Raw genomic sequence first — 144,179 nt, 5'->3', positions numbered from 1 at the left:
CAGTTGCCAATCTCTGACTACGGCTGCTCGAATCCCGTATTCCTCGGAGTTCTCTATCAGTACAAGTCAAGGCATCACCGGCTCAAAACAGTCTCTACATTGGTGCGATACTTGAAGCAATTTTACTCTTTGTGCAGAATGCAAACGTCACCATGCTAAATTGCGTTCAATAAAAAATAATCACAAGTTAACGCTCAGCGGGTAAAAAAAAAACAACCAAATACTGTGTTTATTATCTAAGCCTGACTGGTTAGCATGTTATTAATTTGCACTAAATTCAACATGTAAATGGGGCTGATGGGAATGTGCTTATTTTTGCAGGACATTATGCGGTTTGAAGAAAATCTCACACCAAATATGTAGAAGCTGGCAAAAACAGACAACATGTTTAGTAAATCAATTTTTGGGGGTAGGCCTGTTATTGTGTTGTGAGACTTCATAGACATCCAATAGTTGTTAGTCTAATTGTCATTACTATCCCTTTGGCTTTGGAGCTTAGAAAAATAGAATAATTGTTTCCAGCAGATTCTGAGTGAATTATCTGACTAAGCTACAAAAAATATATTAAGTAGGTCACTTATGTTCGGCCTGTCGAACATTTACGGAGATATTTTGGGACGATATTGCCTTTCCCTTTGTAAGCAACGACGTAAGGACACAAGATCCCGTGAAGCACTTGTATCAGTCGTGACGAAGCCTGTTGCAGATACTGCATCAGAAAATGCAGTTGAAATTGAGCTAATCAACACTTTTCAACTGTACGCGGAGAGAAGCTCTTACTTTGATAGTACCAAGATAGCAATCAGGATTAATGGAACATGCCCCTCGAGAAATGCAAGCACACACTCCTCCCTGTGCCTCTCAGCTCTGTGATAAATCCCAGCCTTGGACTTGTGTACAGAGAAAGATCATAGAGCTGCACTGAGCCTCACACATGTGGCCCGTATTAATACTGTAGATGCTGCTAAATATTTGAGCAGAATCAAGCATGTGAAGTCCTTTTGGTGCAAATATTCAAGTTAATAAAAAGAAGATGTACAAAGTTGGAACATTTATTTTACATATTTTCTGACACTCTGTACAAGATTTAGGGTCGAGGAAAATCAAAAGCATTTCAAGGAATATTAAGAACTGTTATTGCAAGAGATAGATAGTCTTTATTTTACTGGGGATAAATATGTTTTTCACACTTGCATGTCCCGAACATGCAGAATGTTTAAGATGGCGACGAATTCACAGATGCCCAGGTCGTTATATATCCTTACATAAACACGCATACCAAAATGTACATCTATGCATGAAGGGATTGAGAAGCTACTTCATTTAGAGCCGGGGCAGATAGGACTGTGTGGAGCCGCCTCAATTCGATGTATAAAATAATATAAAACTGAAATCTAAAACCAATACAGATATTATCTGGTTTGAATAACTTTGAACGGGGATGGCAGTTACACAACATGCTATTTATAGCCATAATTTGATGACTTCGGACTTGATACATGGAGAAACCTGACTCTTGCCTGACTCATGTCCCAGCTCTGATTGTAATGTGCTGTAATGTTATTATGGATGCACTATAAAATCACACTTACTCATTCTCTCCCCACTCGTGATTTGATATGCGTTTCCTTGTGCTGATATGTTTTCCTGACCTGATTTGTGCTTCCATGGATACAGCTGCAGTGGAGAAAGAGTCGAGGAATGGAAAACATGATTCCTTTCTGTGCTTGTGGACCACAAACTCTATGTGTGTGTCGCAGTGATGACAATGACACCTCACCACATACACTGTAACCTGATGCGAAAGGTCAGACTTTGTTCTACACTTGAAAGGACGGTAAGCCACTCGGATCAGAGGGGAGGTGTGATTTCAGCTTTTAGCTCCATGTACTATAACTACTACTCTCCCCTCCCTGTTATGTCTGAGCCAATTATTCTGTCAAAGAGACTCGGATTGACGAGACGCAATTTAAAGGGTTCGTGGGCATCTTATTTTAGAAAATATGAAAGCTGTGCAGCATTCTTTGATTGTAAAAATAAATGTAGGAACAGTAGCCTGAATAAACATATAGATTAATAGACTGAAAAAATAGACATGTTTCAGTCTCAATGATGAGATTATGATGTTTCATTTTTTTTCTTTTCACCAGACTGTTGTGGTTTAACCTTTTCCTCCATAACGAGGGCCCTCTGTGTGGCATCTGCGGTTGATCTGAGACCCGAAATGAACGTCTTGGGACCAGTTTGACCCCGATCTCAGAAAGATTCATCTAAATAGCAACTTTGTTTATTTTTTTAATGTATTTCCTGTTTTTTTAATGTATTTATTTTAATCGCACTTGCTGCATGTCTCTAAAGATGGAAATATCATTCTCAAATGGATTGCTGTGAAATGTACAGACATTCGTGGATTCCACAGACTGAATCTCACCAACTCATGCATACATTTAAATTAAATTTGTCAATTACTTTCTTTTGCAAGCAGATATTTGCAGTGACATTCCTAACAACCTCAGATTTACTTTGTGCTAACGAAAAGTTAGCACGTGAACGTGTTCATTATTACACCTGCAAAACATCAACATCAATGTGGCCCAGGATGCATTTGCATTTACACTACTAAAAGAGTCCCAGGCCATAATCCGAATGGGGTCTGAGCGGATTGGATCTCAATGTGTCCTCAGTATTCACGCCTGTAATCACCCAGAATGCATATTAAAGGGAGGTGTATACAGGGCCACATTGACCATGTTAGCACGCTGACATTAGCATTTATGCCTGTAACGCCTGACAATAGCACAGCATGTAGAGTCTTATTCTTGTTAGGCTGTATATTAAATATAATGCAACTACAAAATGTTTTATGGGTTCAATTATTTTGCACATTGTGGGTTTTATCTTTTGAGGACATGTTGAAATTAGTTTTTTGACACTCACTCCACCTCAGTGTTCATTTACTGTAGATATTTCAGCAAGTGAAAATAATTTCCCAGAATTCAGCGCGCTACTAAAATCCGAGGGGCTGACATCAAAATCGGAAAAAACTGTCATGAGTCAAATTGTGCCTGCAAAATATCTAATACAAATACAAAACCAAAAAAAATGACCTCACAAATGATAGGAACTCCACAAGTCGCTGTCATTTTCAGATGCTTAAAATTTAAAGGGGAATTTGTCACTTGAGGTTTCACAGGCAACATAAAATAGATCTCGACACTCACCCCGTCTGAAAGACTAAACAGAGCTCTCTGTTCACAACTTGTTTGAGCAGCGGGCAGAGGAGGTGCTGAGCCGCTCCTGCTCGCCGGGCCTCTTCATTGTCACCATCTGGTTCTCCTTGACACCCGAGAGGTTTTCGAGGTGTTCTCTCAGCCTCAGGTCAGACCACTGAAGCCCTTCTCAGCACAGCAATGAGTGAGTGACAACAGCCTCACAGAGATAAGAGTGGAGCGAGAGACAGACCTTTGGAGAGCAGTGCCTGTGTGTGTGTGTGTGTGTGTGTGTGTGTGTGTGTGTGTGTGTGTGTGTGTGTGTGTGTGTGTGTGTGTGTGTGTGTGTGTGTGTGTGTGTGTGTGTGTGTGTGTGTGTGTGTTCCCTGTATCTGTCTGTGGAGGTGATGAGTGATAATCAGGCCCAAGGGGGATCACGTCACCACAGAGATAGCCACCATCGCCTAGCAACGTCAGTCCTCAGGCCCAAGGAAGGAAGTGCGAAGTGAAAGCTGATCTTCTTTAAAAAAAATGCCAATAATTGATCTCTGCAAGCAGACAAAAACCTGAGATGTAATAAAGATTTTGTCTTTGTTTGTTGTCTTTGAAAGACAAGGGTGTAAATATTTTATATTTTTCTTGTCCATTATAAAAACAAAATAAACAGTGAGTTTATCCTACCAACATCAACAGCGAGTCCCACCGGTGGTGCTTTGGGCAATGACTTCTTTGATAATGATAAAATACACTATCTGTGCCAGTTTGTGTACCTTTTGCTAAACACTAAAAGGCTCACCTGATAAGCTAAATTATTGAGCCTTTAGAATAAAAAAATTTAAAAAACATGTGTTTGCAATGATTTTAAAAGAGTTGCGTCTTCAGAAGGAACAACTGGGCTGATTCACAGGGAGGCTGGGGAACATGGAAAGTATGAAGAGACTAATGCTTTGTTTGTTTGAACCTTTTCATGGCAATTATAGACCATGACAAAACAGCCTTCTTATCCCTGTTTTACAATACAATCTGCAATCAATTTATATAATTTAGAATAATTTGTGTTTGTATAAAAGTACTCCTTCGCCCTGTACACATTTTAAAATCATTGCTATTAAAGCTATGTTGTAAATGGGTAAATGCAGGCTAAAGCATGGTGTGCAGCTTTTATTTGTAAGTGCCAGATGTGTCCTTTATAAATCCAGCCTGTTGCTGGGCGTCACTCCGACCCCAACCAGCAGCGTCCAGACTCTGAGCTCATTTGTCTTAGAGCTCAGTCGTGTTACGAGACAAATTACTGTCTTCCTACACAGCCCTGATGAGGCATGTCAATATACTGCAGGTGCAGTTGGGCCTGAAATTGCTTTGTTTAAACTTGTCAGGTTGGAATGGAGACTTTTTGAAAAGGATCTGTCCTAATTTGCACGGCTGAGGCGCGGCGCTAAACCTACAGAGATTTACACCTCGAACTGGTGCAGAACATTTTTCGAATCGGATATCTGATGACTTGATAACTTGGCTTTCTTTTTTTGAAGGCTGCCAGTAATTAAAACTGTTCACTTTCCTTTTAATAATCTTTTGAGTTTCAAAGTATATATGTTCTTTTTTTTTTTTTTCCTCTGCGTTACAGTGATTGAAAGGAGCTAATCAGAGTGGAATGTGAAAGGATATGAAAATGAATATATCACATTAACGTCTGAGGACATTTGAAATTGTATTTTCAGCGTGTGACATCATCTCACCCATAATTTCATGCATTTCAATAATTACTGTTCTAATTCACTATACTGTACTTTTTGCTATTATTGTACTGAATATATGCCTCCCCATAATTTCACTGTAATACATACTACAATAACCATTATCATCTGGTGTATGTGCTTCATATTGTAAATTATACACGCTCATAAAGCCATATTATATTTTTAAGGTGACTTAAGGTATCTACACCTATTCCTGTACTTTTTTTCCCCCCCGCTGTGACACTTTAGTTGTCTTTCATAAGAATACACACTGACATTTCACCTGCACACCACAGTGCACCACCTAAACGGAAATTTCAACTCCACCATTCACATGTCGACTGACATTTCAGTTGCATTAATTTGTCTGTTTCCCACTGTCATTTCAACTGCTTTCACCGCTTACTTTGACTGACACTGACACAGGTATGCTCCTCTGAAGAACAGCAAGAAAGTTGTCACACAACTTCCAACTTCGTGGCATCATGAAACCTTACCTCAGCTGACATAACCTCTAATTTTATACTCCTGACTTGGTGCCGATTTCTATCAGCTGTGAGTCGCTTCAACTGTGATTCGCTTCAATTGTCACGACCAGTCAGCTGAAATTTGAGCTCCTTTTATTGCTTCAACTTTTTCAGCACCTTTAATTCAACACCTCAACTTTGCTCAATCCCTGAATTTAAATTAACACTTTAACTTTCTTCCGTGTTTACACCTAAACACATCCATTTTAACTACAGCTTCAAATTCTGCCATCATTTCAGCTGACACTTCAACGTCCACTACTATTTCAGCACCTTTAATTCGACTGAATTCAATTTCGCTCAATCCTATAACTTAATTGACACTTCAACTTCATTCAATGTTTGCACCCACACACATGTATGACACACAACTTCAACTTCAGGCGTTATTTCAGCTGCCACCTCAACGTCCACTGCTATTTCAGCATTTCATCTATTATATGTTTCAACTGAGAATTTTCATTACACATGAAATATATATATTTTCTTAAGACAAATGAAGCCTTTTCTAGTCTTAAGGTGACTCAAACCTTGGTAGCACTAAATTTAGACGGTAAACTGTAAAAATGTAAAAATGTAACCTGGCGTTGTGGGATTTTCACAGGTGTCAAGATGGATTTAAGCTGAAATAATGTAAACTATGACCGCTTAAGAGCACCAATGCTCGGATTATACAGGCTTGAACAGTCTTTCCCCCCAATTTGTTCAGAGGACAAAGGGCCATGATGCACATTCCTGAGCGCAGCAGTGGAGAAACATTCCTTCCTCTGTTTGTAATTGTTCACAGCTGTAAGGAGAGTCTGCTTCCTATTTGTCACATTCACGGGTCAAGCGTTACCATATTTTTTATAATCACTCAGAAAATAGAAATAAAGCTCTGGTAGGGAAAGAGTGTTTATGTACACTTACTGCAGTAGGTGAAGTAGTGCAGCTGTTAGCCTTCCTCTCCTTCCACTTGTTCATCTTCAGTGCTTTGTTATTGTGAGGATGCCCAGTATTTATCTGTCTGAGCAGATGACTATAAATAACACCCTGTCAAGTGTTCCTGTAGGATTTTCCTGCCATGTCTCAGCATGAGGCTGTTAGTGTGTGAAAGGTGTCTCTCCTTCTGCCTTCGGCATGTTGGATTTGAAGCATCAGAGGTTTGAATAAACTTTCAGCTTCAGATTTGATTCTTTGTAGTATATCAAGCTGCTTCCGCACTCAATGCAATTTGTAACTATTTCTTATTTTTAATCATGTAATTTAGGAACATCAGAAGGATTTCGGTTTATGATCAGTGTTTTGCTCTATTACAAAAGGATCTGAAAGAAATTATAAGGGGATGAATATGAATCACGGTCTTTTCTCACTGTTCTCACAGTTCTTCCTGTTTGAGCTACTCTAGAGGCACAATATTACAAATAGGTGTTATGATTGTGTGAGCATGTGTCTGTTTGTACAGGTGGCAGAAAAATCCAGCACTGTGTACAATATGTGCTTGAGCTGAGAGCGAATGAAAGTGGCTCTCCACTTGAAAACATAGCAGCAGCACCGCCAGCTTATGATCACAGGCTGTAACAAAGTGTGGATCACGCAGACGAGCAGAAAGACAGCTTCTACATCAATGTTGTTGTTTTCTAATCAGATGAAGTCAACCATTAAAGAAAAACAACAACAACAAAAAAAAAAACTCATTCTTGCTTTGTTTAACACAAAGTGCAGTTGTAATAAATGATGTCTATTGTTTCAAAGGCTGACAAGAAACACAACAGATTCATGCAAAGGAACTGACAGCAGCTCGAGCAGAAAACCTCAGTCATCTTCTCCAAGTAAATCACTTTGCTCAAGCCACGAAATTATAGTTGCTAAGCTTGTGGGCAGGAGAATGTGACTGAAGGTTTTTCTTGTGGAGCCTGGGTATGTTTTCAGGAACCACAGACCGAAAGGAGAGACAGCTGTTGCCAGTAGAGGGTGCTGTGGCTTCTACTGTGACGTCTCTGGACAAATTCTGGTTTCTTGCGCCTATAATCACTGTTTGTTGTCCACAGTTTTGAACATCAGACACCGCAGTAATGCCTGTCTTCAACTACAATCATTGTGCTGCTGCATGTGGACTTAATATTTGCAGGAACACCTTCTCTGTCATGTGTTTTATTATCTGTGATGAGTGACAGTTGTTTCGACTCGAACTCCAAACAATGTGACGGCCTTGTTACAAAACTTTATGATGTTTTCTCGTGATTTTCTAATAAAAATGTTATTCTGGTGTGCTGTACCTCTGTTGAAACTCATCGTCTTCATATTAGCCCACAGAATTAAACGAAAGTCTCAACTGTCTGTGCTCAGTTTGACTCTTTTACTACCTTGGTTTTACTACCTCGGTGAGTGTGATGTGTGCTGCATATATGTGCATGCGTATGTATGTGTGGTGTGTTTTGCACTGTGTTGAGCTGTTGTGGGCTCTAGTAACCCCCCTTCCCAACCTTTCCCCCTCCCCCCCCCTCTACTGGTCTGAAACGAAACAGCTGCCTCTGCTGCTTCGCCTCCAGCTGCTTCCAAATTGTCCCGCCATTAAGCTATTATATGTTTACAGCCACAGCATCGAGCAGGGCCCGCTAGGTGCTGGGAGTCCTGATGATCCTCCTCTGTTGTAATGGATCATTATCCTGGTTTCTTATTACACAGCTTTCGCCATGCTGTAATTAGCTGTTACACAATTAGGCACACTATCTTAAACTGTAAAGGTATCAGGCAACACTTTATACTACACTGATGACCTGAATATGTCACTTTGACGAGACTGAGGAATAATAAAAAATGTATTTACTGAATTATCCATATCTCCAGGACACAGACTTTTTAGGCGTACTGCCATTAAATTCATCCACTGAATCAAAATGTGTGATGATATGTGAAAGCATTATGCACGGCTCCATCTGAATGACGTCCCTTAACATCGTGAATGTATTATTTGACATAAACAAGGTTTTTGCTCTCCAACATAAACGTGCTAACTCTTTTTCAGTCCTCATGTCAGGTTGCTGGAGCTGTGGTGAGAGATTGCCCACTCGGAGGAGAGAAGCACGAACACATTGATCTTATTTGGACAGGCTTTTGTCTGGGACGCATCCAAACCCAAACAGCCAGGGGAAGCACCACAACAGGGTGTAAGTAATTCTCCTGCAATCCAGACGCGCTCCGCATAGGTTACAGACAGAGCAGTCCCACTCGTATCATTCAAAACACTGTTATTTCTTTATTCAGCATGTAATGATTTATTAAACCAATACAGCCTCTCATATTTTTCTCTCTGGCTCAGTTTTTTATTTTTTTTTATTTTTTATGTACTGGCCATTATTTGAACACACTCCATCTACAGTACGCTACCTCAAACCGAGTTCAAAGTTAAATGCCAGAGAGGTGTTTCTTTGTCGAGAAATGCAGCCCAAAAATACATCTGGTTTACGTTACGGCAACACTGCTTTAAGAAGCAGCTTGTGTACGACCAGCTCACTTTAAGAATTGGAAGCTTTCACTGTACGCATGTTTCTCATTTACAACAGAATGATACTGTACTTCATTATAGTCCACATATTCAAGACATGCCTATTAAACAAAAAGTCTGTTTACTGAGGAGAGTCTGTAAAAAAAAAAACCAGAGTAACACAGACAACATGTATTTTTCAATTTCCCATACAGTTGTCATGATTGCTCTTGTATCCATTAAGATGCCTATGATTTCTATCACTTTTGCTCGTTTATCTTTTTTGCCTAAAGTAAACCCAATCATGCCAATACGTCCAGTCGTGACTATATTTGTGTCTGATGCTATGTGCTTATAGAGACATTTTTCAAGTGAAAAGTTTCCCTGTTTGCAGTTTTTGAAGGGGAAAAAAACAGTCAAAAACTGCTGATCCAATGCAGAGGATACAGGATGACTGCTCTCGGACTCAGGGGGGAAAAAAAACTAATAATAAATAATAATAAAAACAATTCTTCAGGATAGGGCTAGAAAGCTACTGTGACAGAAAGGTAAACATTTTAAGTGCACCATACAAACTAAGCCTGCTGCTAACAGTCATTCTCATTATCTATTGACCTGCCGGATATTTTCTCTTTTTACTGATGAATTTCTTGTTTAAAAAAAAAGTCTGAAAAAAGTGAAATATGCTCATCACACTTTCTTAACACCCAAAGAAACATCGTTATGTCATCAGGCAGAAAGTGAGCCATTTTATTTCTGTAGACTGCTTGTATTTTATTTTTGTTGTGCATTATTTAACTTATAGAGTAATTCAAATTGTTTGCTTTTATATTGGTTTTTAACATGGTTTGTTTATATTTGCATTGTGTGGTTTTAGCATGTGGTGTTTTATTTGCATGTTTTTGTAATGTCAAATTTGATCAGGCATGTCCTTGGCCACTCTGCTCTGATATCGCTGAAGCTGCTTGTAATCACTTGATTCCCTGCACCTGCAAAAGTTCTGCTTTGTTTGAAGGACCAATCATAAGTGCTGGCAAGGCAGAAGTGGCCAACAGCATCACAGGAAGGCAGGACCTCCCCTCCTCTGTGGTGGACATCAATTAGTGGAGCGCCTATATAAAGGAGGACTACACAACAGAGGAGGACAGCAAGGAGGGGAAGCACAACAGGCGTACAAGAAAAAGTGGCCCCGGACGGGAGGAGGACGTGAAGACGACAGGAGGCAGTAGTGTCCCTGGTGGTTGGAGGAAGTCAGGAGAGCCAGAAGTAACAAGAAGACCCTGACTCCCCTCCTGGTGGCATGTTTGCTTTTAGCTGGTGTTGACCTTTCTATTTTTTTTTTTTTTTTTTTTTTTTTTTTTTTTATCTCTAAGTAGTTCCTTTTTTAAACTAGACTTTTAACAATTTTGTACTTGTTTTATTGACATTATACTGGACTTTTTTTTAGTCTTTTAACCTCTTTTGATTGAGCAGTTATTTTATACAAACTTTGTGGGTTTCAGATTTTAAAATGAACACTTACCATTCCTTAATTGTTAAGTCTTGTTGATCCTTCCCACTCGCCACCTGATTTTATGAGAGTCTGTGTTTTAAATGGAGACCTAGACTCCTTAAACTAGGTGCTGTTGTCAAGCAATTTTTTTTAACTAACTAAATTACTTAATCTTAAACCTACACCCTACTTGACTGACAATTACATGTCTTGTTTTGTCCAGCAACAGAACAAAATCCAAAAATATACAATGTTATAAAATAGAAAACATTGGCGTATCTTAAAATGAGTTAATTTTAAACCCATTAACTTCCTGCCCATTGCTGAGCTTCAGAGACATTGTCATCCAGATATAAACATCAGTTATACTGTACTTAACACAGGGACTAATATCTGTTTTGGCCTGGCAGTACAGATGATAATTTAAAGCAGTAGAAAAGATATTTTCAAAATAAAATGTTCTATTTCCTGTGAAATGTACATTTACCTCTGCTTAGTCAATACTATGGCTTTCTATGTGATTTAAATATTGATATTTATTGTGTGTAAGACAAAAGTTTAGCCTGTTACTGGATGAAAGGCCGATGAGTCACTAAAAGTAGGAAGCAATCTCTGGGGACCATGAATAGACTGTACGTACCACATTTCATGGCCAGCGGTTGTTGATATATCTTCTTCTCAAGTGTTCCCCAGATTAACTGCTGCATGGGAAAAGAAGAGAAGAAATAAATGTCAGTATTTAGCTACATTATATTACAGACAAATAAGCTCTGTGTATCTTTATATAAGGATTCGGTTGATGAGAAACATTTTGATTCCTGTAATAAAATAGAATAAAGTTAAACAATTAGAAAAATATTATCAGCGATAAAAAAAAAGAAGACGACGAATTTCAAATATGTACATGAGACAAATATCTTTCCAATATTTTACAGCCACGGGTCCCTGCCTTGATGTCCCATCCGTTTAGATTAAGGAAGGAAAAACGACCAATTTGAATCACAAAGCCAACTGGTTGCACATTGATAACATCAGATTTGCAGCTTCATGGTTTATTGGCTGCTTTAGTTTGGCCTGGATCCTTATCTCTGACTGCACCAAATAAGCTCTTTGCCAGGATTAAAACAAGTGTGTTACAGCTCCAAAAAAAGTCATCTGATGCTTTGAAAATCATTCAAAATTAAAGCAATTGGTACTTTTATCTAATCTAATACTCGTTTTCAGAGTAAAAGGGACACTGCTAAAGAGTTTCAGTGTGTCTTTGCTTCTTCTTTTTTTTTAATTTGCAAAAATAGGTGTTTTTAAGCCTCAATTTGGACAGAACTTCTGGAGTCATTTGGTAATAGAAAAATGATTATGTATAATAAGTAAGAGGTCACATTGTCTGACAAATGAAAAATGTAACTCATAAGCACAGATCAATAGTCTTCAAGGTTTTATCTCTGGTACGACCATGGGGGCTAATGTTTGTAAAGTTGTAACTCTTATTTTTGACCCCTTTCCATGACATTGTGACTCTTTCATACTTGAGCCACTATTATTTAATGTGTGTAACTTTTTTGTGATTTTTGTACATTGGTCTGTTGAAAGTATCACTGGATTGCCGAGCCAGCGTTGCTGTGTTCACATCTAGCTAGGCAATAGTGTACAACATCAACTTCATCACATGATTCAAATAAGAAAACAGAAAGAGAGGTTCATTTCATACAGCAGGTATAACCTGAATTCATTGAAACTAGAGATGCCAGAGGTGGTATTGCCTCTCACTGAAGGAATGTAGTATGTTCATTTAATATATCCACTATTTACATTAAGCTACATAAGAAACACACACACAAGGTTTAGCGGCACATTTGTATTCCTTAACATGTTCTCAGTTGACAGCAGTGTTGCAGAATACCCTAGAACAGCTATTATCTTTAGCTCATCTTGTTTCTGTTTGAGATTAATTGTTTCTTATTATTAATTCATCAACGGCTTCTTGGAAGTTAATGCAGTGTTTTTGTGTAGTTGGATACTAAATTATTGATATATACGGCTCTCTTTTTTTTTAAAGACTGAAACATTCAGTATTATCAAACCAAAGTACATCACGTTTTGTTCAGCATTCTTTATGGCTCATCATTGTGAGTCACTGTTTGCAGAAATCCTCTCTTTATTATTACTTCTTTATTTCCCAGGTGGTCTTACTGAGAGGGGATCAACATGCTCGGGCAAATTGCATTTAGTCGTTGGCTGTAGGATGTGATTGGCGATAGATCAGACTCTATTAGGTAACAAAAGACTTGAATTAACTGGCTGTCAAATCAATAACAGTCTCTATCTCCCTCTCTCTCCGTTTCTCTCTCTGTCTTACTCATTCTTTGTGTGTGTGTGTGTGTGTGCATACACTTGAAAACAGTTTTATAGATGTATTACTTGGGTAAAAATGTAAATCAATAGATTATAATCATATTTTTGTAGATCAGTCCCCGACCTGAGCGTCTGGACACACCCATGATGTCACAAGATTAAGGGGTTGCAAGTTGATGGACCAGGAGCTCAGAAAAAAAAGTTCATATCACCTTTGGCAGAAGAAGTATTTAGATCCTTTTAGTAAGTAAAAGTAACAATACCACAGAGCAAACGTACTCTGATACAAGAAAAGTCCTGCATTTAAAATCCTCTATAAGTAAATATACAAAAGTATCTGCATCAATATGTAGTTAAAGTACCAAAAAGTAAAAGTACTCATTATGCAGAATGTCCCATTTAAGAGTCACATATATTAGTGGATTATAATTGTTGAATTATTATGCATACATTACTTTATTTTTGCAGTTGGGGTACTTTACTGCTGGGTAACATCATTTTGAATAATGCAGCATAATTTATTAGTTGATTTGCATTTTAATGTTAGTAATCTGAATCTGCAAAATAACAAGTAACCAAAGGTTTGAAGTCGACCAAGTAGGTAGGTATGTAGTAGAGTACAAAGTACAATATATTTGCCTCGAAAATATGGTGGAGTAGAAGTAAAGAATAGCATAACAAGGAAATACTTAAGTAAAGTACAAGTACATAGTACAAAGTTGTACAAAAGTAAATAAATTAGGTTTAATTAGTTAAGTTCTCTGCATATAACACATATTTAAAGAGGTATCTAAAAAAAAAAAGAGGATTCCTCTCGTTACTGCAGATTTTTGAGAATCACTGAATAATCCAATGCCATCCGACACCTCTTATCAAAAAGCTATTTTTGGTTGACAGCTAAAGACGGATCACAAGCTTCTTTTCAAGGAGTCACAAGCCAAAGTGGTGTAAAAAAAAAAAAATCAACTGCTGTTGTTGTACATTTCACTGGCGAACATTTAATATAAGATTTTCATATTTAAACACTTCTACTGTGATTGTGAAGATTATTTTGTTGGCAAATTCATGCAGCAACATGCATTAGGTGCCAGACTCTGTCTCTTCCACTCTTTGCATGTCATTGAGCGTCTGATTATGTTGTTTTTTTTTTGTATGAGTGCGCACTCTTAAGGTCAGAACAGACTTAGTTTGCTTATTTTTGTCAATCGACAAATGTTTGGTGAGAACACTAATCTGGATCTGTCAGAGCGTTCGCAAAATGTATTCGACCTTGTCACAAGGAGACTGCTCTTTGATGTGATGGTTCATCCAGTTTATTTGAGAAGAACATGTCAGTGAGGCTGCATGGTTATTAGGAAACTAGAGTGTTTGGAGTGCTTCATAATTAAATCTCTTAACCTTTCTTATCACCTGAGATGAAACAAAAATACTCAAAGACAATCTGTAAGAATTTACACCACAAAGCATGGAACGGTATTTCAACAGACTTTGTAAACCATATTAGAGCCAGTCATTGGCCGAAAAACAATCTCATAACATTAAACAGATTGACCTGAACAGACATTTTCAATGCTGGTCAAACCCTTGATGGAAGTCCCAGTAAGATTTAGGTGTAGGAGGCTTACTCAATACGTTATTGAATTAGATGGACAAAGATTCTGTATTGTAAGTAAGTATTTCATTTTTTTAGCCGAATACAGAGAGTATATATATATATATATATATATATATATATATATATATATATATATATGTCGCTCTGACATTTAAGTGGCACTTTTGTGTACAACAACTTGCAGAAAGTGGTATAAACAAAATGCCTATGTTTTATGATTTTGTACAAACAGGAATTTTTTTTTTTTTTCAAAATCTGAAACATTGCTTGTAAAGGCAGCAAAATATTGCTCAGCAGGCTGAAAATTGCATAGATATATGACATATCTGGGTCTAAACATATCATTTGCTATGCTAAGATTCAGAATAGTTTAACAATTGGTTGCATTTTCAGCTTTAACATTTTTTTTTTTTTTAATTAGATTAGTACCTGTGTGAAACTCACTGAGCTGTTAGGCTTGTTAGCCTCCTAAACTCTCCCTCCTACTTCTCCTCGTCCTCCTCCACCATCTCATCAAAACTCAAACCTCAACCCTGTCTGCACTGCCTCAATGTTATAAGTCCTGAAGGGGATGAAAGATCTATGCATAACAATATGTGCGTTTGTGGCTCAACACCGGCACAAGAGATTTTGTTGATACAATTATTTTTATGAACTGAGACGTTGAGGGGGGAAAAAAACCGAGAGAGGATGATGAGCTGTATGGTTTCATGATATGCTACAGTGCAATACTCAGTCTCAGCATAACAGAAATTGTAGGAGGAGATGTTGAACATGCAGATCTGTCATGTTCATCTCTGTTAAATTGCTACAGTTAAATGTTTCCTTCCTAAGGTAGACTGATAATCCTTAAGTCTTCATTTCAGGGGCAATAAATGTGATGAATTGTCTCATAATAGGGTGCTTGGGGTGTATTTGTAGCTCTCCTTGGAGGGCAGTAATACACTTTACTCGTATTTCTGAGTGACAAACCTCCCACACACAGATCCAGTCTAATACTTGAGGGGAGTATTAAGATGTTCGAGCAGCAAGTGTTGGATGATGTGAGGATATATTCCTTTTTTACAAATTGAGATAAGTGAAAAGGATAATTGTTGATAAAAAAAAAAAAAAAAAAGTATCAATTTATGAGTATGGACACCCTAATTCACAGCCTAAATTTGGAAATTAACACAAACAAAAGTTACATGTATCAAAGACAGAAAGACAACAAAATCTATCAATCGATTAGCATTAAAAGGGAGATGTGCTAATTTGCTTTATTTTTGAGAGTTAAGTGATAACGGTAAAAGCCTTCAACTGATTTGCTCAACATAGAGTGCCCTATTAAAGCCACACATTGCTTTTACATTTTTGCAAACAAAATATCAATTAGTGAGCTGGTGTGGATATAGTTGGATACAGCGGCATCTAGCATCCTCCTGTTAACACATTTTATGCTAAACTGAGCTCACACACTGCTATCAAGCTGTGACAGTGACATGACATGACAGTGGCATCAATCCAAACTCTCATCAAGTCAGCTTTTTTTCCCCAAAAATGTCGACATATTACTTTAAATGCCATTGCTTTATGTTGGGATGTCTATCTCTTTAACCAATACAGATTAATAATTAATAACAAGAAAGAACATGATGGCTTGAAGCTGAAAAAAAAATTAAAAAAAATAAATAAATAAATGTGTGGGTTGTGTTGCTGTCAACAGACCAAGTACTGCTGTCTGCAGCTCAGCTGTGGCAGACACTCTGAAGGTTTGACATGTGTGCGGTATTTATGACTCCTTTCAGACTAGACGGCCCACGTTGACTTGCACTATGCATTATTTAAAACTCTGACAGAGGGTGTTTTCAAGTTTGTCCAATTTTTTTCTCTCTCTTTTCCCTCTCCAGCTTTCCCACTCGTGTTCAGCTGGGTGCCAAAATGTGGCTGCGTGCTGGAATACGTACGTGTCTGTTGGAAAGGCAGAGGGGCTCTCTGTGTGTGGCAGAGGCCTACACTTGGATTCATTTGTGTGATGTGAATTAATGGCTCGCTGGAGTGCAGTTGACGCCCTTTAGTATCACCCACAAACTACATCGCAGCTCCAGATGAAATCCCCGATACATTAGATCACCCAACAAGCTGTGCAGAGATGGCGGATGCAGAACCAAATAAAATGATCTTGTCACCTAAATCTATTTTTGTCTCTGATGCAATCTTCTCTGAGGAGAGTGCCTTAGTTACAACTTTTTTCTGGCCTTGATTGGACTGGAAACACTCTCATTTCTAGGGATTAACCCAAGCTGGAGAAGACCCAGAAGTATCAGAGACCCATCGCATCATCACTATCCCTCTTTTTGCAAAAAAAATAGTATTAAAAAAAAGCTATTCTGGGAACTTGCTATCTTTCTTTGTCACAAACTGCTCTACTTGCTTTTTCTTCCAGGGGAAAAAAAAAAAAGCTGTCTTTAATGTGAAGCCTGTCATTGTGCCGGGGGAATGGAGACAGAATAGAATTGTGTGTGTGTGTGTGTGTGTGTGTGTGTGTGTGTGTGTGTGTGTGTGTGTGTGTGTGTGTGTGTGTGTGTGTGTGTGTGTGTGTGTGTGTGTGTGTGTTTTAACTGAAGGTGTCCTCTGCAAACCTGACACCAACAGAATATATTCATGACGTGGAGGAGGCAGTGAGATTACAGCCACACTTTGCCTTGAACACAAATATGGGTTCCACTGAGAAAGCCACTTTGGCCAGGTAGCACATGTCTTATTTTAAAGCACATTATTGCTCGTGTCCCTCAGTAACAAGTAAGGTATCAATCATGCTTTTATTTCTGTAATTCCAGGTTCAGTCCATTTAGAGAACAGCAATTGGCAGTGTGACTGTACCATGCTTGGTTATTGATTTTCTGCTTTGTGTTGTTGGCTGTCGTACCTGCTTGGCGTGAAGCCAGATCATTGTTTATCTGCGTTTCTAGTTCGACAATGCAGTGTATCGCAGGGAATAGGCTGTTCATGCATTTATACTTTGTCTGGTTTTCAGGGTGGTAGAGGTAAAATAGTAAAAAAAAAAAAAGCTCAGCTTTATTTGTTTTTAACCTGATCACGTATCAGTAACAGTGTATTGTGCATAATTGTGCAACTTGTAGCATTATAGTATCAATAAAACCAACTGTTATAGAACCACCAAGGCTAGCTGCTCCTACTTGGTATTGTATTTGATGTGCCACCTTGTTGAATGTTGCAGGAAGTCTGCTTGATGGATTACAACATAAAACAGGAGGAGATGTTATTCTACCATCTCTAATGGAGCATTCAGATTTTCTCACAACAGCAGACAGAGCAAGAGGTAAGGCTCACAGAAAAATCATGTTTACCTACTTAGGCAAGACAGAATAATTTAAATATTAAAAACATTTATGAGGTGTTCACGCTGATAACTATGAGTGCCAACAATATGACAACGGAGGCAAATGATCATCTCAACTTAGGCCTGATTTGTCCAGCAGGTCGATTCTTTTAACAGTGGAGAAAGACTTTCAATCAACACAGGGACTTGTATGGCTTCATGAGTGTCAATTTGGTAATTGCGTTTTGATGTTGAAAAAACTGCACACGTAACAAGGCCACAAGCTACACGTACAAACTCTCGTGCAACGCTAATCTCTATTCTTGAATGGGTTCAGCGTTCCCAGCTTGAAGTCATAAGACTGAGCAGCAACCCAAGGTTCTCTCCCACCTTTCCCAGAAACCTGACTGCACCCCAGGCATGTCCATGAAACCAGGCACACCCCCAAAAATAAGGCCTAACGTCTAATTAATTATGGAAATATTTTTCAGAAGGACCACCAGAGCACTGGCTAGAAGCAGTTAATTTAGCTAATGACATCATAATGACTGGAGGAAAAATGTATTGACTTAAGGTTAATGGTACAATTTATCAACTTTCATTAAAATAGCGTGATGTTGGTCGCGCAGGGTGGCACAGCATTTCCACATAAATCTATATGGCTGCCATTTGATGAAAATTCATTGCATTTTATAAAAAAAATAAAAATAGAAAAACTTGTTTTACAACCATCAAAAATCAAATAAGTGTTCATGTTCAAAACATTAATGCTTTTCTCTGATAGAAATAGAAGAAATTGTTGGAGCGTCTTCCAGTAAGATTGTGCCTGACTGCAATCAATTCACATTTAGCTCCAATTGTGTGCACTGACCTTGAAACAAGGTGGAACTGTGCATTTTGAGCTCCGGACAATTTGTCTCTCCAATTTCTCTGCAATTCCTGCAGTCCATCACTGTCATAAGCTCATTATTGATCAGAGACTGATGCGTCTCATGTTCACAGTTAGTTGTCTCCTACAGTGGCATCATCACTCTTTGCACAGTGATATGTGCCGCCTCAGAGAGGTAAAATAAAACAAGATCTTCAAGTGGGAGTTCCGGTAACAATAAAACTGAGCGCGCTCTGAAGTTCATAATCATGTCTTCATTTATGGGTGTTTTCGAGTAAACACAAATAAATGGTTTTCATTTAATACAAAGAGACAAAAGAAAAAAATATTCTCAGTGATCGGATATATCTGATTAGATCTCAGAGAGAATAATGAATAAATGGTAGACAGATATACCTTCACAAATAAAGAGAATACAGAGAAGCACCAAAAAAAAAAAATCAATAAAGACCCACAAAGAGATGCAAAACAACCATAAAGTGACAAAATGGCCACAAAGACAAGCAAAATAACCATAAATACAAAACAACCACAACATTACAAAAAATGTGACCATTCAAATACTGAAAAATGACCGAAGGTTTAATCTAAAATTAAAGTTGTGGCAGTAATAGTACCCAGCTCCTGCTCCAGCTCTTGCTCAATATGATGGATATACTGCAAAGCCTTCTTACAAAACCTTCCAAACACAGCCTGAAGTGCTTCACTGTACAAACAGCAGCAGGAAATTACTCCAAATTGTACCCAGAAATGTGAGTATGTGAACAAAATGCTGCATACAAGAGACTCAGATTATCCTGCAAATGTCTGAGCACCACTGTGGAGCATAAGAGGAACATCCATCTTATTTAAATGAGTCCACACCTTCAGAGTATTTAGATTTTCGGGCTCAGTAGACACTCCGCGAGAGACGGCCCCTGGCATGTTGGTTTTCTGCTGATTGACTCAGCGGGCTCTTGTTATCAAGAGGAGAATGAGCTGTAAATGTTTTCACTCCCTCTCCTGTTTATTTTCAGGTTAGGCTGCGGCTGGGGAACGTCGCTCGAATGCCAGCTCTGTTTTTGAGAGGAGCAGTTACCACATTATTTATAGTATGACATGCTTTATTTAGTATTGCCCACAAGGATGACCCCAAAACCACCTTGTCGGTACATTCAGTGAAATACTTGTGGCTGCCTTCTGCATTTCTTTATTATACACACAACATCTCACAGGATGGAGGAGTACCTACAGAGCCGCCCTATAATGTTCGTCTTTAGGCTACGATCTGAGAGTGAGACGCCATAAGTCTCAATAATGTCAAAGGCAGAGAATAGCTGAAGAGCTAAAGAGGTTTGAAGCTACAGAAAAGCCATAAATGGTTTCACACATCAAAGAGCTCGGAGAAATGTTTTCTCATCTTGTCTGCAGCGGGAATCAATACGAGCTCTTAACTAGCAGGCAGAGTCGAGCACACGTGGTATTTTAAGACTACAAGTAGCTCTCTCTGCTGAGGATTATCTGCTTATCCATCTCCTCGTATTCATGCGACATTATATGTCTGCAGTGAATGAAGAAATCAGCAGCTCCCTGCTTTAAAGTTTTGTATTAGACTATTTAAAAAAAAAAAAAAAAAAAAAAAAAAGGTAATAGATCTGCATTTGCAGTGATGAAGTGAACAAAAGCAGAGAATTGTAATTTGTTCTTGTAATACAATCGTGTTAAAGTTGTTAAAGCTGCAATCTCATTCTGGAGGTATTTTCTTTTTCTCTGAAGCAACTTAATTTAGTTCTGCACATTAAGAGAGTGGTGATGAATGTAAATGTAGTCAATTAAATATTTTGTTGCACTGCTGTATAGGACATAAATTCTGCAGTGAATCTGCAATATGATTGTCCAATGTTATGGCCACATCACTATTCTGCTCCAGCACGTTTCAGTCCGTTTTGATAACCACACTTCCTCTGCTTCTCGTCATGTCGAGTGTTGTAAAGCAAAGGAATAAATCTTTGTCCAGACGAGTGAAAAACAAACAGAAAAATACACAAATTCGACCCCTTGCTGAGCAGTCTGAGCTTCCAGCAGTTTATGTTAATTAACGTGCCATACAGTCAAACGCTTCTTCAATGGCAATGTTTTCCTCATTTGCTTCAGAGGCTCTTATCAAAAGTGATAGACCTGGCAAGATGAAAGTGCAGCCTCGTGGTTTTCCCTCTGGCACTTTCTGACTGTGAAAGCGAGCTTTTAAAGGACTTGTGACAAGCACATTGCCTTTGAAGCGGATTAGTATTGTTACCGTCTCATGTTGCACAATGATGTTCACAGCACACTGTCCCCAGAACCCGTGGTTTAAACTATCTGGCCGACTGAACCTCACAAATTTCCCGGCTGTGAAATATTTGTTCTCACAATTTCAAAGCGGCCCCTTGAGCCCAATACTGCTGCACTATAATCATAATGAACAGGACCACTATAGGACCACTAAAATGCTGCTACAGATAAAAACTTATTAAGCTCCTTTTTCAAGTCCCCGAAGACAGATTGATTGCACTGAGAGCCTTTTAATATAAATATATTATCTCCCGAAAGTGATATGAAATCTTACCCTGACAAATGCTGCTCCAACACTTTATCAGTGGAAATGTGATCATGGCCAAATCTAAGACTGCAGCACATTTTAAACTCTACAGCTGCACTACATCTGAATATCAATAGCTTGGTCTTGATAAAGCAAAATAAATGTGATTCTTTCTTTCACCTTAAATATTGTCGTCACATCTTTCGCTGCTCACCGGATCCCTTTTAGTAAGAAAGACAGCTTAGTCTCTGCTGCTGTCTGCAGTCACTGAACAAACAAACAGAGCTGGTTTGTAGATTATGTTACCTTTGAACAGATACAGGCTGTGTGCTGCTGTTTCCCCTCTTTATGCTATGCTATGCGAATCATCTCCTGGCTGTAGACTTATACTTAAGAGACAGATATAAGAGTGAAGTCAGTCTTCTCATCTCAATCTTGAAAGAAAACACGTAAGGCCTATTCTCTTCTGACTTAATTCGGTTAAAAGTAAAGGCTGTAAATTCATTATTGACCTGAGAAGCAGTCGCTGACAAAGAGGTCTCACCAGATTTATTCTGTAGTTGTTCTGCCAATCTGATACGACACCAAAGTGTGTAATACAACTTCAGTCCACTAGAGGAAACTGTGACAGTGACACGTTTTGCCACGCCACGGCATGAAAAATAGGTGTCTTATGTTCAAGCACCTGCTTATACATGCGTGTAGTTTTACCGCTTATACGCGAAACAAAACGTGACACTAACATGGGATACTCCAGAGGACTGACTGTTTTACAGTTTGTACTGAAAAAAACAAACACAACTGTATCCAAAGTCAAGAATAAACTTTCAACCTCAAGAGGTAAATTGCAAATATTTATTGTCATGTATAATTTGATTAACGACTCTACTTAGGAAATTTTTCAAGTCACTTCTTCATTGCAGTTTATTTACTTGCTACCTGCCCGATAACATTAATCCCCAATCAGTCTGATCAATTTAAAATGTCCCGCTCAAACTGACGAGCTGCTACCATACCTCTGACACAAATGTAATATCAATAGAGCTCAAACTGATGACTAAACGATTTCTATATGTCTCGCCTATTTATTTATTTTTAAGTCGTTTGACTGAAGCAGGGTCTAAGATTAACAAGGACAGGTTGAATTACAGTTTGAGTTTGGGGGCAATTCAATAGGAAGTGAATCAATCTGAGGATTAATTGTTGCACCACATCCTGAGCAGCAGACACTCGATACAGCAAGAGAGAGTCTGCTATAATGGAACTGAAATACAGACAGCAGCACACAGCGACGGCAGCTTAACCTTTCACAGCTCCTTCAACATGTTTCATGTATGATTATTACTCGTAATAATGATACTTTAAATAGAAACGGTGAATATCATATAGAGCTGTTCATGTCTGTGATGTTTGAGGTACTTTCATGTGAAATCTGTCCTGATTGTGGGTCCTGATGAGGCGCAAGGATCCTTGACATATGTAGTAAGAAGCAGAAGCATTTAGGGAAAGTTAAAGTTGTGGTTATTAATATAGAAGTTCAAAAATGTTTTTTTGTTTTTAGTGTGTTTGTACCTCCTGACTCGTATGTTTTATGATTAAAAGCTGGAAAATATGCACAACTGCAATTATTTCCTGATGTATTGACACACAAGGATCGTCTTTTCAGGCAAGTGCAGCTCTTTTCCCGTTTTGCGCCAGCACTGTTGTTGAAAGACACTATTATTAGATATTTAATGAGACCAAGGTTAGTGAACCATTATTTGCCTCGGGTTACTTGATGGTAAACATTGTCATACTGTGAAGCTTGATTTGCATCTGAATAGTTTTAAGGAGTAGGGAAGGTGAAGGTTACATGCTCTCCAAATGAAACAAAATGGCCACATTGTGCAACAATCTTAAAACTGAAATACATGGAGAGAGTTATTATTATTATGTTTTTCAATGCATGCAATATCTAGGGTTCTGAATTTTAAAAGGTATTTTATGAGACATTTCTGACTCATGTTGAATCTTTAAACAACTAGTTGTATCTGTTCTTGAATGAAACATTGTTATGTGTAAGAAGAGCTGAGTTTTCAGTCACATCACATGATCTTTCTTAGCAGATGGATGAAAAATGTTCACATTTTGATTTTTGTGAGCACTTCTTGTTCACGTTGCCCCAGAGGTTTAAAGTCCATTCTTGACGAGCTGGCACAGCACTTGACAAAGCAGTTTAGTAACATTTGTGAAGCTTTCAATCATATTGAATGATTTTCCTCAGTTCCACTTCCAAAAGAACCAGTCAAGGGTCCCATATAGTATAAGTGTAGGTGCGATGTAAACACTGTGAAAGTGTCAAAACACTCAAAAATGCACACAATCCGTATTCAGCAACTGTGCTGTTTGAACTTCTGTAAATTTGTGATGTCACAAAGTCCACCCTCGCCCTGTCCTACTATACAAACCTTTAATGTGGAAGAAAATGCGGAGTGGTCAATCTGTCGTGGAAGAGGTGTACAACTATATTGAGATTAATTTTGGCTTTTAAAACCACAAAAATACCTTTTTATGGATATCAAAACTGCAAATAAAACACCCGAGAAGCATATGGGACCTTTGAAATATAAATGTTCCGTATGCTTATATAAAAATAACCGTCCCACCAGTTTAGCCTTTTTTATTGAAATCCCCCCAGTCATGTTTCTGTAGATATATTTTACTGAAGGACATAATCTGAAGTCACATCTCTAGCTGCACATATTATTCTTTCTCCCTCTAAGACTGACTTCTTGTCAACCCACATTTGTGCACACGTCCTACTTTAGCTCTGGTTCATTACAGGAAATTGAATCGTCTCAGACATCACTCTTCCAGACAATCTGCGGTAGGTACACACTGTCATTTGTCAGGTGTCTCTGCCAGCGGTCTTGTGCTTTGACTTATCACGTCTGAGTTGGCTGCAGAGAAGATAGGCTCTTAAACAAATGGCCACTGTCACACAAGGGGAGGCAGCCTTTAATGAGCCTGTCTGCACAATTGGCACGGTCCATGTCAAGCCCGGAGAGAAAAAAAAAATCTGCCTCCGAAAACCTGTTGTGTAACAAAGCTTTAGTCCATTACTGTTGTACTGAATATGTTATAGTGGATTGATCCCTGTAGCAGGCAGGTGCTGGGTAAATTACTCAAAGGCACTTCAGCAGAGCAGGTGCCACTTTAGAGCCAGCTGATGGAGACTTTCTCGCAATCCTGCTAATCCAGCTACATATGCAGCATGGTTGCAGAGTTGTCGCATCTGAACATGTTGCAGTTACAGTAAACTGGCTGCTGATAAATACATGAAGACTGTCATGTCAGCGACACACCTCGACCTGAAGAGAACTCGTGCTAAGTACTGCTAAAATGTGAATGCAGACCTTTAAATAGAATACAGGTTTGATTATTATGTTCATACTTTGAACATTTTTTTGTCTAACTGAATTACTTGAAATAGAGACTGATTTTGTTTTTTTTTTAAGTTGGTAAATATAACTCTTTAAGCCTTTGAGTGACAACATTGTTTTGGTTACTCAGTGATGGACCCAAAAGCCGGCTCACAACGACTTCTAATTGTTCTTCACGTGATGCTCAGGTGAGGTGTCGATTTAAAAAAAAAAGTTTGCTTTATTGTTTTTGAGTAAATATGAACATGTTTCAATAAAATAAAAGTTGCCTATTCAAAAAAGAAGTCATGTGATGGACAAACGTTTAAAGCTGAATTTCAACATTACAACCCACAACAGGTCATGTTATGTGCCTATGAATGATGAACAGGAATCCACACATGTAGGTAAAATCAATTTAGCTTTAATCTCATTCAATTATTCAGTGTTTTTATGGTGTATGTGGATCCATCCATTGTCCACCCATAACAAAAGATTTTCAGCACCGCTAAGTAATACACTGTTCTTATCTTGAATCCTTTCAGATGAAGATAAATGGGTCAATTTAAAAAGTAATTAGCTTACCTGAAGCCAAATTGTGTTCCTTGAATATCTGCTCTTTGTCACAGTGTCTTCCAAACCAGTGACTGGTTCCTTTGTCCTTTGTTCTCTGGGAAGTGAATCTGTTTGGAGAGAATAGATATGATTGATTTGCAATACTGCTTCCTCTGTTCCTGACATTGCTATAATAGCCATTCAGTGTAATGACTGAACACAACAATGAGGGTTAGTAAGAAATACAAGATACTCAGCTGTAAAAATCTCAATTACTGTATGAAACAAAGGTTAGAGAAACAATTAAAGACAGAAAGTCAGTGAGTCAAATAAAGCCTGTACGAAAGTTTTAAGTCTTCACGCTGACAAAACGTGTTACACAGAGAGTGTATTGTCTCTTTGAAGACTGGAGACAGATTTATTGCAAAGGCGTATCAAAGCAGGCATCCCCTCAGAGATAAATACCTCCATCTATTTTTTCCCTCTCTGAGTGATAAGGATCCGAGTTGATGATCCTGCCTTGCATTTCATGCTTTCTACCTCAGAATATACTTTGAATACTCCTAGCGGTTATCCAGACCAAAGGGTATTTTTCTGTGTCTCTGTCTGCTTTTAATCATGTAAATTGATTTGGATTTTGCCTGAGTGGACACGGATCAGAATTAAAATAAACCTTATTCATGTTCGTTTAATGTGCGACGAGTTTGAATCGGTACTGAGACACAGATACATACAGCTGAACAACAATGGGACAAAACAAGCCAGGACATTTTGTTCAGAAGGAAAACTCAAGTTACAGACACAGACAGACATCTGCACACCTACACAGATAAGATACACCCATGCTAGCGGCTGTGTGAGGCTGTAGTCAGGAACAGTTAATGTATGGTTTGAACTAAATCGTACAATGAGCTCATGATAAAAATCCCAATAAGCTGACTTTTAACAGGTAAGGTGGATAGATTTACAATTTATTTCAATTTAAAATGTGTGTTTGTGAAATGCTATCATGGTAACATTCACTAGTTTAGTGTTCTTGTTAGCACGATGCATGAAGTACACCTGAGGCCGGTGGGTATGTAATTAATTTTGCAGGTATTTAGTCATAAAAACTCGCTTCACTGTTAGAGTTTCATCCATTTGGTTTGATAACATTTGGGAAGTCTAGAAGAGCTGCATGATTGTATTACTTTATCACCATTTAGGTTTGCATAGGGCGAAACCAGAAGTTATCTGCCTTGGCTAGTGGAAGTCTCTGGTGCACATGCTCTGCCTGTAGGGCATGCTCAGTATGTATTAATTTAGCCAGAGCAGGAATGTCTCACCAGACACCAGCTTTGAACCTCTGTAAACTGTAACATACACAGAGATTTACCTGGAAGTGATTGACTTAATTGGCATTGTGTGAACTCATTTGGCAAGGCCTCCATGCACATTCATTTATATGTAGAAGTCCTGCATTATAGTTTAGTGTTGAGTTGATAGTGTTTATGTGTAGTTGACCAGATAATATGACAATATGCATGGATGCAGTATAACACTATAATAGATACATCAGGCTAATTTTACTGTCATTGCATAGAGTGAGTGCGAACACCATGTTATGACCAAGGTGGACATATATAAGTATATAGTATATATATATAGTTTTTTGTGATACGAATCAATATTCTGTTTAATGTCTCATGTTTTCCAATGTCATATCCAGATTTGGATGTTGTTGGGACTCTGCATAAACAGGAGGAAAGCAATTTCAAACCGCCATCGTGGGAATACTGCAGAGATTTCTGTTCTGCTGCTGTATGGAAATCAGGCGGTGTTTTGCTTCACACCATTAAACTCTCCCAGAAGGAAGAAGTGTGTTAACAAGTGATTTACATTTTAAAGTGCTTTATGAAGACTAAACTGGGAAAATGCCACTCTGTTAAGAGTGTCAGCAGAATAATGAAATCTCTGTTTCATCAAGGTTTCTTGGGAAAGTCACAAGCACAGAGGAAAGATTGCTGTCTTACTGTGAACTACCTGCCGTCTAACTCATCAGCCACAGACATTTTTCATACACCCACCATCCTTATTGGCTTCTGAGGCTAAGTCGAAGCAATCAAATTGTCCATGCTACAATAATAATAATCTACCTTTTGCGGCGACTTGTCTTTGTATGTGATGAAAATGAAATGACTCTCTATATAAGTCTGGGTTTTATGAACGTGAACACTTTGTACAGTCACCAAATCACCCTGGAAGCAAGCAATTACCTTTTGGTACAAGTGATTGCAATCACCTGCATGTGCACTCCAAAGAGCAGAAGTCACCGAATTATTTTGATTGTATCTGCGATTTAATCTCCAGTGATAATGATGAGATGATTTAATATTACAGTCAGTTTGTCAGTGCAAAACTTTTGGGTCTGTATTTTGTGTCATTGGAAAGTGTTTCAACAACTGTAAATAAACCCTTGCTCTATTTTTGTCACTGATGTCAGCAGCTTTTTCTCCCACTTTTCCCCACCTGTCTGTTACAGTACAATACAAAACTGTACAGTCAAAGGGTTGATTAACAATTATTTTCAAAAGCACATTTTCCCCTACAGATGAAAGCTTGTGCCTGTCTACCTTCATCCTTTTCTCTGCTTCAAAGTGGCAGAAAAAACAAGTAATTTTCTGTCAATTTATTTTGCACTTTGTCTCATATATGCTGGGAAATTTCAAACTGCAGCAGCCGTATAGATTCAGACATATTTCCAGCTGGATTTTCCTCTCGAGTGGCTTTTGAGTTCTGCCTTCATCTCGAACTGTTTGCTGGAGCAGAGTTGCACATAATAGTCGCATCGGTGTTCCTGACTGCAGGACGGGCTCTTAAAAGTCAAGCACGGTTTGGAGAGCACTTCAGATAGATTAAAAAAAAAAAAGCTGCCGTGTTGTTTATGCAGGCACAGAAAACAGTGTTGATGAAAAACACTGCTGATGTTTAAGTTCGCACACTTCACACCCACAGAAGGATAATTTTATCACATACTGAGATACATTTGATGCTTCGGTGGGTGGAGTGGGAAATCAGGTTCCTCCCATCTCTGAGGGCACCAGCTGTGCAACATTCAGTGCATAATCTTCATGCTTCCTGAGAAATGATGACTTAATCTCACCAAGTTCCTGTTCTAACAAATATTCTACTTTAATTCATTTGTATTCATGGATTCCAGATTTCTACCCTTACAGAAAAAACGCACGGAAGTCACGCGCAAAAAAGACAGGAGTTTCCTATGTTTTCCACATGGGACGTGTGATTGTGCACATTGTGAAACGTGTTTTGCAGATGGGAAACGTGGTTTTAGAACTTTTTCATGGTCTAATATGTGAAGCCCTTATAGATTCCCATGTAAAAACCTTTCCACATATTTTTCCCATGTACTCATATGTTGCAACATGTGTCAATGTGATCACAAGTGTCCCATGAAGAAAACATGGGAAACTCTTGTCTTTTCTGTAAAGGGAGCTAGAAATTAGTCATAAATCAAATCATGTCAACGCAATTCAAGGCCCACTTACTCTACATGTACTTTATTTTTTTTTCAAACTATACAGGTAAATTGCCCACTGTATCACTTGATAACATATAATCTTATCTCTGACCTGTGGCACCCTGCTGTGAACCTTTGTAAAGAACCTCGGTGGTACATTTTGTTCCTCCTTTAAATTACGTGCAGGTTAAATCTGTTGTCAAAGCTTCTTTCAGCTTTGAGATTTGCAATGGTCGAGCCCTTCCTTTCATTTAAAGACCTTCAGAAGCTCCTCCTGCTTTTATCCCTTTGAGGTTGGACGATAGCAACTCCTCGTATGTTGGAATGGGTCAGAAACTAATATCCTTGGTGTACTGACATTTCTCCTATCCTGACATCCTCACATTGGTCCCTGTTCAGCACTGGATTAATATTGAAGTTTGTGTATAAATGCTTAAATGGAGCAGCCCCGGTTTACCTGACCTGTTGCATCATTATACCCTATGTTGCTTGCTCATATCACTGGACCAGCAGCTCTTAGTGGTTTGTAGATCCAAACTTGCACTTGAGGTCGACTGGGCTTTCTCAGTGGCAGCTCCAAAACTTTGGAACGAGCTCCCCCTTTGCCAACTTCACTACCAGTGCTCAAATCTCATTTGAAAACATATTTATTCTCACTGGCTCCAAATTAGGCTCAATTTAATTCCAATTTCATCATCAGGCTATTTAAAAAAAAAAAAATTCTTGAGTAGTATTTAGTGCTTTTACATCCTCATGTGTCTGCTTAATCTTGTGTTTAATTTCCTTAATTTTCTTTTAATCACTCATTTTGTCTTTCATAGCTTAAAATATTCCCGTCTGCCTGATTGTTTTCATTCTGTTTGTGTTACGTTTGTGTAACACTGTGATTAAGTCTTGTTGTATTCACGTATGATGTGCTATGTAAACAAACCTTTACATGACTTGACTGCAGTCGCTGCTGTTGATGCAGATATTGACTCCTTGAATCACCTTACAAATTGAAATCAAACTTACAAGGCAACAGTGAAGCCACAACCAGTTCAGATGAAGAGGCAATCATTATCATGGTTAAGCACTGCAATACTACTCTCCAAGGCACTGCGCTGTGCTGTTAATTAGGTCACAGCTAAGCTGACAAGCTCCAATGAAAGTGAGTTCGTTTATTTTCTCTCTATAATGATGAGCAGATGAGTGACGGTTCAGACTTCCTCTTTGCGATAATCCTTTCTGATTGGTTGTAGTTGAATATTAGGGAGACCTGTTAGTGTGTGACTAATTCAAATCCCATCTACTTGTTGGTTCATTTCCAGAGTTTAGTTATTGATACTCCTTCAGACTTCATCGTGATCAGTTCTCATCCGGTTACCGTGGCCAGCCACTGGTTACCATGGTGGTGTCACTGTAGGTGGGAAACTCCAGGTTTTGATGTTTGTGTCAGCATATCACAGATAAACTGTATCTATATTTAAGAACAATAACACACTGAAACTATAGTTTCTCTTTCACATATTGACAGTGACATTTCTTTAAGCTGTTGTGCTCCTGTGACACACAAAAAAAAAAGTGCCATTTCCAGCAGGACAAACAGGTTATGGATGTGTGGAAATATGCACCCTATAACCCATGAAGTATTCATGCGGGTCGTTTGCCTCTGTTAAATGTCTCACCAGAGACACAGTATCAGCCTCATTGCCTTCTCTGGGCCCCATCAATAGAGTGAAATTAATACCACTTAAAGTATCTTTAGGGCAATCTTTCTTTTTCAGAGGCAATGAGATTACATGTATCTCTATTGACATGGTGTTATGCCGGATGTAAGCGATCTACTTTAATAGGATTAAGGCATGTTGTATGACTACCAGGACTTTAAATGGGTGTCTTCTCATTTTTAACGTCTGAACCTTTGAATCATGACCTTATGCAGCCTGCTGATGATTACGTGAGCCTCTAACGGTGCACTGCTGCACCACACAGCCTATCAAATCACACCACACTAATTTTAAAGACTATGCACAGTCATTTCATTAGCAACGCCGTTCCCTCCATCATATCTCTTCTGCTTTGTTTCAGCAATCAGTCTCTAGAAGATTGAAAACAAAATCGAGTTTGTGTGAAATCCACCTCGGCTGTCGGTGAATGCTAATTTTGCCGTCACGAGTAAAACAACAGAGTGAAGAAAAAAATACTTGCACATGAGGCTGCGCATCAGCGCTGAAAGCGATATCCTTTTTATGGCAAATAATGCACCAACACTGTATTGATAGACTTATCAGTTCAACGCTGTGTAATAATATCCAGCAACGTATCCACAGAAATCACATCTATATTGAATAAATCTGCAAGTTTTACATCCATGAATGCCAAAACTCAGTGTCAGTGCAGGAGTTAGTGTGTCTTTAATCTGGTGAGGTTGATTCTGTGTGTTTTGTGTTTGGGCTGGGGGGCTTGTTGTGAGTCTTTTATCCAGGCGCCCAGTTTTTGAGTTCTCTCACAGACTTCATTAATGTTTTTGTTTTTTTTAATTAAATATAGATTATTTTTCCTAACCTTGAACCTGCTACAGAAAAGAAACAATGGACATTATAAAAAAAAAAACAACCTCAGCCTCCTCTGAATCACCATGTTAACTCAAATTCCTTTCATCAATATATTAAAACTGCTATGCCTAATTTTTGGACCACATGGGAATGAAGGAAACAAGAACACCAATGACAAATTGTTTGAAGAAGAAATGGTGAATATGTGGATATTTACACATCCAGCAGGTACGGCGCAACATTAGCATTTAGTTTTGTTTCTATTTCCCTGATGAATCCTCTATTAGCTCTGTCTTTGGTCTCCCCTACCCCCTGAAGGAAATACCTGCTCATTTGTTATGAAATGTTCCAGCAGTCACGAATTATTGTGAAAACCGTCGCTGTTTGGTCACATTTAGGAACCAAAACTACACGTTTAAGTTGAGGAAAAGATCATGGTATGGGTTTGTTCTGTTTAAGCTAGTTACGTATGTTACATAAATGATGGAATTTAAATATCTTTTAGAAGTTTCTTTACATATGTAAATGAACTTATCATAAGTTAAAGTACATACGTTATGTTATGTTAACTTTTGTGTAAGTTAAAATACGTCAATGCTACTTTTTACACGGGACATAAACAGTTTTCTGTGTTTGATCAATCCAAGCACCCCTGACCTGGACAGACTATCGCTTACAGCTTCAATTCTCTTTACTGTGATCATAGACTGGAAACACCTCGTATTAACATTCGCTCAGCCACTCTTAAGGGCGGATCAATCAGCCTGCGGTGTCGGTGGGTAAGGTACAATGATTCCGAAATTGTGTTGGGTTTTTTTTCTGAATAAATCTTGGTGTTTTAATCGTTTAAAAATGAACCCGATGTTTACAACCAGTAGGATGCAAAGCCTGCAAACGATTTCCTTTGTAACTTACCCAGATGCGTCCATTCACAGAGTGAATTTGGGTCTGGTAATACTAGGCTACCCCTGGCCTGACTCCCTAAGTGGACTTTGTCACTATTTCTATATGTAATATGTCGCCTATCTTCCTCTTTGCTCCCATCATCATTACTATGGCCACTAGACGTTTCAATAAATGAAAATATGGGTCATATTACGCTACTGGCACTGATGACCAATACAGTCGTGTTGCAGTTAAAAAAAATGAGCTAAAAGACGAAATTAAGATGGTTTAACCTAAGGAGACATTCAGAGTTGGTTGTTCATTTTTTGTGGCTTTGTCTCTAAAAGCGACTTCTTTGGTGAATGATTTGAACCATCTGTTTTTTTTTATATAAAAACATTGATTATAGCTGCTTTAAATGTACCGTAGATGCCATGCACAAATGTAGTAGGAAGCTAGAATTTATACAACATTGTTGGGAATAATAATATATTGCAGATACAGCACTGTGGAGACACAGAGCCTTGTGAGCCGCACCAGTAAAAGCGGGCTTTGTGTCCTGTTTAAGCTGCAGGACAGAGTGACTGAGCATCCTGACCGCCGGTCAAGTAGCTCTGTCTGATGACTTAATTAAGGTCACAGGCTGAGAGCACAGTTTGCCCATCCTCTGCCTCATTAACATTTCTCTTCAATATGCTGATGTGAAGCAGTGATTTACATTTAATCCGCTTCACGGTGTCACACCTCTAATTATACCAAGGTGGATTTAAAAAAAAAAGATTTTTATTAGATTTTCTTTAACTGGATGTTTTCTTTTATGATGCCAACAAGGTTTACAATGTGACATCATTTATAACATTTCACGTCGACACTCGCAAAAACAAGCCTACACTCTCCATCAACACGGTGTCGAGCTCATTTGCCCAGAACAGAGAGAAGGGTGATAGCTGGCAGTGTGGAGTAATCTGCTCTATTGATCATGCTGTGGCAGAGTGACTTCAGTAACTGCAAAAGCAAACGCAGCCAACATTAACTCTTTACTGGGAGGCACAGCTGACTGACAAACAAAGCATAAAGGATATCGGATGGCGATACCGAAACATTAAAGCAGTGTACATTTTGAAAATATTTAACAGATGCTTTCATAACATCACACTTCCCCTTCACTGTGTGAATTAGGGTTGGCCCTGCTCTGCTTTTACCTGCGAGGGGAGGAGTGTGCTGCAGGGATCATTTACTGACACCGGCGTCTACGGTTTTGGAGATCAGAGGGTGAATCCCGAGGGGGTGCAGACTTGCGCTTTGGTTTGAGGATCTGTATTACGTTGCTCCGTCCAGCCCCTCTTCCATCAAGTTCAGGGAAACAGAGCCCGTTGTTACCCATAAGCCCATGTGTCATTGAATATTTATCATGTATCTGATTTGACGGGGAGAGATTCCTGAGATGTGGCAGCCTCCCCCGAGGCCTGCAACTCAACACCCTGTAATTGAAGCTCTAAAATGTGGCTGCCTCTGGGACATGGTTAATTAATTACATGTTGGCTTTAACTCTCTGAGAAAACCTCTGCACATTATTTCACAAGTTCATCCCAACGCTGCTCCCAGTGTGGTACGGTAAAATACTGAACGTATTCATCGGAGAGATGCAGCAGCTTGAAAATTTGCTTTTAAAAATACGAGTACAGTATACTGTATACATCTAGTATTATTAATATAAATCAGTCAGGTGATAAAGAATCACAATGCAAACAATAAAAGCTGTGAAAATGTTGGGGGGGGATATTTTGTGATGGCAGAAAATTAGTTGCTGCAGAGAGAAAGAAAAGGAGAGGAAACAAGAGCTCCACTCCTGGATGATATTCCTACACAGGAAGAGGTGATGCAACAGATTAGACAATGATCTACATAAATCTCCCAAAACATTGATCTGGTCCACAGAAAACAGACTCAAATCCCAGAAAACCTATCTTAAAAATAATTTTCCATTGTATTCTTTTCACTTTTTCAGAACACAACTACCAGAAATACACCGACTAACACAGTGTGTGCTGTGCTTGCATGCTGACGTCATCTGTGCAGCCCTGTTAGCACTGTACGTGTTTGATGTACCTTCGCTCCTCATTGCTCCGTGCGTTTTCAGTTAGAGCCGCTCCGGTGTGGAGGAGATCGATTTTCTGCAACAGGAACATTAGTGATTCTCGAGCCAAGGGTATTAAACTCAAATCATTGTGTTCTATTGTTTGGCATGTCATATTGATTATCTCCTGGGTTTCACTGGGGAGAGTGAAATATTGTAGCCTCAACAGTCCTGCACACAAAGAATTGGATTCATATGAAAACAAATAACTTGTGCAAAGTGATACAAAATATCCGCTTGGATTTAATCCTATCTTTTGTGCCTTGTCCAGTAAATAAATAGTAAGTGTCTAAGTGCCAGGACATAAAGCAGCATAAAATAACAGGTCGGACTGCTTCAACTGGAAATAGACTGTAGTCATCCCATGTTTTGCTGCCCTTCGGCTGCCCTGTGGCCAGATTTACAGTGGGAGGAATAAACTTGACAGCAGCATCACTGCAACATGTTAATACAGCAGTGTTTTGCAGTCAGACGATGACAGCACAAAAGAAAAGAAAATGCTCAATTATTGATCCGCTGGCTCAAATCCCTCATTATTTCATGGTACCTGTTAGAGGGCAGTCCCTGCAGGCTCCGCGGCCGAGTCTGCACAGTAGAGTGGCTCTGCTTTCACAGAGATGTGTCGCGCATAGTAACAATGATGAAGCCTTTTTTTCAGCTAAAATCAATATTCTGATCCGTGAGTCACGTTTACTGTTCCATCTCTTGATTTAGACACAGCTGGTCCTGAGAGAAAATGCCCTTTTCTGAGGTGCAATCAGTCTCACTGAGATCAAAGATTTTTGTCCATTGTTAGAGAATCACATTGAACGTGGCCTTTCTCCTAAATGCTAATTTGAGGAAAACATACTTAACACCTTTTAAACTGCATAATTGTTACCCCACTACAATTACAGCAATTCATCTTGTTATCTTGAGCCATCTAATTAAGCACATTTTATTGCAGTGAACAGCACTTTTGTCTATTGTTGCTCTAGACTCATTACTAATTCCTTGTTTTTTGATGAATTTTAAATGTGAAGCTGTCAATCCAAATACTCTGGTCCTACTATACCACAAACAAAGACAAAAACAACCTAATTATTTTTGAACAAAAGTCACAACAAAAACTATATATTTAGTACTCACATTGTTCCTACTGCTGCTCCATTTATCTAATGTGCTTTGTTTTACTATCATTGTAACATTTACTGCATAGGCTCTACTGAACATGTGACTTAGAGATTGTGTCTGTGACTGGTGCATTTTCGAGCCAAAATGAAACATGAATATTCATCACGCTTAGATTACAGCACAAACTACACATCCATATTTGACGGTCAACACAGGAGCTTCATGGGTAGATCTGAGCCAAGGGAATGGGGCGCGGAAAATATGGTTACTTGCCCTCGATTCAAAGGCATCGCTAAGCCTTGTTTTTTTTTTTTATACCCATTGAACTCTGCACTGAAGAGTGGAACCCACCATTGTCCTCTGTTCCCTGGCTGAGTTATTCATCTGGGTCTCCTGTCGTGTCTCCTAAATAAAAAGCCTGCAGCGCCTCGCCAGCCTCCAACTCTTAAAGCACTGCAGGGTCTCTCACAAAGCTAATGGTCACACCGGGCCCTGTCAGCCCAGCCTTTGTACACGCTCTGCTCCAGTTTCACCCCCGCTGCCCTGCACCTTACAACAAATGTCAAAGAATATTGATTTGGCTCAGAGTGACAAAGTCTTCACTGAGATAGCTCCTTTTGTACTGCTGCAATAAAGAGCAAGACATGACCTTCATATATGTGGCAGCGAGACACTATCAATATTTCATCTTCAAACTGTTATTTTCCTGCAGAATTTCTGTTTTCCCTCCATGAATGATACCGGGCAGCACAGTCAGCAGCCAGCTGGAACACCACAGCGGCATACTGTAATTGCAAAAAAACCCAACTTCCAGGTTGTGATTAAGCCTCATAAATGCTGCTCTTCTGATGAGCACGTCTTCTCTTTTAGAAACAAGCTTCTGAGGCAGTGCAAATATTCCTACAGGCCTTTGAGCATCGTAGTGCGGCTGAGCAGGGGAAGCAGAAGACATCATCTAAATTTCTGACTGATATCGGCTTCAAAAGGAGCATCCGAGGAGGGCCACAGACAGATAAAATGGAGGAGGAACAAGGCAAACAAGAGGACAACAAGTGTGTGCTGGCGTTTGAAAACGGCACACAACTTTTACTTCCACAAGACTCTCGACATATTTCGACATCAAACTGATTAATGCAGAGAAATGGTCTCCTAAATGGCGGAAATTATTTGAACACCTTCGTTGTTATGGATGCAAAAACCCAAAATAATAAGCTGGCCCAATATTCAGCAGGCTGAAACAAAAGAGTGGCATTTATTAGAAATATAATGACTGCGAATTGTTGCACTGAATCAATTTGGCGCGATGCTCAGTTTCTTATGTCTTGCATGACTGATATCTAATTGTTTCTGCAGAAAACTCATTAGGAGTCAGCTGACTGTAAATTCTCGCAGGAGAATCACTGCAGTCATCAGATAACCTCCACATTCCCTTTCAGAGGAGTTTACGTGAAATCCTCTTACAGAGACAGGAAGAACAAAAGGCCTCTGATTTCCCAGAGGTGTCATAATGTCGGTTCACATGATTATATATTGGAAGTCACATATAAAATACACTCAGGGCTACCTGATTACACTATTGTATGCTCTGCAACATCTGGGTGACTTTCCTCTAAACACACTGAGAGTAACAAATATCAGGATGTGTGACAAATGAATAAAGCTCTGGATATATATATATTGGGATTTAGGAGACGTCAGGACTCTCTTTGTATCTTTGTAATTCTCTGATGAATGAATGTGTCTGGATCCCTCGTCCGTTTTTTCCGTGCAGTCATCAGTCTTGAGTTCGGAGGCAGTTTGCCCTCTGCCTGTACTTGTCCATCCTGGTCCCTCTCCTCTTGCCCTGCTCGCTCAGGGGAGCACTTCTCTGTAACGCTAGATGCATCCGTTGCATCTTCATCCCTCATTATTTTACCCCTCAAAAGACCCTTGCTGGAAACAGGAGATGTTGCAATCTGAAAGAAAGGCTTAACTCTTTGTTGTGTCACACTGTGAGCTGTGTTGTCTAGGTGGGCTTTGATGAAATCGCCCGATGCTCAACAAAGAACACAAACACTCTTAAAAGGGGAAATTAGATTTTAGTTTTGTGGATCAAAATGTAAATGAAATACAAACCTCTCTGCAAAAGTGAGATGTAATTACTGTGCTGGTTAATGTTGCCAAAATCAATACTAAATATATGAAAAGTGGATCACCTTTCTACTTGTATCTGAGAGTGTTTGAACAGTGATGAAAACACAGAGAATGATCATAAACTCTACGGTTTTCCTCAGCTCCGTGGAACGTTTAAGTAGCTCTCAGCTCAATATTTTGGTATTCATAACCACAAATTTACTGTTCTGGTTCACTTTCCCATTACCTGCCCAGCGCAAAACAACAGACAGACCATGTTAGCCACTAGCAGAGCTGCCACAGAGCAACCTTTAGCTGCCATATATTTCTCTCAATAAGAGGTAAATATTAAAAACCAGAGCTAAGAAGAGAGTGAATATTGAAAGCACACTGTGGTGGAAAAAGTACTCACAAGCTTTAAGAAGGTGAAAGTGGCTTCAACTACTTGATATACAGTTAGTTTGATGTGGTACTGCATTAAGTTCTACTACATAAGGTTGAACCCCTTTTTTATATATATATATATATACTTTTCCCTAATAGTTATATTATTCATATATTTACATGGAAAATCTTAATAATGTCCATAAAATAAATGCAGTGTAGTAAAAAGTACAACATTTACAAATTAAGTAAAGTAGAAAGAAGCAGAAAGTGTCAGTAACTGAATTACTGTCGTACAAGTAGCTCACAATTGTACTTAAGGAGAGTATTCGAATAAGGTTGCTTAGTTATTGTCCTTTGCTGGATTCACATTTGTCATCTGATTGACTCAAACATAAGAGCTCAAATTGCTCCACATCTGATGTTTGGATAAGCAGCTGTTTGCTAATGAATTTGTCATATTAAAATTGTCTTCAGCGTTACAAAAATAAAAAAAAATCTGATATTGCAGGTTATACAAGTTTGTCAATTCCCTCCAGGACAACACATAGAGGTCTGGCTGAGGTTTGGTTAGGTTTAGGCACCAGAATGGTTCATTTTAGGTTTGGGTTGAAGTTAGTGCTTCGATAAGGTCAGGGGACCTTCATCAACCTGGTGGCAGAAATAAACATGTTTAAAATGACTGATGATTTACAAAAAGATTTTGGAACCAACATGGTTGTTCAAGAGATTAAAACGTTCATTTTATCAAAATAAAGTGCAACGCAATAGGGTGTACTGAATTCCTGAATTCTTACTGTAGCGCTCTCTGTGGCCAATTAAAGCAATTTTCCGTGTCCACTCCTGACCAGCTTTCATGTTTGATAAAAAATATTTTCCTTTATAGTAACTTCTTTCATTTGTTTTCATAACCACAGTCAGTTAAAGAGTTTAAAAAAAAAGTTCTTTAAAATCTTCTTTAAGGCCTCAAACAAAAAAATCGATTGCAGACACAGTACAATTGGCCTTGATAACATCTGATTAAATACATCTGTCTGATTGCATCACTAACATCAGAAACTCGATTGGCGGCTGATGGTTTCTGCGTGTGCTTTACTGCCCGACTTGTGCTGCCTTTCAGAGATGGCCTGTCCCCGGAGGATTTCACCTTCATATATAATGATTGATGGCCATTTCTCTTGGAGTCAGGTTATAGAACAGGTAAATGAATTGTGGGTGGATGCATCTATTCTATGAGTGGGGTGTTGAATGCCACGTATAAATGATCACAGTTTGACTGACATTTAATACCCCGACATTATTTTAACCGACATACAAGAATTATTGATTTGACGCTCCCAAACGCCTCAGTTCAGTTAGATTCTGTCAGATGACAACAAAATTCACCTGATAAACAAGGAAATATAAATTGATGTCTAAATTTTTGTAACATAAATGCTAGTTTTTCTCTTTTCCTCCTTCGATTATGTCTGTGTGTATGACAGCCTGGAATTGTTTAATTTTCAAGAGAATGAAAGCATCAAAAACAGGAACTTTAATTCTACATAGGTGGAAGGCAATCCATCAAAACACCATAAATATTTTTGTAATTGCAGTGTATTGGTCAGACTGCATTTCATATATATATATATATGTATATATATACAGACACTGAGGACTGATTTGCCTCTGAAGGCTTTAGCTGCCAGATTTCAAGTCATCCCAGGTGGGATGCCAAAGAAATCCACCAAATGGTTATGCTGTGAAGTAAAATCAATGCTGTGTTCAATAAATGATGTCGTTAAGTCAAAGGTGCATTAAATAAATGATGTTAAGTGCGAAGTTGGAAATAGTTCAAATCTAAGCTGACAAGGTTTCACTGTTGCTGGCGGCGGAGCTCAAAATGGAGGCCAAACCAAGTGTTTTAATAGCACTGGAGGGAAATATCGAAAATGTACTATATGTTATACAAACACTCAGTGATGAAGTTAATTTGTGGAATTAAACACAAACTGAAGTGTTTGAACATGCTGATTATCAGCCAACCTGCTGTTGCTAAAAATACAAGTATGTTGTGAATGCACTAAAGCCCAATTATAAAAATCTGTCGTGAAATCTGTTTCACCCTCATGTGTCTAGAAAGAAACTTCTGTAGGAAGTCAGTGAGGAAATAAAAACTGCAGTCAGTATTGTAAGTTTGTTGCACCGATTGATCAGTTGGCTGCTGAAGTTGGACTGGAGGGAGGTTGGTAATGGAGTGAGCGATGTGGCTTTTAGACTGACTCTCTGCAGCCTGACTTTCATATTGATGGGCCAGTGCTCCATACAATGCAGTGTAACTGATATCCTCCTTGCATCTCAAAGAACAATCAACTTTTAAAGCCGGTCATCGAACTAGTTAGCTCAGTCGATAAGTGGAAATTGCGCGTTTGTTCAAAACGTTTGCCCGTTTATTTTGCACCCGTTTTGCGGGTGATTTACTAGGAGTAGTTACATCTTTGATATCAGTTGCAAATCGCTCTATTTAAATGAAGGGTTTGCGTGTGTTAAAGTGATTCGAGCCGTTCTATGGGAATAACAAAAACATCAAAAGATGAAATTATGAGAAGATGGCAAGATATTAGGAGAAAGAAAAACGTTGGCAAATATAACTGGAGGGACGGCGGATGAGATCCTTTAACAAACACCGATCAGCGGGTCCGGCTCTTTCTGTGATGGGCAGGTGACTGGGTTTCATTCAGTGCCTCGCGAGTGCCCGGGTACCTTATGAAGTTACGTGTAAATTCTGCGGGATACATTTAGCAGCTGGGGCCGCGCACCTGAATAACGGCCCTGCGTGGGACATCCAAGCAGCGATACGCTGGAATGACCCAGAGAAAAGTAAATGCAGAATTGTAAGAAGTTTTGACGTTGCTAGTATTTCGTAGTTCCTCCTGTTGTTGGCTGTCAAACATCATTCAGTTATTCCAATAGCTCAGAAATGTCAATGCAGGAACATATAAGCCAATGTAACAGTGTGTGTTTTTAATTGTTTTTGGAAAACAATGGAGCTCCACAGCACAAAGGAATAAGAGACATCAGGCTTTGGCTTCAAAGACAATACTTATAGGATAAATTATATTATTGTTGGTTTTATTGTTTTTGAGGAGTTTGTTTTCAGTAGGAATAATATATCACCAGCCTTGGCTGTTCAAACATTTATTTTTCAGGACACACAGTCTATTTGTATTGTTTACGCCTGTCTAACAACAAGCTGCAAACCCTGCTTCCTTCGTGAATCAGTTTATTGTCCAAAATTCGATGGTGTAATACAGCTAGTTCACTGAAATTTTGACTTTTGAGTTCTCCATTCTCTTAAAGGTCACTGCTGTCAGAACGGTTTGCAATTTCTGAACAGCGCAAATTAGCATGTTAAAGTTCACCAGAAAGTTGAGCTGTGGATGAAAGCTCTGTGAGTGAAAGTGGATTTCATTAAAGTTAATTGGTTTTGTTCTGAAATTTCACTCTATGTAATGCTGGTATGACTGAGCCCAAAGGATGAGACACCGAAGCAGCTCATGAAGAAGCACATGATATTATATCAGTATGAAAATGGCCATAAAGATAAAGAACTAAAGCATATTAATAGACAAAATAATTACACTTAGGATTCGGATCAACCTGAAAATCCATCCGTCTCACTTGTACATGCATTCACGTCATTGAGAACCCTGATTAGCTCGATGTCAGAGGGAATAAAGAAGCAGCAGGAAACAGGTGGGTTCCCTCTCTGACCAAATGTTTGCCCTGGACTGAGCTAAAGTTGGTGGTTTGGATCTCTATGGCTGGTTTCTGGGCTTAGTTTCGCTAGGTGCAGGGTCAGCGTACCAGAGTGCCGTAATTACATTTGGCTCCCACTCCCACAACAGGATTAGGTTATTTGTGGCCAAGAGGCCTTTATAATTGCCCCTGATTACCACTTGCCAGCTCAATGTAGAGAAAGGTCAGTCGGTCTGCTGTTCAGACACCCTTTCGGCCCACAATCCCTCAACACCCCAGTGCTGGTGTCGCCCCCTGCCCCCGCCACACCTCTGAGCCTGCAGAGCGATCTGGAACATTACTGTTGTCTCTTCTTGTCTGAATCCTAATTGCTACTCTTTTCCCTCTGTTCAGTGGACAGAAAACAAAGACGTAGTGCAGCTCATGTCAGAGCATTACCTCCATGTATGTGGTCCATGTTTCCCTTTTCAGAGAGCAGCATCATTATCATGGCTGAAAATATGTGACCTTGTTTGGTACCACAAGAAAATAGACTTAGCAATGCTGTATTGTCTGAAAAGAATTGCTTCTTTCCTGTTTTGTTTTTTTTCTTCCTATTTTCACCTCTCGTTAAGCTTCATAAGGGCTTTGAAAAATTCCCTTAAGCCTCCTCAGTGTTTTTTCCCTGAATGTTGGGTTTTCTCCTCTTTATTTAATTTTGCCTTTACAGAAATAATTGGCTGTATTACAGGCATCTCCCTCGTGAGGTGAAAATCCTCCCATTCATCTTACTTCATGAAAGTCCAATGTATCTTTGGACTTAAGCTTGTCAGCACAGAAGATTTTACTACACAGAGATGGTGAATACAGCGAGAGGCAGAGGAAAACAATTTATAATTTCAGCGGCTTTGTTCACGACAATTTGCATCTGTGAAATTGTTACATTGACTAATGTTGTGAATGTCCAACCAGAAGTACAACTGCAGTCATCAGGAATTAGGTAGAGTAAGTGTGGATAAAATAAAAAATAAAAAATAAAGTGTTTTTGATATAACTGCACACACACATATTTGTGTTTAAGAGGAAAATAAAACCATAAATTGTATTGCAGTACATGTTGATCTGATGCTGATCTTTTGCAGTTTATTCTTTAGAGCAAAAACAGAATTAGTTGATCAACAGAAAAATAATGAGACTATTTTGATAAGCAATTTGCAGCTTTTTTTTTAAATTAAAAATGTATGCAAAATTTCCAGCTTCTCTGTTGTGAGCATTTAGTGGTTGTTTTTTTTGTATTAAATATCTTTTCACTATTTTCTGATATTTTATAGATCAAAATATGACCTACCGAATCAAGAACATTGTGCAGCCACTGTTTTTTTTCTGCAGTGAAAACTGTCAAACAATTCCTTGAAGGCGATCACCTTTATAGAAGATAAGATGACGATATTTTTGAGCCTGTCTGATAAAACTGTGAAGATAAGGTGGACAAAAGAGTTTGGGAATCATTGTATTCACCTAACTATTACTATTTTCTGCTAGTTACATTTTTGTTTTTGCAGCCAAACATATTTTGAAACTGTCCTCTGTTCTTACTCAAGCTGGTTTAACATCTCCAGTCTCAAACCTTTCTAAAACAAACCTTTTGACTTGGCTTTCTTAACTTTTCCCCTTTTTGAAGTCATTTAGTTGCCTTTGGATGGAGGACTCGGGCAGTGCCTTATGAAAGATTTATGCAAGAAATGCCACTTTAAAAAGTGTCAGTGGAGTATTCATGGTTGGGTGTAGCTGGTCCACCTGCTGAGGATAAAGTGAATGACCCAGGGTGACTATTTGTTCTCCAATTTGTTCTGCAGTTTCTCTGGATTCTGAAAAGTGCCTTTGGCTCGAAGCAGCGCTGCCTCTGAAGCTGACTGAATTGCTTAACTGGGTGAGAAATGAAGATTTATCTGCACATCTGTGAGGCGCATTGGGTTTTCAGTCACACAGCGTGTCTTAACTTCTCGCTGCACCCAGTCAAGACTGCACCAGCTGAAGAAAAACCCATTTTCAAAGTTTGTGATCGAGCAAAAGGACGTGTATATAAAGATTTGTATCCTTTGCTCATCATAGATTTGGTTTCATACACACTTGCAGTAGAAAACAAATAGTGACTCAACTTTTTCTGTGCTTTCTAGGGCTATCTTGTTTATTCAGAGTCCGGCCCCACATATCGCCCAAACTGCCACTCCACCTTCATTTCCTGCCAGGCCCCAGCACAGGGTCTCCCTCATCTGACCTTTCACACAGTGAACCCTATGAATGGACAATAGTGCCCTTCAGTTGGGCCCCAGCATGACCACAGCAAAGCCTGCAGCTGGAGCACACAGCGAGGCTACCCTGGCCCGAGGGCACGCTAACAGCTGAAAAAGATCTCTGAACTGCCAAGGGGATTTTTGGGAATGCTCGGGGAATCACAGACGTGAGGGATGAAAAGTGGCCCCTACACACCGTGTGAGGGGATCAAGAGTTGGAGCTGCTTATTAGATGCCCAGAACATGCGGCCTTTAACAGGTGCTCTGGGGATGGTTGGTGGATCTGGACTTCATGAGGATGAACCCCTGGAAAGCCCCCGGCTATTTTTAATCAAATAAAGGAAGCGGGGGATTAGACCAGTTACTATAAAATCCACTGGATTTCTGGCTGGATGTCAAAAATAATAATAGAATATTATGGTTTTAGATGAAAGATAGAAAAATAAAATCCATTTTTACCAGTCACATCACTAAATAGAGTACAGGAGACATATTTAGTGACTAATTTCCTCATTGGTTTTGAGGTACTTGCAGTTTTATTTATGATGTGCCAAATCTCAGGGCACCTTACATTGTAATGTCAGGACCTTACAACAGCATAGAGAGAAAGCAAAAAATTTTACAATTCCCACGAGCAGCATTTGGCGACAGAAGGAAGGAAAAATTCCCTTTTCACAGGAAGAAACCATCGACAGAACCAGACTCAGAGGTCGGCGGCAATCTGCCTTAATGCTGAGCTGTACTTCTACTTCCCCACACCCAAAAATATTGTACTTGTTCCACACCACTTTATTTATTTGATCCCCTGAAATGGTTTACACTTGGGCTTCTGCGGTAACTGAACAATTGAAATATAACATGTAGGACTTGAAAATAACTAAGCTTTATAGGTGGCTGTATTATCATTAAACAGAGCCAGACACGCTATTATTACATATTTCTTGTGTTTATACTAAATTAAGCTAAGATAAGATAAGTAAAACAAATTTTAAGTTAACCACCACCTGGTTATAGCCTTGTATTGAACCACAATCCAATCTCATATCCAAATGTGAAACAGCTACTTTGGTCCGCTGCGCAAAACATATTAGTTTCACAATAATGGCTCACACGGTTGTGAGATGCCAACATTTTTATTGGCCTCCTCTTTTTTTACGAGCCTGTTTCCACGGCACGGGATGACAGTCTCAGACATGCACACAAGGTGACACCAAAAGTACAGGGTTAGGTTTAACAGCAGATCATGTCTGGTTTAAAATAAGTACTTTACTTATATAATTATTGTTATATGTAAGTTACATTATGGAGGTAAATATGTTCAAATAAACAAGTGTTGATTTTTGCCTTCTCATGGGCTCTAACCCTGATCTCTTTTTACTAAACTGAAAGGTCTAACTAGCTCTTCAACCACTGTCCAAATCTGATTTACTGGATTATCTGATTTGTGAATTATATAATCAGGTGATGTAGAAGAAAATTAAATTGTACATAAGTTTCTTGACTACAAAAAAACGATCATTTTTCAAGTTTTTACTCCCCACATTTTCCCTTTCATGTTGCTAAACCCCAAGAAGAAGATGTATCTAACAATGTTTAACTTGTTCAGAGGCTACAGCTAAAGGACATCATTAAAATCATTAATTATTCTGATGAATTCACTCTGTCTGTAAAAGGTGGGTCAACTATTTTGTTTTGTTTGCCAAATGTTTTTGCTCTGTGTTTGTGTAAGAGTGTTATGAGGTTCACTGATGGAGTATTGACCTTTGCATTGCTGCTGTAATGAGCAATCGATGTCTCATAGTGAACATGTGTCCGTGACATGCTGTGACTGCGGCGCAGCTTCGTCTAACATCATTGTATCTGTCACCAAAGCAATCACTGTTTGGTGATTAGGAGCTTGTTTCAGTGCCCCTGTTCTTTCCCCTGAAGGGTTTCTAATTAGAAGAGAAAATCAATTATGACTAAAACACACCAAACGTGTCTTATCTTCACGTACCAGGGAGATATTTGGTGGTTTGTGCCACGGGGCACAAGTGGAGGTAAAAAAAAATATATATATATATATGCTAATGAGAAGCAGGGGAAAAAGTCAGTATTTGAATAAAGTGTAAAGTTCTCATCATCATCATCATCATCATCACAACGCTTCCTTCTTCTCCAGCCCTGTAATGACATGTTGCCCAAGATGCCATTTACTCCAGCCAGCGAGGGTATACAGTGAAGTCGTCCAAATACTTGGCGGTGCCCTCGCTCTGCCTCTCCAAATGAGTTTTCATTAGCATAATGGTGTGTGCTGCTGCTTGCCGATTTCTTTTAATCAACCCCGGAGTCACTGGTAATTAGTAACAGACGACTAATGGATTCTGATGGACACTCTTGGCATCCTCTGACTTATTGCCGGCTGATTTGATACTGGAAAAATCAGCTGCAGCTGCAGATGACAAACACATTCCCATCATGGGACTGGGTGGATTGAAATGGGTTGACACCGATTTTAAAAGCCGTCTGGCAGTGTATTCAGTGCATTTTTATATTCATACTTCAGTCATTGTCACCCAGCGCTAGTTGTCTTCAGCACATTTTAGCTCATTGGATCTCAGATTTGACATCAACCTAATCTTCCCCCGCAGGAAAAAAAAACCTGTCTTCGGAGCCAATTGGAGGAAATTGACATTCCCTGCGCTGTTTCCATTTTTTACTGTCTTGCAGCTTTATTTCTCCACAGGACATGTGGTGATTGGAGTTCTGAAAAGGTAATAGAAAGGATAATATCCAGCAGTGCAGAGACACAGAGTGAAACACTCAGTGCTTCTGCAAAGAGGAGAGAAAAAAAAAAGTTGTTAAAATTCATAGGACGAAAAAAGGAATCAACTGTGGAATATATTACACAGCATCAACTGTTCCAAGGACAAGAAAGGTCAGACTGCTCATCTGGCACACTGTCTAGCAGTCAATGGCACTATGAGATCACATTGTACAATAAAAATTGGGATTTAAAGCTGCAGAATGTCAAGCTCCAAATCAGCACACGCAATCTGTGATGGCTTCCCTGCATCATTGTCCACATCTGTCCCCTGACAGCATGTGTGGGCTTGTATATTTGCGGCACGAGTGAGCCCATCCACAGTAGCCACTGGCCCATTTCTGCTTACAAAATTACCAACCACACAACACCCTGATGCTCTTCTCCACTCGGCTGCCCTGACCTTTGATAGAAAAGACTTAGAGATCATGTACCCTGCAGACAGAGAGCTTGTCTCTCACCTAATCTGTCCTGAAGCTTGAGATTGATGCCGTCCACGGCTTAGAGAAGCTCGATCCAGACATGTTCCTTCAACAGAAATTTACCAGGATGTGTTACAGCAGGACTGCAAATTACCAAAGTTGTTTAATCATGGATTGATAAGAACAATAGTTTCCCAGGAAACCAGACTACCACTCATTTCGCTCCCAGACATGCAACCTCCCAAACGCCATTCTTTCTTATGCTGTTTGCCTTTGGCCCACTTAAACATACACAAATCAATCAATCACGCCTACGCACTCTTAGCAGGCAGAGTGCCCACACTTGCATGAACAATTCAAAAACCTGTCCTCATCTTTTCTCATGACTCGCCACTCTACCGCCCTCTAACCCTCAGCTCTGAACACACACTCAGAGTTTCTTGTTCAAAGTTATGGCAACACAAGATTAAGTTCACACAGAAACCTCACCCAGCCCACCTCTCCCTTTCTAAACAGGCCGAGAGGCTGGGTGTGTGTGTATATATATATATATATATATATATATGAGAGCGAGCCACACCCCCGCAGCTGTGCACCTGGAACTGCTCCCATTCCTGCATGGCAATGAACCCACACACCTGTTCACACCTGAGGCCTGCGCCTCTGCACTGCCATCTCCTCGCCTGCCTTTGTTTCATCCATCAACTCATGAGACTGACACGAGCAGAGAGGGAAGGCAGTTAAGAAAGGAAAAAAAAAGGTGTCAGGACTATCTATGCCTCAACAGAGTAATGTCAGGTATGTAACAGCCGGAGCGCCGTGAAACGAACATTATACGAAGGTGTCGGCGCTGCTTTGATTAGACGTTTGTCCTTTTTTTCACATCTCTGTGTAAAAGTCACCCAGCCAGTTAAACCTGCATCCAACACAACATGCTAGCAGGATGAATTTCCGATGTGGAGAATCGAATAGTGCAGGATGGAGAGGATTGGATCATTTTCACGGTAAAAGCAACAGGTGTTGTGTGATTATTCTGTTCACTGATGTGCATTTACATCTGCATGCTTGTTGGGAGTCTCAAAAGGTTTTTGCAGCAAAAGATATGGGAACATGTTCACAGTGGAAGGGGCTGGAGACAAAGCCCAACATGCTGCCTCGACTTCAGGTGACAAATACTGAAATGAATTTGCTTCCCCTTTCGCTCCCATTCTTATCATCGCTCTAACATACGTGTTATAAGGGCATTTTATTTGGTACAAGATGAGTCCATAAAGTACCTGCATGGTCAGATTAGCAGCTGCAGCACAGATTTTTAAGTTTAACTGACTAGACTGCATTTTTACTTGAGCTTGGAGATTCATTATAAAACTTGAGAAGACATCTTTCAGCAAAATTCAACAGTCACTTACTATACTTCCCAATTTCTGGACATATTCTGCGTCCTTTGTCTGAGAATGGAATTTGCTCGGCTGTGATCATATGGTTGAAAGCATAATAAGTGTCCCCTCGAGTTTAGAATATTTTACAACAAACATTTATTTCAAATCTCTGGTCAATATTTGAAAAAAAAAAGAAATAGGAATCACTTGTTATAATAATAACAACGACAAACTCAGCTAATTATGTGGATGAACACTGCGTAGTTGTGGTTTAATTAACGGTGAGGATGAGGTTATGATTTAGATTGTGATATTCTTAAAATGTTACGATTCAAATTTTCTTCGACTCAAACCAAATTGACTTGCTACTATCTGGAATAAGAAATGTCTCCTCATTTCATGTATAATTTCGATACCTTGGCTGCATCCGCACGTTTTCAATTTAAAATGCATAACTTTTGCTACGTTCACGCAGGATTATCATCAGTAGTTTTCAATATATAATGTTTCCAATACGTAGCCTCTACCTGGGCGGCCCCGACCACATATATAAAATTACTCTTAGTTTCAATTTAGTTAAGTAAATCCTACATTGAAAAGACGTCTACCGTTAGCCTGCATGTGAGGCATTTAGGAAACATTGGTCAATTTTAGCGTCTTCTGCGAGTGCAGTGTTTAGGGGATATCTGTACGTTGTTACAGAAAATAACTTGGGTTACACTCTCCCCCTCTAAACTCCATGAGAAGTAAAGATTTGCACAATTATTTAATTACATTTTCTTTTTATGATATTGATTTTCATAAAATTAGGAATCAATAGCGCAATAAAAACAAAAAATTTGAATGATACTCAGACCTTCACAATCCTGCCTACTATGAGCGGAGAGAAGACTCAAAACATTCCTAAGGACTTCTACAGTATTAGAATACCTGTAAATAGCAATAGTTTTATGGTTGTTTGTTCCGAAAACCTTCTGACCACCTGTCAGTGTCACGTGTCACTTTGCAAAACCAGCACCAACACTGTGCTAATGACTTGACCATTTCAAACAAATGTGGGAGGTCTGACGGCGCTCTGTGGCTCTTGAGCTCCCTGCTCTCCCACATGCCTGCTGACAGGTATCGTATCAGACCATCTGTCGTGCTCCCTCACTGGTGTTTTACCACAACAAAGTGGACAGATTAAACAGAGGAGTTATCTACACCTTTGCAGCCTGACCATCAGAATATACAAACACCACAGAGAAAACAGCAGATTAAACAGAAGCACGACTTTTCGCACATTTCATCATCTTGAGATGTTGCCCTCCTTCCACCTGAATTACTTCCAACAGTTTGATGCGTTTCCCTTTGGTTGGCTTGAATTTGGATTTTGAATTTTTTTGGGGAATATTTTCTCAAAGAAAGCAAATAATCGTCGTATATGGTGCTCCACTGTTGATCACAAGGTTTTTCATCAGTGTGGTGTGACATGATTGATCTACGTTGCTGTGGATGGAACAAAAATCCTCTCATATCTCACTTTGCTGCAGTGTTTGGCTTTGAACTGCAGTGCCTGACAAGGGCATACTGCTCAAATCTGGATAAACAATCAACACACTGTCCCACGATAAAATTATCTTTCACACTTTTATCTATATAGAATGAAGCCTCTGTCCTTTGTTAATAAAAAAAAATTAAAAAGTCAACTAAAAGTAATGAATCACTGCTTTCTGAAAATATAAAAATGTAATTTCAGTATCTGCATATACAATTTATTTTTGTAATTATTTGTTTATACAGTAAATCTATGGCACAGATCCATAGTGTAAACATGTAAACAACTGTCTGTAATAGTAAATACCTTATAATATTGATTAATGGCAATTAACTGTGGACAATACAGTAACTACAAGAGAATTTCAGCTAAGCAGACAGATCCGCTTCTTGTCTTATGTTTGTAAGTTTGTAAGCAAATAAGATTTAAATATAACTGCATTATATACAATGTTTTTTTTCTGCTTGAAATAGCACCTGTTACTGTACGTTTCTACAGTCTATATTACCATGTATTTCAAAAAGTAAATTTTTCATGTTCGCAGTGGAAATTGTTTTAGTTTCAGGTGAGTTGATCTGTCTCTGCTTTACATTTTAGAAAAACCCCGCAGCCCAAAACATGTCTGACTGAATAATAATGTAGTTGTATCACATAGGCTAGCTATCTTTTGGTCCGTGTTCAATTAGTTCATACTTTATAACAGAACTTTCTAATTCGTCTTCTATTAAACTCACAGCTGCTGAGAAAATCTGGTGACATGACTTTACATCGACTTTGATCATCATGTGCGAAAATAAAAATAAAAAAATCCTCTCCAAACAATAATGATCCCATAGCTGAAAGTATGCTGCCAGTGTCTGTTTTGACATATTGGTTCAATTATCATCTTGTTCCGAGTTTATTAGAGAAAAAAGCCGTTTGCCTGAGAAAACAATAACGCCAACAATACTGGAACAATGAGCTCTGTTGTCAGTTTGAATGTCAGCCACACGTCTCTGCCGGGAACAGATGTACCTTTGCAGGTTGGCCCGAATCCCGTTGAGGTACCTCCAAAAAGAGGCCACTTAAGAATAATAAACTTTCTCTGTGTTTGTATGTGACCAGTTCTCACTGTTAGACAGGGGCGTCACTGACAGCCTAATTAGAGGTCTGAGACCATCCCGAGGGCTCTTTTTTTTTGGCTGTGTTTTGGGGAGCCGGTTGCCAAGCACTGCCATGTGCATTGAAATCATTAGGAACTTTTTGGCACGTCACTCTGAGACCCTAAATACTTTAATTTTCTCTGGTTGTCTCTCAGTTGATTAGTTGGCGGTCCACAAATAGCAGAGGCTGTTCTATCCAAACAAGCATCCATGTGTGCTCATATCAGGCTCTGTCTGACTGTTTCTGCTGCTGTCGCATTAAAGAACCTCAGCTGCCCAGGTATAATTGTAAAACCATAATCTTCCTCACCCTTTTACATTTATTTTATAAGATAACTCAAAATCTGCCTTTATTCACTGTTGCAAGAATCCCCGTGTTTACATCACTGCGTTTAAATTCATGCCAGGTTCAGCTGAACATCGTCTTTGTCCAAGCTGCCAGTAACTGAAGCGAGAGGACACATTTCATAAGAATTTTTTTGTTTGTTTTTTAAACAAATGTAGCCGACACGTTTTCAAATCTCTGGCACAATTAACCTTGCGAATGTGTAACATTCATTGTATAGTACATCAAGTCGCACACGAGACAATAATTTCAAAAATAAAATAAAATAGAAGGGCAATGGAAACCACCAACATTGAGCAGGAGACAGCTGAACTGCTCAAGGCAGACCAAAACACTTGTGGTCTCCTGCAACAAGTGTTTATGGTGCAGACCACCCAAATAGTTCTCTTGCTGTGACAGAGTCAAACATTTTTTTTGTGTTTCAGCACGAATCACTGAAAAATGTCACCTGGAGCTGCGACTGGCTGCCATCAAGATATGTGACTGTTTGCAACAAAATCTTTAAACCGTTTGATTTTGTAAATGATCTGTACATTTTGGTTTCTAGTCGTTATAAATGCGGATGAAGTATATGTATCATAAATGCGGTCAGTGATGTGTTTAAGCTTCAGATTGTTCTTCACTACAACATCCCGGGTAGTTAAGCCAGCATGTATCGAGCTAAGTTTTAACTTTAAGTCATGTTATCGGAACAAACCTGCCCCTCCGGTGTTGCTGGGCACTTATCAAGAAGGCATCTCCACAGCAGTGGAAAGTCAAAGACTGTACAAAATCATTTAATGATCACAGGTTTCACCCTCCCCTCCACCTGGTTACCTAATAACAGTAACGTTAGCTTGTAGCAGTAGCATGAGCTGGACCCGTTGGAGACTAACAGTAAAATATTTATTTCCAACTCACCAAGAGCTCACGCTGCAAAATGTATAAGCTGTGCTGATCGGTTCCTCTCAGCCATGACTTCATGTATAGTTTTTTACTTTTACGTTTTGGTGCAAAACTTGGCGCACACACACATGTGCAAAGAGGCTGCTATGTTTGTTTTGCTCCGAAGTCACATTTTGATCACGTAAAATCTCAAGTCCCTGAAATCTCTACACTAAAATGGTTTCGATTCGATGTCAAATGCGTGTTCCTGCTTGTCGACTGAATCGTTGTGCGAGTTCTTGTGATTAAAATATTTTAAAAAAATCTGTCAAATCTGCTGTTGTGTCTGTGATCTCTCACATTTTTAGTAGGCTATTGATTAGGAAGATGTTGTTGTTTTCACCACACACAAGCTGCTTTTTTTTTTTTTTCCACAGGAGTGATCTGTAGCAGTAAAGTAAAATGTAGACATGATAAAAGCCTGTAAAAGTCTTGCAACACCCACGTATGAGAGGTGGATACTCAGTTGAAAACGAGTTCACGCACCTGTTGTCCTTCTATGAGAGTCTGTGGGGTTGAATAGGGCCTGACTTCACCTCTTTAACTTGTCCATGGAGCTTCTACAGTCTGAAAGACGTGGAGAGCACATTACTTTAGAGTGTGACAAACTAACAACGTTAAAGAGTATCAATACAAATAATTTGTTCTTAACATGAACTGTGAAAGTAAACCGCAGCATTGCATTGCATTAAAAAAATATCTGTCTGTTGTTGTTGGTGATGCTTTTATTGCGTTATGTAACTGCAACATGTTGGTGTGGATAACAGTAATTGTTGCAATGATGAAGATGATGATGCCATTGGAAATCAATCCAGTTCATGATGCTTGTATAGACTTGTTGATAAGAAACATTGCTTTCACTGTTTGTATTGATTTTTTTCTCTAAACAATACCGATTAACATTTTAAAATGTGGAAATTTATGCAGACTTGCAATAAAAATTAAAAAAAAACATTCATATGTGTGTATTAATAGCTTTTTAACACATACAAAAATGTGGAGGTCTTCTAAGTTTAAACATACCATATGGCCTCAGCAACAAAACCACGGTCTGAGAGAAAGGGGGCGGAAAAAAAAGCCCTGACCTTTGGCTTTCTACAAAGCCTTCCCCAGACTATGGACCCATTGAACTGAGGTTCTTCAGAGGTTTCATATAAAGAGCATCTCGAATGTGACTGACATGCACAACTCACCACAAATAATAATATCACCCAGGAAACTAATTCTCTGTGGAGCTGCCAATATGCTGTCATTACTCTTCAACTAGACTACAGGATGAGCCTGATGCATTCAGGGCCTTGTTATTTAGGTGCTTTGTTCATATGTAAAACACGCACTCTGTATTTTCTCTCTTTGTCGCACGCACACACACACACACACACACACACACACACACACACACACACCCCAAACGTCATCTGTCCATCAGTGCAGTTTGTAAATCCAGTTGGCGTTCTTGGATTCACTCCACTGATGATATCTGTCTCCAATTCAACATCTGTTTAACAGTCCTGTCAGCTGGAACAGGGAATAATCTCTAATTCTTCCAAATGTGGCACAAGTCGAGCATAATGTTGGCTCCAAGTCAGGAAATTTTGGAAAATAAATGCACATCCCAGCAGTTCGGCCAGGATATAGATAAACTGCAACGGCCTCTTGTTTATGCATAGGGTGGGTCTTGTTTGAATGTTACAGTATCACCGCGCCTCCAGTAGTCTAAAATGTAAACAGTGAAGTTCATATTTAATTTATGGGCTGGAATTTTATTTTTAGATTAGAGGTTTTTCTGAAGGGATTGTAGATGTTGTAGAAATGTCCGTTAGAAACACTCAACACATTTACAATCTATGCCCGTGTACTCCGTCTGACTTGGTTGGTGTTTTTCTGATTGTTATCGGGTGTGACGGCTCTTTGTTGTGACGATCTTCACGCTTCATAACGTCTTCAACATAATCTACTACAGAACTAAAGAAAAAGGCGATCAGAGGGATGATATCTGCAAAATAAGTGGAAACACAGAGGGACGTGTCATCCACAGCTCTCGTGAACGGCTCGATTAAGATCTGGCAACAACGCATTTCCGCACTTTCAGGCAGGACTGGTGTTGTTATTCCTTTGCTCCACTGGGAATGCAGAAGAGGGCTTGGTGAAAACACCTAGAGAGGGCTTTCGCTCTCTCAGTGCAGGTGAGAAGCAGTGGCAGGCTCGCTCCACAATGCACCTCTGCCGTCAGAGGGCCTCCCCCCCCCCTCCCCTCTTCACAGCAGCTATCTTTTCACCGGGTTCGGGGGTCACTATTTTCCCACCCAGGAGGTTCTTTTTCAGCTCATATAGATGGATGCACTATGGGCTCTGAATGAGAATTGCTGCTTTCAATGTGCATTCCTCTGGGTTTCTGTTCCTACAGAGGACCAGTGAATAAGAAATCAGCATCTTAATAAAACACTCTTTTTGGCACAAACACTAACCCCCCCCTCCACCCTCCCTTCCCTCCTCCTCGCTCCATCTACCCTGGACACCCCTCCCCCCGCTGCCATTCTGTGAACTTAGGAATCCATAGGAGGTTTATTTAAGATGCAAGCACAAGTGTGAGAACAGTGGGCTTGGGAAAAAAAATCCTTTCCTTTGGCCTGAATGGGGGCAATTCAAAAACCGGACGTTTTTTTTTCAGGAACTCCTTCAGCAATGGGCTTCGTCCTCTGTCAGCTGAACAAAACACAGCGGCCATTCAGGAAAACTAAAGCTTCATTACGGGCTAATTTGATTGAGTGTCACTGCGATAAAAGATTGCCTCATTTAAAGCCTTTTTCCCCCCTTCCGTTGTTTCTGTTTTGTCATATCAGGATAATAATTGTAACAACCCTATCTAGTAAATATGTTAGAGGCCGGACAATGTTTGAGGGCACAGATCAGATGCTTCATCCATAGCTCGGGCTCTGCTTAGCTACTGGTGTTCGGAAATGAAAAGAAAAGTCAGTCACACAGTGATACCCAGCCGCTTCATTCAACTCTGCTGCCATTTACGCTTTCTACAAAACATCAAAGTCGGTCGCTGTCAGAGTCGAATCACAGAAAAAGGGACACGGAAAAAGGGGAGGAAAAAAAATGCAGAGCTTCCTTTAAACTCAACATCAAATTAGCTTTAATGAGGACGGGTTCAACAGTCAAGAACATAAATAATGCATTACATTCAGAGGCTGTTGGGTTAATGTATTAGTTTAATCTTAAGCCTTAATCATTAATTGGATTTTCTTCTATTCGCATGATAGATAGCATAGTTTTATCATTTTCTCTGCAACCTTACAGGCATTCTCATACACATCAACGTTGTGCCATTGTCTGCTTCTGGAGTCCATGCTTCTCTGAAACCAAATTCCCAAACTCCACCTCATGAGCAAGAAAAAGAGTATTTTCTGCTGAGTTGTGAGGAATTAGCACGATGAAATGGATCAAAGGATATTTGCAGAGGCATTGCCAGTGCCGCATAATGAGGTGAATCTAATAACATTGTTGTAAAAAAACATCCATAATGTTGACTAATTCACACATCGGGACGACAGTGGGACGCTGGCTTTGAATGCAAACTCTGTCTTGGCTCAGTGGTCGCCAGATTCTTCGGTCTGTTTCTTCCTGCTGGCTTTTGCTCGTTTTTTTGTCCGGCACCCAAATTTAAAGTCTTCTAATGACACCGATTCAGAGAAGGCAGGGAGGCTTTCGGCGAGCCCGTTGCATAATCGCCCACAGACTTTGCATAATAATGTTGCTGCTGTTGAAAATGATTCATGCAGCTACTTTCATTCTGTGAAAAACTGCTTAATATTCTTTCATTTCTGAAATATTTTTGATAAATTTCACAAAACCTTTATTTTGCAGCCTGCCCATTTGAGATTATGTTGAGTGGCAAACAATTCTGAAACTGATCTATTTTCAAATGAGCCTCTCGTGTCTGCATGGATTGGATCAACGTGTTGCAACTGCTGAATATTATGGCTTTCTGGGAACAAACGTCCCAGGAGAAGACTTTGACACAAATCCAATTTTGCAGGCACGTTGCACATTTGTGTTTCATTCGGTCTATTGTGGCTGATTTATGTCCGTACAACTGGCTTCATCATGTTGGAGTATTGTCATGTATAGCGAAGAGCCAAAACATTATGAACAACTCAGCCTAGTATGCTGTTGGTCCTTCGTGTGCCGCCAAAATAGATCCAACCTGCCAAACATGGACTGTTTGAAAGCTCTGAAGGTGCCCTGTAGTGTCTGGCACCAAGACGTGAGCAGCTAGCAGCGAGTCCTCTAAGTTGTAAGTTGGAGCCACTACGGCTCGGACTTGTCCCAGCATTGCCAGTTTATGGTTTGTTTCTCCTCAGACTGCTGTCAGTAGGTACTCACCGCCACTGAACAGGAGAACTGCAGGGGTTGTCATTATGAAGGTACTCCAACCCAATCTGTTGGCCAGAACAATTTGGTCCTTGTCGAAGTGTTTCAGGTCTTTACGCCGGCCCATTTCAACATGTTAACTATGAGAACAGATTGTTCACTTATACCCTCCGATAGTGCCTTATGAGCAACTGGGAAATGTGAAAAATCCAACTTCCTTATGGGAAAATACACCTGAACACTTGTTGAACTGGGGATATCTCACTAGGAAGTTGCGTGGGTTTTTGACAGCTCAAAGAAGTAAGTTGGACATCACTTTGACATGGCAGTGCTTGTGGTGAAAGGAAGAAATGCACTTGCCCCGAAAACAATATGAAATAGCCAGATATGGTAAGACTAGCCTGCCTGGTTTAGTATCTGTGGTAAATGTTAAAAATGATGGCACATCGAAACATGTAGAAATGTAGTGCAGATAATACCGACCTCCTGTGTGTTTATATGGACGATGTCGTTTGTTACTTTTCTGTATTCTGTAAGCAGAAATAAAGCAGATTTTTGGGGGGTGGTCATGTTCCCGGTTTGTCAGCTGTCTTGACTCAGAAGTGAGTTTACCAATACTTTACCAATTCCCAGCTGCCTCAATGCACGATAATATATCCAAGAACTTGACATGTGAGGTAATCACTATTTACTCATAATGTTTAGGCTCGTCTGAGAAAGTGTGTGGAATAATTAAATTATTAATGACTAACCTAATATTGTTACAGGTAGCACTTATTTTCATCATTCATTAACCCACCAATTATTTATTAAATATCAGGAAAAAGTTTTTTAAAAAAATTAACATTGGGATTCAAATGGACTATCTTGTTTGGTCAAACAGTAAAATGCATGGCCTCCGTAAGAAACAGCCCAAAGCAACCATATTGTACTTTCCCTGATGGCCTTAATGGCTGAAACAGGTAGGCTTGTTTTTAACTGTGATTAAATAACAATGGGATCTTTAAGGCTTTTTAAATGATTACCCTTTGGAGTGCCTCAAATTAATGTGACAATCATCTATATAATAATAATAATAAATATTATTATTCTTTGAAATAATCCCAATTCATTTTTGGCAGTCGACAAGAAAAGGCTCGCAGGCCGGACCCTGAGAATGTTTGTCATTTTAGTGATATGAATTGATGAAATGTTTTCATGATTATCAAAATACTCAATAATTAATCAACTAATTTATTCAATGACTGTTTCAGCCCTAAATAAGAGTTAACTTCAATACATTTCTGTCCTCTGAGAGCACAATCATGTCCAACATGAATCAAATTGAGCTGCATAATATTGCCTTCCACATATTCAACATTTTATTGCCTTCAACATTTTTGCTGTAATATGTTTGGCTTGAAAACACCAAGCTGCTGGAATAAACAGCTTTTTGTGAGGTCTGTAACTTTAATTAACAGTGAGGGGGAGCTTGACAGCTGTGATGGCAACAGTCGAGCCAATCACAGGTGCTGTGTGGGGCACAGGGAGGAATGTCAGTGAGTGTTTGACAGTAGAGGCCATGTGCAGAAATAAGATGACAGGTGGCCTGATCCAACGCCTGGCTGCCAAAATGAGTTTGGGAGCTCCAGAGAAACATGACAGTGTTAATGAAAGTGGCAGCGTCTAAATGTGTTTCTCTCCACAATAGCATGTCCCAAGGTTAGGGTGGTAAAAATAAAATGTGCATTAGCTGGAATACAAATTCATGAATGCCATGAATAGAAAGTACTTTTCGAGTTGACCTGTGGATTCGTTTGAACTTCACTTGAAATATCATTATATTGTTTATTGTTTTTTTTAAGGTCTGTATACAGTTTGGTCTGTGATCTATTTCTAAGTATGTATCAAATAATGTTATCTGTATACTGAAACTGATTAATATGAATGCTATGTTGGGACACACGTTCTACATGTACATATCATACTTATTTTAGGATGAAGTAAATGTGTTTTTGTTTTTTTTATAGGAAAAACAGTCCCTGTGCATCAGCAGTGGAAGCGCTCCAACATTTTTACACAACCTGATGTTCTCTGTATGTTTCTGGGTCTCAGTGGGAGCTGCTCTAAATACCTCATAGCTTCCAGGAAGTAGAAGCAGACACCCCAGGTGCAACAACACAACTGACTGACACGCATGCGAGCACAAAAAAACGTGCAAAGAATCGCTTCTTCTTCTTTTCTTTCTTTTTTTTTTTTTTTTTTTTTTTAAAGGAAAGGCTTTCTTTTTTTGCCATCTGCAAGAGTCACTCGATATATTGTATTGTCTTTTACACACAAGCATCAGCCAACAAAAATGTGTATTTCTACAAATGTTAAAGTACTCAAACTAGCACTGGGCAATATAGACAAAATCATACATCATAACATTTTAAAGTACTTTGATATCAATGTTGCAACAGTATTGTAAGCATGACTATTGGTGCTTTCACAAAATGTTTACAGTCAGATTTTTTTAACACTGAATCTTAACTAGTTTAAATCAGCTACACCTCAACCTGCTTCAACAGTCAAATACTGTTTACGAGTTCTTGTATATATTACTAGTACTTGTAGTTTAGATACTTTAAGAACATTTTGCTGATGATACTTGGACTTTTACTTGTAATGGAGTCATTTTACATTGATGTAATGTACAGTAATGTACTACTTGCACTTCAGTAACAGAAACAATGCATTTTAATGTAAAATCCTAATCTGCAAAATTACTGGTAACTATAATTGCCAGATAAATGTAGTGAATTTGTCCCCCATCTTCATACCGTTTTTACTCTAAACCCTTCCCTCAGTGTTTCTTATGAATAAATATATCAACTGCCTATTCTAAATAAATATTTTTCTCTCTTTTTACTACAGCCCAAACATCCATTTATAAATAAATCTATATTTTTCTCTCTTTTAATCCAGCCCAAACATTCATTTAGTTCTGTGTCTGTGATGAATTTGATGAACATTCAGGATCACTGGTCAAATGAAATCAGCTGACACCTGCAAGATATTCTGGGAAAAAACAACTAAGCAGCTCCTACAAAAAAAAATCCTCTGAGTGGTATATTTGTCTTGTGGGCGTGTTCTAATCCCTGCCAACATTATTCCTCCATATCACTGTAGATGTTCTCAGTGTCAGATAAGTTTCCACAGTGTTGCTTGCTGAGCGAGGAGCCCTGCATGCTGGGGCCTGTTTCTTAAGCCTGCCATTCTGACACACAAAACGGTGCAGCACATCCAGGCTTTGTGTCAAGGATTAGGAGAGCAGATACGCTGCAGCCGCAGAGAGACACATTGAAAACTGGTGCTTCCGTTTTCTCATATACCCCCGCAGTTGAAAACGACTAGCAAATTCCTGAGAAGATGACACAGGATTGTCCCGAGCGCAGTGAAAGTATCAGCAGCAACCAATGGTGTGTGGGTCTAAAAAGTGAAATTCAACAGCGGCACATGACATGAGGGAAAACGGTTGAACTGATAATCCGCAGCGTAGGGGAAATAATTTAACTAGCCTGACAAGTTAAGAGTTTTATCACTGTGCTCACAGCACAGCACAAAAGGCATCCAGTTGTTTCTAACTGGGATTTGACCAAAGAACAGCACGAGCCATCAAGTCCAATTAGTGTTGCACACTTGTGTCACAACCCAGAGGTACAGAGCGGTGAGCTGAGAGCAGCAGGGAAGGATTAATGGCCTCTGAAGAAAGGTAGTAAGAAATCTACTGTAGGAATGAGGTAAATTATTACACTAAACCTTCTTTATCCACAATCCAGTCATCTTTGGGAGCTTGATGGTATTTTAGTCTCACTCTTTTCTGTTCTCAATTATTCTCACAGTAAAAAAAAATGCATTATTGTCTGCCCGATCAACCTCTTGCAAGAGAAGCTCAAGGGAAAGAACTTTAAAAAAAAAAAAAGTTAAAAAAAGACTTAAAACATGGCATGAAAGTATTGACTAAGCAGGAATAAAGACTTGATGGTGTCACTGCATGTATGGCTGTCACTGTAATGGATGATGTTTAATGTGTGCACTAAGTAAACCTTTCTCTTGGATGTATTTGCTCTGCCGTCAGTAGATAAAAGCAGGAATCCAGCTGCATGGATGTTAGCGGATTGCTGCAAGGCCTGTCTATGCTCATCTCTGGATCCTCCAGCTCGCTTTTCATACACCCTTCATGCTTTCTGTATCTGTCTAAGTCTTGCCTGCCTGGTTTTATTTGAGCCGTTTGCCTGTGAGGTTCCAATTGGATGCCTAAGAAGGTTTTTTTTTTTCGATCCTCTATTGTGTAAAAACCCTACTGGCTGACAGTTGCCTCTGTGAAACCGGGGCTTCAGTTCTTTGTCAGGCTGCTGCTTTGTGACAGAAGGCTCTCGGGTGCAAAAAGTAGGACTTGGTAAATGGAGAGAAATATTGTGGGAAAGGTTTAAGTGTACAGGCAAAAAACAAAAAAAAAGACAAAACGCAAGAGACAGATGCAGGAGAAACAAAACTATCAAGCTTATTTTTATTTTTTTTAACAATAGAAGTGAGCCATAATGAGTGTAGGTCACAGCTGATGGCAATACTGAAGGAAAAACTGTTCTTTCTTGAAGAGCTTTCTCACTATAACTGCTTTAAATCTACAGTCAATACTGCAAATCAATTCTGTTGAAATGCATCAGAAGACAAGTACGGGCAGAATCTCCCGATATTTAAAGCGCTGGATTCTTGGCTGTGGGATCAGACAGAAATTGAGTTTCTTATCTAAAATGGCAGAGTGATTTCAGATTTCCTCTGCGTAGGCTGCCCTGTCTGGCTAAGACTTCTCGTTTTATTTCCAGTTCCACTCTCACAAACATCTTAAAGTAGACTACATTAAATCGATACTATAGGCAATAATATGAAATCCGTCTTTGCGTTCAGTTTATCTCTGTTTATTTAGGATTTATTCACATCTATCTGCCCTGCGCTCTGCTGTGTTGTGTGTGTTAGTGTTTTAGGTGAGCGACACAGTGTGTTTGACTGCTGATATGATGGAATTTGCTGCATAGATACAGCTGGGATTACAAGTGCATATCACCTTACTGTGAAAAAGAGAGTGATAGCAGCTGGAAACCAAATGAACACATGTCAGCCATCTGGAAAAATCACCCAAAAGAAACTATGCATCCTCTGTGCTGAGACAAAGGAGTCATTTTACCTAATGAAAAGACTTGTTTCTCTTATTTTCTACAGTAGATGAAGCAGAAAATTGTCGTTCCCTTTTAGCTAGTTGTCAAGCAACTTTAGCACTCCCTGAAGAGTCTTTGAAATCACTTCTCACATTCACATTCATAACCTGTCCATCCCCACATTTGATATATATAGGCTTAAATTGTTTTGCCCTTCTGCCCTTCACCTCCCCTTTGATTGTTCAGCAGCTCCAATTGAGCTCCAATTGAGCTTCACCTGCTGCTGTTCAAAAGGTCACGCGTCATCAGATCTAACTAGAGGGTTGAAAATCTGGCCGTCACTGAGAGGAGGGGGAGACATGCTAAATGTTCAAATGGTGATAACAGCTTACATTTGCAGAGAATTTCTCCACAGCTGACGGATGAAATAAAGAGACGTTCAAACTCTCCTACTCTCCCTCCTATGCAAACTGGGCCAATTTCTGATTCTTAGATGCTATTCAACCATCCAACGGGTACTTTAGTTTGAGCACACTGACCCCATTACACTCAAAAGCAGCCTGCTAGAAGCCTCACAGCACCAACACTTGGCAGGCTGGAAGAGCTGGACAAAAAAACAAAACAGCGTGATTTGTCCAGAGCAGAGCAGTTAAAGCTTCAGACTCTCCCCTGGACCAGCTGCTTGGCAGTGACCACAGCCACCATTCTTCAGAGACACTTGAACAGCCTATCTATTCACTAAATCCATCATCTTTATTCTATTTTTCATGCTCAGGTTCTATAATGTTGCCATCTTGATCGTACGCTGTATGTTGTGTTTCTGTCTCTTCATGAGTGAAAGGGTTTTTTGGCAGGAGTCTTTCCCTCACCTGAGTTGAGGGTGTAATGCTGCACTTGAGGATGACATTTTTCAGATAGCAATTTAAAAACTGAAAAATAGAATAGTTGATGTGTCTACCGCCCTTTTTTTTTTTTTTTTTTTTTGCTTTTCCTCGCGCCTGGTAGTAATGCATTACTACTGCCAGAAGGTGGTGGTAAAGTACCTAAAAGCTGTTTGTCTGCCGCAATTAAACAACAAAAGGAAAGGAAGAAGAACAGGTTACTACCAAACACCAGAAAATCTTGCGACGCTGTGAAATTAGATGCTACGGTACAAACTGATGTACAGTGCAAACTCTGTCAGGTAAAACTGACATATAAGTCCTCCTCAGCTATGCGCAGTCACTTGCGAGCGAAACACCGGGAAAACGGTCCATTCACAGATCAGCAACCTGTCACCAGACAAAGTAGGTTGGATGTTAGATGTGCAGAGGAAACGACAACCTTCATCTCAAAGATGAAACTAAAGACAGGCTTCCCATCACCTTTAAGAGGTGAGAATTTTTCAAGTTTGACGACTCGAAAGTCAACACAGAGGTGGAACAGAGCACAAGATCATTCACCACCAGAGTCAATTTCCATTGAGTGGCAGACCGTGAACGCTGGTCACAAAGTTTCAAAACAGATGACTGTCAGATAGGTGGACTGAAAGTTACTCAGTGGTTCCGTGAAGTAAGTCTGCCCAGAGACAATTAATCAATACTGATTCTTGTTTCTGACAAACTCAAATGTCCTGGCTAGACTTGGTTTTCATCCCACAAAACTAAGCTTTGGTCTTTTGCAAATATTGTAATATTTTATTTTCAAGTTTATCTTGTGTTGGTACACATTCCCACATTCGCACAATGGTTCCCATTGCAGCAGCTAGAGTTTGAACTTGAGTGAGTACAATTTTACTACATTACACTAATTTGACCTTCCCTTTCTTGATTCCCTTTGTCAGATCGAACTTTAAGGTGTTTTATGATGATTTACAAATTAAAAATCCAGCGTACCACTTCATACCTGTCTGACCTCCCTAAACCTTAATCCACCCCGTGCTCTGCATTCACAGGGCTCATGTCTGTTCCCTTCTGATGTTTTTCTGACTTTGTTGAGGCCATTTAATCCAAACTCTTCACCTTAAACTTTCTGTTAAATGTTATTCTTTGATAACTTCAGACTGGTTGCCATTATCCCTACAGTGGGTCTGTCTCAGTCTCAAGTAACCTACTATGCCAAGGACTCACAAGATTGTCAATGCTGACTGCGTCTCTCTAACTCTGTTTGTCCGTTCATCCCTAAGCAAGTGTTTGTGCCTTTCTCTCCTGTCTGTGGTAGAGGACTGGCCGCCCTGGGACCGCTCTCTTTTTCCTGGCTGTTTCATTCCAGATGTTTTGGATCTGGATGTTCGGCCTCCAGGAGATTGATTATCTCCCATGTGGGAATGTTGTTCTTGTCTCTCTCTGCCTTCTGTGTTGTTTGCCTCTCCTGGATGTGTGAATGGTGTGCTTGTGTTTTGCCCTCTGTGTTTCTTGTCTGTGCTCTCTCCAGGTCTTCATGCTGGAGAAGAGGTTGTGTGGCTCCGGTTTTATCTGTTACCTTCACCAAAAGATTTCTGGACGTCACTTAAAGGTTAAACTTTTATTTAAAAAAAAGTGATGTGATGAAAATTGTTGTATTTTTGGACATATGTGAACAGGGCAACGCTTTGACCCTCTTTTATACAGTGCCTATTAATATAAGTGATATACTCAATAAGTGATACATAAATTTGACATTTGTCAACTCATTTTCATTGTTAAATGAATTTGAAAAAAAACTCAGTCACACAGAAACAGTAGGTACCCCCATACATGTATTACACTTTAAATACCATAAAATTAGAATCAAAGGTTCCAGATTAGGTGCCAATGATTAGAACTTCATTAGGGAGTTAAAGATTTGTCTTATTTAAACCTTCAAAAAAGGAGTGTGACAAGGGATTTAAAAAGATCTCATTATTTCAAATAAATAATTCTACTGTAAAGAAAATAATCTACAAGGAGTGTACATTTAAAACAAATATTTGTGACTGCTGTCCCAACAAATTCGGCCCAAGAGCAGACTGTTTGATTTTCATCAGGCTGTTACCATCACACGTCCATCCTAAATATTTGGGCTAGTATGGGCAAACCTACTAAACAACCTCTAGTTGCCATGGTAATTATGATGGGAGGAAAGGAGAGAGTCAGGTGATAGTATAAAGAACACAGGGCTTTTGCCCAAGACAACACTAGTTGCACCCGGTGTGCCAGGCAAAAGCCTTTTCCGTCCAATAAGGACATGAGAACAAATCTGCAGCTTGTCCATCAACATACAGGCAAAGATTGGACCTTTTTGGAATAAAGTGGACAGATATATCAACGATAGAATTGTTTGGCCACATTCACAAGAAAACTTCTTCAAAAATCAGCCCAATCGCATCATTTGTGAAGCACGGAGGTGGCAGTGTCGTGGCTTGGGATTGCTTCACTGACTCACAAACTGGGCAGTTAGCAGTCACTGGTTCAACTAGAAAGTCTACATTATATCAAAGAGTGCTCAAAGACAATGTAAGGCCATCCATCTGAAAGTTGAACCGGAAGTGGTCTTTTCAACCGGTATTTCTGCAAACTTCTAAGGGATGTACTTATTTTTTCACACGACTGTATGTTTACAATCTATGTTTAGTTTTGTCATCTTGGTTGTCCAATATGTAAATGTACTCTGTTTCTCTCTTCTGTACATACTACATCTATTGCCTGTCTATTTGTTGGGCAAGAGGGATCCAGAGGTAAATTTGTTATTTGTGATATTAATGTCTATAAAAAAAAAAAATCAACTTGACTTTACTTGGAATAATGCGTGAAGTGGGAATAGCAGTATTGTATAAATGCAACATTAAGAGCCAGTCTTCACATGAGCTGGGTGGGCTGCAGACAACATGTGTGGCAACCATTTGTTTCAGTCAGGTGACGATTGAGGTTGAATGCTTGCTTTCTCTGTAATGGGATTTGACTATGGCAACTCAAGGTGCTAAATTGGTGTTGGCCAGTTGCTGCAGGGTCCAAGTAGAAGATGAAATCTGAATCCATAACTCAAGATTAAAGGTTCCTGAAATGCCAAGACAGCAGCTATCATTTTCACCTGCAGCCAAATGATACGATAAAAACACCTCACGGCACCTAACCTCGTATTTTGGCTTTCTGACAACAATGACACTGCATGTCATTACAAAAAAGGTTGCGTCAGAAACATTTTTTTTTTTTTTTAGCTGTGCAACCCTGTGCTTTTAGCCTGAGGCTTCTTCCTCATGAACCCCCATTGTGCCAACGCAGTGGTCTCATTAAAATAAACGAGGAAACCAGTGTTTTTCACCACAGTGTTATTATCAGTGTGAAAAGCGCCCTGAGGCTGTGGAAACCAGCTATACTTGGACAGGCCTTTGAGCTCATCCAGGTGTGGTTTGATATGCAGAGGAAACTAAAAGGCCCTGTATTTCCCTCCTGCGCAGTTGCCTAATCTGTCAGCAACTCAGGAAGTCTAGGTTTCCTCACCCTGCTGTTGCTAATCAGTTTGTGCCAACTGGGAACCCTCACAAAAATGCTATCTCTTGCTCAACATAGAGGTTATCATTGCAATGTTTCCCCACTGGCTGATAGGGCATTTTATCACATTCAGAAAATTAAAAGGAAACTTTGTTCAGCTTGTACACAGAAGACAATTTGCTCGCCTTTGAATGTGCAAACCAAAAAGGACAAAGGGGCATTTTTACTCTCCCTGTCTCCTCACACCTTCAGTATAGCTGAAGTGGCAGCCCCAGCTCCTTTCAGGGTGCTGGACATAATAGATATGTGCTAAGTGAATGGCTGGGTGCTTCTAGCCAGCCAACAACAGGCAGCTGCAGCAGCAGAAGCCTTGGGCTCTCCCCCACCGGCAAAGACCTGCCGACTGTGGCTTCAGAGAAATGTTATGTCCTTGATCAGACTTTGAAATCTGAGCACCTGATTTTTTTTTTTAAACAAATAATAAAAATCAAATTCAAATCATCTTTCCTGCCAGTGACATAAACAACATTTAATATGGTTTGTGCTGCTTTTCTCATGTAGTAAACTCTTAAGTGATCATTCAAGGCCAGTGCTATCACAGTTTCCTGTCATGGAAGCTCTCAGTTACTGTACCTACATGCCTTTTTGCGCTCTTTTTCCACCCTTACGGTTAATTTGGCAGAACAACGCATGCTGTTTAGGAGCACCACATGCCTTTATTTTGTCTGGAGCACATATCTTTACGAGTGTTGCATATTCTACAGTAAATATTACCCTTCTGAACAGTTGATTTAAAAAAAATAGTTTTTTTTATTTAGATTCTTCTGTGCTCTTAATTTTGCGGCCAAAGGTTTCAGAGATTTATGCGCCCTAACAGTTAAAGTATGTGTCTGTTCAGACACAAGATAGCTCGACATAAAAAAAAGTATCCTATTTTAGCTAATATATCATTTGTCACGATATTAAAATTGAAACAGCCCAAGGTATGTTTTTTCTTTGGTTTGGTTTGATTGGCACAAATGAGAGGAAATGCAGACAATACAGGGGCAAGTAGAGGCACACAGACTGAATCACACTTTTCATATATTAGTCATGAGAGCCAGCATTCACTCTCACTTCTTTACCGGTACAAAGTGTATCGTACAGCAACTGCAAGTTTAAATGGAGAAGTTGTGAATCAGAAGCAAATAATCTCAGCTGTGTGAAACAGTGAGCGTTTCACACCGGAGTATACGCTCAACAGATACAAAAGAAATATTAACTATATATAATATTAATTTTCTGTGTGATTTCAGTAAATTGTCGAAAAAGTAAGTGGAAGACAGAATTATTTCATATTTCTTGAAATGTTACAGACATATAGCAATGAGGTTAAATATGTGGCGACTCCTACGTGAGCTTTAATTAAAGTCACTGGTAAGAGGACCAGCCTGCATGTTGAGACAGAGAAGATAAAGTCAACGTGGCCTGAAGGTAACTATGACTCACGGATGTTATTTTGGCTCTGGTATTAGGATTTTTCTGAGGGGGGTTGGGGGGGCTCAAGTCTCCTCCTGTTTCACAACTTTTCTGGAAAGCCACAGTGTACGAGGTGCTGCCACAAAGAGCAGCCAGTAAAACATCAACAGCCTCTGTCATCATTCAACTGTTTCACAAACACCTGACCAAACACCAGCCACCTCCTCTTCAGCGCTGCACTCTCTGGAACTCCGCACCCATTCGGCTGCACATCCAGCACACTCCTCCAGCTGAGGCATTGACGTAACAAATCAAACCTTTATAGCTTGTTCAGCAACAATATTTTCATTTTTCCTTTTTAGGGTCGGATCCAATTAACCTGCTTCAACTGCAAAAGCGAGGCAGATAAATTACACTATAATTTTACATATACATCCACAATCAATAACAGAATCATTTAGCCCGAAGGGGAAGGTCCACTATCTCAGAGGGCTGATATTTATCTCCAAGTCTTTTTCCTGCAATTAGACGTCCATGGGTTCCTCAATTAATCTGAACCCAAAGCGTTGACATTTCCACATCTCATTAAGGAAGCACAGCACATTTTGCAGAGATGGAGTGAACCAGGCTGCACAGGGATATGAACTTGGATGACATACCGTGCTACAGCCCTGCTGCCTTCACTAATCACACAAGAAGCATCTCCAAATGTTTCAGAGCATCTAATGGGAAATAGGTCCTCTTTGGCCTGCTGAGGAGATAGTATACATCCTAATGAGTTTCAAATGAATCTGTTCTTTCAGCCACCACTGAATTCCCCCTTCCAACGGTTTTAGGAAGACTATAAATATTTCAGCATGGAAATGATCTTTTTCTAGACCTAGGATTGCAAATGTATTTCCCTCCACCAGCCTAGTATAAAAATGATGCTCTTGGATACATTGTCCCGACATTTTATTGAGCAACTGACCCTTGAGAATGGCTGAACACTTAGATAGGAGTGCCAATTAATATTGAAAATAAAATCTACTTTACTTTGCAGATGATGGTCATACTTGCTTGAAATAAAGAAAAGGAATTGGAGTTTTAAAATGATTGAGCAAGTTTTGGGACGTGTTGGAGCAGCTATCTTGGCTGGGGACCTTTCAAGTCAATGTGTGTGGTCAGAGTAATAAAAAGAGAGAGCTAAAAAGCAGCTGAGGCTAAAGGTGAGCCGTGAAAAACCTGGAAGCCAACTGAGCCATAATGCTGAAGATTTACTCGCTAGGCTGTTTAGAAACTAATTTTAGCAACTTTTGAATATAATAGTGTTCGCTTGTAGACAAGCAAGAACTCTTTTGGCACACGGAATAAAAACCATTCCCCATGCAGCACCACTTGAAGGCTGTAAAGTCGTTTTGGGGCCGACAGTAATTTGCTCGCACCTGCACATGCTTTTCGCTGCAGCCATTGTGACAAGACAGGACAAAAGCACAGGCAGCAAGAAGCCCCTGCAGCTGTGCATACACGACAACACTGCAGGACACTAGCAAAGTTCAACAACCAAGCAGAAGAAGCCAAGACAGAAAAAGAGCTGTGAAGATTTCAGACTATTGCTGCTTATTTTCCAAAACAGAATCCGCAGACAGTCATCCGTTTAGAACAGCATGCAGCGCTAACACTGTGGATCAGCTTATTGTGATAAAGTCTGCATTCTCTCTGGCCTCACATGTCTGACAGCGTTATCATCCGTCTGCATTTACACAGGTCAAGGATGGATAACCTGAGCGTAGATGGAGGGAAAATATTGGTTCTGACAGGAAGCTATTCAAAGACACAAGGTTGTCTTGTGTTGTGTCTCTGCAGCTCCAACCATATACTGTAAACAGAGAAGCTGCTAATACAGCTGTGACAGTGAGGGATATAATGGCTCTCCTAATGAGGAAGTGCAATATGTATTGATGCCTGTAGTCTCATGAATTAACGCAGTTTTATCATTTTAATTACGGTTTACCGAGGGTTAAAATTGTGCTTCTATTGTCTGTGCAAAATACAACACAAAAAAAAATGCAATTATTGTCTTAATGACAGTGCAGACAAATATAGGCACGATGCCAATATTTCCATTATTTCCACAGCGTGGAGTTAAACCTCCTCTAATTTTATATTTAGAAACTGAATATATAGATAGTCTTCCACTTTTTGTGCAGAATTCCAGACACAGGAAATTAAAAAGGCAGCTGTTTTATTGAGATAAGCCGCAGTTTTCTTGCATGCATTTGTGGCATCATACATGCAAATGGAGTCCCAGCTGCTCACCAAAAATGTTTTTTTTTCTTATCCTTACCCTGTCAGGTGCTAAATTGTGATGATCATTCACAGTCTAAAACAGTTATCCATTCACTAAAATTCAGCTTGGCGTGATGTGCCTTTCATTGACATTAGTTCTGTTTAGCAGCAGAGCTAATTATTTGTCTAGCAGTCTGTACACACGCTGTCTAGTTTGGTCCACGTCTGGAATTAAACAGTGTGCATAATTCTTGGTGGATTGCAGTCTGGCTTTAGAAAGGAAGAAGAAAAAAAAAAACCTCACCTTCTCTGCTCAAAATGAGAAAAGAGATTCTGTAATGAGGGTTTACAGATTCAAGTCCTTTCCTCTGTGTGCATGAACAGGCCAATTTGCAAGCTTCCTACATTCATATTGTTTCAGAGCGTGGCAGTAATTCCGCACACTATCTGAGCCCCACATATCACCCCTTAATAGAATTTTTTGAATTCATGCTCACACCTTATTACCAAAGAGAGTGATGCTGTGTGCACCACCCCCTCTTTTTAAATGGCAATCATGTACATGAAACATAGATCTTAGTCCATTTGTATTTTCACTGACTACTAAAGGCACTCTCACTGGTTAACACAGTTGAACTTTAATAACCTTTTCAAAGAAAAAAACAAACCTGTTCTTTAATGCAGGATGGTCTAGAAAATATGCTTCAGTTCAAAATAGAACATCACACACAGTCTACAAAGACATGCATGTATAGTAGGCCTATATGTATGATTCTCATACAAATGGATGTGATTCCTTTTTAACGTCTGTTAAAAGTACAATAAAAGCCTTGTCTAATTTAGAGGAACAGATCATGTGTTACAGTTGTTTAAAGTCAAAGCACAGACATTTACGGGATGAATCAAGCATACAAGCTTCTTTTTTTTAACGTGATAGGTTTCTTTAAGATTTGAGATATCTTTTAAAAGCTAAAGAACTTCCTTTCTTTAATTTTTCAAATAACATAAGTGATCCTTTGATCTCAAATCACCCGCAGTTACTGCAGGTGATGGGAGGTAAATGATAATTATTTTCTCAATTTAAAAGTTAATTATTTGGGATGTTATTGTCGGAAAATTGTGAAAATGTCCTGAAGTTTAATGCGTAGTCTTTTTTTTGTCCTGAAGATACTCGGGGTATTATCACACAAGACAGAGAAGAGCAGCAAATTAAACAAAATGTTTGATGTGTTTGAGAAATGACTTTAACCGTTAACTGATTAGCAAAATAGTTGGTCTATGGATTAATCAACTCATTGCTTCAGCTCAATTACAGGTTGAGTTTATGTGCCGTTAATCAACTCCACATAGGGCACGATAATATTTTAAATGGAGTCCAATTAGGAGAGAATTATTTCTTTCAGGAGACGTAATGATCACAGGAGGATGTGTGTCTCAGACAGTCCTGTCAAATCTGTCAGAGCTGTCTGAACAAAACGCAGCGCTACGCCTCTAAACAGGAAGGCACAACACGCTGTGTGTGTGTGATGGGCTAATTGTTATGCTGCAGGAGTTCAAAAGGCAACTGGAAGGTCAGTAAGAGCACAAGATGTTTACTAATCCATGTCTGACTCAGAAATACTGCAACAAATGACAAGTCTTTTACCCACGCCCAACATGCAGTCAGTTGTTCAGTCAGAAGCATCTCTTATTCACATATCCATAGGGGGGAAAAGAAGAAGTCCCCAGTGAACTTTTGATCCAACAGTGAGGAAGATGATCTGAGGAAATCACCTGACAGTGAAGCAGGATTTGAATGACTCCTCTAACGTTGTTAAAATTACAGCATGTGGTTTATGATTAATCATGTTGGAGAAATCTTGCAGAAATTTCTTGTAACTCTGCATGTCAGCAAAGTTTTAGTAATTCGATGAGTCTTTCAGTCTTTCTCTGTATATATATATGTATATATATATTCTTTCTTTCTATATCACAAGGTTTAAAAAAAGAAACGTTTCTGCCAGGACCAAGGAGCTTCTAATCTCGGTTATACTGGTCTCACAGGTATTTTCTGTGTCTGGCGGGGTTTCTCTCCTGTTTCTAACGAAATATAGTTTCTGCAGAAGCAGAAAGAACTGAAACATTTTTTATAATAGATTAAATCACAGGCTACTAAAGGAAATCACAGAGAGCCCCAAGGATATAGGCATTACTGAATGCTGATTTTGTTGCTATAACAGTTACATGGCTGATGTACTGATTTGTTCTGTGAAATGAAGCATAAACCAAAACTGCAACCCCCCCTCCCCCCGCCCACACAAATCGGAGTGTTTTATTAATCCAGTGACATGGAAAGCAGGTCTTCTGTGTTAACTCGCCATAATACCTCGGCAAGACGGCGTGCGCACCAGCTGTGTTTGAGATGGGGCCAGCATCCAGCACCTCCAAAGCCATTCTTTTCACACTGGGGCGTCACTCTTTCATGTTCCTCTGTTACATCAATGTAAAATATGCTGCCTCTCAGTGGCCATCTGGGGAGGGCAGGTCTGGGCTGTGATAGTAAACGAGTGGATTACAGGGGTCAGTTTCTTGCTGGATGCGCAAAAGGGGTGATGTCATGCGACAGCTCTGTTCAGGAGCTCCGTGCTGCTATGATCCACTGCACCAGCGTTAATGGAAGGTGAAATCATGAGCTCACTTGGAAAGGGTCTTTTTCTTTTCTTTTTTTTTTTTTTTTTAAATCAACACTGCATTTCTGTTGGATTGTGAACATCACTTATCAGCCAGGCAGACAGTAAGAGTCCTGGTTATTCTGCTACTTCCCTCAGACACTGTAAGTCAGAGGAAAACTGGAGCAGAGAGAATCTGTTGTCAGGAGTGGAGGCTTGAAAAGCTTCAGCAGAGGGAGGGGAGGGGTTGTTGTGGTGGTATTTTCCTGCATGCAGCCTGATCCTAAAACACAGGTGCAGCATAGCAGCCCCTCTCTGCCTGTAAGAATACCCCACCCCCATTTTCTGCCTGGTGCAAAGTGTTTGTCCATCTGATCCTCCATTAAATCCCGATTATTATGGATTTGTCTTTTTCAAACCTGTGATTTGCAAATTCGAGGGACTGATAAAGGTTATCAGGTGGGGGCTGTAGATCTGGTGGTGGGGCTATTTGTTAGCAATTAATGGCACAAATTAATAAAGAAGCTCAGCTTTAAACTCTTATTTGGTGCAGAAACTTGATCCGAATCATGCAGAAAGAAGCCTATGAAATAAAGCAGTTCCCCACCCTCACTATCTTTAAATTAAAAAAAATGACATTTTATTCTCCATCTGCAATACATGTGTTTAGTTTTACTTGGTTTTATATTAAAATAATAACTATCAAAGTCACTTCTGGGTTGTTCTTCAGTGTCGCTGCCTAGTCTGTACACCCCCATCTCTCCCAACACGCCGGAGAGGAAAACTAGTTGAAAAGGGGGAGCTCTGAGATTTGGGGCTCCCGTGCGGCGTCATGCAGAGCCGATCATTGTCTCTCTCACACTTTCTAACTAGCCATTTCACAACATCCAGACAGCGGATCGGGCCGTGCAGCAGCAGAAGCAGCGGCGGCGGCAGCAGATTTTGCCCCAAGGGCTTCTTTCTCCCCGACGTCGACCATAACTAACAATTTGGATTCAGTACGCGGATGACGCCAATTACCGGACTTTAATCTATCGTAATGTCTCCACTGATCAAATGAGTTAAGCAATGGCTGAGGAGATCCGAGTTCACCGGGTGCGAGAATAAGTGACGATTTAAATGAATGTCAACTACATGAAAAAAAAAACCCCACTTTCGTTTGATTGACTTGGAGAAGCTGATCGGTGGACATCATGTGCAGACTGTCGGATTTTACACTCAGAAAGCCGCCGAGTGCGTTTGATTTCGGATTACTGTGACATACTGGACGTGGGTTTTTTTTTTTTTTTTTTTTAAAGGGGGAGATTATTTTTTTTAGGAGTCTGCTTCCTCTCGCTCCTGTTCGCTGTCCTCCGGGTTCCTGCAGGACTCCAGAGTCGCGCAGAGCCCATGCAGTCGCCAAGGTTGGTTTGTCTCATTTTGTTCGAGACTTCTTGAATTCTAACCATAAAGCTGATCATCTGAGGCAGTTTTTGTGCTTTTCAAACTATATCTTTGTGTCCTAAAAGATGTCTGTTTTTTTTTTTGTTTTTTTTTAAACAATCTGAGCCCGATTCCTGCATTATTAACAACCGGATCCATTTGCTATTTGTCTCAAGAAACTAAATTTGTAAATCGTGAAAAAAAAAACACTATCACTGGCCTCATTATTGAAAGATAAAGTCCTGCACCGCTATCTTATTGAGTCTATCCTATTGTCAGGATTTATTACAGTTACTGCCAACCAAAAATACCTCTGAGGCCACTTTAATCTGACATGGCAGTAAAGGATGATCTTCAGAGCAACGCAGCAGGACCAAATGCGCCTGCTGGATGCAGATCTCCACCTTTTAAATCCAAACTGCGTGACAGCCATAATTAGACCAATAACCGAGCTGTCCATAAAGCTCAAATTTAATGACAGGTTTGAGTGTCCTCGCTATGCCATGTGCGTCTGTGTCACGATTTGAGGTTTCATATCAGCGCTCCTAACAAGCGCCATCTGTTGGAAAAGAGGATCAGTCCCTGTGGCTGACGAGATGTGGATGCACAGAAATATAGTGCACACAATTTAACACAGTAAAAAAAAAAAAAAGATAGCCTATGTAACAGTGCACCAGTATATCAGTTGCATTTTAACATTGTAAATGTGTTGAAATGTTAAAAATGCTCTGTAGTTTGACAGGTGATTTACAAATTTGTAAGTAGAAGACCATAAGGCATGATTGTATTTCTGAATCTGTGGAGATGTTTTATCGTCATAATATGTCACCTTTACCTGTTACAGCATGTGCAGCACATGGTCTGCCAGAAGATTCTATAGAAAGCCAAATATTTCCAAACATATAGCGGTTATTTCAGAGAAAAATTTGAACGTGTAAAAGGATGATATAACAATATGCTGATCAGCACATCTCTCCTATCATCGATGAGTGACAAAGAGCGACTGCTTGATTACAAAAGGCAGCTGGCGAGGAGAGGTCCTAACCTTATTCTGATTGGTGATGTCGCCTTCATGACTACGATTAGCACTTCAGCACATGCATTTTTAACAATGATTAATTCATGTATCAAATGTCAGAAATGTGTTTACGAAATGGCCACAGCAGTGTTCCAGTCTTTTAAAAAGGTTGTTTGGTCCAATACTATCAGCCAAACCGCAAAGGTATTCATGTTACGATGCTGAGATTTGGAACCAGACCATTTTGGCCTTTTCAGCTTGAAGATTGACTCAACTAATGAAATTCGGTAATAGCTGATACCAACACTAATGTATTATTGAAATAATCAGAATAATTACATGTTTGTCACTCAGAGTAAGCAATAAAAAGCTGCACTGGACAAAGATGTCGTTATAGTCTTAGATGGATTTTTCATTGATCAACCAGAAGCTCACTGATTAGGCTCTGCAGTCTCATTGTCACTTTGCAGATGAATGCCCTCTGTTAGTCTCTGAATTAGAGCCCGACCGATCACAGAATTTTTGGGACAATGCCAACACCGATATTAGGGAGCAAAAAAAAAAATCCCGATATCGATGTATCGGTCGATATTCTTTACGGTAGGCTGATACTGTAATTACAGTATATACAAACATCTTTCGCATTGACCCCTCAATTTAATAAACACTTTTGACACTTGCGACAAAGGTATGTCAGAGGATATTTCACAGTTCATTGTTCACACTGATATCAGTACACGGAGACAGAAAACGTCACCGATAATGTATTGATTATAAATTATGATTAAAAAAATACGAATAGAACTAGATCGAATTCAGCCCAAGCTTATGTTTCTGTGCTATCTCCTTAAAAACTAAGTGTATATATCGATGCATATCGGCCAATGTATACAATGATACCAATATATTTGCATGAGTCGGCCTATATAATCGTAAGCCTGATATATTGGTCGAGCTCTACTCTAAGTATCTAGCTCTTATTAAATATATAGTGATACGATGAATGTATAGATCGATGTTAATGATTTTTGTGCTTGTTACCCATAAACAAACCATAAAAATGACACAACCTTTGGTCGACCAAATCCTTAACAACGATCATCAGTCAAGTATTTGTTCGTTGCACACTGTGCCAAAAGATGTGCGTGTTGAGAGTTAATGAGAAACAAACATATTGTACCTTTATAGTCCCTGCAACAGGTAAATACGTTTGGTGTACCAACTTTGCGCCCGTCTATCTTTCAGATCTAATGCACAGATGCATAGATTCTGAGGTTTTTCTATCCGACAGTCGACCAACGCTAGATAAAGATATCCACATCAAAGCCTTTCGGAGTGTTACATGTCGATTTCATCCCCGAGTTTGCTGCAGCCACAGAAACTCTGCTGCAATCCAAAAATATTCCACAATTCATCAAAACATTTCAACAAGCAGCTTCTACCTTTCAGCCGCAGTCATTCATTTCAGATGTGAATGCTCGACATATTAGAGATGGAAGTGAGTCTGCACAGGGCCACCCTTGTTGAAAACATGTGTAGGCTCAGACCTCTTTGTACATGAACGTATCCATCACTCCTGATGGGGACAGCAACCACAAAGACATCCACCACTCTATGGAAAAATACTGTACAGCTAATCACAAGCCGAGTCCGCAGCCATCTGTCGGGGAGTGTTTTGGTTTAAATGGCAGTGAAAGACACCAGGAACGTGTCATTTGTACAATTGAAAGATAATCAAAAGAGAGGGTATTATGGCATGGAGAGGAGGGGATCAACACTTGGTCTTCTAGTCAGAGGGGGAATGTGTTCAAACCCATTAAACCAGCACAAAAAAAATACTCATTACAAGTAAAAGCGCAGTAGTCTTAATTGTACTCAAGTAAACAAGTAGCAGGAAAAGGTACAATAAAAAGCTAATGCACTTCCTGTGGTCCTTTTCACTCATTCATTTACTGACACGTTAACCTGTAAAGATGTTCAATGGTTTAAACTTTGATTAATTCATGTACTGTTGGGTGGTTTAAACTACAGCAGGGAATCATGTTTAATTGTTTTAAATCTGTATATGCCGAGTAAACTACTGCCACAACACACTCAATGAGAAGTACAATATTTGATATTAATTTCAGGCTAAGTTAATTATTTGAAACCGCATTAAGGCCATGTAGGGAGATAATAGAACTGATTAGTGAAGGAGAACTGCTTTGCTGCTGTGAGGCTGTTTTTTTGTTTTGTTTTAAACATTTCCGAGGGCTGCTGCTTTTGGGGGGGGCGGGGGGGGGGATCTGGACTCGTGAGCTCACTGTTTCTGAAATTGTGGCTACGGCCCTGTCGCAGTCTAAACTGTGAGGCAACATTTGTCTCCACAAATTGAAAAGTGAAATATCAGCACTTGTAAAATGTAACTCTGCTAGTGGTATTGTGGTATAGTGGGATTATATGGGCTGCGAGTTTGGCAGATTATGTTTTGGAGGTTAAATTTCTTTATAAGCCTTTAAAACCCAGTGCACACATTTTATATTTCATCACACGTAGCTCACACAGTATTATACAGCGAGATTAAACTATTAGCTGATCAAACCTTTCAGAAAACAAATTGGATATCGATAATTAAATAATTCTCAAGAAAAAATTCACAATATTCCCTTATTCTTTAATATTTAACTTAAACATGTGATGTTTTCTTTGTTGTTTATGACATCAAACACTATATTTAGGTCTGTATTCAACCATGAAAACGTTGATGGGAATTTTTTTTTTCTATTTTCGGGAATCTCAATAATACCGAATGGAGAAAATATCTGGCAAATCAGTCAGCTGCACTCCTTAGCATATGCATTTTGTATAATCTTGTTCCAGCACTTCATTGAAGCTATTTACTGCGTGTGAAACGCACAGTGAAGCATTTAATCAAATAGAAACATGTGCATCATTTTGTGCAGCCATTAACCACGGCACTGGAGCCTGTGGAGAGGTTAACTTTGGCGTGCAGCCACCATCTTAGGTTGATGTATGTGGAGTGACACGAAGAAGACAAGTTAATAGCTGTCTGGTAATAAGCATAGGCTATTGTTTGTTTGTTTCTATTGTTAGTTGTTGGTTTTCTGTGAAGGCAGGACACAGTCCCCCCCCCCCCACCCTCCCTCCCTCTCAGGTTTTTTTTTTCTCAGTGAGTTTATTGCTGTGATCATAGCCGCAAATCAAACCTCTCTTATCTTGGCCCTGTGGACCACCACTTTGTGGGTCGTGAAAAAGTTGGGTCGTCGACGAACAAGTCTGCGCATTGAGGTGTAATTTGAGATTTGGAAAAAAAAAAAAAAAAAAAAAAAGGGGGGGGGGGGGTTTAAGGCAAAAACAGGCCGCCGTGATTGGTTCAGTGTGTCCGCTACCCTGCAGAGGCTGCACCTCGTCGACACTCCCTAAAAGGAGCACAGATCTGGTGCCTGCTTTTAGCCGTCGGTCCTGCACTGGCTGTCGGCAGGCTAACGCGGCTGTAGTTTACATTCACACCGAAGAGAGGGCAACAAAAGCAGCTTCTTACCAGGCAGTGATGAGAGGACGGGGCCCCGCTTCAGACCTCTTTCATGGACTTTTTCGTGTTGGCTCAACGAGGTCTTGGCGCCTCTAGCTAACTCCTCTTCACTGTTGTTTTTTTTGTTTTGTTTTGTTTTCCTGAACCCGATTTGACCAGGGAGAGGAGTAAAGTGCGACCCCGAGCTGGATGGATGGTTATGGGGAAAAGAGGGAGATCCTCGGCGCTTGAAGTGTGCAGAGTCCTCGCCGTGTTCCTCTCACTCTTCCCTTCCGGTAAGACACCGCACGTACCTCTTAAATCAGTTTTCCACACCGATACGGTCAAAGTAACGTGACTACCTGCAGGTTAACTTTGCAAATCATATTAGCCAACTCAAGCTATTTGATTTTTTTTTTTTTTTTTTTTTTTTTAAACCATGGACAGCAATATTGCGAAATTCAATCACTATTTAATAGCCGAATTTTTTTTTTAAATAAAAAAAAAAAAAAACTACCGTTACTTAGTATACCTATAATAACGAAGTTTTTGTGAATTTGGCTAATTAGTATAAAAACATAACTATTTATAATCGCCGCTGCAATCAGCTGGAATCCCACTGAACTCAATGCAAAAGTAATTAAGTTCCACTAGATGACAGATGTGTGTGATTTCGAGCGAGGCGTTTACATGACAGACATTTGAAAAAGGTTCAGAAGTTTGAAAAATATTACATTTTCATATATTTGAGTGGTTTCAGTCGTTTTTGTCGTTGTTTCGTTTTATATAGTTTATTATATTGTATTAGAAAAGACAAAAAACAAAAACAAATTGAGAGGTCTTCTCAGAGCTGCTGCAGCTCTCTAACCTTGTTTTGTTTGGGGGATGGGGTAGGCCTCAGTATTTTCACATTAGCTCATTTGAAAGTAACTATTTTTAAAACTTTTTTCTTGTTTAAAATAATAACTGACCACAGTAGCACTGTGGTGTTATATTTTAAATTGACTTGAAGACTTAATATAGTTGTAACTTGACAAAAAAGATGCCTGCAGTCTGTCACTTTTTCACCTCAAGTCAGCTCACTTTGCACATTTGTCAAATCCTTATCAGTTTCCCTCTTAAATCACTTACCATTAAACAACAAAGTGATAATGTGCTGATAGTTGAGACCTAGATTAGTTTATTGCCATCCATCAAATGGTCGGTGAGGGAGAAGATGGAGAAAGCTGCTGGTGAAGCTTTCAGGAGATACTGTTTTTAAAGTTTGACTTCAAAGTGTTGATATGGGTTCCTACCCCCTCACAGCTACTGACTGTTGATTATCAGTGAAGGTGTAGCTCAGGAATCCCTTATGGTATTTTTACTTGTACATAAAGTAGAAATCACTGAATGTGAAAAGGAAGAACACTTCTCAACAATAAACAACAAAGTTGACCTGAAAGAGGTTCAGACCTACTTTATGCAGTTGTTACATGGTATAAAATGTAGCCTATCAATTATATTGGTATAGATGTTATTTGTTATATTTCAGTACATAATAGTACTTTCCATTTCTATCCTTTTGTGGCCAAGCATAAAAATTCCTGCTTTGTTATTGTTACCATCGTGTGTGTGTGTGTGTGTGTGTGTGTGTGTGTGTGTGATTCAGTGTATAGTATTCAAGAAAAGTAAGATTGTACATTAATTGTTGTTGTCATTCATAATTGGATTTGATTTTTCTTGCCTTTAGATTAACTGTCAACAGCTAATTGAGTGGTTTTAAACTCATCGATAACATCCAAAGTGTATCTATGGCTCTTATCTGTGTGCTTGTAAGTGTCCTATTTCTGGATGACATGGTTACCTCTGGTTTGCTTCTTTTGTTCAAATGGTCTCTTGTTCCTCCCCGACAGTGAGCCTGCAGTGCAAGATCCTCAAGTGCAACTCCGAATTTTGGGCCTCCACCACGAACTCTGGACCGGAGGAGGAGTTTTGCACGGCGCTGCGAGCGTACAACGGCTGCGTACGCCGGACAGCACGTACCTGCAGGGGTGACCTGACGTACCACTCGGCCCAGCATGGCATAGAGGATCTAATGAGCCAACACAACTGCTCCAAGGAGGGGCCGACGTCCCAACCACGTGCCCGGACCCCGGTTCCTCCTCCACCCCCGCCCGTCCTGACCGACAGCCAAGAACGCTCCGATGGCCCGGAGGTGTGTCACTACGAGCGGAGTCTTACGCGCAACACGGCGGCGCCTAACTACACCCACTGTGGCTTCTTTGGAGACCCGCACCTCCGTACCTTCGGCGACGACTTCCAGACGTGTAAGGTGGAAGGAGCCTGGCCACTCATCCATAACAAATACCTGTCTGTCCAGGTGACCAACACCCCTGTTGTACCAGGCTCTCCCGCCACCGCCACAAGCAAGGTGGGAATCTTTCTGGTCACCCTCTCTGCATGTTTGTATGGTCTTGGAAAATATTCAATCATCTAAGACTGCAGCCGACAATCATTTTCATCTGTGGAATTATCTGTGGAATATTAATCAATATTCCCCCGCCCCCTCCCCAAATATAGTAAAAAACAAAATCCATCACAGTTACCAAATTCCATGGTGACGTCTTAAGATGTCTTACAGATGTGTCTTATTTTTTTTCCAGCCCGCAGCTCAAAACCCCAAAATATTCAGTTTGCTTCAACACAATTCAAAGAAAAGCAGTAAATTCTCACATTTTCAAAGCAGAAACAAGGATATCTTTTGGCATTTCTGCTTGGAAAAATAATTGGAACAATGAATTGATTACTAAAAAAAAGTCATTTACATTTTCTGTTGATGGCTCGATGGCTAACTGTTTCTGCTTTACAATCCATAGAAATGTATTCAGCAACAACTTTTTTTTTAAAGCCACGAATCAATTATGATGCAAAAATTCAGCTAATAAATTGTGACGCTTTTCTATACTTTGTATAATTTTATAATTTGTGTGGATTTGGACAGAATTAAAGCCAGGGAATTTCTGATGGGACATGTTTAATAAGTGATTTAAAAACGAAAAAGTCAAGTCGTAAGATAATTTGTTCATCCTTGCTGCATTGATGTCACATGTTAGTCATTGAGCTAAGTTCAACATTCGGTGTTGGATTGGATCCATAAATGTCACTGCTGCATCAGAACATCAAGCTGTTCATATTTTTCTATGTGCGAGTCTCTTCTTTCATGTGGTCTGATTGAGAGAGCAGCTTTTTCTGTCAAACTGTGGATTCTGGTTAGTGTTTGGATGCGTTCCACACTAACAGATGAAGGAGCCCAACCCGGAGCAATCGCACAGATCTTGATAAGCTTTATAAATGAGATGTTAGTATTATAACAGCAGTGCTGCGTCAAACATTAACATGAGGCTCCATTTTCACTTCAGCTCAGCCTGATGTTTGGGCTGCTTAGAGTGTAGTCCATACTGAGCACAGTAAATAGTGTCTCTGCATAAAGCTGTAGATATTGTCTGTGCATTAGGAGATGTTTTCTTTCCAAAAATTTTATCAGCAGAACACACATTATTTTTGTTTTGTTTAATAGTACATCGGTGAATTTGGATGGCTTTCAGTTAAACCAGAGGTCATGAGAGAGAGAGAGTTGGCTGAGCTTCAACAGCGATGTTTGTGAACCTCAGTCACTTTGCAGAGTATCAGAGTTGAAGTTCTTAGACTGAGGTATAAGGGCACTTAATCACATTTGTAAAACGGTAATTTTCTGTAATCAAGGTTTCTTAATGACACTCTTAAGCATTTGTGGGTTTTTTAGCTTTTAAAGTAATTACATTTTGATGTTGCTATTCTTGGACGCAAATGAGACGGCTTTTTAAAAGATCGTAATTCTGGACAAAGGGAAAACAAAGCAGCAGCCACTGCCACCTGTGCAAACAAGGCCCTTCTGCTGCAAGATCTGCCCTAGCAGAGCTCCGTGTTGGTACATTGCGCCTGCTACAGCAAATAAAACCGGTTATTTCCATCTTCTTTCTGACTGAGCTTAGAGGGAGGCCCTTTTCTTTTTGTTTGTTTTCATTAAACGTTTAAGAAAAATGAATCGGGAAAACAAACGGAAGGCAATAAGAGGTGGGGAACCTTAGCCGAGGGTGAAGGGAATTGAGTCCGAACCGGTGCAACAGATGAACGGTCAAGCAAATAGAGTGCTCTTGTCGACCCCCACCCTGCGTCCTCTTGTCTCGAGCAAGCAGACATCAGAGTCCCTAGGCTGTCCTCGTATCGCTGCTCTGACAATGGCTCACTGGTGTCCTGACGAAACCAAGCTTACAGAGTCCTGACCAGTCTCACTTAATTAGCTGCAGAGTATATCGCTGTGTCCTGGCCCTACGCCACTCCCTGGAGCATAGTTCTGGGGGTTCACAGGCAGGTTTTTCAGCGCTATGAATGGATCGTCTTTGTGTCTGCAAACTGAGGCCTGATTTTACATGGCCGAGACTCGTGTTTTTTGAGGGCGTTTACCTTGGCCTCCCCCATGTTGAGCCAGCCCTGAAATGTGACACTTAAGGAGGGTGGTGGGGTAGATGGCACATATTGCACAAACTTGTTCTTAATGCAAAAAAAAAAATGTAAGCATTCCTCTTTTTCTTTTTTTTATTCTGATGTTGACTTTTACTGCAGTTTAGTAGGATTCAGTATGCGAGCTGAAAAACACGGCCACTAATGACTGCATGTGTGTCTCCGAGAATCCTGAAAGCAAACACGCGTTGTTTTATTCTAAATGCTGACGAGGTCTTTTTTCTATGTCTCCTCCTGCAGCTGACAATCATCTTTAAGAATTTCCAGGAATGCGTGGATCAGAAGATGTACCACGCAGAGACGGATGAGCTGCCAGCTGCATTTGCTGACGGCTCCAAGAACGGAGGGGATCGGCACGGAGCAAACACCCTGCGCGTGGTGGAGAAGGTTCCCGGGCAGCATGTGGAGATCCAGGCCAGGTACATTGGCACGACCATCGTGGTCCGGCAGGTAGGCCGCTACCTAACCTTCGCCGTGCGGATGCCGGAGGAAGTTGTGAATTCTGTGGAGGAAGGCGACACCCAGGACTTGTACCTGTGTCTTCACGGCTGCCCCGCTAACCAGCGCATCGACTTTAGGAACTTCAGAGCTCGAGCGGCGGAGGCCCAGAGCGCGGGAAGGACCAGGAGCAGCGCCGGCGCTCAAGGCTTCACCTACCAGTCTGCAAAGGCCAAGTGCAAAGAGCGGCTCCCAGTGGAGGATCTGTACTTTCAGTCTTGCGTGTTCGACCTCCTCTCCTCCGGAGACATAAACTTCACCATGGCAGCCTACTATGCCTTTGAGGATGTAAAAATGCTCCACTCAAACAGCAACAGATACCACATCTTTGAAAAGGATGCTTTAATGAGCAGCGCAGCACAGAGGGGCAAAGATCTGCTCGCCATCTTCCTCCTCAACCTCCTCACTGTTTTACTGTGGAGTGAATGCTGCATACTTCATCCCTAGTCCCATTACAACAGTATCCTCATGGTGTATCTTGTCAGTGAGTGTGAGAGTACCATCGCTGTATCGTACATCGGCTGCTGTCTTCTGCTCTGGTTCCGTGACTCGACCAGTGGTTTCCCTGTAGGTCATCCCGCCCCCCCCCCCCCCTCCCCCCTTCCCAAGTCTCATTTCAGTGACATCGCCATGTCTTGACGTCGGTCTACTGACAGGACGAGTTCACCGTTCTCTCATCTATCATCACATGTATTTAGCTGGTTCATAGGACTGGTCTTTGAAGAGAGCAGAGAGCTCAGGATATCCACCTGGGATTAAATCCCACATTCTCGTCGGGGCCGCATGCCTATGGGAAGCCGGACGAGATGATCTTTTGCAGAAAGAAGAGTTTGCTGATCCTCCCTCCCCTGATCCTCTCATTGGTGCCAAGTCAGTGCAGCTCTCTGTGGCTCATGTGGCAAAGCGAGAGGACCTGACAGGGGCTTTTGTTAACCTTAGGCCAGAAGCAGCTCTATGTTTGATTAGTTTCCAGCTTTGGAAAAGCCTGAGCCTTTCGGAGGAAGCACTCAGCCAAAAGGATGTCAGAGCAGCGTCTCCAGTTGTCTGCTGTGGAGATTAATGGGTCATATTGTTAGGTTGAGTGTGTGCGTGCATTAGTACAATATGTGTGCAAAATTCAGCATCTGTGGTTAATTTTGTGTGTTTGTGGGTGCAGAAGTTCCCAGAAATGAGATAACGAACCTCCAGTAGGACAAAACTTTCCCCATGTCTCTGTGTTGCACCCAAAATGTCAGAAATAGAAAAGACAAAGCGCTCCAGCCTGTTCAAACGGGCTCCATCAGCCAAGTAGCGAATTCTAAAAGGGAACCGTTGAAAGTAATCTCTTTTTCATCTCGACGTCATTTTCAGCGTCATGCGAGATCAAATTAGATGGATATTAATCCCACAGTGGGGACATTTTGTCATCACGGCAGCGTAGAGACAGTTAGGCAAAACAAAAAAAGGTGCACACCATAAGAAAAAAAATTACAAATACGTATACAATAAAGTAAGTAAGACCAATGAATAAATACACAACCTTACCCTCCATTGTTCGAGCTGACATGTTGATCAGACGGTGTTTGTGTTTCAAGTCTTTTATGTGAATGTAGCTAAATAGAAAGCAGCAGAACAAACTTCGTCAAGGGCACTCTGAGCATTTACAGAATGTAGATCAGCCAATCAAAGCATGGCAACTCTTCAAGAGCATTTTGTGAATTCAAATCTCCGTTTCAAGTTTCACTTGAACAGTGGTGTAGATACTGTTTGGACTCGCTGTGAAGACGTCACCTCTTTGTCAGTTTGGCATTTTCTAGACTACCAGTGTGCTGACCTGACTGTGGCTTAGTGAGTAAACGATAAGCATATGTCTGTAGACGTGATTTCATGGCTTAAGTCATTGCCAAAGAACAAGCCCTTGTGCCAACATTTTCCTAACAACTGAATTTTCATCTTTCAGTCTTAAACAGTTCACATTAAGGGGATTCTTAATTGTATATAACTTGTGTTTGTGGGTGAATTTGCGGTACACGGAAAAAAAAAAAAAATTACAGCAACATGTACTGTAAAAGCAACATTTTTGTTTGTTTTTTTGCAATCTCACTTTTGCTTTTCTTGTGTTTCACGATGACGCTTCTCGCTGCAAGAGGTTTCCATTTGAACTTTGTCTCAGCTGCGGTATCTGTAAGTGTGCAAGTCATCCCTGTAGGTACCGTTACTACTGGGGCACAGTTTTGTGGTCATTTATCCTTTACACTGAAGTATTTGGCAGGCCTTACTACTGCTACTTGGAATATGTATTGATGCAGTTTAACAGCAAAAAAAAAAAGTCATACAAACATGATTGTAATGTTGAATCTTGTGTTAATAGATGTAATTTGTATTGTGTTTTACAGTGTATGGTTCGACTTGTGTAATGTGAGATTGTACATATGTTTTGTGCATTGTTGAGTTTAAATTTGTATATTATTACCAGTTGTGTTTTGAATTTATCACTCCAGTTTTTGTACATGACATGTTTTGGTGAATGTGAACCTCCTTTTTATTTGAAAAACAAAAAGGGATTTTTATTTTTTATTTTATTTTTTTCAAAAACATGAACGCAACAGAACAGAACATTCTTTACTAACTTCTGTATACCCTTTGGTCTTTGTAGAAAAGGTAGATCAAATAAAAAAACATCCTGAAAGCAGCACACCTTCCTTGGGAAAACAGAATGTTCCTAAGTGTTCTGGGGCGTTCATGTTTTTGAGTTGGAAGCACTTTATGTTTTCTTTTTCATTTTAGCTCTTATTTTTGTTTGACTTGTAATGGTTAAAAAAAAAAAAAAAATTAAAATAGCTGAATGGGAATTGCCAGAAAGATCAAACTGTGTTGTATGTATAGAAAAAATGTGGTCCCACATGCCAGCTGTTGATAATGTAAATTATTTATTGAATAAAAGAAAATGTCTTGTTAACAAGTTGTCCTCTTGTCTCCTATGCTGTTACTGTGAAAGCATTTTTTGAAAATCACCATGTGTATTTTCTGGTAGAGTTTGCAGTGTAAGACTGCCCCCTGCTGTAAAGACTTGTTATGAACGTGAGCAAAGGTTAAAACATATTTTAAGAATGGTCCTAAACTTTTGACTTAAAGTTACAAATTAACAGAGCTTTTTTGTAAAGAGGTCGAAAGTTTCTCCGTACATAAATGTTCATATGACGTCAGTATTTGGATTACACTTATTTCTACAGCCGGTTTTTGTCTGTAAAAGAATGATTTATACATATTTGTGTTCTCACAACAAAATCTTAACGAGTCAAACGTGACATGTCCTCGAGTCATTTTCAACTCATAGCCGGGCACTTTTGTCAGCTGTCAGAAATCTACTGACGGAACTCGGATCTTTTGACATCATAGCAGTCCAATGATTTTCCCTTTGAATTTTGGGAAGGCCATTTTAAAAGTTTTAAGTTTAATTTAGAAATCCTGTTGAAACACTAAATTGCATCCAAGATTTACATTTCTAGTCGATGGTTTGGTGCACTAAACAAAGAACTGAGCTCGTCTGCCTCCTTTATTACTCCGTTCCCACTTACTTACAGAATAACAGCCCCGAAGCACGAGACTGCCACGGTCACGTGTGATAATTATTGAGCATTTGTATAATTAATATGTACAGCCGGAGGGTGCATGGTGAAATTCACCCAACTGATCGACTGTGTGTAAAAGTGATCCAAGTCTATACGGTTTAAAGTATGGAAAAATAGTTGAAATAGACAGTCAAAAGTATTGGATGAGTTAATGGTTAAAAAAAAAAAAAATACCAAAAGTAATGGATAAAACAGTTTAAACAGCAAGTAGTTGATAAATAGTTGAAATTGTTAGCTAAACGTATGTATAGCTAATAAATGCTAAACAGTTGGCATTTAGCAAAAAATAATGCATAAATGATTTTACTAGGGAAAAATAACAGATAAAAAGTTTTACTTGGTTTAAAAAAAAAATTTGATAAATGGTTTTACTATGTAAAAATAATGGGTAAAAGGTTTTACTATGCAAAAATAATGGATAAAAGGTTTTACTATGTAAAAATAATGGATAAAAGGTTTTACTATGTAAAAATAATGGATAAATGGTTTTACTATGTAAAAATAATGGATAAATGGTTTTACTATGTAAAAATAATGGATAAAAGGTTTTACTATGTAAAAATAACAGCTCAATGGATAAATGGTTCAATTATTTGAATGTTATGGATAAACAGTCGACATAGCACAAGCTACAACTACTGGATATGGTGAAAATAAGTGGGTACGTGGCTGAAGTAGCTGGGAGCAAATGATAAATGGTTAAAATAGTTGAACGTTTTGGATAAAGAGTTTAAGCTACGAGTCAAAAGAGATGGAAAAATGTTGGAAATCTTTAACAGAGCCTTTATAAATAGTTGAGGAATTCAAGTTTATGCCATGGCAAGTGGTAGCAGCACCAAACGGTGACTGGACCAACCGAACATAACATTGTTTGTTCCACTGTTTTGTTGTCCTAAGAAAAACGTGGACGACAGCACTAAAATAAGATCCAGTTTAAAATGAGTTCAGATGAACACGTTGTGAATGAATGAGGGTGTTGACTTACGCAGGACCGGAGTTCATGTGACAGGGTTACGTAGCGTGGCACGGGAGGTGCCAAACGCAACAACAAAAAGGAAACGCAACAAACAAAAACGAGCAGTCCTGAAGTGCAAATACACATACATACAAAAAGAAAATGCAAAAACCCTTCCCAAAAAAACAACAACAACCCGCTATTTCAACCGATGTCAATCAAACTCCACCGTGCGTCTGCGCCTTCTCCGTGGACATGACCGGAGAGCGCGCGTCAGCTTTTGTGTCAAACTCTGGAAATCTGCAAGGGAGGAGTTTTGAGTCACGGTCGCGCTTCGGAGGGGGCAGAACGGTCACTGCCCAAGACCGAAGAAAGACGCACAACCAGGTGCGCAACCTCCAAGCTCTACTGTGACGATCTGAGGAAGTTTGTGTGCGCAGTGGCTCTCGGGTTCTCCAACGCGTCCCGCCCACAGCGCAGTGATAACGCAACAAGTGTCTCGCCCACCACCACCACCACAACCACAACAACAACAACAACAACACAATCGTAGCTACCCCACCACTCCCACTCACTGGATATGACTCCCTCGCTGCTTCCCAAACAATTTCTCACAAACTTTGATGTGCGCTCACTGCTCAAGTTCGTAGAAGTGTGGAAGTCAAGAACTGATGACGATCAAGTGACGAAATGTGAACCAGTTCCTCTTTTGCACCTCAGTGCCACCGTAGTTACGCGTCTGTGAGGGCATGTTAAATAAAACAAACAAACAAACAAACAAAAAAGGTTGCACTGTCGTAAACGAGTTGGTAATGAGACAAACCTAGAATTATTATTATTATTATTATTATTATTTTTAAATCGCCTTTTCTTCATAAACCTCAAAAATATGATTAGTGTTTAGCTGCTGCCTCTCCTGGTCATTCCCAGTATAGTTTTTTTTTTTTTTTTTATCTTTTTGAGCGCGTTTATACACATGAACAACGACATTCATTCAAAAGTTTTTGGAGCAATGAAGCTGTCTCTGCTGTAAAAAAAAAAAAAAGGTGATCCGATGAAGCAATTATAGTAATTCAGATTTTGTGTAATTTAACGAAGTCAGGCAACGGGAAATTAAATTCATTGTGTAACAAAGTTTATTACATATGTCCAAACATATGTACAGCACATTTCTCATGAAGAGTGGTTTTGTCACAAATATAAATTATTTAGATTTTCTTAAAGACCATACGATACAAGGAACTGTAGCTCGCTCAACGCGGAAGAGAAGACAGGCTGGCTGCTCGCTGCAACAGGTTCGGCTAAGTGCCCCAGACAAAACACGCATGATTTCTTTTATATTAACGTTGTAAGAATTTCCCCTCAAAACCATGAACTCTTCTGGAAATCCCAGAACCCACACACATTTCCAGAGTACGTGGTCCCCGTTACCTGTTTTCACTGAATAATGATTTAGCCAGTCGGAGCACTTTTCTTGAAATATAATCCTGGCTGTCAGCCCTCAGTACTGTCCATGAACCAATATACAGTATGATAATACACACATAAATAAGGCACAAACGGAGAAGCAAAAATTAAAAAAAATTAAAAAGTTTTTAAAAAAAAAGAAAAAAAAAGAGGGCCAGAGCAGGACCAGATTTGGCACAGGAAAATAGTGACCAAAGGTAATAAACATAATGAAATGTGAACAGCAATTTCCTGATAATCCCCAACAAGCAACAAGCAAACAGCACAACCATCTGGAAACCAAAAATGTGACCAATCCATCGATCAGGAAAGAAAATGTTTCTATCGCCTTGTTTTTGTTTTTTTTCAGACAGAACCGAGTATACTCACATTATGTGGAAAGACGGGCGAGTTCATGAAGCTACACAGAAGTACCGTCATAATACTGAAAAGTCAAAATAAAGGACTGTTTTAAGTCATAGTGTTATGAACCTTTGCACAACTTGTTGCATTAAATACTGCTTCCATTTTCATTGGGCCTACTAAGAGGAAAGTGGTTAAAGTGAACAGAGCAAGAGGATTGCAATGATTTATATATCTACACAAATTACAGAAATAATGACTATTTGTACATATGAGACACGTGAATTTGTTAAAACCATTTCAAACGTTCTGTTGAGCTTTATAGAAGAGTCATACTGGCGCATTCAAATTTCCTAAGGAGTCCCGTCATCCCATTTTCACTCGCACGGTGAAACTCCGTGATTCGGTTCAGCTACATGTTCAGGATGAACATTTGAGAGGTGCAGATGGGAAACACGTTACGCATTCTATTGTACTGAAATCCTCTAATGACATCATTTGCAAGACTTAAAGCTAAACAAAACAAAACAAAAAAATGTAAAAAAAAAAAAAAATAATAAGTCCATGTCATGGTTCCTTTGGGAATAATCCCATACATTTACCATTCAAAAAGGCCAAAACCTTCAGGCACTTTTAGGATTGAGATCAGTCAATGTTCATGTATCCTAAATTTTCCTTATATAATAGTCCATGGGACTAAGCATCCATAAGTGTTCCACTCAGTCTTACCATGATTAACTGAGGGCCAGTTCATTCAAATAAAGATGTATGTTTTCGGGGTCCCCCCCCCCCCCCTCCCCCATCACGAAGCTAGAGGGAAACAAACTTCTTCCTTCGGGGGCACAAATCATTCACGGCCACAGTCACTGGGATAAAAGAGCAACTTAGTTTGGTTTTGCTGGTAAAGAGGACGTTGATTCCCTTTTCAACTGTGAGCTTATAATTGGCGCGTCCAGACTTGTCCGTCAGCAGCAGCATGCGGCTGCGACCCTGGACGAAACTCGTTCCTTAAGCCCGGCGGGGTTTATGTTTTCCTGTTGTTCCAGTTTGGGTCTGCCATGGCGTTCGGCTCCGAGGGCCGCTCGAGAGGAGAGCGGGAGTCCTGGGGCGACTTCGGAGCCTGCGGGGAGCGAGGGTCCAACAGTGGAGGGGGTTTGTCTGGGTGGAAGGGCCTGCTGTAGTGCTCCGGCCCGGGCGGACCCGTCGGCCTGTGGTCCGGCATCCTTCTGAAGTCCTGAAGGGGGCCTTCTCTTCCCTGGTGGTAGTTGGGACGGAATTCATCAGGGCGTCTTCTTTTGGTGTCCGGATGCCTGAAACACCATTCAAAAGATTGTACGATTAAGGGACGGCACCGTGGTTTCTCCTTCTGGTTAAAAGTAAGTTCGCCGAAACGCGTCACCAGAGGCGGGGGCGGGACTGAGTTAGGAGGTGCGATCAACAGGTTCAGTGACTGTGCCTGTAACAACCAAAAAAAAAAAAAAAACCCACCTGATTTTAAATTGGCCACCATCTCCTTCAAAGCAGTCCTCTTCAGCAGCGACACCTCACATTATAAACGTTCTCTGGATTTGCTCTTGGATCTCCTCCATAGTGTCAAAATGGCGGTTCTTAAAACTCGAGCTTCATTTTGGAGTCGCAGCGAGCCAAATCCGACGTGCAGGGGCGATAGGGAGCAACGGTCGTTTTGTTATGTTGTCACGTTGGAAAACCTAAAGTGCCATTGTGCCAAAGTTGAGGTCGTTAATGCGATGCGTGCTCCGTTTCTCAAGTTTCAGGCCCGCGGTAAGGTTGCAAACGCTCACGTACAAGTGATCACCAAACCGATCGTAACTCGGGCGCCGATGTCGATCGAGCTTCGCAACCGGGGACAGTTGAAAGTTGTTGCTTCTCCTTTTTCCGTGAGTGACACCGTGCAGCGCTCCTTTCGTGCGCAACAGGAACAGCCTCGGGAACGTTTTGATCGCACCTCGCACGTTTACTGCCTCACATCTTACTTGAATAACTTTTTGGCGAGTGAATCGTACTTGCCGGGAGTAGTTTTATTGCGGCTCCGTTTTACGCTCGCTTGAGTTTTATTTTTACAGAAAAAAATCTTGACCTTTACAAAGTTACAGTTGGATGTATTCGTCGCGCTATTTTCTATTACTTATTTCCTACATTCAGGTAACGTGCGGTTAAAAGGCTGATCTGCTGATTTCAGGTTCAGATTCACCGTAGAAGCTACGGCAGGACACTTGGACGTGTGGGGCATTTCTGGCCTCACTTTTGTTTTATTAGTTGGAAACACAACATATATGATGCTTCAAAAGTAAAAAAAAAATAAATAAAAAAAACTCCTGCTTTCTTCCGTAAAAATGGCACAGCGTGCATCTTTGTGATTGTACGAATTATTATATGTTAAAGTACAGTTTTTGGTTTCTCTACCCACTCGTCATATCAAGGTTTGAGTTACTCACCTGTCATAATAAGGTCGGTGACCCCGGTGGTCCCGGTCATTGCTGTACTGCTCATACGGCCTCTTTCGGGGGGAGTTGTTGCTGCGGTAACTGCCCGAGCTGCGATACGAGTCTCCATGTGGACGTCGATCTCCATAGTGATCCTTGTAGCGATGAGGCTCATACGGATGATGCCGGTCCCCCTGCCACGACTGGTTGCTGTTACCTGGGTAGTTGTATTTACGGTCCCTCTGCCAGTCTCCTCGATCTGTAATCAAATATGAAACATTTGATATCAATAGGCCAGAGGTTGAGTTTTGTTTTTTTATGGCTGAAATGGCTAAGAGTGCCGCTAATACCCAATAATGCCATGAATAAGGTTCTTAAGGTCTCTTCTTTCACAGTTCAGAAAACAACCCCAGTGCCTTAAAAGTAAATAAATCAATCCACATGTACCATCATTGCCAAAATGGCGCTTGCTAGCCGAGTTGTATGGTTCTCTGTGGTGTCCGTGGGGTCCTGGCTGACTTGGGTGAGATGCAGTTTTGGATGGCTGAGTACCCGTGGAGTCTCGACTGGAACCAGAGGGCTCTGGTCTGAATGATTTCCCTCTTCCTGCAGGATCCTCCTTCTTCTTCTGCTCCTTCTGGAAATGTCCAAGTATAATTTCAGCGCCGGTAACACTTGACAGATCTTTTTCACTCTCTTAACATCTCCAACCAACTTACCTCCTCCTCGTGTGATCGCTTCTTCTGTGCCATTTTGTAAAGTTTGTGAAGCTTCCTCGCGCCAAACTCTGTAAACTTAGACACAAAGATCCAGAGGTTTCTGCCAAAAAAAAAAAAAAAGAAAAAAAAAAGGGCACAAAATCATTATTAGCGGAGTTCAACAGACCGAGATCATGTTTAATGTCACAAAAGATTGCGTGTGGTCATCCTACCTTCGCCATATTTTAACGTGCTCGGGGTCACTGTAAGCTTTAAGGCACTCTGTGATTCGGTCTCCAATCTTAAGTAGGCAAGTGCGTGTGTGCTGGAGCTGCTCCTGGTCGGATAGACCCTCGTCTGGTTTGTCCAGCTGCTTCAGGGCCTTTTTCACCGGCCTCATGCGCTCCTTACACTAGGCACAGAGAAATGATTGCAACGCTTTGCTTTTTAGAAGCTGAGAAAGATCACACAAACTCCTCTAACTCAATCACTGCACAAGAGTTAAAAAAAAAAAAAAGATGCTCACAACACTGAAAGTCTCCTGGTCAAGTTCATCATCCTCCTTTCCTTTGATGGGAACAGGCTCCGATCCGGCTGTAATGTGAACTGGACCTTGAGTCTTCTTCCCTTTGGCTCCTTTAGCCTTGAAAGACAAAAAAAAAAAAAAAAAAAAGACATCAAGACAATTAACCTAAATGTGCCAGTTATATCTTTAACAGATGATTGACAGGATGAAGACAGGCTTTTAAAATGGCAGCGACTTTCTAGTTCGGCATCTTTCAGCGCACATGTGTTGAGGTCATGAGTGCTCCTCTGAAATACCTTTTCTTTTCTGGGCTTGGTACCCTTCTTGTCTTTGTCCCCGTCCTTCTCCTTTTTCGGAGTTCCCTGTTTTTCTTTGTTCTCCTTGTTGTCTTTTTTCTTTTGTCTCTTCTTGACAGGGGACTTTTCTGTTCCATCGTCCTGCTCAAACACGCGAGGACACAGCGGAGGTTAAACAATGTAACAGCGGGGTCATACAATGAGGATAAACTCGGGGATTGTAATGGTGTTTGTCTTCATAATCAAGTGTACCATTGTTCTGCTTATCTCAAAAACAAAGCTGAATTATGCTTCTTTGTTTAGGTGTTGCAGTGCGTTTCCTTGCCATTTCTGCTCTGACATTCACAGGTTTGCAGCTGAAAAGGCTTTGCAACATTGCAAAATGCAAATTTGTTGATCATCACTAAAAAGTGGAATATTTTTGATTTTACTGTCAAATTGCACTTTAAACAGTAGAAAGTACAAAGCAGCCTAAACAGACAAATCACTTGCCTTGCTGTCCCGACACTAACTCGACAATAACTGTCGTAAAAAAAAAAAAAAAAAAATGTATGAAGAGCACACAAGCTCCATCGAGACCCTGCATAGAGTCCCCAAATGTACTGTAGACACAAGAAAACCTCGACAGAGGAGCACAATTCAGCCTTAAACCCCACAGACCGACCTAATGGTCTAACGGACTGACCTTGACCTCGCCCTCTTCAGACGGGTTGTCGGACAGCCGCGGGGACGAGATGTCGTTGCCCTGCTCGTCTTTCAGGATCTTGTTCTCCCTTTTCACCCGAGGCTTCCTCTTCTTAACTTTGACCTTGGAGGAAGACAGCAGGTGAGCGATGTGGCATGTAGGTGCCCTTTCGTGTATTCGCAAATACAAACAAGCAGTATGGATGAGATGCTCGGTGATTTAATAGCAGCATACCTCCTCCCCGGTTTTAGACACATCTGCACTGTCTTGTTCTTTTTTAAGCAGCTTGAGAAGATACTCCGCTCTCGCCTGCAACTGCTTGGCCGTAGGCTTCTTGCCCGGGTCATCTGGAAGAATCTGTGGAGAAGTAAGTGAACGTTAAGACCGTTTCATTCCCCTTCTGACACACCAGATTTACACAGTGCAAGTGCTGATGAAGATAAACTCAAAACTATAACTGAACTTTTTAATAGTTGTGAACCAGAACTTGACTTAAAAGGAGTTTTGTTTCAAAGATTTTACAAAACCTTGAAAAGATAGTTTTGGTCTAAATGCTAAGTGTGCGCTTATGTCACTATATTATTATTGACCATTGAAATTCCTCTTCATTGAGGCACTGTTTTCATCTCGGTGTTAAAAGGTAAATGTCAGATATTTGCCTTATCAGCGAGTTTAAGGTCAGGGTCCGTCTTGATCAGATCCCAGTTGCCGAAGCCGTGCTCGTAGATGCCAAGCAAGAGCTGAATGTCATCCGGCAGATCCCAGTCTACATCAAAGTGAGCTACTTTCACCCTGCATGTCAGGCTGAACCTGTGGGGAACCGAGTGTTGTCAAACATAATCCACAACACAGATAAACTCTTTCTGAACATCTTATCTTGTGCATGATACAAAGAGACTGTGCTCCTTCTTCCATTTGCAGGGGGAGTCTTACTTATTTCTCTCAGCAGGGTTTGAGGGAACCGCTTTGTGCAGCGGCTCAAACTCTTCCTCGTGCTGGATGATTGACTTGGCATTGACCTGCACTCCTGAGATCTTGATATTAATTCCTCTTCGTTTCCCAGGACCTTTAGCTGGAAAAAAAAAAAAACAAACATGCATCGTTTTCGAGCATGAACAAAAAATTGACTCCGTAAGTTCCCTAAACGAGTAAATGCAACGTACCTTCAACTGGGTTCTCTTTAAGGTGTTCCTCGTGCTCCTGCACTGCAGTCACACAGCTGGTATGAATCAGTTCACCGAGTCTCTTCAGGTCCGCTATGGATTTGTCCACCAGCTCAGAGTCTCGGGCAATGGCCTCCAGCCTGGATACAGGAGGTACGGTATGTCAGGAGTGCTTGTAAAGCTTATTAGCTGCATCTAGTTTACCAATCAAATGACAAGTCAATCTATTCATTGTTTACATGATTTAACATTGTGCTTACCTTTCAAGTGGAGATCCAAATTTCTTGTACGCCTTAATGAACCTGTTGATATGATTAAGAAATACATTTTTATCGTTATTGTTTACAGACGTTTACAAATGAAACTGAAACTCACTTAAAAAAAAATTTTTTTAAAAAAGTAAACGAACAGAAGACAAACAGAACAACATGAAAAGAGTTTATGGAATACTTTACCTGCGTATTTCTGCATCAGTGAAGCCCTCTACGTTGTTTTTGCGAGCTCTGGGTCTGCCTCGCTTCTTTGGCTTCTTGTCGTCATCACTGTCGTCAGTCTCGCTTTCAGATCCAGAGGAGTGGTGCTTCAGTTTGGAGCCCACATCACTGTCACTGTCATTGGCCTGAGCCTGGAAGACAAAGGAGTCTCACTTTAATAAACCAAAGTGGCTTGATCCAAAAGCTGAGCACCTGCTGGAAGATGTACGTGTTTTTCAGGGGCCACAACTCGTTGCATGTGTGTGTAAATGTAAGTATTTTTAAGGGCGTAATGAGGAGCGGAGATCATTGTTTTGCATGTTTTTTTAGTACAGCAGACAAAACAAAACAAAATGTTTAAATAACCTTTTTGTCATTTTGTTATGACAAGACTTACAAATGCTGTCATGACACCAATAAGAACTGTACACTGTCCATTCAGACAAGATATTAATAATTATCTTTGATTAGCCATTAAAGCCAGCTGTGTAACCTACCCAACCAAACAGTTTGGGACACATACCCCTATTGCTTATGTGCATGTGTGTGCAATGTGTATTCACACAATAAAGTGTGGAGTTGAGAGAGAATCCAACAGACATCGGTGCTGTGGAGTGGAAAAAAGGATTTACTCCGCAAGTAAAATGTTCTTACCCGCTTGTTAGAGCTCCTACTTCTGGGCAACATAAAGATGTCCTCCATCTCCCGCTGCTTCTCCTCCTCCTCAATTTTGCGGCGCTGCTCCTCTGGAATGATGTCATCCCACTCCCGTATGGACCTCCCCTCAAACTCTGGAGTGGTAGTGGTCTCTTCCATGCTGGAGAAATTGGCCACCTGCAGCAAAACGTGGGGAGGACAGGTAAGGTAGGGATAACCTGGATGTTTGATCACTTCTAGTTACTCAACACTTGTGTGTGTAAGAAGAAGACGAAGCAGTATGAGCTCGCAGGTACCTTAAACTGTGACAGGAGTTCATCTGTAGCACTTGAGCCTTGATCGCTTTCTCTTGTTTCAGCCAATCTCAAGATCTCATCAATATCCATCTCCTACAGAAACGAAGAGATTCTGGTTACATTTTCCAAATATGTCACAACAATTTTCTAATGGACAGGATTATTCTCTCGCTATAATACCTGCGGTTCAGACTCCTCCCCTTCTGCCTCTTTGAAAAGTTCCTCTGCACCAAACTTGAGAATAGCAGTCAGTTCTTCTTTATTGAATGGGTTTGAACTGTTGGAAAAAAAAAAAAAAAGAACTATGGTAAAGACACCAAGAGCTTCAGCATTTAAATGTTTAAACAAAACCTGATCAAAGTTTCGCCAAGTCTTACTTTGTGTTTCCCGAGTTGCTGTCCAGAACAGTTCGTCCAGTTGTGTCCATTCTCTGAATGACAAGATGGTCCAAAACCATCTTCTTCTTCGCCCGCTCGATGATGTCCTCCTCCACTGTTCCTTTGGTGACCAGTCGATATATATTGACCTATGAAGGAAAGGGCATGGATATTTTTGTATACAACAGTCCAATCAGTTGTGCAGCAAATCTATAATTACATGCGTGAATATGAGCCATGGATTACCTGTTTCTTTTGGCCGATCCTGTGAGCCCTGGCCTGAGCCTGCAGGTCGTTTTGAGGGTTCCAGTCCGAGTCGAAGATGACTACAGTGTCTGCAGATGCCAAGTTAATACCTAAACCTCCAGCTCTGGTGGACAACAGGAAGCAGAAGTCCTAGACAACAGAGGGAACACAGCAAATACCAACATTACAACATAAAGCTATTTGAACAGAAAGAAGACGCAAACAAAGGTTAACAAACTTCCCTCAAATCAGTGATGTTATTTGACTCTTTTTGCACAATTGTTAAAATACACCCCACACTGGCTACAGCTCTCAAATTAAGTCCTCCAAAATGCTAAATGAAAGCGTGCTGTAAGTATGTCTAAAGGGATAACATCATCCTATGCTACAAGTATTGTGGGAAGTGCATTTGATAATAACATCATAATATAAGATTATAAAGAAGAGTATCTAAAAAAAAAAAAAATTTTTTTTTTTTTTTTTTTTTTTTTTACTGCCGCTTGAACAAATATTTAGGGCAACAAGAAAACAGCATTGCAACCTCCATTAGTATCAGCGGGTGTTATAAAAGTAATTAGCATACATACCTCTGAGCCTTCTGCATTAAAGTGGTCGAGTGCTTGCTTTCGGATTTCTCCCTTTATGGACCCGTCCAAGCGCTGAAGAGGAGAAAGCCAAAAAGAGAGCTTAACCTTTTGAAGCTTTCCCCAACAGCTATCTGCTGAAACCTTGGCATCCCCCCTGCTTCACATGCCATCGTACCCGCTCTATATGCTCACACCAAGCACAATAGCCTAATGCAAAGACTAAGTCAGCAAAAACAACCCGAGTGGAGTGACTTGCAGGTCTTCTGACTGGTCTTGAGCAGAAAATAACTTGTTGATAAAAATAAGCACATGAACTCTAAGACTGGCGGAGTATGTGTTCCACAACACTGACATCCGATCCTCATTCGGGTCTAATCTCCCCAGTGCACCCAGCTTGAAAAAGCCCTCCATGGCAAACACGGATAAAAAACAAGTCAAAAACTGAAGCCTGCCTCAATTAACTGATACAGCTGGTTAATCTAGTTAGAAAATTCTACTGGAACCTAACAGAAGTACCATGAAAAGGATGACAGCGCCACATATATGATCAGGTTATGGGCAGCCATTTTTCTGAAAATAATAGAAATATATTTAGAAAACGTTGCCCTGTTTTTGCTTTCTTTTGTGCAGCAGGCCTTTTTGTTCTATAATAATTTATTAAGCAGGAACTGTGCCTTATAGCGGCACATCACTGCCATGCTTTCCCTGGAGCAACCACAAATCTGCATCGCTTAGAATAACTCCAGCGAGGCCCCTATAACACAGTGTTGTGGTAGAGGGAGTCCTGAGTGAAATCTGAATTCCACCCCACGTTGTGTGAATCTTACCTGGAATGGGTATCGGTTCTTTGCGAGGTACTCAGCCAGAATGTCCAACATCCTGACCATCTGGGAGAAGATGAGGACTCGGTTGCCTCTTTCTCTGAGTCTGGTCAGCAGCTTGTCCAGCAGAACCAGCTTCCCGCTGCCCCTCACTACACCCTGAAAAGATACAAGGTGGTGGGTCATGTTACACAGCGCAACCTGTACGAACAGCCATGTTTTCTTCTATGTTCAGCTACAACTAGTTTCCTTCAGAGAGCAGAGTTATCCTTGAGGTGATGCCCGGAGCTGAAGGGGCTCATAAGGAGACTTACCTGCAGGTGTTCCTGTTGTGTTTCAGTGTCTGCTTCCTCAGGCTGTTTGATGAGGAAACTATGGTTGCAGCACTTTTTAAGCTCCATTACGATATTCAGGAAGCCGGAGGAGCTGCCTCGGGTGCCTTTGGAAAGAGCTTTGTAATTCCTCGTTAAAATCCACCTGGAAATATTGAGGAATAAATTAAAGGAATAGTTCTGAGTTTTGTGAAGTGCGGTTGTATGAGGGACTTATCAATGTATTATCTGCAGTAGATGGAGGTCTGCATGGCTCCAATTCGGAGAAGCAGGCAGCTGTGCAAATACTAGAAGCTAAGCAATGCATTGCTGTGGACAAGGTCAGCAACAAACCATACTTCAGCCACCTAAAAAAGATATGTATAATTTTAAATGTATGCTTTATTTAGAATATATTCACCACTTTGCTTTGCTGTCAGACAGCCCTTTCCGATGGGGAACTGAAGCTGTTATATCGCTCCTTTCAAAGCCGCCAGACTCCCTTGACAAAATCAGCAATTTACTTCACAGAACGCAGGCGCTGCTGGTCTACTGCTGCCTAGGACTGATTACTTTGTTTGTGCTATTGTGTGACTTTGGTGCTCTTAGTTCGGATCCAAACTAACAGCACCAAAGTCACACAATATCACAAACAAAGTAATTGATCAAAGCAGCGGCACAATATCGATTCCCACGTTGTGTGGGGTAAAATGATCATTTTTGATAGAGGAGTCTTGTGGCTTTGAAGAGAACATAGCTAGATATAAAGACACAAGAACAATATGAAATGGTGAAAATATTCTAATTATGGCGTGTCCATCTTTTTAAGTAGGCCTTTTTTCAGGTGGGTAAAATGTTATTTGTTGCTTACCCCATTTACAGCATTACAAAGCTTAGCTATACTGTGTTAGTACAGCTATCTGCTTCTGTAAAATGGTGATGTGCTCACTACCATCTACTGCAGGTAATGCACTGACTGTGCAAAAGTACCTAAATCAATCCTACTTTAAAAAACAACAACAACAAAAACCTATCTTTAAGTTAGTTCAGAGGAGACATGCAGCCACTGTGCATGTCATTTATATGAAAGAAAGATTCAATAGCAATGTTACAGAACAGATAAGAACTAAAAACGTACTTGTAAAATTGTTTCTGCTGTGCCGTCATGTCTACACGGAGAATTTGTTCCACCTTGGCAGGAAGAGATTTTTCCACATCTTTTTTGACGCGTCGGAGCAGGAAAGGTTCAAGGACTTTGTGAAGACTCTGATAACCATTGTCTCTTCCTTTCCCATGTTCATCCTCAAAATTCTCCCAGGCATTAAACCTACGGTGCACAGGAGATATAACAAATGTCAGCCATGTCCTACTGGAATTTAAACTGATGACATTTTCCCTCGTTTTTGTTCAGTATATCATCGAAACTGGGACGTACTTGTCAGGCATGAGGAAGTGTAACAGTGACCAAAGCTCCTTGAGGGAGTTTTGCAGGGGAGTGCCAGTAATGAGGAGTCTATGATTCGACCTGAACTCCATTAATGTTTTGTAGAGCAAGGAGTCGTCATTCTTCAGCCTATGAGCTTCATCCACGCCCAGAAATGCCCAGTTAATGTTCCCAAGAACCCCCTGGAGTCACATGTAAAGACACCGTAAGTGATTGAAACCTCTTCATGCTTAAAAACGCTATGTTTAAAAAATATATATATATTTATATCTATCTATCACAATCATAACTAAAACCTACCTTGTCTTTAAGTAGAATCTCATAAGTGGTTAGTAGTGCACTGAAACGGATTCTTTTGGTCTGATGATTCACCCACTCGTAGTCACGGATCTACACGAAACAGACAAACAAAAATGAAAGTTTATGTAACCACCTCTGCAGACACCAAAGGAAAGTAAATAAAAAGTCAATTCAACCTACACTTTTTCTGCTCATGACATCACCAAGGTAGACCACCACATTCATTTGTGGGGCCCAGGTTTCGAACTCCCTCTGCCAGGAGGTGAGCGTGGACAGAGGCACCACCAGCAGGAAGGGCCCGTAGAGCTGATGCTGGTGGAACAGGTAGGACAGGAAGGAGATTGTCTGGATGGTCTTTCCCAGTCCCATCTCATCAGCGAGAATAACACTGTTGCACCTGAGGAGGAAGAGGAGGACTAATGGGTACTTTGGTTGCTTATAACAGCCTATTGTCTTTTTCATACAAGGTAATAAAAACGTAAAATGATTATATTTATTAACACAGTACCTGCACCAGGAGTGAGCCAGCCAGTTCACACCGTCCAGCTGATAATCTCTCAGTTCAAGGCTCTCGTTGCCAATATATGAAGGTTGTTTCTTCAGAGCAACAAACCGTGGCCTTTGTTTTAATACCTGAAATAATAGAAGGACATTTATCCAGTTATGAAGAGATACATTATTTTTTTCAATAATATAAAATAAAAGGCAGTCACTTTGCAATTTTTCAAACAATTTCTCAGAGAAAGCAGCTGCAAACAATCACACACACAAAAAAAAATACTTACTGGAGGGACTGGAAATAATTAAATATGAAATGAAAAACATGAAGTCTTGACCATTCTGGGTCATTCTGACTTGACTCTTACTTTGCAGTCTTTAGAGGGGACTGTCTTGCTGGAGCTTCGGTTAATGAAGCTTTCGACGCATTTCTCAAACTTCTTTCTAACCAAAGCTCCATCCTCCCAGCTGCACTCTGAATATGGCAAACCCATCCACTTGCATAGGTACTCTGGTTCGTTGGAGGACGGGGTCTTATGACTGTGAGCTGTTTAAAAAAACAAAAACAGACATATTGCTATAATTAAATAATTTAATACTTGACAGAAAAAGACAGTGCAGGAAAATTAAAAACAAAAATCCCAGATTGCGACAGAGATGGTGAAAAATCGGAAAAAGGACTTACAGGGGAAGTCAGAGGATCCAGGTGTCTTTCCTGTTTTTGTAGCTGTTAATAATTATAAAAAAATATATTTTTAGTCTACCTTAAGTGCAACATGCATCTGTTTATTTACCAGACAACAATTAATATATGGTGGCTTCTTACCAATGACGCGCTCCAGAATCTGGAACTGCTTGTTCAAGTCACTGATGAGCTCCTGTTGGCAGTTATGAAACTCGACGTCCTCGGGAGACGCCTTCCTTAACCTACAAGCAAGGCCGACATTTAAAATGCAGGAGATGGACATTTGCTAAATAAAATGTAAATGCAAAGACTTTCACCATGAATTCAGCTCATCGTTTTTCTTTTTGAAGTTGTCCAGCTTCTTCAGTCCCTTGACCTTTTGCTGCGTCAGAGAGTCCATGCTCTCCCACGTGTTGTGGATGTAGGACCAGCCCTTCCACTTGATCAGATAATGAATCTCCCCTTCCTCGTTGTCGGGGTCAAAGCCTTCACACGGGTCTCCATTTTCCTCCACAGCATACCCAGTAGTGGAAGCTCCAGTGGCTGAAGGAGCAAAAGAAATGAACTTTTAGACTGCAGGCTGCAGAGGATGTATTTTGGCGAAAGGGGTTTTCAAAATAATGAGAGACAAGTGAAAATGCATCACCTCCTTTTTTGCCTGTTCTGGTGTCCATAACCTTCTCAATGGTCTCGCTGTCATCATCCTGCTGCTCCTCACCTGCATCGCCCGTCATCTCAATGAGGTCATCGGAGTCCGTTTCAAAGTCATGTTGGTCCTCTTTATAACTGTAACACAACAGGAAGACGGGATGAAGTCATACATGTAATGTGTCATTGTGAAATCTTTATGAAATATTTCACAGACCTTTTGTTGTTAATTAAACTTAACTAAAATGACAAATATGTCCATAGGAAATTAAAATATCAAAAAAAAAAAAAAAACCACTTTCATTTTAGAAATTCACCTTTTGACTTTTGTGGCGCCCCTTCTTCGAGTCTGTCTCTTTGGAGTGTCTTCATCGTCATCATCATCATCATCATCATCATCATCGTCGTCATCTTCAGCTGACGACTCCTGTCTCCTGGACTTCTTTCCCTTTTGAGACAGCTGCTTTTTGACTGTTGATGATTTGGTCTGAGGTCTGTGAGACACACAGTTAAGCAAAGAAAAAAAAAAGAAAAAAGAAGCCTTTTAGAGATAATGAACCAAAGTCCTGGCACATGAATTCCTTTCACACCACTTTGGGTTTCTGCCTGTCTGATGGCTGACTGACAGACAGACAGACCTACATGGTTGAGTGCAGCCGGCACCCCGAGGACCTGTTCACAACTGGCATTTAAATGCCTCTTGGGTGATCAAGTGGACAGCAGAGGTGTGAATGCAACCAAGATGCATTGTGGGTGGGCTACCATCCAATCTACTTAACAGATGTCTTCTGCATAAGCAGTAGTATCCAATAGGAAAAAAAAAAAAAACATCCTGTGGATTCTGCTGAGCGCAGCTGAACAGTGCAGAAAGAGATTTACTTGCAAACTGCAAATTGAAGAGCTGGTGGGATAATGACATAAAACACAGGCCGTCTACCTGACGCTTGTTTGGGCAAAGCTTTTTTCCCCCTTCAGTTACCTGTGTCTGTAAGTCTGACAAGGTGAGAATTACAAACTCCAGGTTTTAAGACATTTACATTTCCCCATATTTTAGTGTGTTAAGAATGTGTCTCAACTGTTGCTGTTTATTTTGAGCACAAAATGAGAGAGGGTAAACAATCGGAGCCTGACTCATCATTTTCCTCATCAGATTATTTGTCACTACCCGGCAAAACACAGCTGCTTCAATGTTATTGTAATAAAGTGAAACTATTTACCCACAGTAGACTATTTCTTAAGTGCAATCTATCAGGTCAGTGGTCTGAAGGCTTTCAAACAGATCTACATCATCATCATTATCATCATCATAATAATAACAACAACAACAACATGTATTTACACAACACACTATTGAAAAGAAGTGGAGTTGGGATATGGGATGATTTCTTGTATTTCTATTTAAGAGCATTTCAAACTTCAAATGAAAATGTAATTTGGTAGAATAACTAACAGTAACTTACAGATCTTTAATACGTCATAAGGAGTTTAATTAACAGCACATTAAAATATAGTTTAAGCGAGATTCATTTGTTAAATGCCTGCTGTTTCGCCTCCTCTTGTTACTTTGCATGTTTATGCCATATATTTAGATTAGAATTTGTCAATTTCAAGCTGCAGCGTTCAGGTTGATACTCAAAACCAAAGACAGAGGGGGGAAAACAATTAAAACAAATGCTCACACAATGTGGAATGATTTGGAGATGACCCGTGGGTAGCTGTCTGATGACCAGGCTTCATTACACTCTTACCTTCTAGCAGGAAGTCGTCTGGATCTAACTTTTTTCTCTTCCTGCTCACTGTCTGTACTGTCGGAAGCCTCCTCCTCCTCTTCATCATCATCATTTGAGTCATCATCTTTCCAGATATTTCTTACAACAAAGAAATGCCACAAGTTCACCCTCACGGCCCGTCACTGCGATTTTACCAATTTGTAATTTCATTTAAATTGCGGCCATAGGGTGTTCAGCACAGCCCAATTTAATCAGGGATATGCCACCGATCTGACCAATCAAATTTGATTTAATATATCAGGCATCCCCTGGCTGGCTGAAGCTAACAAAGCCCATAGTGAGACAAACAGATACCCATTTACAAATAAGCATTAAATGATAGGATCCACAATATGAACACAGACAACAGAATGACACGGACAGACATGAACTGGGAAAACACTACTGCATGATCCTAGTGTTTAAAGAAAAAAACTAAATTCTCATTGAATTTGGTGTCTCATGGCAGAATTCAAAGATATCTGAAAAAAATATATGGTGCTGTGCTGTCAAATGATGAATGCATGAAATAATAATGATAAAATAATAATCCTCAAACGTATTCACAATCATCGTACTTACTCCTTTTTCTTAGCCCGTGATGTTTTTCTTTTAGGGCTTTCACTCTCAGAGTCACTGCTGCCCTGTAAATATAGCCAGCACAGCGGACGAACATTTCAGTCAGCACTGCGTTCCTGAATGAAATGTCACAGTACTTAATAACATCCACTAGATGGCACAAGCAGCTTGTTCAGAGGAGCTGATGCTACTGCAGGTAACTGTGCCTAATCAGGCCTTTGATGCGTTATTGTTCACCTTCTAACTCTATTCACATCTGCTTACCCCCGCTCCGATGTTTAAACGAGCCGGCTCCTGTCTGCTGCGATTTGACCTCCGGACACCATACACATCTGGATGTTCTTCCCACATCTGTAAACAAAGATTAGCTTGTAAAGGGAGCCACCGGCTTTCTGTATTATTATGCAAATTTAACATAACCCTTATCCAAAGAATAACTGGGATTTTTTGGGGGGCGCAATTTTGCTTAAAACAGTTGATTATTTTTCAATTGGTCAACTAACCAATTATTCTATTGGCTGTTCCAGTAGCAAGGTGCTAGATATTATCTGTCGTAGCGTCCTTTTTTGGCAGGTAGGAAAGAGAAATGAACACATTTCTGGACGAGCAGGAAAAGGTTAATCAAAAGTACAATGTAATGCCCAAAAAAAAAATTTAATAAAAGATTGGGGTTTTTTTGTATCCATGACCACCAGCAGTCTAATATTTTTTGCAACCGGTAGTGCCTTCATCACCTTTGTGCATTGCATTGTTGAACTGTTTCAGGCTCTAATTACATACCAGCTTCATGCTGCATACCAGTTGTAAACAGTTTCAAACACGTAGTGTGATCAAATAATACGCACGTAGTAATTATCCATACATAGAAACATTTGGCATTCAAATGTAATATTGCAATTTACAGATAAAAGGACAGTATGGATATGGAACAAATAAACTCGCGTCACCACAGATTCCACTACAAGAGTCTTGCACGTCACACCTTCACAATCACATTATAGGGGCCCAATTACACAAACTAGGTTAACTCCATCTCCATTATCAGCGGTCAGGGATGGTAATCTGGTTTCGAAACAGAAAAGCTCTATAGAAGTCTTAATTGGGTGACCTTTACCTTCTTCACATCTGCCAGGCGCTCCTTCTTTTTAACTGGCTTGTCTTTGACTTCTGCTGCGGTTTGCTGGGATTTGGACTCCGCAGACTCGCTCTCTGACTCTGAGTGGCTCTCTGACTCTGACGAGCTGTTTGACTCAGAGTTGTGGGATCTCCTCCTCTCGCTGCCATGCTCGCTCTCTGACTGACTTCCCGACTCCGATGCAGAGTGGTTGGATTCCTCAGAGGCTGAATTGCTACAGGAAGAAGAATACGTTCATTGCTTCGGTTTTGCAGTGCATATGATGAGTTATTGCTTATGTAACTCCGTACACCCAATAACATCATGTAAAAAATTTTTTTTTTTTTAAATGTGCGTTGATAGAGGCAGCAACATAAGAATGTCTTAAAATTCAACCTACAAGTGCACACGCTCTCACTAGGACATAGGGCAAGAGCTCGAGCATGAGTAATTTGTGACTCAGCTGAGAGGAAACCTCATTACATCACATCATGTTCCTTAGTCAGCTAACAATCTTATAATAACCTAATTTTCTCTGAGGTACACAAATCCTCTTACAGTCATTACAAACAGCCAAAACAGGCCTTGCCAACCTGTATGTAACAGGATCCTTTCTGAGGGGTTATAGCCTTTCTCTGCTTTCCTCCAAATACTTGTGACATAAGTCGGGCTGTAATATAAATTAAGAATACCACGATAAGCATAATTTTTCATGAGTGAAATCAAGATTTTTTAAAATACGTGACAGTAAAATAGCATAGGTATTCCCTTTTTAAGTGTCTCAACTCATATCCTCATTAAACTTGGAAAGGAGGATAAAGAATTGAAAGATTGATCAATAAATATGGAACAATGAGTTCAATGCCTTGAACATTCATTCCCAATGACATCATGTATTGATCAGCTTACTCTTTTTTAATATTCCTTGCACTGGAGCAATGTCTACCTGTGACCTCTCATGACAAGTTTTGCCTTTAGCTAAACACGAGTTGTAAAAAAAAAAAAAATTAAAAACACTTTTGTTTTATCTGACTGCCTCATTTGAAGGATTCTTAGAGGGAAATGGGACATTTCAGATCAATTTAAGTAAATAAAATTACTGTTTAAGCATTTTAATCATCTCGTCACATTTATCTTGGGTCTCCTTTAGAGATAAAAAAAAAATTCCCAGTAGGTAATCATTGGTGCATTACGTAATTTATTCAGAAACGAAAGCCACACAAGTCAGTGTCACTGCAGGAGCTTTGAGCTCTTTGATAACAAAGATGGTAAATCTCAAGGGGGATTTCCAGATGCAGTAAAGTTCAATTTTGATAAAACATAAACCAGTTTTGTATAAAATGCATATATCAAACTTTAGCTCAGATCTAATGCAAATAAATTGATGTGATAAGGGTCATCAATGAATAAAATGTTTTGCTTGTGTGGTGGCCTTTTCTAATGGGTTTTCTATGCATGCAGTACGTTGTTTTGGACACACGGGGTCGCTAGACATTGCACCCATTAAGAATAGCTCTGCTTTGCATGGAGTTTTGGAAAACCTGAAAGCTTGTATTTCAAAAACATTCAAATTACTCCACGAGCTGAATGGTTATTTCAACTATTGAACATCTTTACTCTTATTCTGAAGCTTGAAATGATTCATATTCATTCCTTTACTGCTGCAAAGAATATTGTGTCTATATTCTGACATTTATAAAACTATAGTAATAATACTGAATAACAATACAATAACATTATAGATGGTGTTAAAATAAATGTTCCTGAATTCCAGTCTCTGCCTTGCGCTGCTCCAATGACCAAACTCGGAAGTTAAACGTCTCCTTCCGCTTTAAGAGAGGTCAAAAGTGGGAGGGACTGGGACATATTCTTGAATTACTATTGGCTGGCGTGTTGCTAGGTGAAAATCTAGCCTATCGCAGCGCTGTGTGCAGCCTTACTCGGGCCTGAACTCTTCCTGTTCCTCCTCTGTGTAGTTCCGAGCTGAGTTTTAATACAGATAAGTGAGCCAACCGGGCACACAAAGCAAGGGCCATTTTGTGACTCTGGAGAGTGTGTAAACAGCACTTCAGTGACATGTACCATCACATAAAGTCACCAGACTTTCTTTGGTTCTTTCTGCTGCTGCTCTGAATGCCCACAGTGTGCATCTATCAGAATTTTAAAAAATAAATAAATAAAAAAAATTTAAAAAAAGTTAGGCTGTCATCATTTCAGAGGACATATTTCACTCTGCTGAAAATACTAAAATGGCTGCCACAAGATCACACATTTAAAAAAAAAAAAAACTACAAGTGTGATGTAACCTGCTGCAGTGTGCAGTTAGTAAAATGCTGTAAGGGAAATGACCCGTGTTTCTGTGTCTTTATTAAAAAAAACACAGTCTAATGAGATCAGGCTGCATTATTTACTGGGACACATGGCAGCAATACTGACAACTCAAGCTGGAAAACAGTATTTAAGCTATAAACACAAACATTTTCTCTATTAAATAATGTCTGGTCACTTGTGTTGCTCCTGCATTGTCCTGACACGATGCAAATGATATGATGAGGATATCTTTATTGATAAAAAAAAATGTATTTCCACTGACTCTGATATATGGATTTAGTATCTGAAGAGGATAAATACACACTTGCAAGAAGATAAAAAGGCAATTCTGTTAGAAATGTCACCATATTTCAGTATTCAGACTCTTGGTTACAGGCCTGACATGTAATACAAACAGTCAGACTTAAATAGAAATGTTGTTAAGCTGCAAAATTTAAAAAAAAACATCACACGTTTAAATCGTTATGCTTAGATCTTATAGTTAACATGTCAATATCCATATATCCAATACAAAATATGTAAACATATACAGTACATTTGTGTGATAAAGGCTGTCACTGGACACAATATCTTGTTTAATAAGTGAAAGTGATCATTCAGTAAGTCTAATAAATCATAAATAACCTGTTAAAAGAAATGTTTAAAATGAAACTGTTCATTCGTAAAAGAGAAAACAGCATCTCCCTAAAAGCAAATAAAAAGCTGAAAGTTAAAATGTTACATACCGTCAACATTTGAACATGGACATAAATTCCTAACACACAACTGTGAAGGAGTTTCAAGTATTACCAACTAACTTCAAAACAGGATAAAATTATTTACAAGTATTAAAATTGTAAGGTTTAAGGGATTTAATAAGCACAAATCAATAAGCATAAACAAACTTGAAATTTCTAAAACTTTGTTACTTGGTCAAAAGTTTAAGGACAGGTTCAAATAAAAAGTGGAGATTCATATAAAAATAAGAAGTGCAGCCACTTGATTTCAGGTCCAAGAATGATCAACAAAGCATGTTACATATACCACATACAAAACACAGGATAGATTAGTGTCCATAGGTAACACCAAATCAATGCATTGTTTTCTGAAATTAATAAAAATCCAAAACAGCAAACGTTGATAAAATGGTGCAATGCAGTACCAACTAGGAAGACAAGGTCATGTAACATTATAGTGACGGGATCAAACTGTTGTGACGAAACAATATTTTTTAACATAATACAGGACAAATGAGTTCTCCTGTGGTCTAACACGGGGGCTACATCTTGTGGGCAATGATCTCTTAACACAGGCCTGAAACCTCAGTGTGGAGTATAAGAAATGGGAGGAAAAATCAGGGTGTGGCTATTAAACAAAAGCAAGGTCATTCATGACACTGGTGCACTTCTTCAAAACCAAATGTAACACGGGTGATCAACCATGCCTGACAATGTAAACAATCAAACCAGATATGAAAAAGGAAGAAAAAAGGAGTATAAGGATCATACCTTGATGCATTGCTTTGAGTCGATCCTTCATCCTCTTGCTTTTTACTTTTATTCTTCATCATCGTAGTATCCTGAAAATCTTGACAGGGTGATCTTTTGTCCTGGTATTTACTGTCAAAAAGTTAAGAGGAAGCATGGGCTATCATACAAGTCCCACAGGATTGCCTTTGCTCAGGTGGCAGTTAAAAACCCAGGCGGTGCGACACGAGTAGAGAAAATGTCATTAAATCGAAAGTCTTGAGAATCATTATTTATCATCGCTTATTTAAATACAGTTAAGAAAGACAAATGACAGGTGCCTCATTTAACATTACGTTAAATAACCACCGTGTCTTTCAATATAGTCTACGGATCAAGCCGCATGCTATTAATTCTAACTGCGTCATCAGATGAAGCATTAGAAAAATAATATTAAAGGATGAGAAAATCAGAAAATTAAGCACCGCACAATGTAAACACATCAATTCAATGTGAAGAAAGGTGCTAGTCTATAAATCAACTATTAGATTCTCGTTCGCTATAACAGTTTAAATATTTATCCGATTCGGATAAAATATAAACTGTAGAAATAATAACTTAATAAATTACAACAACAACAAAAACCCCAGCTTTGTTTCAAAAAAAAAAAAAAAAAAAAAAAAAGCTTGCAGGCCTTTTAGAGTCCTTCATGTACTGTCAGGCTCAAAGCGACAGAGGCGAGCAGAAAATGGAGGCGCGCCATGGCTGCCAGAGCCCAGTATGGAAAACAACGACAAGCGCTCCCCCAACACAGACGGCTCCTCCGGCTCGCACAAAAAAAAAAACCAGCCCGAAAACCAAACAAAACGCATATAATCCGGTAAAAACAACGATCGCGCGAACAAAACTCTCAAATTTTCATCAGAATCGAGCGATCTCGGTCGATAAACAGGCGAGAGAGACGGTCTGACGAAAGCCCATGGCACCCTTCCCAAGGCTCAGCCGCCATCTAGAGCTCCTTCCCTGCTCTGAAAGCTTTGCCTTTGATTGACGTTATTTTCATTTACCCCACACTCAGGTGATGTTTAAGTCCCACCCCTTTTTTATTATGTTTAAAAGTTGCTTTTATATAAACTTACATGTATTTTCAGCACCGGGAAACAAGTCTCAAACTGAAACCTTTCTTTCCACCACATAAAAGGTTAAAAGTATACCGAGAGGCTGTATAAAGTAATATATTTTTGCAGCAATTGCATCACTTCCTGCTCAGACAGGAAGAAGGACAACCAGTAGCCATTTTAGAGAGCCTTTGGAAACCATTTGTGTTCAGACCAAAATCCATTATAAATGCCTCTGATGTGCTTTGACTTAAGGACTGTATTTCTCAGCCTTTTTGAATCGGTAAAGGCTTTCTAGGCGGACTGATTTAAAAGCACAACAGTGCATTTTCATCAAACATTTTCTATTTAATGTTGCCCATAAAGGGGATAATTTTACAGATGATCACCAGAGGGGAAAAAAAAAAAAAAACTTTAGTCCATAACGATTCTTCAACTCATTTAAACTCAAATGAACTCGGAAATTAAATGGGAAAACCCTTGATGATTGACGACACAAAGTCGATGCAAACCAATAACGGGTCGTTTAGATGAACTGAAATATTAAAAGCAACTTCCGAACTTAAGCATTTCAGTGTTAGCTAAATATTACGCTGAATGTACTCTTGTGGTTTTTCTGCTTGATCAGCTAATGAAACAAAGTCAGAGCAAAAATATCAGGACATACACTTTATTTAAAACAGCATTTGAATATTAAAATGTACAAAGGCGTATTTGTTTTTTTGGTCCCAAAAAATAAAAACAGTAAATTTTCCAACGACTCTACTGACACAGTCGGCAACGGTGTTCCCCAGTGTCCGCGTCGTAGTAAAACAAAATAAAAATAAATAAAAATCCAAAACATCAAAGTCCAGTCAGAAAAAGGTTTCGGCTTGTCAAAAAACAAAAAATGTGGCTAACTGCCAAATCGCTTGCCATCTTCACGTTAAACAACGCTGTCTCCGCTTCAGCAAAATCCAGTTGAATGGGGGTCTTGATAGGATAAAAAAAAAAGAAGGGAAGAATTGTAAGCCCACAGTGCAGCTGAAATGAGTAACGTTTTACTGTCCAGCAGTTAAAAGAAAGCATGCTTAAACTAGCCTTAAAGATCGCGACAGTTCAGAGTAACGCACGCGGCCGAGCTTTCAGTTGCGTTCGCGAGCGTCCACGCGTTACTCCAGAAATATGAGCATTTGTAAAACTTCACAATTGTTATAAAAAAATTTTTTTTTAAAAAGGATACAGATTTGAATAAAATTGAAATCCCCATGAGTTGCAATCAAACGTCGCTCTAAAAACAGGAAGTATTGAAGACAAACTCAAATTTGGTACGATTTGCAACCCAGCTTCGCAACCGTTGAATCGAGTCGCGATCCCGGATGTTGGGGAACGTCGTCGTGGTGTTTTACCTTCAAATAAGACGTGAAGAGCTTTGTGACGGGTCGCGGGGGGAATGGAAAAGATTCGGCCAAAGCTTTAACACGTGGAAACGGTCAGCGTCGGGTGCTACAAGCTGCAACGCTAAACGTTAGTCCAGTCCAATTTTTTTTTTTTTTTTGGAAGGGCTCTTGAATTGAGACGTCGTGCGGTGAATTGGAAATAATCAGCAGAGTTTGAAGTCTTGGGTGAATAAACATTCCAACGGTTTGCGTGAGGAAATCGTCGATTGACCACCAGAGGTAAGGCGAGTCTAGAAGGAGCCGAGGTCACATCCTGCACTACGCGTGAAGCTTGTTTACGCAACAGCGGTGACGTTCAAACAAAAACATCAAAACAACACAACGCTGGTAATGTGAGCAAGACGGTGTTGGAAACAAAATTTAAAATCCATTGCCTGATTTGACAAAAACGTCTCCCAGAATAACCAAACGCATGAGCAGCAGTTGGGACAACACGGTAGCATTCGATAGCTATTAGAGCAGCTGTTCAAAGCAACAGTAATTTTCAAATATTCACTGTTCAACAACAAATAATTGTGACATATTGCTGGTCTTGTTCGGGTTTTCAACACGAGACCCAAAAAAAAAAACTCTAAAGGAACTTTGGCAAAAAAAACCAACGGAGAATAGAGCGACGTGTGGAGAAAAGTGGCTTTTTTTTTTTCTACGAAGTGCCAACAGGAGGCAACACAGCCAACATCCACAAAAATGCATTTTATTTGATCGATATTGAAAGTAGCCACATTTAACTGTTATGAAGGTGCTACCACAAACCTACGTTTATGAAATGATCCTTTGTTAATGCAATATATCTGCTAACATCTAGGACATTTGCTAGCCTTTAGAGCTAAAAGTGAACAACTTTTATCAACAATAAATATTCCACATAAACATGGGTTAGGATCTGCTTAACATAAGAGTGTGGTATCCCTCAACCTATTCAAAGTTGGATAATAGGGAAACTGTCATTTCTAGAATTAAAAATTTGTTGTAATCCTTAACGTCGGTAAGCATGTAAATATATACTCGGGTCAAACAGGTGAAACTTACAGAGCTGTCTTCTTTTTCTTCAAAATCCGATCATCTTCTCACCAGTCTCGTATCTGAGCTGTGGAAGAGATACAGAATAACGAATGAGACCAAATTCACACGCATCAGATCAACACAGAAAAATACAGGAAAGGACCAATTAGGGTGGCTGACTTAAATCAATTTTAGGTGTCAGGATAGTCTGATTTTAAAATGTTATTTGCAACAGACAAAGAGATAGCTGATAAACACTGCTTTTAACAATGTGTGTGTGTGTGTGTGTGTATATACACACACACACACACACACACACACATATATTTGGGCTGTAACTATTTATTATAGCTACTTTTCACTGTCAAATTATCTGTCAATTTTTTTTTTCTTGATTTGTCCATTTGTTGTTTTGTCATAAAAATGTCATAAAATGGTGGGAAAAAAAATTCTGCACAGTTTTCCAACGCCAAAGGGACAGCTTGAAATATGTTGTTTTGTCCCAACAGAGGGACAGAGAGGCTGGAATGAAAGAGTAATAGCTTTTTTGATAAGGAAAAATAAGACTCACAGCTCTTTGATATCTAAAATGGTATACAGCGAGAACAAAAAGTTGTCTTTTTCTTTTCATGAACGCTAGTTTAACAGAAACCTAAAGCCTAAATAATATGCAACTTTTCATGTTTGATTTCATTTAAATCGTCATTACGGCAACCTTCCTGGGCATTGTAAAATCAATATTTTGTGGTTTAAAACATCTTGCAGGAGTTTACAATTTATGGGTTTGGTCAATGTGTGGCATTGGTTTTTGGGAATGTAAGATACGTCACTGTGCAGGGTTGATAGTTCTTGTGCTGTGTGGTGTACTTATGTTCTCTCGGGAAACTTGTGTGTTGTGAATTGACAGCAAAATTCAAAACTATTCAAAAAAAGTCATTGTAGAAATCGACCAAACTCGTATCATCATGTTCAACAATTTATATTGGTAACTGTATGGCGTTGCGTCTGTTATTTTTCAGGGATTTCTATCTGTAGGATTTTTGTGGTTAGAACTTCTAAGAAAAAGGAGTTGTACAACTATGAAGAAACAACGAGAGGAAATGTATTAAAAAAAAAGAGGTCATCCAATAAGTTGCATTTTTGTGTTCAAGGCGACTTGCTATATAAATTGTATTTAGTCAAGTCCTGTCTATGGAAAATATCCAATGAGCTATCTTTAGATAATTATTATTTTCTTTAACTCTTTAACCATGGATTGAAAATTTTTTACAAAAATTTGGAAAGTGCATGATGGTTCCCGTATTGGCTTTAAGTATTGATCACAACAAGCAGGTTGGTAATACTTATTGGTCCCGACAGTCCAAATCGGTGAATAAACAAAGTTTTTTTTCCTTATTGTTGTTGTTGCTGTTTTTATTATGGCGCATTACTACGTTTCCTATATTTTAAAACGGGCTGCATAATTTGGTGTAAATGTAACTGTACTGCTAGTCTGTGGGTAGCAAATAACATTATAGCCGCTGATAAAAGCGGACACTGATCATACTCCGTTACTTGGCTGAAAGTTTTGGGTTCTCTGGAAAAAAAAAAAGTTCTCCCATGTGCCACAAAGCAGTAGTAGGAAGAATTATTTTACAAATGGATATTAATAAAAATCGATTTGACGAAATTGTTGTAATGATGTCATCAAATGGCCAAGATTAAAATTGCCTTTCAAGAGCGCAGCTGAATAGCAAAATTAGCCAACGGTTCGCTTTTGATTACACTAGCCGAATGTCACTCGTTGGCCAACTTTCAAAATGTAAAGGAACAAGTGTGACTGCAGTTGCAATTTTGAAAGTTTTCACAGGTTGTCCAAACTACTAAGACATTGCAGTCCAAGAATTAAAAAAAAAAAAAAATGCTAAATGCAACTTTGCTTCTACGTTATGTTTTCCAGATGAGCTGTATTAAGGTTTAAGTCCTGAATTTGAGTTAAAGACTCAAAACTCTTAAGCGCAACACCTGAAGCTCTAAATTAGTAAACCGGTGTAAAAGACAATAAATGAGGCAGTGCAAAAACATTTGCATGACCATTCACATTTCCCTCCGGTCATTGAGGCGTGATCTAACGCATCTTTTGGGATTTAGAACCAAACTCTCTTCTTGCCTATACAACGGTAAACGTAGTAAAATATCCTTGTTTTAACACGAGTGCGATGTGATGATCATCAGTTATTTTGGTTACATGCAATATTTGTAACGACAAATACAAATGTTTATGGGTAATTATAAAGATTGTGGGCGATTCACAGGTGAGCTAGCTCATCGGAAGGCGGTAGCGAGTATATTACAATTACGTTTCTTTGAAATAACTCAAATGTTTATCACAATGTAACATATAAGGTCTGTCTTTCAATATACAATAAAGGACTGCACACGTTGTGGTCAACTTGGACAATAATGTCTTGGCGTAGCCTCTACGTTTCATCATGCTTCAGCGGTATGTTTGGTCATCAACGTCTATTTGCATGGTTCAAGAGTTGAAGTTACGTCTATCATATCCTAGTTTAAATAATCCCAAACTAAGCACCCATACTGTCTTCTGAAGTCAACTACTGGATTACCTATACATTGTTAATCCACGTGTGCATCCTTGCTACATTATACACTAGGGGGTGGCACTGTCCTCATGACACGTGGCGTTATTTCTTTGTAATGATATTCATGTGAAGCAGAAAATGTACTGTTCACTCCGCTGTTTATTTAGTTATTTTTGTACGATCAGTAAAAACAGATGGTACAGTTAAGGTATTCAATGCACGGGTAACATGCAAGGAATTTTCCGAAGATATTCAATTTGTCTTAAAATGATACTTACAAGTCCCGAATGCAGCGTGAATCGGCAGAAATGTTCACTTCGCGGTGGCTAAACGTCAACCCTTTAAAATAGAAAGAAAAAGAAAACGGCGGTTCAGAAAGGAAAGGTCACAACAGCACACCCTACTGGCTACATGTTTGAAGCAGTAAAGACAAAAAGTGGGCAAGACCGCAAAAACAGTCAGGATAGGTAAAAATAAAAATAAAACATACCATTTCACTTTGGTAAAATGATCTTCTTTTTTCTTTAACGTAATGCGTGAAACATCAAGGTGAATCCCTGCAAAACACAAAACATGATTATAATCATTTTTGTTGTCGCAATTAACCAAATCGTAACTTACGTTTACATACAAACCAGTCAAAAATAGGCTGCTTGTTTTTAATACCTTTTAAAGACTACATTTGAGACTGTTAAAGAACTCATTAACATACTAAGAAAATAAAAAAATAAGTATTTGTATATTTAGTCAACCGAATGTAACCTTTGCGTATATTGGTGGCCAAAAATGCAACTAAATACGTCTTCCACAGTAACATCCATTTGAAGATAGCTTAAAGAGGACATTTTGTTGTGTGCAGGGTGGTACTAATCCTTTGGATTAAACAATATATCCAAAAAGACACATATCTATTATAAAAGGCTATACATCATATGTGTTTATTATGTGTAGTATTTTCCTTCATATTAGCAAAAATCAACAACTTCGTCCATGAAGCCGAGATATTAAGATGATTTTAATTCTTTATTTAATTTTTATACTCTTTAGAATTTCCTAGAAATTCACCTACTTGTAGTGAATCTTTCTAACATAAAAATCTTTCTTTACATTTATGGCAGGTGTAATAAGACTTGGAAAAACAATATTTATGTAAATATTTAAATTACTTGTCCATTCAGTGCCTCAAAGGGTTAAAAGCCAACACCCTATTTTTTTATTTCGAAGTATATCTCAGCTTTTACAACATACAGAACCTTTATGTGACATTCAAGTTAAGTATAGTTTATGTACGCTTTCTGCAATACAAAGAATTGTTGTGAAGAGTAATAATTTGAAGCATTTTGATAACTTATAATTTATTTTACCTACTTATAAAATATATGTACTAACCATATAACACTTGCTTCAATCTTGTTACATACTACATTTGTACAGTCTGTGGTGAGATCATGTATTAAATCATCGATTTTTAAATGTTTTTGATCTACAATTCGATGAAAATTCCTTAAAAAACGAATACACTGAAAATAAAGCAAAAATGTACTTAAGATTGATGTGTTGGTGTCAATCAGTCTCGATAAAACGTTCAAAAAACGAAACATTTGCTTATTTTTGTTGTTTTTGTCGAGCAAATTCAGACAAGGGCATTTGCCCTCTCAAGGACAAAGCAAATTTTAAATGCGTAGGTTGAAATAACTCCAAACAGGTCGAGAATAAACAGGCTTGTCCAATATGAACTAAGTGAACTCGAAACAAAACTAGTAAAACGTGCAAAAATCTACCAACAAAAACACAAGTTGATGCATTTGAACAGTCTGCAAACTGTTTTGTCTCGTCTTCGCCGACAACACACCATGGCCATTTTTACAACACTGCGTCTAACAGTCCCTTCTTTCCACCATATTGCCACCCGACTCCCCGACTCGTATTTTTCAGCAATTAATGTCCGACCGCTCGTAAGTTCTTACCCATTTCTCAGGCCGTGTCTGTCTATCCCCCCGTCGTCTCTCTCCCCCCCCCACTTCGGCCAGCGTCTCGTTTTCGGGCGCTTTTCGCCGTTTTGGTGGGTCTTTCGGCGGCATCGTTTCGCTCCTCTCTCCGTCCTCTCTCCGTCCTCGCCGCCTCGCTCCTCTGTTGCGTGTGTCCTCCTCTCCGCCTCTGCCTGAGCTGATATCCTTCAGCGGCTCTGCCCACTTCCCGCTCAACGTAAGCCAAACTCCACTTCCTCTACAGCCCCATCTAGCCAGCTGGTATCACACTGAAAACTACCCAAACTCTCTTAACTCGGCTTAAACCCACCGCGATACTTTTAAAACGTTTTTTTTTTGTTGGTTTTTTGTTGTTGGTTTTTTTTTTTTTTTTTTTTAACACAATGAGTAACTTCACAAAAAAAAACGTGATTAGGCTTGTTTGTTTGTTTGTTGTTGTTGTCCAAGAATGGTTACGCATAGCCAAGATTAGCATTACACTTAACCAAAAATCCAGCAAACTTTGGATGATAGTAGTGTAAACAAGTAAACAAGTGTGTGTCCTGTTTTGTACCCTCGTGGTTAAAATGCACTTATTGTAAGTCACTTTGGATAAAAGCGTCAGCTAAATGAAATGTAATGTAATGTGTGACCTTATATTTAAGAGAGTACACATAATGTTGTAGACTTAAAGTGGCAAGTATGAATTGTAGTATGTGGTCCTGTCAGTGTGAAAATACAACTAGTAAACAGAATAGCTTATTAAAAGGGTAAAACAACACATTTTTCTCTTGTCCACAGTGTCTGCTTCCAGACTTCTCACCTCAAGCAATATTTTAAATGTGTTGTGTATTTTGCCAGAAATTAAGACCTTCCTTCAACCTTTTCCCTCAGGGTGGCCTGGAAAGATGATTTATTAACAAAACATGATAAACAACATGATAATAAAGAATACTTCTTCTTTTTTTTCTTTTTTTTTTAGTAGACATGCAACACCCCCTTTTTTTTTTTTTTTTTTTTTTTGGAGAAGGACCTGTTTGTCTGTTTTTGTTTTTGAGTCAGACTAAAAGTTATTATTTACATGCATGATCTTGTGAAAGTGGAATTGGAAAGCTGATTTCAGGGTTTAGAGCTATTTGGTGAAGAGAAACTAAACATAAGCACAAAATGTCAGATGCTTGAATAGGCCACAAATAGCAAATCAAAATGAAAATAAATAAATAAAATCGGATTAATTCAGCCTATTATTTCTTTTAACTGAAAAAAAAATTACATGAAACACAATCAGAGGTCAGATTACGGTGACCAAACTTGGTTGGTAGACTTTGGCTGTTCATTCAAGACAGCCCCAGTCTATGGTGCAGCCTTAATAGGGCAGCTTCTATGGAGTCTATGGTATGCACTCCACCTCCCTCCCTGACCAATGAGATGTTTCACACCACAGCGCATGCTCTGTCCTGTGGAAGATTTCTATAAAAAGATCCTCAGCCTAGCAACAGGAGTCCCCTGCAGAAGCATATCAAATCCAGACACCACAACTGATGTGAGCACAGCCGTACACATACTGATTGTCTGCAAGAATATTAAAAATCTACAAAATTGAGCTTTTAGAGATTGAAAATAGGATATATGCTCCAACTGGCACTGTTGATGATATAGCTATGTTTAAATTAAGGACAGCTCTTAACTGTGTTGCGCATGTTGTTGCAGCTGGTGCTGCATGAAAGGAAAAGCAAATAAATGGCTGTTTAACTCATCTGGATGGTTCAGTTTTTACAGTATGCCTGATTCAAGGTTAGTTATTTGAGGACTTAAATGCAGCGTCTTAAATGTAGACGCACGTGTTATTAATGTCCAGGTTGCCATTTTGTGTACAAGTATTGAAGTTAGCAATCGGCATGAAAGTTTCAAAGGCTTCATATTTGTAACAGTATGGTCAGTAAGCGATATGAAGGGGGGATGCCAACCCTCTTGTTAGTAAAGTGACTAAAATGTACTCATCTTGTTAACCTGTCATCCCTCCGCTTCACCACAAGTAAGCGTAGAGAGCAGGGGCATCGGGGCTCTTTAGTCTCTAGTCAACCTCACTCATTGATTCTTTATGTGACTGAGGTGCGTGCAAGTTAGAACCTATGACCCCAACGATAGCTCTGAAATATCAGGAGCTTAACTGGGATGTATATTGATGAACCAGATTGTATTGGTAAATGCTCCACATCAGCTCTGTTAAAAAGTCACAAATCACCTTTACCACTTACGACCAACTAATCTGAAGCACTCACATTCATCATGATGACCTCGTCTGAATGGGAAGACCGAAATGAAGCCATTTGCTGCTAAAGGAATAAATACACCACACCGTTGCACAAACAGCACCAGCAACAGGCAGGACTGCATTCATGATTGTTCAGTTTCTAATGGAGGCATTGTTATCTTCCACCGCAAACAACCTTTGAGTTGACATTAGAACAGGTTTGCCCTGTTCTTATCTTGTGTTTGATTTTCACTTTGTAAGACAATGGGGTCTGTACACTGGTGTAATTCAACAAACCACTTTTGAAAGTCAAATGGTCAAACTGTGGAGATTAATGCTAAATTATGTCCTGAGCCCACACTCTCTGAAGGGACGAGAGTGGCACGTTTTAAAATCAGCAGCATTAAAAAAAATTCTAATAAGCATTTTTAATATTAGCGAAGCTCAAACTGAAGCATACCTGTGTTGTAAGGCTGTTTAAACAATGCGACCTCAGCTCACACCTGAGCTGCTTTTCTGTGAATGTGGGAATGTGAAAACACCTCTTCAGCTTAACCATTGTTAAAATCTAAAATCTCAATATTACAAAATATCTGTTTCATAAGAGAAAAATGTCAGTTACTAAATGTTTTATTCAATGAATATGGTTACAGATCCTGAAGGCTTACTCAAACTAGTCTCTGCTGAATGCATGAACCATTATTATTTTGTGCTGCCATCTGGTGGACTTGGATCAGAACAAATAGCTATTTCAAACAGGAGTACAGCAATTCACCAGAACTTCCATTACAGAAACAAGTCCTGAAATTAAAACAGAACAAACTAAACAACATGAAGTTTGTCTTTGTTTTTCATATAAAGGGAGACCCTGTAGGTTTGCATGCTCTAAGAAATGCTACGTGTCTGAATTATACCGAAAGTAGTTTTTCACTGCAAATTCCCCCTTTCATAGCAATCGCAGGGACTACTTGTAATAAATAACAATTTTGGTCAATTTTTTTTCAAAAGGTCGGATGAATAGAGATGAAGAAAAATCCTAAATTGTGTGCGTTCAAAAAAAAAAAAAAAAAGACAGGCATAGATTATGTGTTTGCGTAACGCATATAGATCTTCTCCACGATTATCACCGTCTCTCATCACCGTCTTGTCTGGTCAAGATATTCCCTGGAATCTGCTGCCTTTGGGAAATTTTGTCTGCCTGCTATGGCCCACGGGTCACAGAGAAATGCTGCCTTCAGATGCCGTGGGAAGTTTGTAATATACCAGTCGACCCCAAATGTGCAATGAAAGATATAGTTGACTGATCTGCGCCTACAGCTTCAACTGTGCTAAACAATAAAAATGATAAAGAATTGCATTCTGTTTTTTTTTGGTTTTTTTTTTTGTTTTGGGGGGGGGGGGGCTTTATAGGCCTAGATGACCGAGCACTATTTTGTATATTTTGTTGTTAAACATGGGATGTAAATGCACCTGTGGGATGTTTACTCATCTAGATTTTGCTGCATTTAAAATTTTTTAAAAAAAACAACAATCGAGGCTAATATCGAGGGACATCAAATAACGTATTGCAAAGCCATTGGCTGGCTGTCTATGTCTTGCATCTCAAAAATAACTGCTCTGACATGCGAAAGAGTCTTACGTATGTCTCACTCGATCAAAGGTACTGCTGCTTAAGAGCAGACAAGAGACACCTGCTAAATAACAACAGCAATAAATAGGCCTAGATAACAAACACAAACCAAGTAGGACCTAAAACAAGTAAGCTCCACAGTTTGAAGAATATAAGCCCCTTTGAAAACATCTATTTAAAACACAATTCACAATTCATGGCACCTCGCATTAGGTTAGGTTAGGTTAGGTTAGGTTAGGTTAGGTTAGGTTAGGTTAGGTTAGGTTAGGTTAGGTTAGGTTAGGTTAGGTAGTATACGAGTTCCTAAATATTTCTACAGGACTGCATAACTACAGCCTCCTGTATGTCTAACACGTAACAATAACACTGTTGACTGTGTTTCTTGGTTGTTATACCGTATACTGTATATACTGTGCATTTTATATTTAATATTTTTTACTGCTATTTTTCTGCTATTTTATTGCATTTCTATTATTCTATTATTATTATCTTATTGCGTCTGTATGCTGCTGTAGCGGAAAAAAAAATTCCCCTCCGGGATTAATAAAGTAACTACCTAACCTAACCTAACCTAACCTAACCTAACCTAACCTAACCTAACTTGAAAGACAGCTTGGTCTTAGGATGTGATAATATTGTAGTCATTATTGTTTGAAAGAGTTATCAATCATTAGCCACTTTTCACAGTCTTCTAAACGCTGCCAACTTCCAGCAGGTCTGCAGTAACTAGGAATTACGAGAGTTCCTTGAATGCAGCACAAGCCCACATAACGCTCCTCTTCAGCACCAGGAACAGAGGGCCAGCCTGCAGAGCTCTTCCGTAGGCGGATAATCCCCATCTCTATACGCAGTCCTAATACTGCCAGGAAGGAATTGTTCAAACTCACCTCAAGGGAAACATATTTGGGAGGCAAATGCAATTTACGACCAAGAAGTCCACCTGAGAGAGAAGCTTGGACCGGTAAAGAAATGGATATTTGTGTGTCACGTGGTCTTTATTGTGTAAATAGCCAAATCTGACACTGCTAAGCCGATTCTGTATAATGTGACAGCTGCTGGAGAAACTATAGACGATTCCTGCTTTTATTTTTACTTTATTTTTTCAGCACCATGGTGACATACAATCTGGCTTTAACTTTTATTGCTGCGGCTCTTTGGCGGGTCAGTGGCGAACCACCAACACCTTCACCAGCGACGCAGTTAAATTCAACATCATCATCGATCATCAGACAAGATGAACTGATAAATAATGCCACAGATGCCGCCGTGGGATCCCGGATTTCATCTCTCATGACGCATCTCCCAACTCTGAAAAACATTGTTATTTTCATCTGCGTGTTGACAGCTGTTCTCATCACATGCCTGGTCATCAAAGTGGTCAGGTAGGCAGGTCAATGTTGTTTCTCTGAGACGATTACGAAACTATAAGGCTAATAAAAAATAATTTAAAAAATACAGCTTCCCAACGGTGCAGTCACATTATTAGGATGTAAAAATGTCGCTGTTTGAAATCTCAGTAGTGCTCTGGTAAATTAATCGATGAGGAGCATGTGGTTGTTTAAGGCTCCATGTGACGGTGGAAGCCAAGAGGAAAGGTCTGGGCCTATTAATTATGTCCCTCCAGGGACTTGACTAAGCAGTTGTGAAATATATATATATTTTTACCCTTCTAAATATTATCATAATAGCATTTGTCACATAAAATGTATTTTAGGTTTATTGTCAACTTTCGTCTTAAAGCTGCAACTATTTACTACTATCATTTTCAGTTAGTCTATTGAGGAATTTTCTGAATAATTAACCATTTTGTCCATAACATGTCAGTAATGGGAAAGGGTCACCACAAGTTCCCAAAGCCTAATTTGCTGTCCTGAAATAGGACAGCAAATTATTTAAACTATTTAAGAATAGTTTTTTTTAAACAGAACAAAGAGCAACACATTTAAGGAGCAGAAATCAATGTATGTTCTTTGTGGTTGTTGATAAATGAGAGATCAATTACCACAATTTTCAACCAAGCAAATGATCATTTCAGTACAATTTTCTACAGTCTGAGCATTGAAACAATTTCAAAACAAATCTTTATTTCCCAATTGAATTTTATCCATCTGGCAAAACTAAAGTAAGATTACACGTGAAGTTGATGGCTGCTCAGTCATTGCGGACATTTAGATTTTATGTCTTGCTCTTCTCATGTTTTGGTGTTTTCTCTCCCACAGATCTGGGAGACGAATCAGAAAAACACGAAAATATGATATTATAACTACACCTGCAGAGCGTGTTGAGATGGCCCCTCTTAATGAGGAGAATGACGATGAGGACGACTCAACCCTCTTCGATGTCAAATACAGGTTTGTTCTTTTTAAATTACTTTAACAGTGAGAAGTTTTATATTATTCCAAGAACAAAGAAAACATATATTTTTTTCTCTTTCTAAATAATGCAAGCCCGATCCCATCGACAATGTACTGTACACATCAGAGAAGATAGGCTGGTGATTCTATACTTACCACTGTAATATGTGATAAGAGCAGTAGAAAGTACTTTGTAATCCAAATTAAGGCCCCTTATTTCTACAGAAATACAGTACATCTGTAGCCTACATGTGCCTATAGAAATATTCTAGCATTTCTTTGTACGGGTTTGACTCTGTCCAACATAGTCAAATTAAAAGAACAATTTTTCAAAAAGTTTTAGTCTTTTTTATTTTAAAATGGTCTTGTTTTGCATATAGTACTTAATTGAAGTATTACTTTGCTTTCAATGTCTCTACTAACCTTTTTACTATCATAGTTATAAAATGTTTAAACCTTGATTTGCCTATGTAAAGCGACTTGTAACTCTCTTTTGACTATGAAACTTTGCAGGTTGGCACCAGAGTTTTAGTGAAGATAAATTACCTGGTTACTCAATCAGCTGTTGTTCTTCCTGCTTTTAATGGATGTTTACTCCACTTGAAGTACATGTAGTCTTAGCACTGAGACGTTATACAAAGCAGAATAGGACTATTAAATTATGCATGTAAAACATGTATTTGAACAGTTTGTTCTTCAAGAAACACCCTATTTTATAGAAACTCGGCTTCCAATCCAATGTTGACATTAAGTTTCACCCTTCCGTGCTTTGCATTGTTCTTTAACACACAACCACTTCCTCAAAGGAAGATATGACATCCTGTTTACCTGACATTCTTGACTTTCAAGTCAGGCAGGGGTATGTGGGCAAACATATTTCTGCCTCAACATGTGGGTAGTAACAGAGGATCAAACTTTCTAAAGTAACTCTGAGTTTCTATTTTTATTGCAGGTGAATTCCAGCATGGACACCAGTATTTGAAAACTCCTGTTCTGTCCAAGACAACTCAAGTGATTTCCTGTTATTTTGTGCCGCCAAGTTTTTCCATAACAGCAACCTATGCTTCTCGTGCATGGCTTTTATCTGTCTTTACATGTAGGCGCAGTATGGATATCATTGTTTGCTGCGTCTCTGATGCCCCTATCATGTGACCAAAATAACCTGCCCAATTATTTCTAACATTAGACCCGAGGAGCCTTCGCAGTGTGACTCCTGCTCAAAAGACATGAAACAATCAGACTAACAGTGGTTTGGAGTTCAGTCATCTCTGGAACAATTCATTATATGGTCATTTCTTTTCCAAATATACTTTTTACACTTGAGCTACAGTATGTTGGGCCGAGGAGTCTGCTTTACAGCTTGGATATAATGCAGGGTTACTCACACTTTGTGATTTGAGTAAATATATAATCTTTAAATGAATACTTGGTGGCTAGCAGGCCATCACTTGATGCATAAAATGTTCATAAGCAACAAATATTGTGCAAAGAACACGTTCTTCAACTGTAACACTAAAATTCAGGACTTGATATTTTTTAACTAAGCCAAATATTATCTCTATCTACTAACCACTTTATTGTGCATATATACTGTTAAAAACCTTCAGTCTGGAGTGAGCATATATTTTTTTACCGTGTGTTGTTTCAGACATTCCTATTTTGCTGCTATCTCAGCTGAAGTTTTAAGTTTTCAAATTTGACTAAAAGCTCCATGATTACTGTCAGGATATATTTGTAAGATATTTATGGAACATACAAAAGTTGCTATGAATGTAAAATGCTGTAATCTGTTTTTAATCAAGTGTGTTGAATCATGTGACTCTTTGATTTGATCAAGTAACCACTGGGCAGTATCATCAGCAGATTTACAGACTATATCATTCAGCTAGAGTGATTAACATGTACAACATGCACCCAGTTTGTTATTTTCAAAGTCAAAACAAAGTTATGTCACCATATAATGTTCACTTACTAAATTAAAATGATCCTAAAATTTTATATCTCAAATGAAGAGCTTGGCATAAGTTAAATTCTCCCACAATAATATCCATTCATGGCTGTTTCGTCTCATTAAATGGCTCCCAGTGTGTTAAATGCCCCATCTTAGATGCAGTGGGAGCCTGCTGAAACACATCCAGTACAAGCTGCCTGCTAAGTATCTCAGATTGTATTTTTTGTTGAGTAAATGCAAGACTGACTGACTGATTTTGACATTTGAGTTTTAATAAGTCCTAAAATTGTTAGAAAACACTATTAAAACAAAAAAAAGAACCACTTGTCATATTTGTTATATCTTTAATTCAGGTAATAAATACACAATAATATACAAAAAAGTCTGGTTCAAAATAAATAAAAGGAATCACAGAGAAGTTTACAAAACTTTCTTGTCCCCATCGGCACAGTAAACCTAACTACAGTATTTGAAGAACAAGGCAGAATAGACACAGATTAGGTTTCTGCAGCAAATGCGAGTGTGTGGGTGGGTGATGTAGGTGACCTTCTACTTTAATCCAAACTATTATTTGATAGTGCACCATGATCTACAGGTGCAGCTGTTTCCAAATTACCACCATCCCATGTTTACTAAGAAACCTGTGAGCAATCTTGTACAATCTACTCAGCGTTTTCTGTCCAGGAGAAAGAACATTGCGCATTTTTTCTTTGTTCAAGTTGTTGACATTTGCAGAGGACTGGATACGTTTATTGTCACTGTTTCATAAACAGAATTTTGCAGACGTGTGAATGTCTGACAAAATCATATGTGAATCCAACCTTTCAACATATTTTTGATATGATGTTCTTCAGTATATCTTTAGCAGACTGTTGAATAGCTCATGTGTTTGCCATTAGACTATATGACCACTGCTCATTTCAGTATTGTGTGATATTTCATTTTGTTCTTTCACTATATGAGCAGAAACCTGCACATCCATTTTTATCCCTGCGCTAAGTTTTGTCACCCTTGGTGATGTCTCATATTTTATCTTGTTTGTGAAACTATGGAAAAGACATGCTCATTTTGAGATGCTATTTGTGGACTTTTATTAGAACTGAATCATCTGCCACAGAAAGTTACTCTTGTAAAATTAGATCAAAGTGGTAGTTGTGAAGGCCCAAACTAATTTCCTTAATCCCACATTTAAACAAAACAGTTAAATGTTCAAACTGTTTTGGAAGTTTACGGAAAATAAGTCCCCACTTGGTTTCTGACAGATGTCCTGTGTACCCACTTCTGTTTCCTCAGTTTCCATCTCTTTGAAACACTACTGAAATAAAACTGCTTCCTTTTAAGTGTTAACTCGTTTTAAGGGAGAGGCTTAAAATGTGTTTATTTTTCCATTTGGATCCAGTGTGTATTTTTTTTGCCACAGAAGAGTACATTCACATTGTCATAACTGCACAAGAGTGTCCATGAGTCATACTGAATATTTTGAAAACAAAAATTGAAAAATGCTCTAGTTGCATCCATTAAGACAAGACAAAACAAACATGCAAAGGCTAATATTTGTTTGCTGGAATCTGGACATTAAACAGATGTTAACATACAGTATATATGAGAAAAAGCCAGAACTATACAATACAATCCCCACAGCTTCACAACAGATACTAGATGTCAGAAAGCTTTCTCAACTGTGGTAAATTCCAGATTCTGGGTTAATTAACTTAACAGTGTTGGTCACAGAATGCTTCTATTTTTGCCAAAACCCAGACAAGCTTTCACAAATAAACCTTTCATTGCTTTAGACTGCTGACGTCACTTGTGCAACTTTCATGTCTATTCTTAACTTAATTGGCGTCGTAATAAGGCCAACGTGCAAGTCAACAGATGCATCCTGTCAAAACAACACTTTTATGGACAAATCACATGTCTGGGAGCACATGAGAGGCTACTTGTTTAGATGCAGAGCAAATGCTTCTGTTAATTTTCGTTGAGGCGTTTTGTTGCAGAAAAATACCCAAAGTGTTTTTGCAAAAAGCCCAACATCAAGAGAACTAAAAGAAAAAAAAATAGTTACCGAGGTGAAGCTCGGAGGTACAAAAACATAATCCAAACTAGCATGAGGATATTTTGCTATGAAAAGAATCGGTCCAGTATTGGCCTTGAAATGGGTATGGAAGAAACCTGCAGGCCAACAATTATATATTTTTTTTGCACATTCTGTTTGTATTAATTTACAACTGGGTTTCAGAGACAACAACAATCATGTAACTATTTTTCTGTCTTTCCCATCTTATAAAGAATAATTATCAAGAATAACTTAGATAAACCCTGAATATTTTTTACTTCAGGGCATGTGAACGATCCACTTCTAAATGGTGAAATATTTTGATTATAGGCACCAAATCGCAGCAGCTTCTACTAAATCCACAAATATCTGTATCAACATACTATATTAGTTTAATACTAACCCAAACACGCTTTACAAGTGTAATTCATACATCATTTCAAGTGAATAAAGGCATACAAGTTTCCAGTTCTTCCTCCTCTCAGTGGTATTGCACTGACACATTTGTGACTTGAATTTAAAGCACATTACAGGGCTCATTTATTACAGCATTTGTAAGACAGTTGCTAATACATTCATTAAAGAAAAGAAAAGCTCTTCCAACCACCACAGTACAACTACTGTCTGACCCAACTACTGACATTTCCAGTACAGAAACAGGGCTGGTGGTTTTTGAGGGAAGTTTACAAAGTCTAAGTAAACATTCATATGTGAACAGCTGGTACACTCCTCCTTTATGCTCACAGCGGTTGAATACAATTCAACATGCTTCCATTTGGTTCTCCAGGCAACCTAACTTTATTTGTTCTGGTTCACTGCTTGTTATGAATTTTTGCCTGTTCTGACACGGATTAAGGTACTTTATAAGAAGCTACAAAAGCACAAAAACATTCTCTATCAGAGGAAAGGTTGTTATCACAAGTGAAACATCATATCAACTCTGTTAGAAGATCCTCCTCAAAAGCCTTCATTTTAAAAACAGCTTTTTTCTTTGATCATCACTCTCCCTGATTATTAAGTGCTTCCATCTTGTGGCTCAACCAGTGACTTACAATTTAATAGCAGCTCAGCTCTCCGTATTGTTGACGTGCAGCATAACTCACTCTAAATGTAGCCCTATTATATCATAAAATGGGAATATTATTTGTTGTTCTAATACTAATTTTGAAAAAAAAAAAAAAAATGGTCTCATTATTGTTACCCTCTGGGGTCTCAACCAGTTTCCGTTTTACAGCTGCTTCGGATCTCTAACTATATAAACTTTTTATAAACTCAGTACTGTAAGATACATTACAAGTAACTAATGTTTTTTCAGTACAGTCTATTTAGATAGGTATGCTACTGTAGTGTCACATGATATTATAAATAGTACAAAATTTAAAATAGAATTACATTATTTTTTAAATTTTATTTATTTCTTCAACACACACAAAAAATGATGGCCTGGTGTTTGGTTTCTTCAAACTTGTAGCCTCAGGTAAGAAATACAAGTTATTCACAAATGGGGAGACGCCAGAGGGTTAACAGTTGCCATAGAAATCTCATTAAAGGTAAAACGTACCAGTGTGATAAGTCACTATAGGAGCTTGAAATAGAAAATGTTCATTCCAAATCACTGAAAATAAGTTTATTCAAGTCTCATAAAAGTAGTCGTAACTACAAATCTGTTTGTACTGAGTGTGCTCAGTCAAGAATGGGGTTTCCATGGAGATCTGCCATCTAGCTATTTGCTCTGGAGATCTTTCTGTGGTCTCTTCACACCACAGATCCCAGTGTGCAGCCGCAGAGCCCCCTGTCTGTGCAATGTGCTTAAGGTCCTGAACTCCAGAGGCATGGTGTGAGGACTCGAGCTGGAGGTGTACTCATATTTTAGCGCATCATAGTAGTGGTATTTAACTGGTTTGCCTTGTGGGTCGAGTGGAAAGGGCCAGAAGCCGTAAAGATGGATCTCCTCACAGAAGCGAGTGGCCATCGTGTACATGAGGAGGCCGGTGGTCGGACGCTTGATGTGGACGTGGTTGGTCAGCCAATACCTGTTGAAAAAGACATGGAGTCTGCCATGAGCTACATTCAATAACACAATAGCGATCACTCAGACAGCAACAAAAGGAAGGAGGTCAAGGTCTCCGCAGCTCTTTTTCTAGTTAGTCAGTATTCACCGAGAAGCAGCTCTTATCTCCTTCAGAAAGACCTCTTCACCGCTGGGTTTTGGTATTAAGCCAGATATACAGTACGATTAAGAATGCAGGGGGGGAGCAGAAGTCACAAGTAAAAACCTGAATATGTTTGTGTGTCGTGTCATTTTTGCTACTTTATGATGAATCAACAGATTGATACTAAAATTATCTTTACTTGCAGCCTTAGTCTTAACCCAGTCAAACAATATTCTTCACACATTTGAAATTTATAACAAACTGACTCGAGAACCTTGAATCAACTGCCATTTGCTTGATATCGGTACCATCTGTACAGGAAACAAATAATGTCCATCTGTATAGTTTCAAGACAAACACATTCCTGAAATGAAGGACATTTGCACAGTGAAACAAAAGATTTTTTTTTTTTCACTGCTGTGGCAGAGCCTGTGCTGTGTGTTCACTTGGAAAAAAAAAAAACTCCTGAAGGCTGAATTTGACAAAAAGATTTTTTAAATTGCTTGTTCAGTTGGATGTGTTTGTTGGTGAGTGTTCTTTTACTGCATCAGCCATTTTAAACAAAACCGCACACAGTGAAGCTGCTCTGCAACACTGCTGTCTTCTACTTTAGACGACCTAAGGGCTACTATGAAAGTGACATCCCCCAAACTCCCCCCCGCCCTTCAGGGACAGACGGTCAGTCGTTCACTTGCCGTAACTTCATTTTCCTTTCCAGCCACCACGACCCCATTTTTCCATTCTCTAAGTTATCACTGCCTCCCCTCCAACACCCTCTGTGGTCGGCGTGGAAGGTTTTGTAGAGACGCAGAGGTTGTGCTATTTAAAGCGGTGTATGTGCCATGAAGGGCAAACAGTGGGCAAGTTTACAATCGAGCTAATCACTGCAGACCATAATAAGCATCCCAACAACCATAAATGGGGTCTAATTAATGGCAAATCATCTGAGGTTGGCAGGAATATTAGCATATCCTTTTGTACTCTGCTGCACACTATGGAGATTTAACGTTAAGTTTTACTGAGAAAAAGTCAGGGGGAGTCTCTCCGATACAAGACCCACGTTTCATCTCCAATAAATATTTCTTAAAAGACTTATCTCAAGAGTCTGTTAATGACAGAAAGCACAGCCAGTTCGACCCCTGTGCAATACCGAGAGTTACTTGGAGCATACAAAATGGCATTATTTGGTCACGGACCAGCAGTGGCTGTTAGGCTTTTAACGAGGCGGGAAAGATTCAGAGCAGCAGAGTCTAGTTCTGATGAGAGAGGCAGGGACAGCAAAAAAAAAAAAAAAAAAAGATTGCAGAGACAGATTTTATGAAAGCCTGAAGGCAGTCAAGGATGTATTTGACAGATATGCAGAAAGCATTCTTAAAAAAAAAAAAAAATCCTTGACCAATGCACACTAAACAACTGCTGTTGTACCACAGCTTAACATCTCTTCCTATTATCTGTACTGTCCCAGAGCTCCTGCAGACACATCTTCACAACAGAGCTAAAAAAATATATATATAAAGAACATTTTGCACATAATTTAAGCACAAGTCAAACATATCTCTTCACAAACTCAAATTTTACTTAAACAAAATGTAAATTAGGGTCAACATCAGTGCACCAGGGCTGAGAATAAATACCTGATCAGAACTCAACTACATCTCAGTTAAAGGACGAGCTCAACACATTTTCACATGTATTCGTTTTCCTGCTGAGAATTAGATGAAAGCGTCGACATCGTGAACAACATGAGCTCCGTCCGCCCAACACTTCTGTACAGCATCTCTGCTGGTTGCCAGGCAATCTCACGGTGACGACAGGACTCCCTGCACCCTGCTGTTTCTCGCCAAGATAAAGTCAAAGCATGCGAGTGCTGCGACTCTATATGGAAATGCTGGGCTGTGCATCGGTCCGCCGCGGACTTCGACCCCTCACGTTTCCTTTAATTCCACCATTGGGTTGATATTTTTGGTTTAATTTGGACTGACTGCCATAAAATTCACACAGGACAAATTTTCATTAACCACTTATGTTGTTTATGATGACCTGCAAAACTTCAAACATCCCCAGCAGCCTCAGCTGTACTTTTATGTGTCGCACTAATTAGTAAACATCCTAGCATGCTTAACTAAACTGGTGTACAACTGCTAACATCAGCATTTTAGTATTGTCCTCGTAAGCATTACCTTTAAGTTCAAGCACTGAGCCTAAAAAAAAAAAAAAAAAAAAAAAAAAAAAAAAAAAAAAAAAAAAAAAAAAAAAAAAAAAAAAAAAAAAAGCAACAGCTGCTGCTAACACGTTATTATATTTCTGCTCGTGGTCATAATAAGCAAACAAGACACAACATATTAATAAGTTAGCTTTAGAGGTGTTGGTAAGCCTGTTTCGGGAGCTTTGGACTGAAACCAGACTAGCCGTTTTCCTTTGCTACAGGTCTTCACACTAAGATTCTCCTGCTTCTGTTTAACACACATGAGCACAGAATCAATTTTCTCATCCAACTCTCAGCAACAGAGCAAATGAAAGCATTTCCTAAAATGTTTTTCAGAAACAGAGACATTAACAATTGATCCGCGCAAACAAAAACATAGAATCGACTCACTTCGGCGTGAAACGCACACTTTACACAAATTTCCAAATTTGGGAATTCGACTCGAGCTGCACTCTGAGCAGAGAGACCATGTAGTTTTCTCCCACCGACCGCCCCTGGTGATCAGCTGTGATGCTCGGTTTAAAAATAGCCACCCGGGCTGCAGATTAGAGTTTGCCAGCCCCTTGATTATGCTGCTCACAGGTGCCGTTATGAGAGGCGGCACACCAGGAGCAGCAGCTGCTGTCTGAGTTGCATCTTACCCTCTGACGGCGTGGAGAAGGCGCAGTGATGGAAAGGCGGTGCGAACGTCCACGGTGTGCAGCAGGATGAGACGGAGGGCCCACTCCACACGCTCCTCCCCCCCCTTGGCCATGAAGGCTGGGATCCACAGCACGCTGCCGCTGAGGCTCCGAAGACGCTGCAGGAAGCGCTCCTTCCACTCTTCGCTGACCAGGTCCTGGAAGGCCCGCTGGACCACCGACGGGTTCATGGTCACCAAGTTGGTCCGCCTCCCCACATCCCGAGAGTACTCCTCCACCGGTGCCAGGTTACACCTTAAAGCCAACAGCACTTTATTTTACCGACACAAATGACGACAATAGTTTGTGTTTTATGGAAATAACTCTTTCTTCTGATATGAACCTCCCTTCCATACACACCTAAAAGCAGATTAACAGCTGGTTATGTAAATGAAGTGTAAAACTGATGAGCATTTATAAAGGCTCACTGAAGGGGGATTGGTCCATCATCTAGTTAAACCATGTTTGTCTTTAATCTTAACAGCCGGTCACTGATAAAACTATGACATCACATATTGAAAGAGCGCGCCGATTTTGTTCTTACATTTTTGTTTTCATAAATACACCCAGAAGAAGACTGAGGCTGTGATGTCTGTGTGTAATGGACTGCTGTTCATGATTTTATTAGAAAACAAAGCTGTTGTATGATTCCAACATAAACCTTCCGCTATATTCTATTGTTAAATCTATGACATGATGGTTTACAAATGTAAGACAAACCCAAATAAAAAAAAAAGGGAAATATTAATGTAGATGCTTTCAAACAGGACACGAGGGGTCACCGAATATAGTTCATACGACTGCGCTTCAATCAAAGCCAAGATTAGACTCCGACAATGATGCCAGTCATACTGCAGCAAAACGTTAAATGAACGTCCTTAAAGTGAGCCGGAACGGTGAAATGCACCAAGTCCAGTTTATTGTGGTACTTGTGAGCTACATGAGTCCAATAACTTCTCAAACATCTTAACTCATTTTTGTTGCCTCGTGTGGTACTGATGAGTGAAACTTTGGGAGCAGGTTGATGGATCACTGAAGCTGCTGTGGCGGCTCACAGTGGCCAGACACCTTACCAACACACTTTTATTTAGTATTTTTTTCCCCCCTATAATTTATCACCCATTTGTGTGTCCCCTGAGGCTAGGCAAACTGTTCTGTCCCGCTGGAGACTGAAACGGAGCAGATAAAACATTTTTTTTTTAAAAAAAGGGAAATTCAGAAGGGAAAGCAGGATGGCATTTTATGAACTGATGTTACCCTCTGTCTTTAAGTAAATGCCAAGAAAGCACAAAGTTGGTAATTATCTTCACGGTGAAGTGTCTCTATTCTGCAGAGCGAGGCAGGGGAAAAGACATCAGGAGTGCTTGTTATTAAAAGCACTATTTTATTGATGACTCAGTTTGTTCAGTGTAAGAAGTAAAAAGGAAACTGAATACTTCCATTGAACTGAACATTTTTAAATCCTAAAAATGCATAGTTTCAAGTGTGGCTAGTAAAATAAAAAAAAATAAAAAAAAGTATACTGTCCTGTACTCAAGTATCATTTCAAGGTATTCGTTATTTACATGAGTTTCAAATTTTCCTGCAACATCATATTTCAGAGGAAAATTTTATACGTTTAACTTCGCTGCACTCATTTGAAAACTTTAGTTGCCAGCTAGTTTACAAATCAAGATTAATAAAGCAAGAAAAACTAATTATAATAAATTTCATTATTTATTCATCTTTCAATTCAAGAGTTACCCAGCAGTATATAAAGTGATTAAAATCAGTACCACCTCTACCATCAATATTTTAAATAATATTTTGATGTTAATACTTTTGTAAAATTTCAGACTTTTACTTTGAACACAGTATTTTACACCGTCGTGTTAATATTTTTACTCGTGCTGAATCTAAATACTTAGTTCCCAAAGTATACAGAGCTTTTACTTGCATGGTTTCCACTGGACGGCAACGTTGTGTTACATGTGAATGGTGGCTGCCCATTTACCAGCTAGGGTACCCACTTAAAGAACAGCTGGTACACAGGGACCAATGTAACCCTGAGCTGAAATGATCTATACCTACTCACCAAAACACTGTCAGCCTACTTTGCGGAAACCAAGTGAAGGGCAGGGATCTATATTTAGCTCGGATATTATCTCCCTATCTGATATGCGAGCGTCGAGGCGAATTCCTCAGCTTCTTAAAAATGACACATTTCCTGTTCTCTACCTTCAGCTACCCATTACTGCCGAGCATTATAATGCATCTGGAGCTGAGAAATCATGACCTCTCCTCATCAGCATACCACCGCAGCACTTGGAAAAGACCAGACATCGATTTCAGAATAAAAAGAGACCTACTGGAATTTGAGGCCCATTCAGCTATCGATCAATCAGCTCAATGAGGTGCTACTGCACGCAAGTGCTTCCTTCTTTATTTATACAACAACATTAAAGTCATTGATTTATGACACGTGTTTTTCACGACAGATACCTGTGAAAAAAGTGCAGACTTTGATAGATTGTGCCGAACTCCGCACAGAATTTGGACCACAGCGCTGTTTTAAAAATTGCATCTGACATTATAATAAAACCCCACACAGATTGTATATAACCCACACATTGACTCCTCTGCTTGCACCAAAGCACAAACAGCTAGCTGATGGCTTCACAAACAGCGCTGTCTGCTAAATGAGACCAGGACCCAGGAGATTGCCATTGCCGGTGTTCCTCTGAAAAGCACAATGTATTACTGCTGTTTGCGAAAGCTCTCCAAAATGTCAATTTCATGTATAATCATTCATTTAAATGCTCTCACCCTGGCAGTTGGTTTTCAACCTTAAGTCATAAAAAAAAAAAAAAAAAAAAAAAAAAGCTTTGACAGCTTTGCCAAAAGGTGCAATTAATATACATCTAGTTGTGCGGGCACCAACTCTGGACCTGAATTAAACTGAAAAAGTCATCATCCTTCCAATGTGAATTAAACTCCCAGCAAAGTAAGATAAACCTGAAACTAATGTGCCAATCCATTTCAATTACAGTCCATGTTAGTTGGTATGTTATGATCTATTTCACGTGGAAAATTTCATCTACTGAAATCACTTATGCCATTTCAGTGGAAAAAAAAAAAGAAAAGAAAAAAAAAAGTACCTGATTACAAAGTCGTGAGAGTCAATCTCCGGTCCGCAGCTGCTGTTCAGCAGGATCCCGGAGTTGCCCACAATAGCGCAGCGCCTGTGATGTTGGCTCTTCATGGGGGATACAGTTGGCAAAAGACGGTAGAGGTTTTCCGAGATGTTTGTGGTGCTGTGGCGATCAAAAACATAGTGGATGATATCTCCTGGTTTCAGCGTGCCCTTCAGTATCGAGATATCTCTCTCCGGGTCGAGAAATCTCAGAATGTTCTTCCTGTGAAAAGAGGAAACATGCACAAGCTGAAGGCCTCTGCTTAATGGACTATAAAGCCCGGGTGAGCTAATTGTTGAGAGTGTTTAAAATACCTGATGAGGTTGGAGAGGGTCTTATTGAAGGTCCAGGTGTTTAACGAGTGTTCGGCAGTGTTATTGTAGCTGGGAAGATGACGATCTATACGAGCGCTCGATCTTGTCAGAGCGGTCGGATCCACACGTGCTGCAGCCTTTCTAAATGACAATAAAAAGTCACATTATTGACACATGACGCTGCTCTGTCAAATTCTGCTCAATAGGAAACAAGAGCTTTGTTATGTGGCCCATGTGCTGTGCGAATGTCTCCTCCTTTATTTCTAAATCAAAAGGTTTTCATGAAGCCTTTTCTTTCCATTTATTCCAAACGGGTCTGAGAATAGAGAGGGTCGTACTCCATGTTGTGCGGATCATAAAACCCTGAGAGACATTTGTGAGTTGGGGCCATAACACAACACAAGGCACACATTTTAGTTACAAATCTTATGCACTTTTAATTAAGTGCAATTGAGAATGCGGGACTTGCGACAGAGTAAACGGTAGAGGTGTTGTAACTTCAATATCTGAACTGTTCCTTCACCATACACAAAAGTGACCTCCTTGACTCGAATGAGGCTTAAGAATAATTTAAATGCAATGAAGTGATATTATTTAAAATACAGCAAGTTGTAAAAAGTCGAACGCTTTACTCTTACAGCAGATGTTAGTGTTATCACATGGATACCGCCACAGTGATGTATATTTATAGCAGCTGCCGCGGAGAGCGACTCGCTGCCATCAAGGCTACAAAGGATTCAATGACCAATGAAACTGAAAATTATACAGGAGACAATTTAGCTCCCCATTGGAGGTCTACAGCTAATGTGCGCGCGTGTGCGTGTGCGTAGATAAGGTTTCAGACCTGTGTGGTTTTGGGATGAGCCGGTGCAAGTTCATCTTCTTTGAATGTCCAATATTTCTGGGGTAAAAAAAAAAAAACAGTTGAAATTCTATTATGAATCACTCACTTTTAGGCTGGGCTCATACATTTAATGCACTTCCTGTATTCAGTACTGTACATCTTTCTTTGAAGATAGAAGGAAGGCGAGAAGCACAACATTGAGGTATTTTTAGAGAAATCCACTGTGGGCCCATTTGCTGTGAGGAGACATGTGGCCTTAATGGAGCCACATTATACTGAAAGGAGGTTTTCTTTTCACTGGGAAGTGAGCAATCTCTGCACAAGGGTGTTGCATATATCAAGCTAAGATGCAGTTACAGTAAATGTACTGAATTTGCATGCAGATTTTTCAGCCTCAAGCAATGTGGCAATCATGACCTTGGTCACATCTGATACAATTGTGACGGAGCTGCCATGAAGGAGTCAAAAATTGAAAGAGGAGAGTGCTTTTCACTCGTTTTACAATCCCGGTGGCCTTTAAAATATATTATTATAATTGTATAAAACTGCATTTACGCACAAGTGGGATTGATTCCGGTTCTTCTCCCACTGCAAATCACAAACCAATGTGACCTCATTACAATTGTGAGCCACAGCCGGGTAATTGCATTCAAAACAAAATGATCTTGCTGAGAGGGAAATGTGAGAATCCAAAAAGCTTCACAGAGGAAACAACAAAGAAAGAAGTCTTTTTTTTTTTTTTTTTTTTTTATTTCAGGTAACACGGCATGTTTACAGCTGTGATAAGGAGAAGGAGAGGCAAGAGGATGTTGCACTGCTGAGGTCTGGTTAGATTTATATATGGGTTTTTTTTCATGTCAAATTAAGAATGGATTTTCTTGCAGTTCAAATGCAAGTGGGGTGTGTGTGTGTGTGTGTGTGTGTGTGTGTGTGTGTGTGAGAGAGAGACTTGAAAGATCCCTGCTGCACTGCTCAACATTTCAAAGTCTGAAAATGAAAAAATAGGACTGCCTCTTTTGTTTCCAATCTGTTGCCCCCCCCCCCCCTCCCCCCACTGTCTGTCCTTTGCTCTCTCTCTTTCTCTCTGACACACACACACACACACCTCTCTCATAGTGTAAATGTATCCCATCCCGCATGCAGGCTGCTGCAAGACAAATAGCCTAATCCTTGGAGACCCAGGCAGGCTGCTGTCGGAACAGCTGCTACTGCTGCACCCAAGTGTTACAAATGTAGAAACAAGCCGCACACACGCTCCACATTCAACTCCAAACTTCCATTCAATTCAAAAGAAACTCATTTGCTGCACTCATTTAGTCTTGCTCTCACCACTTCGTAGATTCAATCTTCTGACAGAGGCTGAAAGAAATAACCTGCTGCTGGACGACAAAACAATGGGCTGCACTTGACACATTCATTCACACTATCGCGCTCTCTCGCGCACGCACGCACACACACACACACACACACACACGGGTAAATCACGGTGGGGTACTTACGCAGTTTCTTCTTCCACTTCTGCAATATCGTCAATTATCAAAAGCACAACCAGCAGCGTTACAAAGCCGAACAGCAGCGTGCGGAATACAAGCGGCATGGCTGAGGGGGGCGGGATGGAGGGGGGAGGAGGAGGAGGAGGAGGAGGCGGCTGCAGCCGGGAGCCCCTGCTCTCAGCAAGCACCGTGTTATATTAACCTTCTTCTGTTTTCTCCATTTAGAAATCGAAAACGCGCTCAGTCATGTCTCCCTTTGTTCTTATCATCGTAGCCGGACACTCCCAGGCAAGCTGCGGTCCCGCTCTGGCCCCTCTGATGTTGGACGCGCGTGTGTGTGTGCGTGTGTGCGTGTGTGTGTTTCTGTTCGCCGACGCTGCTGCTGCTGCTGCTGCTTGCCGTCTCCACTGTTACATCTATTCCCCAGTCAAACTTTGAAAGCGTGCACCTACGGAGCCTGCCATGGGGAGCAGCAAGATGTAGACCACATGCGGTCTTAAAGGCGCAGGTACCGGTCTTCACCCCCCCCACCCACCTTTCCACCTCCCCTCCAGCCGGTTTGGTATCACACTCCAGGTGTTGTCGGCTCACCGAGACGCGTGAGACCGCAGTGTGGAGCCAGCTACACAGGTGGAGGAGGCAAGTTGGCCAAATTAAAATCCGAGAGCACACAGGAAGCACCTGAGTGCTGTTCTCAAATGGAGGGTGTGGGGTTTGTGTGTGTGTGTGTGTGGTCTGATAGCATTTCAAAATAAAGGTCAAAGCTTCAATAAAGCTTAATGAAGCCATTGAAGAGCCTCTAATCAGATCACACACTCACTTAATGGGGACATCTTTTTATAGCTTTTTTTCCCCCAACAGAGCTGTTTCTCGTTTTGATCTGATTTTTTTTTCTTCTCTTTTCTCCAGTGCATTTTTTCCCCCCCAGAACAAGTGTCATTTTTGTTCCACCACATTTATTTGATAGTGAGGATACACAATACTGTTTATTTTTTCTGATATCCAATACGCAGATATTTACCACCTGTTTTGGACTGTTAGCTGATGACCAATGCAAAATCCTAACTTCTTGTTGTGGAATTAACGTATTATTATGTCCAATAGGCCTATTTGAACCGGGTAGGTACTCACTAGGGCACAATATTGCCACTTTTACATTGTTTTTCTCTTTCTTTTTTCTTTTCTTTGGCGTAACATGTTTTTTTTTTTCTTGTGCACCAACACTTCTCACAAACTGCTGGTACTCTTTTCTGCCCTGACCATATCAGGTTATCTGGGTGATTCATAGCAACCATAAATAAACTGCATTACCCAGGAGGCATTATCGAAGTAGCATCACATTAGCCTCACAATAGTGTTGGCCTGGTTCCGTTAAGACACCTGTGGATACAATTCGGCTTAACCACAGAAGATACTGATGTCCAAAAATCACCATTTTGTTGGCTGGAATTCTGTGACTTCTTGTATTTGTTGTAAGAAAAAGCCCTCATTTCAAATGAGATGCCTTTTAAGGCTTCAAGCATGGTTCAGCGATACAACATGCTTGATGTTTTGACTGAGTCTTGTCACTCTTATAAATTAAATAGTTGTGCCCTCGATTAGATATGCAGAGTAAAATGCTGCTTGGGTATTAATGCAAATTAATGTGTTAGCAATTTCTTGATAGAGTATCATTTGTAATGATAAATCAGTCACAGGGGGCATTTTTCAGCACTTAATGCAGAACATAAACTATTTTGCTGATTATATTTTTGCACTTTTAGTCAGGAAGGCTCCAAAGAATGTACTTTTACCTGTGCCAAAGTATTTTTCCATAATTCTTTTTTGTACTTTTACTTACACAAAGTAGAATATGGAGGCATGTAGCTTCAAACCACAGGAGATTGGTTTGATGGCCACTTTAGCCTTTTTGGAGCCATTACTGGAGAAGAAGGCCTGTTATCTTCAATCACAGGGAGAAAGTCTGAGATGAAAGTAATCCGACTGTCTTCTCACTTCTGGCATGAGGAATTTCCACAATGTGATAAATGTTAGACTATGCTATTATTTCATACAATGTCTTTGAACTTTACATTTCTCACTTCTTTTGCTTTGCTCAGGGAATTTCAGCGTTTTTGATGAGAGTGCTGATCCAGGAAAAAGAAATGCATCGGACCATATATTATATATATATTGTTATATTACTGCAACAACCACCAGCTATGCAATTTTTCTTTGAATATATATTTTCAAGGCTTATGTTTATCGTCAAAAAGCTAACTGAGCATATTTGATCTTTCTTGCAGTTTCTTGAGCAGAAAAGTTGGAGTTACAGCAAAGATTCACTTTCAGCAACAATTTACATTATAGTTTACCAATCACTGCTCAATTAGCTAAGCCCTGAATGAATTCAGATGAATTATTTATGTTACAAATGTTTGTTCAATGGCTATTTAATCGCATCAGCCACATTAACTTCACTAGAAGTAATTATGGCATGTGAGAACATTTCAGCCACATTTGGTTGTTGTCAGCAATTTTGTCATCATTAAAATTCAATTACTGAAATTTGTTTTTAAAGTATGTCATAAGTGACTGCAGGTTACATCATACATTTCTTCCTCATTAGCATCGTCATCATCATCATCCCTGGTCCTGCCCAGAGATGCTCAGTCTCATATTCATCGGAAAAACACAATTGGCAGCTGATGAGTTAGTCGGTGTTTAATAAAAGCAGGATTAAGCAAATCTAAAGTGATAGCGCTGTCTGTTTTCAAATTTCACGTGTGCATTATCTACCGAATTGTATTGGAGAAAGGTCTAATTAACATACAGTGAAAAGTGCAGCTGGAGCTTTGAAAGCAAATAACGACAAGACACATGATGCTATTTACCCAGCTAATAATATCCAATACTCTCTAGCAATACTTTACTGTTAAAACTCTATCTTCTGTGTTTTATAAATGTGATCTGACACTTTTACATTTTTTTCTTGAAGCCAACGTGTATCTTACATTTGCATTCGTCTTTTGCAGTTTGTAGAAAACAGGTGTCCCAAGCATGAAGATCTAAATGTCGGCAGCGTGAACTCCGTCACCCCAGCAGATTTATAGTCTCTGAAACATACAGTAAATCAACGGCACGAGAAAGACGGCAGTCAAAACACCCCTGTGAGGATTTACTGCTTTATTCTCTGTGCTCGAGTTGTTGTGGAACAGTTTATCTCACTAAAGCACCCATTAGGGTAATTGACACCTCTTGATGAAAAGAGAAACATATTCCCTGCAGCAGCTTCTGTTTCAACTGGTGGATATTTTGTGTTTTGACTTTTAACAAGAACACTTTTCCCGGAGACTCGTCATTACATTTTGTGTGTCGTGACGAGCATTAGGAGCGAGGTGTGCATCAGAGAGGATTGTTAACAGTTGGCAACAGTCCTGTTGAAGAGTTTCATTGAGCTATTATTAAACTTTACAACCACACGCGCACAAAGACAGAAACAGAAACACTACACTCTCTTTTTTTTTTTTTTAAAGCATGTTGTAAATGCTTGGAAATGATAGCAATTATGTCATGTTTTGAAAAGTGGCTACTTTTAGCACGTGCCGGCCAAACATTACAATTTTGAACCAAGTTTATTTATTTAATGTGATTGTCTATAAAGGGCGGCACAGTGGTGCAGTGGTCAGCATTGTCGCCTCACAGTGAAAAGGTTCGGGGTTCGAATCCGGGCCTGGGCCCCCCTGTGTGGCGCTTGCGTGCTCTCCCTGTGCCTGCGTGGGTTCTCTCCAGATACTCCAGCTTCCTCCCACCGTCCAAAAACATGCACCTCAGGTTAATTGGTGGCTCTAAAAATTGCCCTTAGGTGTGAATGAGAGCGTGAATGGTCTTTGTTTCCGTCTGTCTCTACATGTTGGCCCTGTGATGGACTGGCGACCTGTCCAGGGTGAACCCTGCCTTCACCCAGTGTGCGCTGGGATAGGCTCCAGCCCCCCCGTGACCCTGTTCAGGATAAAGCAGGTATAGATAATGGATGGATGGATTGTCTATAAAAGGAATTGTCCTGGTTTGTCTGTCTCTTATTCCTTTTGCTCCCCGTGTCACACCCTCCACCTCTCCCGAAGGCCCCGCCCACCTCACCTGCTCCCTGTTCCAATCAGCCCCAGCTGCAGTCCACCTCAGCACTCCTTGTTGCTGGGTTATCAAAGTCCTCTGGTCTCTTGCCTCTTGTCTTGTTGATGGGGACAAAGTTTTGGATTTTCTAGAGGGCTGTTTTTAGTCAATCATTTTGTCTGCTGTTGGGACTCTGGTTTTCCTCCTCAGAAATAAAAATAACCAATCTGCTTTTAAACTGCTGAACCATCCACACCTCTGTTAAATTTTTTCTATTAAAATTTTGCCTGTGTTTTTTTTTTTAATCATTTCTCTTTTGCATCCCTTTTACATCTTGTCTCAACATTCCCCTTTTCTTTCTAAAGCGAAGCACCTTGAATTGTCTTG

The 144,179-nt window shown here is 39.7% G+C and overlaps 4 protein-coding genes across 5 annotated transcripts; 2 read left to right on the top strand and 2 right to left on the bottom strand.

Moving 5' to 3' along the window:
* Window positions 1-73,519: 73,519 nt before the first annotated feature.
* Window positions 73,520-86,657, top strand: rgma (repulsive guidance molecule BMP co-receptor a). The gene is made up of 4 exons (XM_069708709.1): window positions 73,520-74,131; window positions 78,860-78,975; window positions 80,572-81,089; window positions 83,459-86,657. The coding sequence occupies exons 1-4, from the start codon at window positions 74,118-74,120 to the stop codon at window positions 84,161-84,163; spliced, it is 1,353 nt and encodes a 450-aa protein (XP_069564810.1). The 5' UTR covers window positions 73,520-74,117; the 3' UTR covers window positions 84,164-86,657.
* Window positions 86,658-89,400: 2,743 nt separating this feature from the next.
* On the bottom strand, window positions 89,401-118,914 carry chd2 (chromodomain helicase DNA binding protein 2). Of its 2 annotated transcripts, XM_069708705.1 has the most exons (42): window positions 118,593-118,914; window positions 117,116-117,182; window positions 116,904-116,964; window positions 114,071-114,128; window positions 110,527-112,574; window positions 106,709-106,943; window positions 105,859-105,945; window positions 105,598-105,659; window positions 104,995-105,114; window positions 103,564-103,740; window positions 103,245-103,384; window positions 102,916-103,141; window positions 102,740-102,840; window positions 102,599-102,640; window positions 102,282-102,460; window positions 101,924-102,048; window positions 101,596-101,812; window positions 101,416-101,505; window positions 101,107-101,297; window positions 100,810-100,998; window positions 99,675-99,837; window positions 99,367-99,519; window positions 98,540-98,611; window positions 97,953-98,102; window positions 97,707-97,855; window positions 97,510-97,606; window positions 97,330-97,422; window positions 97,031-97,210; window positions 96,359-96,528; window positions 96,164-96,205; window positions 95,904-96,043; window positions 95,674-95,812; window positions 95,400-95,550; window positions 94,975-95,097; window positions 94,741-94,863; window positions 94,056-94,196; window positions 93,760-93,876; window positions 93,467-93,645; window positions 93,255-93,354; window positions 92,983-93,172; window positions 92,548-92,794; window positions 89,401-91,401 (listed from the first exon to the last, which is right to left on the bottom strand). In XM_069708705.1, the coding sequence occupies exons 5-42, from the start codon at window positions 110,586-110,588 to the stop codon at window positions 91,116-91,118; spliced, it is 5,448 nt and encodes a 1,815-aa protein (XP_069564806.1). In that variant the 5' UTR covers window positions 110,589-112,574; window positions 114,071-114,128; window positions 116,904-116,964; window positions 117,116-117,182; window positions 118,593-118,914; the 3' UTR covers window positions 89,401-91,115. The 2 variants fall into 2 exon arrangements, with proteins under 2 accessions (XP_069564806.1, XP_069564807.1); XM_069708706.1 differs by lacking the exon at window positions 104,995-105,114 and having other exon boundaries at window positions 118,593-118,913.
* Window positions 118,915-123,250: 4,336 nt separating this feature from the next.
* On the top strand, window positions 123,251-128,169 carry fam174b (family with sequence similarity 174 member B). Its single transcript, XM_069708715.1, has 4 exons — window positions 123,251-123,437; window positions 123,583-123,858; window positions 124,696-124,827; window positions 125,783-128,169. The coding sequence occupies exons 2-4, from the start codon at window positions 123,587-123,589 to the stop codon at window positions 125,784-125,786; spliced, it is 408 nt and encodes a 135-aa protein (XP_069564816.1). The 5' UTR covers window positions 123,251-123,437; window positions 123,583-123,586; the 3' UTR covers window positions 125,787-128,169.
* st8sia2 (ST8 alpha-N-acetyl-neuraminide alpha-2,8-sialyltransferase 2) lies at window positions 127,044-140,083 on the bottom strand. Its single transcript, XM_069708714.1, has 6 exons — window positions 139,707-140,083; window positions 138,208-138,264; window positions 137,364-137,504; window positions 137,014-137,271; window positions 133,838-134,131; window positions 127,044-130,870 (listed from the first exon to the last, which is right to left on the bottom strand). Exons 1-6 carry the CDS (start codon window positions 139,802-139,804, stop codon window positions 130,561-130,563), a joined length of 1,158 nt encoding a protein of 385 aa, XP_069564815.1. The 5' UTR covers window positions 139,805-140,083; the 3' UTR covers window positions 127,044-130,560.
* Window positions 140,084-144,179: the final 4,096 nt, after the last annotated feature.

Source organism: Brachyistius frenatus, unplaced genomic scaffold (genome assembly GCF_029030835.1).
Source record: "Brachyistius frenatus isolate BFR_SWC_R1_liver_20210118 unplaced genomic scaffold, ASM2903083v1 Contig_77, whole genome shotgun sequence".
In the NCBI taxonomy this organism is placed as follows: Eukaryota; Metazoa; Chordata; class Actinopteri; family Embiotocidae; genus Brachyistius; species Brachyistius frenatus.
Note: the sequence above shows the minus strand (reverse complement) of the source record. Positions and strands in the feature narration are given on the sequence as shown.

Coding starts and splice junctions, on each gene's coding strand:
- fam174b (XM_069708715.1), top strand. CDS start 123,587: ATGGTGACATACAATCTGGCTTTAACTTTTATTGCTGCGGCTCTTTGG. Junction 123,859..124,695: donor CTGGTCATCAAAGTGGTCAG/GTAGGCAGGTCA, acceptor TCTCTCCCACAG/ATCTGGGAGACGAATCAGAA.
- rgma (XM_069708709.1), top strand. Junction 78,976..80,571: donor CCTCTCACTCTTCCCTTCCG/GTAAGACACCGC, acceptor CCTCCCCGACAG/TGAGCCTGCAGTGCAAGATC. Junction 81,090..83,458: donor CCGCCACCGCCACAAGCAAG/GTGGGAATCTTT, acceptor CTCCTCCTGCAG/CTGACAATCATCTTTAAGAA.
- st8sia2 (XM_069708714.1), bottom strand. CDS start 139,804: ATGCCGCTTGTATTCCGCACGCTGCTGTTCGGCTTTGTAACGCTGCTG. Junction 138,265..139,706: donor GAAGTGGAAGAAGAAACTGC/GTAAGTACCCCA, acceptor TTTTTACCCCAG/AAATATTGGACATTCAAAGA. Junction 137,272..137,363: donor ACCCTCTCCAACCTCATCAG/GTATTTTAAACA, acceptor CTCTTTTCACAG/GAAGAACATTCTGAGATTTC.
- chd2 (XM_069708705.1), bottom strand. CDS start 110,588: ATGATGAAGAATAAAAGTAAAAAGCAAGAGGATGAAGGATCGACTCAA. Junction 96,206..96,358: donor ACTGATGCAGAAATACGCAG/GTAAAGTATTCC, acceptor TCATATCAACAG/GTTCATTAAGGCGTACAAGA. Junction 95,551..95,673: donor AACCCTGCTGAGAGAAATAA/GTAAGACTCCCC, acceptor GGTTCCCCACAG/GTTCAGCCTGACATGCAGGG.